The 144,179-nt window shown below is 47.7% G+C and overlaps 2 protein-coding genes and 1 pseudogene across 2 annotated transcripts; all 3 read left to right on the forward strand.

Moving 5' to 3' along the window:
* The first annotated feature begins 1,179 nt into the window (after positions 1 to 1,179).
* Positions 1,180 to 118,409, forward strand: LOC119445568 (monocarboxylate transporter 9). Its single transcript, XM_037709836.2, has 5 exons — positions 1,180 to 1,242; positions 104,615 to 104,859; positions 107,403 to 107,546; positions 108,912 to 109,799; positions 117,226 to 118,409. Exons 2-5 carry the CDS (start codon positions 104,616 to 104,618, stop codon positions 117,510 to 117,512), a joined length of 1,563 nt encoding a protein of 520 aa, XP_037565764.1. The 5' UTR covers positions 1,180 to 1,242; position 104,615; the 3' UTR covers positions 117,513 to 118,409.
* LOC119445566 (monocarboxylate transporter 9) lies at positions 25,239 to 39,259 on the forward strand. The gene is made up of 4 exons (XM_037709835.2): positions 25,239 to 25,472; positions 28,422 to 28,565; positions 30,499 to 31,386; positions 37,548 to 39,259. Exons 1-4 carry the CDS (start codon positions 25,337 to 25,339, stop codon positions 37,832 to 37,834), a joined length of 1,455 nt encoding a protein of 484 aa, XP_037565763.1. The 5' UTR covers positions 25,239 to 25,336; the 3' UTR covers positions 37,835 to 39,259.
* A 1,946-nt stretch (positions 118,410 to 120,355) lies between the features above and the next one.
* On the forward strand, positions 120,356 to 120,491 carry LOC119447007 (U1 spliceosomal RNA; annotated as a pseudogene).
* The last annotated feature ends 23,688 nt before the right edge of the window (positions 120,492 to 144,179 follow it).

Here is a 144,179-nt window from a genome sequence, read left to right on the forward strand (position 1 = left end):
TCAGTGTGCTTTCGTGAGAATGTCAATGTAGCAACTAAGCATTCCTCTGTGTATAGCGAACAAACATTTGCTGCTTCTCGATAGCCTGTGCAACATGAAAACATGGGCTCTATGAATGAAACGAAATGTTTACTCAGCCACATCCTCAAATATGGCCGCTAGGCAGCAACAAACATTGCCAACATATCATCGCCCCTAGTCGATGCCGCGCAGGTCACTCTTCGGTCCGGCAGGAACCGCATCCTGCAGGTAAGATCCTGCTCTTGGGTGGCGCGAGAGCTTATGCGCTCCGCACTGCGAAACTTGGGTATGTTTTCCGCCTAGTGCTGGGCCGCAAAGACGTGCGAATACGCTTCCCTTATACATCTATTGCAAGTAATATAACGTGCTCTGTAGCGAAGGTCGATTGTATCTTATTTGATAACATTGCTTGAAACCACAGCAGAAAGCTGTTTCGGCGTGTGCGAAGGAAAATTCCACTGGGCAGTGTTCTCTCGCAAAATAAATTGCGTTCTATCGAAACGGTACGGAAAATCATGAAGTTTGCAGTGATTGGCATTTGAAGAGCAACTTGCACGCCTAGCGGGGCCCAGTAGAACTTTGGACTTCTGTAAAAGCTGCCTAATCTAGCAGGTACTCTATATGCAATCTATAGATTGAACACCCTAATGCACAGGCAAGAACAGTGGTTTGTTGCTGCTCCTCTAAGGATAACGTATAATTGGCTGCGTATACAAATTGGCATTCTGTAGTTTTGATTATTAGTGGTTGCTGTATTGAATGCGCTATTTATATTATACTGCGACTACTACAATAACTGTCGCCCCCAGTTACCTTGCTTGCTGAAAATTATTTTCGTTGCAAACAGTTCAGTTCAATGGCGCAATTGATCATGTTATACGGGGCATTTAATTAATGGAACAAACATAACATAGTATACCGTCCTGTAACGTGAACCGACATGCCAGGAAGTCATCTCTTTTTCAAGCATTCTATTTTCTGAAACCAAATTGTTGCTTAGCAACAAGTTGGCACCGTTGCCTCATACCGCTCGCGGCTTCAGGCCACTGAATGACATCCTCAATGGCAGCTGCTTGTGCAAGGCCTACGTCAATTATGGCATGCGCGCTTATCAGATAAAGTTGTTAACTGCCTCCCGGCTTACGCGCGAGTGTCACGAGACCCTTTTCGTCGGCTCTCCGTGGAAGAAGCGCCTGCTCGGCTGCAGCGTCTGACACAAAGGTACGCACCTGCTTAATCTACGCACCCTTTACTACTTGAGCGAGTCGTTGTAGCTAAAAGACACATTTCTTAGATATTTAGCCTTGCATGCTTTATAGGTGAATTGGCACTAAACAGGTTGGACACCGAAGAAATACGACATGTATGTACTTTACAAACGGTTCTTTATCCGAGCCGTCATATTTCGTAACACATCACTTAGCGAACACACGCGCCCGTGTTACGAAAACTCGACGAGAGAGTGGAAGCTCTCGTCAGGCATTTCTAGACCACCTAGACGTAGTATTACTTGCCCAAACATATATTCCCTCAGCTATGCCGCCGGTTCCGGGGGCCTACGCAAGGTATTAGAGAGCAAGGGCGCTTGAGAAGCTGTAGAACTGGCGGGAATCTTAAGACCACGCTTCGATCTCGGCGTCTAGCATGTGCTTCTCAAGGCCTCGATTGTGGAGTTATCCTGAACATACAAAAGTGAGTGTTCTTACAGGTGCTTGCTTTTTGTTGCTGTCACCCCAGCTATGTTGGGCACCCTTAACGTAATTATTCGAGTGAACAAAACACGACACTTGTATTGAACTTTATAACGTATACAGAATTGAAAAGCAGCAAGAAATATAATAAATACTACACGGGGAAAAAAGGTGTGTAAGAGGAAGCTATTCCATACCCCTTCTTACGAATCGATTTATTAGGATTAGGTTACCCAAATCATTGCTGCAACTCTGCCAGCCAACATTTGCCTTTGACAATGCCAAAGCCATTCGTTTATCGAAGGTCTCCCAGCAAACCGCGTGCCTTGAGCGAAGTACCATATCCGCCGAAAGGAACTTCTTTTTTGCGACTAATTGTAAAAAGCATGCATTTAGCGCGTTTCTCGCTTCAAAACATCTTCACTGGCATCCTATACCACTGGAATACCAACGGCGAACACTTCTTCTGCGGTGGCCACAAAGAGGTCAAGCATTTCTTAAGTTCAAGAAGGATGAGCGATGCGAGTTTCTTCTTGTGGGAGAACGGCCGGAATCACTTTCACGAAGTCACCCAACATGTCTTACTATGAAGTTGTGGCGTTCTCTATAAGACTGATTCATGCTGTTGGGAGCCCGCGAAGTGTGCTCTTTGAGGCATCTCACAAGAGAAGCGACCTATTTATGCAGCTAAGTCTGAATTTTTGTTTTGGATCGTAGGGTGACAATGAGTATGAATGTGGCACCACACCAACTCGAACGCCATTTTTGATCATCCTGGATATGTTAGAGATGTAGAGAGGTGGTTAACCAGGACCGGTCCGGTTTGCTACTCTGCAATGGGGGAAGGAGTTAAACGGGCTGAGAGGGAGACAAAAGGCGAGAGAAATAGCAACATTTGCATCCACAAAGACGCACATCGAGTCTAGTGGTTGCAGCGTCCGGGCGTCTTCGCCAACTGCAATAAACCACTAACTGTTTTCTGCGCCAGCGAAGCATGCGTCCATGGTCCAAGGATATTTGTTTCTGATAACGGTCTTGGTCTAGTTTGTTAGTGTTGTCTAGAGATTGCGACGCTGGGCGTCCTAACGGGAAGAATGGTGCAGGAGGTCCTCAGTAGTCTATTCGATTCCGCAAGAACCGCTCTAAGGCGTGTAACCCGTAATCATAATTAGGCGTTTGTAACTGTAACCCCGAACAAATCGAGGCACAACAATGTCGCATTGAATCGGCAGCCTTCGAGAATTCCAGAGAAGGGCGATATGCATCCATCGTCGTTCAAGACAAGGCAATCGAATGTTAACAATAGCTTGGTAAACGATTAGCTGGTCGGGATTATTCTGTATACCTCGGTTATAATATTTGCCACCCACGGGATGACCGGCACTTTACTGCAGCTCCAATAGCCTTGGCTGCCATAATGCCAGTTGCAAGCTAAAAAATATTTGTCTAACATGGCTCTCAGATAATATTGAATGAACGAGACAGTCATTGGAAAGGCCGCATGTTCTTGAGGGCCGAAACCTGTTTACCCGTCGTATGTGGACGTGATGAGTGCGTGACCGCGCACAGAACGGGTGCACTCGGACACTACGGTCTGTGCACTCCCAGACTTTTGGTAACAAACTGGAGAAAACACCACAGCTGGCATCGGCTTCGACTGCTGGGCCAAACCAAGGTGTTCTAACATTATCGTGTTCACCACCATCACAATATGTATATATGACGCTCTAAACAGGCTAGCAGGCACTCACGCTCAAAATACGACCGCAGTCTGTTTGTATGGTTGGGATGTAAAGTGGGCTTTATTGAACCGAACTTTAAAAATCTGTCCGTCTTTACAAATGGGCAAGAAATTTATATTGTAGCTGTTGTCTCAAATGTGGTGGACATTTGGCGATAGTAGCACGTGCATATCGAAATAGGAAACCGCCGACATAAGAGATGCAGAAGAGGTCAAGCACAATGCGCGATTAAGCTGTCTTACAAACTGCTCCTTTCTTTTTGCCTCGTAGAATTCTTTTTTAATAAATCACCTGTGACAGATATATAGCTTTGTTACGCCTTTACATGCATTCCTTGAAGAGGGAGATATTACCTTTATGAAAAATCGAAATGTCGAGGCACTTGTTGCACTTGTCAATAGAAGGCACGTGACATAGGTTCTGTCTTCTTTGATTAAGTCAAAGGTCAAACACCATTTCTTCATAAAGGTACTACAAAATGCATTACTGTTTCTGTTATGTCGATAAAAACGTTGTTCCAGCAGTTCGGGACTATCTGAAGTGCAACTGCAACGTATACTGTTTAGCTGATTTCTGAGACGCACGTGTCGTAAATGTTGCTATTCTAATGGTCTCTGCTAATGAGACCTGATTTAAGTTATGCTCTGTTTGTATTGTGGGATTGCAACATGTTCCACACGCAGAAAAAGTGCGAAGTGATCTAGTGAATCTTTTAAGTATGCTATCGGGGCATTGCGCAGTTTCGCACAAATAATGCCGCTCTCTTTAGCTAATCCGCCTGGAAAGGCCGAATCGCGCTATATGCTGCATGGGAATAAAAAGAAAATATCCGAACAAAAAGAATAAAAAATGATGTACACGTATTTGTTTGCACCTGTATTTACGACAATTACCATGTGTGGTTACCATTTAAAATAGGAAATACGCAAGGAGTATACTCTGCGTGCCGCTTAGGCTGCCACGCATGACGAACATTTTGGATATGTCTTCATAGGAGTGAACAATAACTGTAGCACTTGAAAAACCGAAGGTCGTAGCAACTCATGAGCTTCATATCAAATGAGCGCAGGAAACGCAAGAGATAAGTAAGAAAAAAAGGAGTGGGAAGGGGAGCGGGGTGCATGCATCTATGAAAAGAACACGCTTGTTGAGCAGATAGTAAGATAAAGTGGAAGATGATAAAGCAACGCGTGCTTACTTTTACTTTTTGCCTGAGATGACATTCATAGAATTATCGTTGCTACTGTGTTATCGGGATTGTGCAAGACGTGCTCGCTGTATCAGAACTTCTTGAAACGCTCAACCCATACGATAGCTAGAGAGGCCTGACTGAGCATACTGTACGAGCTATGCGAATCACGCAGTCAATTTACTAATCTACACTAGCTCCACCGACTGCTCCGGATTGCGTGATGACGAATTTGTAAATAGCAGACAGGCTTGAGAAGTGTGGGTGTCAACCGTGCTTGCCATTGCCACTATCACTGTTTGGCTGTGAAAACAGCTGGCGGTGTAGGCTCACGTGGTGACGATCATGTTTGTGAGATATTGCCCCAATGCAGCGCACGCAAATAGCGAAAATTTTCAACAAAAGCACCCATACCTATTTTCAAAGTGTACTCTGCTATCAGAGACGACATCACAGCTTAAAGGACTTTCATATTGCCTAGTTGAGATATATTTGAGAGGATTAAGAAGCGCAAAAGAAAATAAAGACAGAGATGGCATGTAAGCGCTTGTTCCAGGTCTACCGTTTTTTTTTTTTTCGTGCAGTGTATTTTTTGCACTCTTTCTTGATCTCAAGCTACATTACGCGTCTCGCCTACTTCGTCGTAGCTGCCTGCTGCTGCGCATAACTAACCAGAAGCATCGTGAACAACGCGCATATGCTAGCGAAAGGAACCCGCCTGCGGCAGCACAGGCGCGGTGGCATTGCGATGCTGAGCTCAAGGTCGCGGATTGGTCGAGGCCACCGCATTCCGGTAGGGGTGGAATGCGAAAACATTCGTGTACCGTGTTTCCGGTGTACGTTAAGGAACCCCAGCTGGTGAAAATTATTTCGGTGTTTCCCATATGACATTGCTCATACTCAGATTTCCAATTGCGCACGTATAAATGCAGAGTGTACTTACAATTTTGAACTCGCCCTGTACAAATTGTGTCGCAAAGTAGAACCAGTAAAATCGTTAGTGCCAGCTTTTCTGCAGGCCAGCGCCTTAGGCCGGACATAATTTGTCAGACGGTCATTATTAAGCTCATTCTCGCCCGTCATGCGCTTAGAGGAGCGTCGCTTGACGTAGGCAAGCGTGCGTCGTCGTCCTCGCGTGTAGCGCACGACGCAGGGGATAGTGCTGATAACAGCTGTCTACAAAACGATATTCATGCTTTAGGTTTATGAGGCCAGCGTGGCCTCTACACGCGTGAACAACAATGGCCGCTTACTGGCGGATTATGGTGCTCGACACTGCCAGTTTATATTGCCAGTTTACGCCGCTCGACCCACCTTCCGAGTCATTGCATACTCCACACTCGCTACATGTTAACACCTCATTTTGTTTGCGTTGAAGCTTACGTCTGAGGTGGTTGTATAATGTTACTGGTTGGCCAGAGCCGCCCGCCTTGGTTTTCCCTAGCTGCCACACGGGGCCAGCATGCAAGAAAGTTTGTCCTCCCGTAATTTTTTTTCACTGTAGAACGCTCCCTCGACGCGTTGCGGCGACCACCATAGAAAAAAAAATGTTACGCAGCATACAACGCATCTGTCGGACTCAATGTTATGCGGATATATGTAACATTAAACAATAATGGAAGCACTTCAGTTAAATGCTACGCGATGACACTCCCAATGCATGCAATATTAATTTTTACGAGTATTTGGGTGCAGTCACGACACTATTCCCGTTCATCTCCCATCATAGAAACGTTTTGATGCTTGCCTTCGAGGTAACTAGCACGTAACTGCTTGTGTTCTGGACCGCGATTTCGAGCATAGGAAATAAGGAACAATTCCATACGGACCTGTACAGTACCAAGAGCAGCCAAGCTACTTTCATTTGAAGTACATAGTGATGAACAGGATACAGAGGATCCTTCTATAACTAGCGATGAAGTTAGAAGTGCCTTGCAAGACATTACCCGTGGAAAAATGGCGGAAGAAGATGGAATAACAGTCGACTTAATAAAACACGGAGCAGATGTCATGCTTGAAAAGCTTGCGACCCTTCACACGCAATACCTCACGACTTCAAGTGAACCAAGGAACTGGTAGTATGCCAACACTATGCTAATCCATCAGGAGGGAGACGTTAGGGAATTTAAACATTATGAGACCATTAGCTTGCTTTTAGTATTGTATAAAATATTTACCAAGATAATTTCCAATAGAATCAGAGCAACACGACTTCAATAAACCAAGAGAATAGGCTGGTTCAGGAAGGGATATTCTACAATGGATCACATCCATGTCATCAATCTGGTAATAGAGTTAATCTTAGGAGTACAATATGTCCATCTATATGGCTTTCATAGACTATGAACAGACATTTGGTTCAGTAGATATACCAGCAGTCGCAGAGGCATTGCGTGAATATCATTACGTGAATATCTCAGGAAATATCTACAAACATTCCACAGCTACGTTGGTTCTCCACAAAAAAAGTAGAAAGATACCTATCAAGGGCTCAGGCAAGGAGACACAATATCACCAATGCTACTCACTGCATGCTTAGAAAAAGTAGTATTCAAGCTCTTAGACTGGGAAGGCTTAGGAGTAAGGATCAACGGCGAATATATATGCAACCTTCGGTTTGCAGATGACGTTGTCCTGTTAAGCAATGATTTGAACCAATTAGAACGAATGATTGAGGTCCTTGACCGAGAAAGTTTAAGAGTGGGGTTGAAGATTAATATGCAGAAAACAAAGAATGTTCAGTAGCCTGGCAAGGGAACAAGATTTATTGATTTCTACGTCAATTATTCAGAGCGGACCCCGATGATGACAAGAAAATCTACAGAAGAATAAAATTACGTTGGAATGCATACGGTAAGCATTGCCAAATCCTGACTGGGAGCTTACCGCTGTCGTGAAAAAGAAAAGTGTACAATCATTGCATTTTACTGGTATGGAGCAGAAGCTTGGAATTTAACAAAGAAGCTAGAGAATAAGGTAGGGACCGCACAAAGAACGATGGAATAAAAAATGTTAGGCCTAACGTTGAGACACAGGAAGAGAGCAGTGCGGATCAACGAACAAACTGGGATAACCGATATTCTAATGTACATTAGGAGAAAACAATGGAGCCGGGCAGGCCATGTAATGCGTAGGATGGATAACTGGTGCACCATTAGAGCTACAGAATGGGTACCAAGAGAAGGGAAGCGTAGTCGAAAACGGCAGAAAACTAGATGGGGTAATGAAGTTAGGAAATTTGCATGCGCAAGTTGAAATCAGCTAGTGCAGCCTGCCTGGCAGGACTCTTAAGGAGTCGATAACACCACCACGATATCTCGGGGGGAAAAGATTGACAGGTCCGGACTCATTCGTATGTAATGGTACAATACATCGAGAGCACTTCTTAATGTGAAAATTAAGATCAAGATTACAAAGCCATTAAATAAAGTAGGCTAGCTGACTATTTGTCCCCGCCCCGTTACAATGTAGATGCCAGTAAACATCATCATCATTATTATCATCATCATACACAGTCCTCGGGATCGAACCTCTTTTGAACTACACTAAGTACATCATTCGTCAACTACGTCATTGGTCAAGTCACCCACCTGACATTGGCATTGGCATGTCAGGTGGGCGATAACCCCACCGAGCAGGCTCACCCACCCCTAAGTAGGATGGGAAAGAACACTTCACTTTCGTAAGAGAAGTATGAGCGCCATTGACTATACTTGCTGCAGTGAATATATTTAGGCGCGTTTTGTTGTGTCATTGCGTAATTCCCGAGAGAACAGAGCCGGTCACTGGCACTACTGTAGAGAGATAGACAATGAAAAAAAGAAAACGCAGGGAGATCGACAGGAAAACATCCGCTTTCCTTGCCTGCATGGGGGAAAGAGGATTCAAAGCGATGGGAAGGGGTAAATACAGAAAGACAGACAGACAGACAAGAAACTTTATTTTGTCGTAAGGGACTACTTTGTCGTCGTCGCGGGCCGCACCTGCACCGGGAGCGGAAGACCGTGATCTTCAGCCCTTTCGCCGGCCCTTTGGACAGCCCGAAGGTGGACTTGAAGGTCGTCGCTCTCGACGGCTTCTTGCCAGTCTTCTTGCCTGTTCAAAGGCGAGTGGTGCAGTGCAGAACATTGCCACAGTATGTGGTTAAAGGTGGACCTTTCCTCGCCGCAGTCGGGTGCAGGGCGATCCACAGCCAGAGCGTAGTGGCTCAGCCTGGATTGAGACGGAAATGAGCCCGTCTGCAGCATTCTCAGCACAAAGGCCTGGGCTTTGCCGCGCTTCCAGTAAGGAGCCGGGAACTGCCTGCGTCCCAACTGACAGTGAGCCGTGATGTCGTGGAAAGTAAGGAGTGGGTCCGTGGTCTGGTTGATCCCCTGCGAAACCGGGCCCCTCAGACCGGCGTGGTCGACGAGACCTCGCGCCTGATCGTGGGACAGCTCATTGGGGTTGATCAAGCCGGGAGACACGTTCCGGCCCATGTGAGCCGGGAACCAAGTGATGACGTGACGGACCGTGCCTGGCTTGCGGGTCCTAAGCACCGCCGCAGCCTCGGCCGAGACCGAGCCGGCAGGAAAGGCCATCGCCGCCGACCTGGAGTCCGTGAAGATCTGGGTGCGCCCGGAATCGCGCAGAGCCAGCGCCACTGCGACTTGCTCTGCGACGGACGCAGTCGAGTGTTGGATGGATGCTGCATTCAGGATTTTACCTGGGGGTCAACCACCGTGGCCGCGTACGAGATTGATCTGGGATACTGCGCCGCGCCGACAAAGGACGCGAGCTCTGGGTTCTGCAGGGCAGTCCTGATGAGGGGTATATACGAGTAAGCAAAATGAAATTGGCTTGCAGAATTTCCTTGTAGTACAACTCACCTTTATAGTCTATGCATTTCCCAGGCCTATAGAGTGCTGGAAATCTACTGGCACGCTGGCTGCCTCTAGTTCATGCGTCTGTATTGGCCACTGTTATTGTAACTTTTATAACTCTGCCACTGGCGGCCTCTCCAGTGTCTCTAACACGGAACTGGGCAGCTGCCTCTCTTTACTGTAGTGTGGCAACACACACAAGGGAAAGTGCGAATGTTCTATAACAATCGCAAGTGCAACAGGTAGGGTTGTAGGTTAGTCATATTTTTAAATATTGTGTTTTTTAAATGCGACAACAAGGTATAGATGGTACAACGTTTTTTTACGCCTTGGTAGCCCAAGCCATACGTTGATCTTCAAGTCGTCAGCTAGTGTCGCAGCCTCTCTTAAGTTAGGAAAAGTTTCCAGACATAACACGAGTGTCACGACCCAGAGGTTCACAAGCGTTGGTCGCAGCGGCACACATGCAGCTGGCATTTGTAGTCAATCAGGATCGCCTAAGGAAGTAGTGTAGCAGAGTGGCTGCATTTACGTGCCATACAATACCTGGTTTACCCATTTCTCGGCTCTCAACTGCTGCCGCAGTAAGACTCTCAGACTTGTGGATACAAAAATAAACGCTGTCGAGTCACATAGAGTGAACTGCACAAGAGCCGGCGCTGTGATTGTTGCTTTTTTTGTTCTACGCGCATGATACGAAGCAGTTTTCTTGCCTTCATACTGGGAACGTCTCCAGCCGACATGCTCTTTCTAGGTGAATATACACTGCAACTGTTGCGCTGCTTTCAGCACAGACGACGCCGGCATGCATCACGTATTACTTCTAAATTGAAAAGCGGAGGCTGGAAGCCTGCGTGCATGCATAGATAGCGTGTGAATCTAAGGGCCTTCAAAAAATTAAATTATGGGGTTTTACGTGCCAAAACCACGATCTGATTATGAGGCACGCCGTAGTGGGGGACTCCGGAAATTTGGACCACCTGGGGTTCTTTAACATGCACCTAAATCTAAGTACACGGCTGTTTTCGCATTTCGCCCCCATCGAAATGCGGCCGCCGTGCTAACGGCCTTCAGTACATTTCATATTGCCGTGTGGTTTCATCTGCTTTGGCCGGGCTGCCTTGTTATCATATTTGCATTGTCACGTGAAAACGAGCTCGAGATACGTGATGGTGCATGATTATTCGAATATAACAGGATTATAACAGCGATTATAACAGGAAGGACAAGTAGAATGGTAGGGGTTGCAAACACCAAACGACGCTTCATACGTGACTTCGCTACCATCGCGGCTCCGCTTCACCGACTCCTTCCTTGAGGAACTCCGTACGTGTGATCAGACGAGTGCCAAGCGGCTTTTGACACTTTAAAGCGGGCCCTCACGTCTGAGCCAGTGCTTTGTCATTTCGATGAGTCCGCACCCACTCTACTCCATACTGATGCCAGCGGCCATGGAATCGGCGCTGTTCTTTTGGAACGACAACGTTTTGAGGAACGCGTGGTCGCATACGCAAGTCGGACGCTAACATCGGCCGAGAAAAATTATACAATCACTGAGCAGGAGTGCCTGGCCGTTGTTTGGGCCATCCAAAAATTCCGACCGTATTTACACGGCCGCCACTTTACGGTCGTGACCGACCACCACGCCTTATGTTGGTTGTCGACGTTAAAGAATTTATCTGGCCGTTTAGGTCGCTGGATACTTCGTCTGCAAGAATATGACTTCGATGTAACGTACAAATCCGGCAAGAAACACAACGATGCAGATGCTCTCAGCCGCTGTCCGTTACCACCGCCGTCCAACGTTCCCGGCATGCCTCCATCCGTCACCGAGCCTGTAAACGCGTCCTCTGCAGTTCTTTCACTCGCCGCTCTCAATGGTCTTCCTTCTTTCCACCCTGAGACGTTCGCGTCCCACCAACGCGACGACGCTTACTGCCACTCAATTATGGAACGCCTTCACGGCTCATCTCATCCTCCTAACGCGCGAGCCCGTCGCCAGTTACAGAACTTCAAGTGTGAAAACTCAATCCTCTACCGGTATGTCTTCCACCCCGAAGGACAGCGTTGGGTTCCTGTCGCTCCTAGATCACTCAGGGAGCAGATATTGAAGACATTTCACGATGATCCCACAGCTGGACATCTCGGCTTTCACAAGACCTATGAGCGCATCCGCAGTCGTTTTTCCTGGCCTGGACTTGCCACCTGCGTAGCGAAATACGTCGCTTCTTGCTCGCTCTGCCAGCACCACAAACGGCCCACGTCACCTCCGGCTGGACTGCTGCAACCTCTTCCCTGTCCTGACGCTCTAGTCGCAGTCATCGGGATTGACCTCTACGGACCGCTGCCATTATCAGCTAGCGGCAAGAGATGGGTCGTCACTGCAGTTGACCACTTGACCAGGTACGCCGAAACAGCTGCGCTACCTTCAGGATCCGCGGAGGAGATTGCGACTTTCTTCCTCGAAGCCATCTTTCTACGACATGGAGCGCCACGCGTCCTTTTGAGTGACCGTGGCAAGGCGTTTCTGTCGAAGCTACTGGAGGACGTCCTCCGCACATGCAACACCATCCATAAGACGACTACCAGCTACCATCCTCAGAGTAATGGCCTCACGGAGCGCTTCCATCGAACTCTCTCTGACATGATCTCCATGTACATCAACGCTGACCACACCAACTGGGATACCATCCTGCCATTCGTGACTTTTGCCTACAACACCGCTGCACAGCGCACTACTGGCTACTCACCATTCTTTCTAGTTTACGGGCGTCAACCGACCTCTCTCCTCGACGTCTCTTTTTTTGATGCCCCCGTGAAATCGTCGGCGTCAATGAGTGAGCAGTTAATATCTCGCCTTGCCGCGTGTCGCCATCGCGCCCGCCTCAACACCGAGGCAAGTCAACAGGATCGGAAGACTCGCTACGATGCATTTCACCGCGTCGTTCAGTTCAGTCCCGGCGATGAAGTGTTATTGTGGACACCCACTCGAGTTCCTGGCCTGTGCGAAAAGTTTCAGTCGCGTTTTATAGGGCCCTACACTGTTGTAGAGCAAACTTCGCCAGTGAACTACCGCGTCACTCCCGCTGTCACGCCTTCCGATGGCCGCTACCGTGGCACAGAAATTGTCCACGTTTCGCGCCTAAAGCCATTCCAACGACGTACCGCACCGCTATAACCAGCGGCCAGGTTGGCCGCTTCCGCGCGAGGGGGTAATTAGTGTGAGTAAAATATTAATCCTTCATCTTCTTCACCTGTACATAATCATCATCACTGGGTGCGTCGTCTTCGTTCAGCGCGTGGCTCAGCCAAATAAAGGCGACTAGACAACAGCTGTGCTGCTGCCTTACAATACATACAGCATATCATTGCAATAGTGTTGAGGCGAAAGGCATTTTTCCTAGGCGAGAACGATGGAATTAAACACACCATTACCGATTCAAGATATGCTTACAATATACAGCGAGCTAGTTAGAACCTGATGTTGAACTGTAAAAGAAACTAAGTGAACATAAACATATTAAACTATGTGCGGAACAAAATATCTCTACAACATGATAAACAGCATGTACAATTGCACATGGCGCATTACGCAAAATCTCAGTGTAACATATTGCTACGAGAGAGACATTCAACCTGAGGCGGACGACGAAGAAGACGGCTCTCTCTAGTGCTGGTGGCTGTCCACCATCTTGCCTACTGTGTGTCTCACATACTGTAAATACAGTGTAAATACTCCCGCCTTGTGTTGTTTTACGTAACATCTTAGTGTTGGAGGTGCTGGGTAGTTCCCTGTTTCGATCACGGAGCTCCGCAACTGCCGCCTCATCACGCTTGCGACCATGTCAGTCGGTGCAGACACATTGTCTTCATCCCCTGCCCCTCCCGTGGCTCCCACCTACATCGTTCTGCCTCCTGCTCGTGATCCTGGCGTGTTTTCCGGCCAGGGTGGGGTTGACTTCGACAAATGGCTCAACCTGTACGAACGGATCAGCGCCGGCTACAGGTGGGACCCGACCCTTATGCTCGCCAACGTGTTTTTTTACCTCGATGACCCACCGCGGGTGTGGTTCGAGACGCACGAGGCGGACATTACCAGCTGCGACTTTTTCAAAGAGAAGATCCACGACCTTTTCGGCGACAGCACTGGTCGGCAGCTTGCTGCGCGGAATGAACTTGCGACTCATGCACAGACATCCTCCGAGTCATACGTCCCTTACATTCAGGACGTTGTCGCTCGTTGCCGCCAGGTTGACGAGCACATGCCTGAGTCCGAGAGGGTTTCTGATGTGCTCAAAGGTATCGCCAATGATGCTCTTAACCTGCTCTTCTATACCAACGTTGATACCGTCGACACATTCATTAAAGAGTCCGTGTGGTTTGAACACGCGAAGAGCCGCCGTAATACCCAGAGATTCACCAGGCTGCCCAATACGGCTGCAACTTCATCGTGTTATGTCGTTCGCCTACCACCCACCTGTGACCACGTTACGCGCATTGTTCGTCGCGAGATTGAAGCTGCCTCTCCTGCACCTATTCAACCCCCCCCCCCCACCACCTCCCCGTGTTTACAACCCACGTCAGTGACCCATCGCAGCCATCGGTGTCCCTCATTCAAGCTGTCGTCAGGCAGGAGTTTGCCAATCTTGGCCTTCCATCAGCGTGCTCACTGACTCGTCCTGACGCTCTGCCTTATTCCTCTGGACCCGCTCGGCCATCCTACACTTCTCCCGTTTCCTTCCGCAATCCTGCGGAATGGAGAACGCCCGACGATCAGCCCATCTGCTTCTCCTGTCATGAGGCCGGGCACATTGCTCGTTATTGTCGTCGCCGTTGGACCTATGCATCTCGCCATACTTCCATGCACCCTACTCCTTTTAGACGTCTAGCCGCTGGTTCCCCTACTTACTAGTCGTCGTACTCTCATGAGCCTCTTCCCTCTGACGCCACTGCTCCTGTTCGCCGTTTCTCCCGCTCCCCGTCGCCGCAACGCCGCCAATCCCGCTATCCGCAGCCTCGCCGCTTTTTCTCGCCGTCCTTCTCTGGACGATCGCCGCAGGAAAACTAGATAGTGCAGCTTATGGAGGTGAAGCTCCAATGCCATCGTCCCCTGCAAATCCTCTACTGACGCTCCCCACTCACCATAGCCTCCTAGAAGTCAAAGTCGACAATGTTCCTTTGACCGCCCTCATCGGCACTGGCCCACACTTCTCTATTATGAGCGCTCCTTTACGCCACCGCCTGCAGAAGATTCGGACGCCGTCTACGACACAGACAATACGTGTTGCCAATGGTGGTGCTGTTCAAGTGATCGGAATGTGCACCACCCGTGTCAGCCTTGCCGATCGTCACACTGTTGTGCTTTTTACCGTCCTTGCCCACTGCCCTCATGACCTTATCCTTGGCCTTGACTTTCTTTCTAGCCCTAACCGTGCCTATGCGCTTATGCACGGCCCCGCGACCTACGCATAGCTCTCCATTTCGAGGAGGGCGGGCAGATACCAGCAGTACCACCTGGCGGCAGACCAATTCCTTAACGTGAGGATACCCCGCCAAGGGCGAGCCTGGCCACCTCCGACCGCCGCTACAAAGGCGCTGCTGCGTTTTTTGAAGTGCACAAGCCTGTATGACCGCCTGTGATGAAAATCAGCGATGAACGCTTGACTGTACATGTGCAAGGTGTGAACTGTGAACTTCTCTCTTCCTTCTCCTCTTGCAATCCCTTCTCCCCCTTGCCCAGTGCAGGGTAGCCTACCGGGCTCAGCCTGGTTAACCTCCCTGCCTTTCCCTTATGACTTCTCTCTCTTGACTTCTTTCGGCACACTTGGCCCTTATTGATTGTTCTTCTAAAACACTCTGCCTCGATCTTCCTCTGGTATCACATGCCTGCGAAATGCCCGTCAGCCGCTTAAGCCCCACCGTTTTTGTTCGCCTACCGCCTCGATCCGTCACGCACGTGTTTGTCATTGACCGCTCCCGTTCCTGACGGCGACTATATCGTCTCTCCGATTACAGACGTACGCCTGACGCGCAATGTTACTGTGCCACATAGAACACGCAGCTGATAACTGCGTGTTCCTCCCACTACTAAACTTTGGTCTGACCCCCAAAGTGTTGCCCCTCAAGATATCGCTGGCCCACCTATCCGCTATAACAGACCATGACGTCGAGGTTGTCGCCATAACTGCACCTGAAGAAGCTGAAGTTTCCCCGTCACCAAGTTCTGACGACAGCATTTTTCGCAACGTGATTGGTTCAGACCTTTCGCCTGACCAGGCTGACGCTCTCTGCCGGGTTTTGGCATCATACAGCGACATTTTCAACATTCGTGATCGACCCTTGGGCCAGACTAAGATTGTCGCCCACCGAATCAACACTGGCGACTCTTTTCCCTTTCGCCGTCGACCTTACCGTGTGTCCTCATCATAGCGCGAAGTGATTCAAAAAGAAGTAGCTAAAATGCTTGCGAAGGACATCATAGAACCATCATCTAGTCCTTGGGCCTCTCCCGTCGTATTAGTAAAGAGGAAAGACGGCTCCTGGTGTTTCTGCATTGATTATCGGCACCTCAACAAAATCATCAAGAAGGACGTGTACCCTCTTCCACGTATTGACGACGCCCTCGACTGCCTCCATGGTGCCACCTTCTTTTCATCCCTGGACCTTCGATCTGGCTACTGGCAAATCGCTGTGGACGACCTGCATCGCGAGAAGACCGCCTTCATGACCCCTGACGGCCTTTACCAATTCAAAGTCATGCCCTTCGGCCTCTGCAACGCACCAGCCACCTTTTAAAGAATGATGGACACACTGCTTCAAGGATTTAATTAGTTGACGTGTTTATGTTACCTGGACGACGTGATAATTTTCTCCCCCACTTTCGCAACACACCTCGAGCAGCTTTCGACCATTCTAGCAATTTTCCGACGAGCTATCCTCCAGCTAAATTCCTCTAAGTGCCACTTCGCTCTTCGTCAAATTACTGTGCTGGGCCACCTCGTTGACGCTTCCGGTGTCCGACCAGACCGAGCGAAGGTACGCGCTGTCAAGAACTTCCCCGTTCGACTCGACGTTCGTAGTTTCGCGGGGCTGTCTTCCTACTTTCGCCGTTTCGTGAAAAGCTTTGCGGCGCTCGCACGTCCACTCACTGATCTTCTCAAACAAGACGGCCCGTTTTGTTGGGGTCCTCTACAAGCTCACGCCTTCTCTGAGCTGATCGCCGCCCTAACGTCTCCACCTATTCTTGCCCATTTTGACCCCGCTGCTCCCACAGAAGTGCGCAAAAACGCTAGTGGTCACGGCATCGGTGCCGTTTTCGCCCAAAACCAACGAGGCATTGATCGTGTCATTGCGTACGCCAGTCGTCTCCTATAGAAATCTGAACGCAATTACTCTATTACGGAACGGGAATGTCTTGCCCTTGTCTGGACAGTTTCGAAATTCCGTCCTTACTTGTATGGCCGCCCTGTCCGTGTTGTCACTGATCATCACGCTCTCTGTTGGCTTTCTTCACTGAAGGACCCTACAGGACGACTTGGTCGTTGGGCGCTGCGCCTTCAGGAGTACTCTTACTCCGTTACCTACAAGTCTGGCCGCCTCCATCTGGACGCGGACTGCTTGTCCCGCTAGCCTGTTGACCAACCGGACGGATCAGACATCGAACCTCACCCATGCGTTATGTCTATGTCTCAGTTTCTCCAGATTGGTGACGAACAACGTCGTGATGCTTCTTTGCGATCGCTCATTGACCGGCTGGAATCCGCACCTAACGATGCCTCACTGCGCATGTTCGCTCTCGTGAATGGCACACTTTGCCGTCGTAACGTTCAATCAGATGGCCCTGAGCAGCTTCTCGTTGTGCCTAAATATCTGCGTTCAACGGTCCTGCATGAGCTTCACGACGAACCAACTGCTGGTCACCTTGGTGTATCCCGCACGTACGACCGTGTCCGGCGCCGCTACTTTTGGCGCGGTCTCGCCCAGTCTGTTTGACGTTACGTGACCTCCTGCGACAAATACCAACGTCGGAAACGTCCTACCGCACCCTCGGCTGGACTGCTTCAGCCGCTCTCCATCACGACCGAACCATTCGTCCGTGTTGGTTTAGACCTTCTCGGTCCTTTTCCTGAGTCACGATCCGGCAACAAGTGGGTCGCCGTTGCTATCGATTATGCGACCAGGTATGCAATCACTCGAGCGCTCCCCACCAGCACTGCTACTGACGTTGCCGATTTTTTGCTCCACGATGTTATTCTACACCATGGCGCCCCTAGCCTATTGCTCACAGATCGAGGCCGCGCATTTTTATCCCGAGTAATCGACGGTCTCTTGCGCTACTCCTCAACGCAGCACAAGTTGACCACTGCCTACCATCCCCAAACAAATGGCCTCACCGAGCGACTAAATCGCACCCTCACGGACATGCTCTCAATGTATGCTTCATCTGACCACCGTGACTGGGACCTGGCGCTACCTTACGTGACCTTCGCCTACAATTCATGGCGTCACGATACCGCCGGTTATTCACCCTTTTATGTGCTCTTTCGCCGTGAACCAACGTTACCAATGGACACTCTTGTTCCGGCTGCTGCCGCGCCGCCTAGCGAATATGCACGTGATGCCATCGCTCGTGCCGATCACGCGCGTCAGATCGCCCGCTCTAAGCTGTTGGCCTCGCAAGCGTCCCAGAAGCGCCTTTATGACAGCCGGCATCACGACGTTCGCTTCTCACCCGGTGCTTTAGTTCTCCTGTGGTGTCCATTTCGTCGTGTTGGCTTGTCTGAGAAGTTGTTATCTCGATACACGGGTCCTTACCGAATCGTCCGCAAGGTCACGGACGTCACCTACGAGATTGTTCCCGGCTCTCCGATTTTACCGCCTGCAATCGCTCCCAGTGACATAGTTCACGTCAGCAGACAGAAAGCCTACCGCCCTCCTTCTAACGACAATGTGTGAAGTGCGCCGAGACGGCGCTTCCACCGCCGGGGGTAATGCTATGAAAGAGACATTCAGCCTGAGGCTGAAGACGAAGAAGACAGCTCTCTCTGGTGCTGGTGGCTGTCCACCATCTTGGCTACAGTGTCTCTCATATACTGTAAATACAGTGTAAATAGTCCCGCCTTGTGTCGTTTTACGTGACAATATAAAGACATGGCCATACTTTTTACATACTAGGACACCGTGTAGGAAATGAACTACACAATTAGGTAGGTAATGAAGTACGTAATATTACAATTATTACGTTGTTTAATAGCGCTATTACAAAACGTGTTCATTACAGAGACATCATGTCAAAGAAAAAAAAGGCGGGCATACGGGCATCAGTGACAAAGCAAAGCAAGCAAATCACAGCTGTAACGTGAGTTTTCCCACATAACTAGCAAATGCATCCAATGAGCATCTGCTACTTATGTAGTCGTCCAGGTTATTTCACTGTCGTATGACTACAGGAAATGATGAATTCTGAAAACATTCGGCACGAAAGGGATATTCATTGAGTGTTAGTGAATGCTTATGGCTCGTTGCCGATGTTTCATTTGCGGGGAAATATCTAGAGGTATCAATGCTAAACTGGTTGTGTAAAAGCTGGTAGACAAGCTTAGAATGGGCTAGTACAACTCGGGTTTTATTTGTGAGGATTCCGGCGCCCATAAGCAGTGAAATGGGCGAGTCTGTTGGTGTATGTTCATTGTATACATATATCAATCAACCTCTCTATGGCTTTCATAGATTATGAAAAGCCATTTGGTTCAGTGGAGATACCAGCAGTCATAGGGGCACTGCGTAATCAAGGAGTACAGGAGGCATACGTGAATATCTTAGAAAATATCTACAATGATTCCACAGCTACCTTGGTTCTCCATAAGAAAAGTAGAAAGTTATCTATCAAGAAAGGGGTCAGGCAACGAGACACAATCTCTCCAATGCATGCTTAGAAGAAATATTCAAGCTCTTAGACTGGGAAGGCTTAGGAGTGAGGATCAACGGCGAATATCTCAGCAACCTTCAGTTTGCAGATGACATTGTCCTATTCAGCAACAATGGAGACGAATTACAACAAATGATTGAGGACCTTAATCGAGAAAGTGTAAGAATTGGGTTGAAGATGAATATGCGGAAGACAAAGATAATGTTCAATAGCCTGGCAAGGGATCAAGAATTCAGGATCGCCAGTCAGCCTCTAGAGTAGAGCACTGCACGGGCCTGATCTTTCGGCCCGAGCCCGCTTTACGAGGCCCGAGGCAGCCCGGGCCCGGGCGTACATGACAGAGACAAGCCCGGTCCCGGTCCGGGCCCGTGGTTCCAAGCCCGGGCCCGGCCCGGGCCCGGGCGTTCATTACTAAGCTCAGCTAGGGCCCGCGTGTGCATGACCAGGCCCGGCCTGTAAGAAAAAGTTCTTTTTTTACTTACAGATTGTACCGTATCTGTCAGCCTCACCTTCTCGAGGTTTAATCAGCTGCATTATATAAGCAATAAAACGCCGAAATCTTTGTTTCTCCCACGGGAACATCAGTAATCCGGCCCATTGACTGTGCTACTATTTTTCTGGTGGCGCGCATGCACTTACCTTGATTTGTACGATATGGTTCTATGATGTCGTTTAGCATGTAAATATACAGGGCGTTTCATTTTAGCTGAACCAAATTTTTAAAGATTGCCTGTGCCAGATAGCACAGTAATAATCCTTGATCTAAACTACTCGATGAGGCGGCCATTGCTTCCACGAGAAATCAAAACGCCTAATTGAATAATCAACTTAATTACGCTAATTAACGTTTTAATTATTATTTTATGGCTCATCTTTCAATCTACGAATTATAGCCGCCGAGCTCGCAAGGCGTATTCACTTGGAACGAATTATCAGGACTAAACCAGTTCCGAGATAATAATTTTCAAAGTGTCCGACGAAATCAATCAAATCAAATCAATTTATTGTCCAGTTCACATGCTGGACGGCCATTTTGGACTTAAAGCTACATATGTAGCTTGACGTGACCCAAAAGACCAGGCAAGGCAATAGTACAGCAAACAGTTTGCACTCATGCACAATAATTCACATATATTTCCAGCTCTCGCTGGAATTCCTCATAGACGAAATAGCTATGAACGGAACGACAAAGAATATTTGCGTCACGGCGAGTTAACAGAATTGGGAAAAGTTTTAACAGAATGCATTTTAAACAACACTACAGTAACAATACTAGCTATACAAAACAACGCAACACCAGCTATACAACATAGCAGGAAACTGAATTTTACAAGATCAACATTTGCTAAGAAAACGAAACAGGATTTACATTATGTACTCAGAACCATACACAAAGGCTGAATAATAATCACATCAGATACATTACAAGCGACCAAAGTGTCAGCGGAGTTTTTTCTTACTGAAATTACCGCCATTTTTGTATCTGTTCAAAGTGAATGGTAGCTAATGTATTAACGACTGATGCTTATAGAGTGTTCTGAAGTATGGAATTGACCATATCTCAGGATTTCTTGTGTTCGCATTAATGCGACGACGCTCTAAGGAGACTAATTGTTTATGTAGCTCCAAGCTAATTCTGACATGGATGGCCTAATGGATGGTCAAAACGCCTACCTGAATATTTAACATAATTACGCGAATTAACTTTTTAATTACTTATTTTACGGCACATCTTTCAATGTACGAATTATAGCCGCTGTGTTCGCAAGGCGTATCCACTTAGAACGAATTATCAGGACTGAACCAGTTTCGAGATATTAATTTTCAAAGTGTCCGACGAAATGCATGGGCGTTCCAGTTAACTTTTCGAGGAAAACGCTGTTTTATGCATTGAAGCACAAAAGTAACTGGCCTTAGTGCTAAAATAATGCCATAGTATCGACACTGGTAATAGTGCGATCGCAAAAGCGGTAACATGGAAATGGTTTGAGGAGTGGTTCTTTGTATAATTTATTTTTCCTTACGCGGAAACAATGTTCGTTTTTGCGCAAAAGAAACAAAATTAGCGTAGCTTCCACTGGCGGCGCAATGCTAAAGAGACAGTGGAGATGATGGGCACCTAGCTAGTCCTGGCTTTTGGGCTAGACTAAGCACTACCAAGTCATCCCCAGCATTTCCCGGAAGTTATTTATTATTGATCCATTATCGATTATCTATTGATTGGCTGTAGATTAGTTATCGTAAGGTACTGGCGTCGTATTTGGGCTAGGCTAAGCACTACCAAGTCATCACCAGCATTTACGGGAATTTATTGATTATTGAGCGATTATCGACTAGCTATTGATTGGCCATCAATTGCCTATCGATAGGTAATTAGTCCCCACCATTCTTAGCTAGACTTATCCAGGCTCAGCTTCGCTAGTTCACAGGTGTATGTGCCATTGCGCTTGGACGCTTTCTGCACTGCTGCCATGGGATAGGCCCACAATTTTGGATTCAGCGGACACATTAGGCCCGACTGAAACAGCTCCGCAGTAAAAAAGAGAACTTCATCTGTTTTACTATTTTCTTTCATAAGATGTAGTCATCTGATGAGATATACAGTCAAGAGAGAGAGAGAAATAACTTTATTTTGTCCAAAATGTGGTTAGAGGAGGGGGTAATGATTAGAAGCCTCCCACGTCCCCCCTTTAGACGGCGGCCGGCAGCCCCTGAGCCGCGGCGGCGTCCTCAGCCATTTGGACTACTCTTGCTTGAACATCCGGGTCCGAGCTGAGCAACACGGTCTGCCATTGCCCCTCATTTCTTATTATTAAACTGGGTTGTTGTGGTTTTGAACAGTTATTGTTGTATTGTTTTTTGGGCATGCCCAGATTATGTGTTGAAGATCTGCTCGGTTGTTACAATGCTTACATTTGTCTGTGTATACATCTGGGTGATAATGACTGAATGCAATGGGGTTGGGGAAAGTGTTGGTTTGCTATTAGCCGCCAAGCCACTGATTGCCACTTGTTTAATTAACAATGTGCTGCCGGATATCTAGCCCTGGCTAGTCTGTAATAATCAATGATTTCCCTAAAGGAAACCAGCCTATCTCTGCCTGACCGGCGGATTGCGAATGTGTCCGTGTTGGTGTTGGTGACGTCGTCTTGGTCTGCGAAACCTCGAGCCGCGTCATGCGCATTCACGTTGCCTGGCAGGCCAGAGTGGGCTGGTGCCCAGGTGATTTGCATTCCCCTAGCTTAGTCTCCGTGGAAACCAGCCTGGAGGATTTTTTGCGCCTTTGGCGAGATGCGTCCTTTAGCGTAATTTAATATGGCAAGAGCGGTGTGGATCTGAGAACAAACGGGGATAACCGATATTCTAGTTGACATTAAGCGGAAAAAATGGAGCTAGGCAGGCCATGTAATGCGTAGGATGGATAACCGATGGACCATTAGAGCTACAGAATTGATACCAAGAGAAGGGAAGCGCAGTCCAGGACGGCAGAAAACTAAGTGGGGTGATGAAGTTAGAAAATTGGCAGGTGCAAATTGGAATCAGCTAGCGCAAGACAGGGTTAATTGGAGATCGCAGGGAGAGGTCTTCGTCCTGCAGTGGACATAAATATAGGCTGATGATGATGATGACAGTGATCTTGCAAGTGTCACTTCAGCTTGGCAGAGAATGCATTGAACCATGCAATGCATAACGGTCGCGTGTGCTCGAAGGCCTACTTAGGCCGTTCAATGAGCGGGCCCGAGTCTGGCCAGGGCCCGTGGCTTCAAGCCCGAGTCCGGCCCGGGCCCACGGCCTCAAGCCCGAGCCCGGCCCGGGCCCGCGGCTATAAGCCCGGGCCCGGCCCGAGCCCGCCGACAAACGCTTCGGACGGCCCGGGCTTTCGGGCCGGCCCGGGCCCGTGCAGTGCTCTACTCTAGAGTCTGTAAAGGAGCACGTTTATCTAGGTCAATTACTCACAGGGGACCCTGATCATGAGAAAGAAATTTACAGAATAATAAAATTGGGTGGGAGTGCATACGGAAGGCACTGCCAAATTCTAACTGGGAGCTTACCACTGTCGTTGAAAATAAAAGTGTACAATCATTGCATTCTACCGGTGCAAACATATGGGGCAAAAACTTGGAGGTTAACAAAGAAGCTCGAGAACAAGGACCGCACAAAGAGAGATGGAACGAAAATTCTTAGGAGTAAGGTTAAGAGACAAGAAGAGAGCGGTGTGGATCAGAGAACAAACGGGGTAGCTGACATTCTAGTTGACATTAAACTGAAGAAATGCAGCTGGGCAGGCCATGTAAGGCGTAGGATGGATACGCGGTGGACCATTAGGGTTACAGAATGGATACCAATAGAAGGGAAGCGCAGTGGAGGACGGCAGAAAACAAGGTGGGATGATGAAGGTATGCATATATATATATAACGTGAAGAAAGGGAAGCGAAGGGCCTGATTTTTATTAATCATATCATAAGAAGCCAACAAACATTAACACCAAGGACAACATAGGGGAAATTACTTGTACTTTACTAATTGAATTAAATAAATGATAAATTAATGGAAATCAAAATGGATGAAAAAACAACTGTCCACAGGTGGGGAACGAACCCACGTCTTCGCATTACGCGTGCGATGCTCTCACCATTGAGCAACCGCGGAACCGTTTTCCCATCCACTTTATTGAGTATTTTTGTTATTACAAGTAGAACTAACCCTGGGAGTGTTAGCCAGCGCCACCACCCCAAATCATGGGGCGGTGGCGCATTTAATGTCCGGTAAAGAACCTTAGAGAGTTAAAATTCTTCCACACTGCAACCCTACCCACCACTTTTAATACTATGGCTGTAAAATATATGCCTTCAAGAGTAAATTTACTTTATGAAAGGTAAGGAAACTTACCTTATGAAAGATGGGTTTGGGCACGATGCTTGGTTGGTTTCTCGCTGATTGATTTGGGCCGATCCCGAAGATGGCGTAACAAAAAAAGAGAAAAATAGCTCTGACAATATCTATGGGAAGGAACTGCAACGGATGGGGTGAGATAGTTTTTAGCAAGTTGGAGGAAAGGCAGGTGGCCGACGGAAAATTCCGTGCAACTAAAAGGAATACATGGGGTAATAAAAGAAGCTAACGCTGTCTTTTACATTCATTATACAGAATTTCTGTACTGCAGTACTTATTATCTTCCTCTTCTTATGCTTGTCAGTCTGCCTGTTTCCTCATTTTTGCAAGTGGGTCGCGAATTCATTTGACACCCTGGTTTCAACAGCCGATGTAGCTTGTTTGAAAGCGTGCAAGAGAGCACGTTCTCAGCAATATGGGGGGACCAGGAAAAGGTACTACCGTGAACATTTCTGCCATCAAGTTCGAAAGTTTTAGAGTCTGATCTCTTACTGCAAGCTTTGTGTGCATAGGCGAGCTTTGCAGCAGTCACGTCGTGCAGTATATAAGCTGCACTGAAGTACTAAAGCGCCAAACAGACGACACAAGAGACACGGACGGGTGCTCGTCCGTGTCTCTTCTTGTGTCGTCTGTTTGGCGCTTTAGTACTTCAGTAACATGCACTAACTAGCCCAACAAAAAATTCTGCTGGAATATAAGCTGCATTTTGCAAGTAATAAACTCAGTCGGTAGTAACACGTGTGCTCTTGCTTCTCTGTGTCGTAAGTGGTGCTCTTGAAAATGGATCGTTGACAATTTCCCCATCGGCAACACAAATATGTTCACTAGGTTCTTTTGATATCCTCAAACCTCTCACGTAAAGTAAAATGTTATGTTACATACAATTTTTGTTTGTTCAGGATGGCTTCTCAGAACTGAACGCACAAGCAATGCATCGAAGACGCCACCTAAGGCGACTGCAGCACCACGGGGCCTGGACCAGTGCTGGTATGTGGCTATCTTCTGCGCCATGACCACATTCCTCACTTCCGCCACCATCAGATCATCAGGTTTCCTTTACATCGGCATAATGAGGGAGTTCCATGCAGACCGCGGTCAAGCAGCCTGGCCAATCTGCCTCATGGGAGCCATGTCCAATATGGCTGGTGAGTTGGCCGCAATGGGTCACAGTCATGCTAATCGTTATACAGACTAACTTCAGCTTCAGATGTCTCTGCCAGCTACAATTTCGTGTCCTATTGAGGCATCGTCTATATTACCGGGAATGGTTAGCTGAACAAATATGTAGTTTCTAGAAAGATTCCGCATGCAAGCTTCCCTTTTGCAAAAGTTTTTCTGTAATGTAATTGATGTTGTCTTCAACACTTCCTTCAAGAATTTCAAGAAGGGGCGGACATAAGTGAGAACTCCATATCATTTTACACCGTATGCACGTCTGCTATTCCTTTGGCAGACACACCTCTATGTAGACAATGCGCCGTTTACCTATCCGCTATCTAACGGTTCCGTACCGTTCAACTCAAGTCTTGCTGACCGAAAGTAGGAAATGAACGAGCAGTCTTAAGGATCGTGAACTGGGTTAAGCGCTTCAAACGCTCACAGTGAAAGAGCATGTCCTTTTTTGCTACCCGGAAACCTTATGACGCATTTTGTAACCGTTATTTTTCACCGACTTCACGGAGGCACCCATGCCGACGATAATCAAGACAATGAGCCAACGACCACTGAAAATAACAATCGTTATAAAATTGAAGCCCAATTTCTAAGAATTCCCTTCCTGGGAATATATTCCCCTATCATTATTTATGCTGCCAAATGGCCAGGGCCAAAAATATAAAGAAATATGTTCTGGGGCTTTGCGTGCCAAAACCACGATGTAATTGCGAGGCACACAGGAGGGATAGAGTGCGTATCTATTTTGACCCCCTAAGTTTCTTTACCGGGCATCAAATGAAATGTCCACAAGCTTTTTTGCATTCCTTCACTATCGAAATGCGGTCGCTGTGTCCGAGATCAAAATCACGACTTCGGGCTCAGCGGCGGCAGTTCCATAGCCACCGAGCTGCCGTAGCAGGTGGAACAAAAACAGAAAGTGACAAATGTTTTTACATAATACAGCTTAGAAAATATTCCTTCGGAGAAAGCTTTAATTTTTTAAGACATTAACGGCTTCTAAATAACTGACCTATCCGTAGTCGCACCAGTGCTTGCCGTTTTCAAAGATATACATTCATTCTCTCGTGTCTCTCCTCCCATGCTCGGAATCTTTATCCGGTAAGAGAAGTGTCTCTTTGGAGACTACGGCGCGGGATCCTTTACACATTAGATCACCGGGACCTAGAGTCCAACACCTAAAGCCGTAAACTGTCTAAAGTATGCTGGCCGAATAGAATTTGACCAAATTGTATAAACCAACTAAAGCTCTTCTTTCCGAGCGGCTCACCACTACAGCAGGTAACTCTCAAATTTGTCGTCAGTAGGTTGAAGAACCATTCACTAATGCCGACCCCTTCCTCATGGGAATAGCCAGAAGTGCAGAATGTGATGTTTGTGGGGGCAACGAGATGATTGCGCACCTTTTGTGGAATCGTCCTCGTTTCAGTGTAGAAAGGAAAGCATCCTGCATCAGGCTCGATAATTATGACAACCGTTCCGTTATGGAAAAGTAAATTCTTGGACCGTTGCCTAAGCCGACGAACGCCAGTGGTGCTCTGAAAGCGCTAGTTTGTTTTTCAACAGCTTTTGGACTATCTCAAAATCTAGTCGATGTGAGATACTTTCATTGTGTTTGTGTGGATACGGTGGATTTGCTTCCATGTCTTCTTTTCTTTTCTCCTCATCTTTCTTGCCTTTACTCCACCTCCTAGTGCAGAGTAGCCAATTGGACACGTAATCTTGTTGCTGACTTCTCTGCCTGTCATCTTTTACTTTTTCTAACTTTCTGCTCCAGTATTCCCAGCGGATATTCACTCAACAGGTGTCAAGCTACGACTGTATTAGGCATATATAGGCGTTCGCTCATGGATGATAAGTTCACTTGGCCACTAGTACTACTTATGCTTCGGGCCGTTACGCTTTTATTTTAACACAGATCTATAATACAACTTGGAAAGCTGCCGCCCAAGAACATTCGGCAGGTGGTACTTTTTGTACTTACTTATTCGGCGACAAAATCATCTCTACACCTGCCGTAGAACGGGGCCGCCAGTGAGCAAATCGACGGTGCATACATTGCTGAGTGGGACTTGCTGAACACTACACACCTGAACACTCCATGTATGGTCTTTTAGGATGAGTCAACGCTAGTGGTATTGAGGTTAAGATTCAACTGTGTGTGCGTGACCATTGGTTTCCAGTGCAGTACAACGGCCACGTTTTTTTTATTAGAAAATGCCTATGCTTCAGTAAATGGTTTTGTTTACCGGAAGGTGGCATTACAGATTATACTTCACAACGCTCTGGCAAATCGATGACAGGAATAAAAAAAGGCAACTAGTGCTGCTGGGACAATGGTTTGACTAAAATTTCGGTCATTGTTCTGTATATTCCCTTTTGAATCGCTAGTTCCCGAACAGATTCTTTAAAATCTTCTCCTCCACTTTTATCCCTTACTTCATCCCCCAGTGCAGATTAGCTATACCGACAAATAATCTTTTTATCTTCTCTGCATTTCACTTTTTGTTATTTCCTCCTCTCTTCGCAATTATGCACAGTAGAGCTTCTGCATTCCTATTTTATTCCTGCAGGCCTAGTCACTGGTCCTTTGAGCCAGAAGTACACGCTGCCGCCCATCATGTTGGCCGGAGGCATAATAATGTCAGCCGGCATCATCGCTTCGAGTAACTAGTGCTGCTGGTGTAATGGGTTGATTCAAATTTCTGTCATTGCGCTGTGCTTTAACTTTTAAAAAACTAGTTTCCTCACAATCTTCTCCACTTTTCTGCCCTTAATTCATCCCCCGGTGCAGATTATCTATCCGGGCAATTAGTCTGTTTATCTTTTCTGCATTTCACTGTTTGTTATCTCCTCCTCTCTTGGCAATTATGCACAGTGGAGCACGCAATAGCTTCCGCATTCCCATTTTATTCCTGCAGGCCTCGTCGCCGGTCCTTTGAGCCAGAAGTACACGCCGCCACCCGTCATGTTCGCCGGAAGCATAATAATGTCAGCCGGGATCATCGCTTCGAGCTTTGCACCGACCATAACATGGATTTCTGTTACTCAAGGGATAGTGTTTGGTAAGACTACGATGGCATTATAACGACAATTCAGTATTTCTTGACACAAGATATTATCAACTCTTGCCTTATTCATTCTACTAAAAGCAGTCAAAACTGTGTCCAAACGTTCAAAATAATCTGCCCAAACATCGCTTGATGTTATTGTCACCGGAAGAGTGCACGGGCCGAATCACTATTATGAACGAGAACTTCAATCAGAGGTAAGCAGGTTCCATCGAGTAGCCTGCGTCTTCCGAATTTTCATTGAAGTGGTTAATTTGTGTATAGCAGTAAACCACTGATTAGTATTTTTTTTTGGGGGGGGGGACCCACCTACAGGTGCTTTCATAGGGCATAGGCTTACATCACGAGCGTACACATACATTCACTGTCTGCCAAAATATTCGTATTAGCTCCGAGAGTGATAATATTTACCACAGGGCAACCAGTAGCGCACCCAGAAGTTCTGCCAGGGAGGGGGGGGGGTAGAATTTTTGTGGGGGTGGAGGGAAGCAAGCACTTTGCACAACATGCAATTTGCGTGCTTTAGCCAGAGCAATCCAACAGCAAATAAAATGCCTAATAATGATAATAGTAATCACACCAAGGATGATGACGATGTTTATTTCTTCAGCGTTTGTCAAAGTTTTTTAGGAGCGAATGAATAAATATCATGAATAATGAATATAAGACAGTGACAGAGTGCTTTTGTTATTCAGGAAATTTCGACTTCAAGACACATCCTTAATTGTAATGACAATGTGAACAGAGCACTGAAGGTACACGTTGGACTGGTGGGGCTGGACGCGTGGGGGGGGAGGGGGGGGTTGCAACACCCGAACCCCCCCCCCCCCCCAACTGGGAAAAAGCTGCTGTAGCACGCAAGAGATTGACGCAAGAGGGAGAGTAACAGTGATTATGCATGGATCTTGTATTATAACGTGACGAAACATCCGATGACAGCGCTGTAATTTCGCAACATTTAAAAAGAGCCTTTGCAATCGCGATCGAACGGAATCTGGTAACGCCAGCGTTCCACCTCGTTATGTGGCTCTGTTCCGGTTCTATAGTGCACGTTGATGTAGCGCCCACTCCTCGGACAGATGACAGACGGCGGCACCACTATAAAACTTTAGATTTAATGCGTCATGCAACCATCGTAAAACGCGGTGCTGCCACAATGATGCAAAGCCGGCGGGACAGACAGCGAAAAAGTGAGTGAGAGAAGAGAACGCGGAATTCTGGGAGCACAAGGTTGCTCGGCTAGAAGAGCGAAACCAAAACTTGTAACACAAACCGAAATTGCGGTGATTTTAACAGATGGTTCCGACACAGGCTCACAACACACAAATCGTAAATCATCTCGCACGCAATCCGAAAGCTTTTCCTGGCCGACCTAACTGAAACTTGGTGCAGACAAATACAAGGAATACAATGTTCATGGTAGCGGACAGCTCTTACATGAAATACCTCATCAAAATTGAAACACTTATACAGCTTATTGGTGGCATCGAGCACCGCAGCCAATTTCTTTCTGCAAGGCTGTGGAAATATTCATGAATAGATCAAATTGAGAGCTCATGATTCGCTTTCTCGAAGAGTAAAGCGATCTGAACAAATATAATTAACTTCCATTATTGTATTTCGTTCACTGCTGATGCTACAGCTTAGCCTAACCATAGTGTAATAGATGACTGTGGCAGGATGACATTGCTTAGCGCATCTTGTCTAGGGATGCTGCTTTTCGTTGTGTGCTTGCCGCGTCTATCGCTCGTGCATCGAAATTCTGGTTTTCGACTTGGGCGGCATCGGTAAAAAATGGAGTGAGCGCTCGGTTTTTCTTTCACTAACCTAATTGTAGGTTGTGTGCGCAGATAGCAAACGTGGATTATTTTACGCTGGTGAGTAGTACAATATGCCTATTTTTGTGTTTTCTTCGCTCGTTAACAAGGTTTAGGATCAGGCCTGGTGTTCATGACGCTCCCCATATTCATCAACCAGTACTTCGACAAGTACAGGGGCTTCGCACTTGGCATCACGTACACGGGGTCCACGAGCTCGGCGTTCGTCTTTCCGCAGTTGCTGCTCTACCTCGAGAAGACGTACAACTTTCGCAGCAGCATCATGATCTTCGGCGCCATCATAGGTCACGTCATCGCCATTAGCCTCATCCTGAAAGAGCCACCATGGATTCGCCGCAAGCGAGCCGAAGACAGACTGGCTTCGAAGCAAGCCAAGCAGATCTTCACCATTCAGAAAGATGGCATCAAGGAGCGATCGAATACCATTCCCAAAGACGCTCCTCCTGGTGAAACAAGGGAACGTAACGCAAAAGATAAACCAAAGAAGCCGGTGAATCCTTGGAGCCTCCGTCATGGGCTTACTGTGCTCGAGAGTCCCATGTTTTATGTGGTGATGCTGACATATATTGTGTTTGGTTACAACTTTGACGTCTTCATATCCACCATTGTCGACTTTGCTATCGACAAAGGCATGGATTTGGAAGCGGCCGTGGGTCTTATACCGCTCTTCTCCATGACCGATACATTCGGACGCTTGTGTATCCCGTTGCTAGCTGATAGAGGGTATGTGACGCGCAGTAGCCTAGCCATGCTCACCTACCTGTGGATGTCTATTGTACTGCAAGTCTTTCCCCTTGTCCGCGGCTACTACCAGCTGTTGGCTGCCTGTCTGTGCCTCGCGATGGCCATTGGCTGCGGCGTCACTATGTATCCGACTCTCATGGCCGACTACATGGGCATCCAGAGGCTCCCTATCAGCTACGGCATCGTCGGTACGGTCGCTGGCCCATTGTTTATACTCAAGCCATTTTTTATTGGTAAGTATACCTGTCTTCTACTCTCTTCTTCCTAGACCACGCTGCTTCATTACGAAGCGCATTTCGGATGCACAAATTGATGCACCGGAAAGAAAATGTTATAACTAGAAAGCGACATGACCGTAAGCGACCCTTCACAGCATCTCTATAATTAAGTGCATAATTAGTCGAATATGTCCAAAGGTTCCGAAATTTGAACCCGAGCAATCCGTGACAGAGGCCTTTTTAACAAGTGCATTTAATCGAAAACCTTCACACAGACACATTTTGCTTGATTGCATCGCTTGCTGTTGACCTCCAGAATTCTAATGTAGCTTTTAGTTTATGTTGGTTTGTTCGCTTATAAGTATAGCGTAAAGTAATATACTGCCAGGTGTCGGCTTCCTTCCGCGCAACCTTTCCCGGGGGGAGGACGTTTTTCTTCAGAGGCTTTGGGCTGCCGTCCTGACACCTGCCGTCAGCTGCGCTTCGAGATCTGCAAGTGACAACTCTGTAACGTGTCCAAAGTTCGCGGCGCATATGTCTGCGATGGACATTCGCCATATTTTTTTAGGTGTGCCATGGGTCTAAGAATATGTGCACAATATGCTCATGGAGGCCTAACTAAAGCCGAAAGTCCAAGCTGACTTTACCGGTTCGATAACGCACAACAATCACTGCTGCTGTACCTGCACCAAACAGGTCTGGATGCATTTATTTCACGCCATTTGTTAATTTTGATGGATACGCCTTGTGGCTAATCTCCGAATGAAAAAAAAGGAATTGTTGGTCAGAAATATAATGTTAAATCGTATAGAAACAACTGTTTGCGCAGTGTTTTTCCATTAGCGAAAACATAATTTTCTATTTTTGAGCTCAGTTGTTGGCTTTTCGAACATACCGACATACCGATAATGCTTACAGAAACTGTTCTGTGCGCGGTGTTTTTCATCAGCGCAAACATTCTCTTTATTTTTTAACTCGGCTGGGCTGGAAAAGTAAATAAAAAATACACGTGTACATAAAAGCCGCACTGTGAAGGAGGCAGTACCTACCATAACAACAACGTATCATTAATACACAAAAATGAGCACATAAGTTAGCTTAGGGTACGTTAAAGTTTATGTCTTTACATTGAAACTGCGCCAGAGAATAACATACCAAGCGCGCTCATTCATCAACACGGGGCGGGGGGGGGGGGGGGGGGAGAGAAACCAGTCATGAACGTCGTAGAGGGAGAGTACAGGAAACAGCTCCCAAGTTTACAGGCTCGCAGAGCCGAGCTATGCGAGCACGTTTTTGTTAGCTCTGGCGCTAGAACAGTTCCCGCATTGTGAATAGTCTGTCCGACACTACTCATCGAATGCACATATAGGCCCTCGCAGTCTAGTTATTCATTGAAACGAATAAATGACTTCAACTATCGTGTATAGCTTTCTTGTTAATATAGATATCGCTGTTGTTTTTTCGCCAAGCGCTTTTCTACAATAATGTCGATGATATTTTGCGTCGTTAGTAGCTTTGTGTATTCAATTGCAGGAGCCATCTAGCACTCTACTCGAAGTTGCGATCAACTATGCGGGCTCATTTCAAATCCCCGCAGCGGCTTTAATTACAAGTTGAGAAACGCATACACACTCCTTGCACTTTATTTCACACTTCAATTGCCACGCAATATGCTAAACAACTATGTTACTTATCTTAGACGCCCATGGATTTCAACTCGTGCTCTTCGAGTACTTCGCGCATTCTGTATAGTCTCTCCGATACTACTAGTCGAATGCACATACAGGCCCTCGCAGCCTAGTTATTCGTTGAAAACACTAAAGTTTAGTAACAGTTGCAATAAAAGAAAATGTTGGTTAATGAGTCATTTAACCATTTTATTTGTATCAGGAAGAAAATTCACATTATGAGGCATGCTGTTAATGACTCAGGATGATTTTTGATCACCTCGCAAGCTCTCTTGCGGCCGCAATGCGGACGCCACGGACAGGATCGAACCCCTGTCCTCGAGCATCACAGTGAGACGCCATAGCCTCTGAGTTACCGCGGCGGGTCAGGTCGATCAAGGTGTATGCTACGATTCCGAAGCCGCAGGTTCATTTATTTCACCGAAACCTTCCACAGACTGGATGTATATGAACCCGCCCTGGTTGCTCAGTGGCTATGGCGTTGAGCTGCTGAGCACGAGGTCGCGGGATTGAATCCCGGCCACGGCCGCGGCATTTCAATGGGGGCGAAATGCGAAAACAGCCGTGTACTTAGATTTAGGCGCACGTTAAACAACCTCAGGTGGTCCAAATTTCCGGAGTCCTCCACTACGGCGCGCCTCATAATGAGATCGTGGTTTTGGCACATAAAACCCCACAATTTCTTAATGTATATGTGCGTCTTTTAAATTGGTACATTTACTGCCTTCTTATTCTAATATAATGAAGAAAATACCCGTTCTTTTACTACACCTTGCAATTCCCATGTGCTGTAGTAGCCTGGTTGAACTTTTGCGAAACGCTACATATGAGATATTCGTGGACCTAAGTAATGTGTAAATATATAAGTTGTTATTGTATGTCAGTAGAATAAGGCCGGAAATGTATTCCAGTACGGCGTAATTACAACGCAAGGCATATTAGGCAACGCATATTAGCCAACGCAAGGCAACGCATATTAGCCTCACTGCCGCGAGCGTCTTATATGCAATTAAACTTAACAATAGGTACTCCACATTCAGCGTAACAACAATGAACAAAGAAGATGAAAACAAACACTATTGTCTTTTCCCGTGTCTGACACCGTACCAACATTGAATTAAACAGAGCCGTGGTCATGTGCGGAACAATTCTTTATTTTTTCTTATAGTGAAAGTGCCACGCGCACTGGGTCTCTTGTTATTGTTAAAGTGGAATATTAAGAGCATTCTTTAGCTTTATTTTTATATTATTAAGTATGTTGTCAGCTATTTAGCTACACAATGTGAGTGCTAAGAGGCACCCTAACGTTTTCCGTGAAAGCTTTCGTAATTTTTGTACTCTTTACAATCGCACAGCGAGAAATGTGACCTGCATAACACGCAATTACTTCAATTATGCACGCGCAGCTCGTTTAGCACAAAATAAGGATATTTCAACCACGATAGATTATGGATTGAAGGGGCGCGCATAATTAAAATGCTCATCGTTCACGTAGGAGTAACTGCAGTTTGGGCATAGCTGTGCACATACTGCGTGAATCAGTCAGAGATCACAATCTCATATTTTTGTGTTCTCATGTGTGATATTTCTTTCTGAGGAACATTCATTGCCGATCTTCATGAAACCATGAAACCGCAAAATATGTTTCAAGCAGCATTTTTTGTTAAGCATCTGTCCTGGAATACGTGGAAATGTGCCAGGAGGTCCACAGGGCAGCTGTGGTATAGGGCTCAATAACACTAACGAAAGTATCGCAGCAGGTATTATTCGACAGAGGAAGTCAAATTTGTTTACAAAATCTCGGAGAGTCGGATACTTTATCGTCAGCACTGTGCGACTCTATGCGGAGCTTCATACGCAATTGGCTTTGCATGTTGAAAATTTCCCAAATCGCTCTATGGGCCAGCTATGCGTCAGACAGCAAATGCGAGTCAGTGTATTTAGAAGATTAAAAATCTATTCAATATTATCTGCTGCTAAAACTGCGTTTGGTTTTAGATTTTACGCCCAAGCTTCATTGCCGATGTCATCGCAATGTACAGAGTTCATCATGCCACAATGATCTCCCAGGATTCGGATCAGCAAGACGCACAAGTTTTATAAAGTTTTGTTATTGTCTTCTCCCTGTTACGCATAATCACTTCCGGAATAATGTGAGTCACATAAGAACAAACGGAACATTAAATGTCATTTCCGCGCTGTAATACTCCTCACTTTCCGCACAGTTGTGTATTAAGTCTCCAATCACTCTGTGTAGAACTATCAGCGCTTGTAAGATTGTAGTCGCTTTCTTTTTCCTAAGTTCAAGCGCTTCAATGTTTTCGAAAAATCTGAAGCAAAATCTTTCCATGTTTATGCACTTGCATTGTGGTCGTCTACGTAGGTCCCATGTGCCGCTTTGTTCCTTTAGCATGGAATTTTGCAATGTGTGCGGTGTTGCAAATTATTCATTACAAATGGAAAACCAAAGCAAACGGCATGGGCGAGAGGAAGACGTAAGGAACTCGCAAGTACTCTCCAATCCTTTCTGTTTTCTTTTCGCGTCCATGTCATTTGCGCAGCTTTACCATCCGTAACGTAGGACCAGCAAGCCAGTGCTTACACCTTGGTCAACATTACTGATTACCATCAGTGCTGGTGGCATGGCCAACAAACGCTAAGCTGAAAATCAAGCAAGGGAAAAACTAAAAAAAAACTGTCTTGCGGAACTAAGAGATCTTGAGACTTTAAGGCGGAAACTAACGCTGTCATACTGACGAAACATTCTGCCGGTGTGTTGTCCCGCACGATACCAAACCGACACGTCTTGTGGTAATCATAAGTGTGTTTTCAAAGCACGACGTACTCATAAACACGCCGTACATTTTCTCCGACATCACGCGAATAGTTTTTGCAGTAGCTGGGAACAGCTTGGTACTGTGCACCATTATTTCGGGATATTAAGGTGTAGACACTACCAATTTTCTTCTCCTTCTGTCACCCCCACGAACTTGAAGCGGGTCAGGCCTGACTTTCCGTACAACTTTTTCAACGTAGAATTTCTTCAGGGTAAGTATACCATCCTTGGTGCACTTAAGCTGCAACTGACCTTTCTATAACCTCAATGGTTCTGCCTGCTTTGTGCGTTTTGTGTTATTCTGGCGTTAGCGACCCTACTCGATGCATTATTTTTGTACTCTTCCAGTTTGCGTATAAATTTAGGTTCGTTTAACAGAAAATCATACACGTTTTTATTAATTTTTTTTGCAGATTGTAAGCCTTAAGACGGCAGAAAAGTTTGTTTTTCTGCGCCGAACTATCTAGACATTTGAAAACGCGGGCTTTGAAAGCAGCTGCATTTAGCAAACCGCTACCACCATACTATAATAATTTGCGATTATTTTTACGCCTACACACTAAATAGCAGATATTACGCAGTCCGATAACTATTTATTATGCAGCCCATGTATACATGAAAACGGAGAAATCATTGTTCTCACCATCTACAGCTCCGATTTGAATGAAGCCTGTTGCTGGTAAAAGAAAAATTTCAAAATATAATCACTCCAAGAACTACAATTTTTATTCAGGCTGTCAATTGTTTTCATAAATATTGCTTTAAATTTCACAATTAAAAAGGAAAAGCTCATGCACCACGGTTCATTCTAATGACGAAAGAATATATGTGTATGACCCCTGTTAGGTCGTATATATATGACCCCTGTTAAGACATCTGAAGCGGAAAAGACTGATTAATTACACATCAATCAAAAACATGCCACTAATTTCGCATATAGACTTTTGCGAAACCTTTCTCAGCTTTGTAACAACTTCACCTAGGCAGCCAACATTTACGTGAGAATTTTCCGTTTTATATATTTTACTAGATGCATTTCACAGGAATGTGGAACCTATTCTCGGTGCCGTAGCCGATTTCAAAACTTAATTGTTATTCTTCAAAAAAAAAAAGACGTACCTAAATTGGCAAACGTAAATAATATGGGGTCATACATTAAAGTTGGGATTCCTGCATTCGGTATACGTACATTAACTGTCTCTCATGAATAAAACACATTAAATTAAAATCGACCGAGCGGTTTCATCGTGAGAGCATTTCTGCGACCAACATGCGTTTGAATGTAAAAATTAGAGTTGCTGCTCCCTCATACCCACCGCGGTATCTTAGAGGCTATGGCCACGCGTTGCTGAACTCGTGGGCACGACTTCGCTCCCGGCCGCGCTGGTCGTCTTTCGATGGGAGCGAAATGAAAAATGCTCGTGCACCTGCATTTAGGTGTACGTCAAAACCCCTCAGGTGTTTAAGGTTACTTCAGAGTTCCTAACTACCGGGTGCTTCATATAAGATAGTTATTTTAGCATGTAATAATCAAGCAAAAAAATAAAGAAAGCAGCAAGGTCCAAGCTAAAGATTCCTCTGAAGGGAATACCAGCTCGTATAATACTTCGATTGCTGGAAATAGTAAATGCATCCGCTGCTCGCTCCTGCAGGCTACTTCCGGGACCACGTCGGTTCCTACGACAACATGTACCGGTTCCTCTCGGGCGGTGTCTTTGCGGTTGGCCTGGTTTGGCTAGCCGTGCGCCTGAGCGAGGGCCGCAAGCGCAAGGCATGGCAGCCACCTGCAGTGGGGGCCACTGACGCCATCGTCGTCGCTGGCCATGCCATCTACTGCAACCCCGGTTTCGCGGCCATGGAGTCTGGCGGCAAGGAGGATGACCACACTGGGCCGAACGCGAAGAAATGTGATCCTGAATGCACAACAGCCTCAACATGAGGCTCCGCAGACGAATTATTTTGTTCAACACGATATGTGCAAGTCCACTCGAAAGATTGCTCCCGCTACGGAAAAATACAGCGGGCGCCAAGACCGGAGTGCCCAAGATCGTGGCTTGCAACACGGTTGTCGGGCTGCTTTTAACCCGCTTTGCCTACTTTGAAACTAGGGTGACACGAGGAGCGCGACATGAATGCGTTACCGAATGCGCGCGTGGTTTCGCGACTTCACATGATGGGGTAAGACATGTTCGCCGCGCAGCGGACGACAAAACGTCTCTGCACCCTTTCGGTACCGCGGGAAATGACAAAAATGTACCAAATTTCTGAGATATTTCAGAAATCCCCGAAACATCTCAGAAATTTGTTTGAATATCTCTGAAATTTGTTAGAATAGTATATGTTAGAGTGCTCAGAAACTCTCAGATATTCTCATTTGGAGATAGTAAAGTACATAACTGGGCTAGTTAGTACATTGTAAAACGGGTAAAAAACCAGCGGTAACACACGAGAGACCAGATCAAAAGACGACGGGACTAGCTGGACGGGACTCGCGACGGACGACTTCTTCATCTGGTCTCCCGTGTGCTTCCGCTGGTTTCTTAGCCGTTTTACAATGTACCAATTAGCCCAGTTCACCACCCTGCAACTCCAGCTGGTCTCGTCATCTGCCCCATCTAGTCTCTCCTGTGTTTCCGTTGGTGTTTTTTATCCTTTTTTGTTATTTTGAATGATTTCAAATATATATTTGATATGGCGCAAGCAGCAATGTTTCCCACGGAGGCTTTGATGAAGACCATAATGAACAGAAAAAAAAACACCTATTCTGGAGCCCCGAGTCAATGAATGCGCTAAACAGCTCCATTGCCATATGCCCGTTCACATGACCTACACTCGCAATCATATAACTGAATAAATGTTTACACGAGCAGTGATCTTGAGTTCCGCTTTTTTCTTCCTGACGCCTTAATTTCTCTGCGGTAAAAAGGGGCTGAGAAAGTCACCCAGCGTGTTCCCGAAGTCAATGCACAGTGTGCCATCAATCCATCTGCGTGGTGCCGAAAAGCAGCATGAACTTTATATTGAACCCAAACACTTTGCTTGCTTGTTTGCTAGCTTGCTTGCTTGCCTCAGAGAGTGGCTCATACCCACTGTGGCGGATTGGTGAAGAGTCGGGTCATTTAAGAAAAAAGATTACACGAGCCTAAAAAGAAGCACTATTGAGAAATTTTGAATCACACTTTGGTCTTGTGTTACTGTTGGCACTCTACGCGCTTCATCTTCTTCTCTGTACTCAAACTACGCCATAGGTGTTTGTTTTATCACACCAGTATCTGTATGCTAGATACCAAAGTTTATTTTTTTCTAAAACTCCTGTACTCGTGATAACATTTCTGTTCCGAATTTGTTTAAATAAATCGGTCGTGAGAGGCGCCAGGCAGCCTTAATTTTATTTTACAAGAGGAAATTTGGCTTGCCAGGGCGCATGTATGATGTATGATGTTGCAGATGCGCTATATGTAGACTATCAGAGTATGGCGTCACTGACAGCAGCTTAAAGATTGAATGGCTGGTCAATAGCGCTATGAGTGGAAGTGGAGGCACAGCAGAGGCATTGTCTACTACCTTTAATATTGGCGAATGGGCTTTGCTTTTTCAATATCCCTTTCAATTGATCACTCGAACGCATCGTTTCGCCAGGTCTTGTCTTTTAGTTATTTATCAGCGGAATCATTTATTTCGCGCAATTGTCACTACATATTAGCCACTGAGCATGAAATACACAATTGACACATCAGGAACAACAACAAAAAAAAAGATCCGTCTGGAAAAGATCAAGCACGTTAGTGCTGGAGTGCACAAGGATCGCTCGTGTCGCATATGCAGGAACAGGCAACAGCGAACCATTGCTGAGCTGATGGAGATTCTTATCGACGCATCTGAAATGCTACTTTTAGCCCCGGTAATTCGAACATTGTAGACAGGAGATAAAAAAAAGGGAGTCAGTGATAGGTGCTTACAAGAATGAATTTTTCTCCACTGCGTTACCAAGGGGTCATGAAATTATATGTAAGCATGCAGACCCGTTTTTGGCTTGTGCTATTTTATTTGCGTCTACGTTTGCATGCGCTGTCATTGAAAAATGTTTATAGCAGCGGCTTTTACGGGAAGTTCTATCCGGAAGTTAGTAGGTGCCGGTGCAAAACTACATATTTTGCACATCGTGCCTAGTCACCAATCCTAACTGCATGTACGTAGTCTAAATATTCCATGAGCTTTTATTACGTTCACAAATAGGTAAGATCAGCAATAATCATTAGTGACAGCGTACTTTCTTTTAACGAAATGTGGTTTTGGCGCATTGACAGATTTAGTGCTTGATAGTACAGGCGATTGCGTAGTGACCAAACCAATACCAAACCGGTGGCAATTGGAGAGTGAACGGTGACAGGAAGTAATAGAATGTTAACGTAATTGAAGTACCTGCTTAGCTTGCAGTAAATGCGATTGCAGTACATTCAGCGAAAAGACACTAACTATGCCGGCACATAGGTGGTTTGAAATGAAGCTGAAGAATACAGAACCATGTAGAGCTTGTAGAACAGTGACTTCACTGCTACCGATCAGAGCGGAATGTGGTGCCCGTTTGTCTGCAGGCTACACGTGAAGTTGCTATAGCACCGATCGAGACAGATATGAGCAGGATGTTAAGGTATACGAGGTGACGTTACATAGTGAAATACCAACTATTGGAACGGGTGCAGGCACACGCAATAAAAGTGCACATCTCGTAACATCATGAAGCTATGTAATAGTTGACGAGAATCGTGTAAAGATTATAAGCTACAATAGCAACTAACAGTCAAAGCAAATGCTCATGAGGAAATGGCGGTAAGTTCATATCGAAACATTACTGGGCCATCAATGTTGACGTTGTCCTCAGGAAGACGATTCCATAGTCCAAGTGCTAGTGGTGAGGCTGATGAATTGAAAGCATTGGTGCGTACGAAAATGCGTTGGAAGCTATTTTTGCTGTGCAAATGGCGAGACGTTCGCAGCGGTCGGAAGAGAGGGAGGGTTATTTGGTGCTTACTAGGTGTTACTTTATGAAATATGCAGATCAAATTGATCTTTCTGCGTAAATCTAAGGAAGGTAACGATAGGGGTCATGTAGTGAGGTAGTACTAGAATTTGCATTGTCTCCTATGCGGTGCAAAGATGAAATGAAGTGAAGGAAGAAGTTGAAGCGAATGCTTCTTGGGAAAGACACATTCATGGCTCGCGAGTCACAGTATTAATGCGTAAGCATTCTTTGGCGAGTACCCCAGTAAAATCTGTCCGTCCTGTGACGCCTCATATCTGCAAGATAAATGCATAATTGTTCAAGTTACCGCATGTAATCCTTATAATAGTGTAATAATAGGTGATTGGTAGTTTTACAAAAAATTTACAGACGGTTTGGCTGTTCCGACTACGGGATTTCTTGCGAAAGAACATTTTCTTGCACCTAGTTAGGCATTGCTAGACCTTTGTTTTACCGGTTGCTAAATAATTTCTTTGCAGTCGCCATGTTGTCGTTACACATTATACGCATAGCCAAGCACACTGGGTTGCATATTGCATACAGGGTTGCTCGGTGGACAAAGGAGGAGGAGGATTGCAGACTTACACAAAGCCAGTTTGGTGGCTTCACGCGCTCCGTACTGCCCAGTGTTGTAGCGTAGCCTTCGCACTTGCATGAAGTGTATGCGAGGGGAAATCATGCGCTCCGCTGTATACAATTGAGCGGAGGGAGGTGGGCAGGCTTGGGCGGAGACTTACACCCATTGCTCACACAGTACATAGACACTTTAGATTGGGCGAGCGAATACGTACACGTTCCACACACCTCAAACGAAGAGAATTCTTCAACGTTGGGAAGGGCCAAATCCGAGGTCGCGTATGGAACGTTTTATCGGCGAGGAGGAACGTAGCCTCGAACCAGTGCGCCGCGCCGCTCTTATCGCACTAGTATGTGCGGATTGCTGTTTCTCCCACCTGTAGCGCGCTAACGGTATGCGGTTGCACTAAGAATTAGTGCAATTTTAACGTGTACCATCTCTGATTGCTGCGATGCCAGATGACGCAGGGATAACGGGCTACTAATGTGCTGTATTCGGCTGCAAACATAACTCTCGGAAGCGAACGTGGAGTGCATCTTCAGCCGTGGCGACTTGTTGGGCTCCGCCGCTGAGGTTGCAGACAAGCGTCCGCTTAGGCTTGCCAGCATAAACAGGAAGGACTAAGCGTGTATGTTTTGAAGATTTTGTTTCCAGTGAGCGCACGGCGAAGAACTCGACACCCATGATCAGACTCGGATATGAACGGAAGGTGCGTATTCGAGTCGGTCTTGTCGAATGGACGAGGTCAACCATTTCTTCGTGCACGCACGTTAACGTTTATCTGTTCAATCAGCCTTTTTCACCGCCCGATGGCGCACTGCGCCCAGTCCTTGGCGGATTAGTCGCAAAACGCTTTGGAAGAGTCGCGCGCGCGGTCCCGCGGCTTCTTTTCCGGGGAAAGCTCCCCGAAAAAAAAAAAAAAAGCGGCCGGACGCGCGCTATTGCAAGCACTCGTGCCTTGTACCGCGCTTGAAACTCCCCTGGTAGCTTGCTTGACGTCCGTGGGTGCCGAAAACGTGCGCAGCGTAAGACTGTAAGTTCACTTTAAAACAGAAAGCGGCGAGGGCTTCGTTCAGACTGCATGCACAGGGAACAACCTACATATAGTTGCCGCCTTGCATTGATGGCTATAATAGCAAATTTATCGATAAAACCCTGCGTTACATTTGGACGACACTCAAAACATCACGTTGCTGATGAAGTCTTCTTGCAGCGTCGGTCCTCGCTTGCTGGTAGTGGCAGCGCGTGCCGGACTTCACGTACTCCTTTAAGGTGCGTTAACACTGGGTTGATACGAGGCCGACAAGACGCGCACGCCAACGATTGGCCGACTATTCCGCACAGTGTGTCACTGCGACCATTTTATCACAGGGCCTAGAAGATGCAACCGACGACCGCGAGTTGTCGTACTGCGATGGACTTTCTTGTCGACCATAGATCGACGGAACCCCACTCGATCGTCCGTCGGACCGATAACGCGATATCCGCAAGGCCTTCGTTCTTATATATAACTAATCGTGCTCAGAGTGAGACATAACATACCTACGAAGTTGAAATGCAGAAGCTTCAACCCTCTGAAGCCGTGCACATGAAGTTTGAGTCAATGCTGATCCTGTTCAGCCAAGGTTAGGCCTGGCGCCGTCGAGTTCGCGCACCTTCTACCGGCGGACCTGAACATTTTGAAAAGTAAGCAACGTAGGACGAAGGAAACTGCTTTTATAGTTCAGGTCTGGCCTTAGCGAATAGAAATGAACTACTCTTCGCTTCGCAAGGCGCGTACACAATTAGCGGCAAGCGGCGACACAGCGCTGTGCCAACATCTGTACGTATCGTTCACGTAGGCCGCCGGTCGCATTCGCAACGTAGATGCATGGGTGGGTGTACCTACGTGTTGTCATGCTGACACATTTCTTAATTCCTGAGATGTACTCTTTACCTCTGCGTCAAAAGCGAAACAAGACACGGTACATTCGGTACAACAGCATAATGAACCGCCTCGGTGTCAGCGATGGCATCCGCGTTTTCGCGGAAGAATAATACGGCCTTTAAAAGCGCGAGCACAGTTTTCCATAATAATGCGTTTTGACGTGCGCAAACTGTATGATTAAGTTAAATAAAAGTGAGAATCAGTAATAATTTAACAGCCCGATATATGTAACTGGATCACAGTGGCCGTTGTTTAAGTGGCTCCGCTGGTCATGTACTGACTCGTCTCACGGTAGAAAAACACGGCTCATATGTGCAGATATATGTGTTTTGTTCTACGTTTTGAAATTATTTCATATCAGCGATGCACCTTTTCCCCAATATTTGATGTTAACAACGATGTGTGGCTGTAGATTTCGATGTAAAGAAGTGCACTGCTTCGCTAAATCCGACGTGGAAGGCTGCACGCTCGAACACTAATTTATGCGAAATGTCTAAAGAATGTGTAAAAAGAATTTTAAAGAAACGAGGGAAAGTGCAGAAGTTAGCGACAACAACTCTAGAGCAACCGCGTCGGCAGAGGGAACTCGGCGTGTCTTTATCGGCCGCACTGCTAACACAGCAGCGCACTCAGGCCAGCTCACCCTCTATAATATATATACAGGGTGTTTCAGCGAACACTTTCAAAAAGTCTTAAAGTTTGCCTGTGGCAGATAGCACAATTCTAGTTCATAAACGGGTCTACTCGAAGAGGCGGACATTACTTGCACAAAAAATTGAAACGCATAATAGAATAATTAACAAAAATTCACTAATTAAGTTTTTAACTAATTATCTGATGGCCCATATTGCAATTACAAAAGTGGATTTGTAAATTGCAATGTGGGCCACCAGGTAATTAGGTAAAAAGTTAATTAGTGAATTTTTGTTGATGAGTCGATTATGGATTTCAATTTTTGTGCAAGTAATGTCCGCCTCTTCGAGTAGACCAGCTCATTAACTAGAATTAGGCTATCTGCCACAGGCAACCTTACATCAATTTTGAAAGTGTTCGCTGAAACACCCTGTATATATATATATATATATATATATATATATATATATATATATATATATATATATGCGGCAACATTGATGTATTGAGGTAGCATATGTGGGTTTATTGACCAGATACCGTCACGCAAAAAGATCACGTACTTGTGACGCCTGCGGCAGAAAGAATATTGGACATCCGCCACCTAGGTTTGTTAGTGGTGGCGCTGGCTAACACATCCGCGTTTGTTCTAGTTCTAAAATATAAATACCCCAGAAAGTGGATGGGAAAACGGCGCCGCGGTAGCTCAATGGTAAGAGCGTCGCACGCGTAATGCGAAGATGTGGGATCGTTCCCCACCTGCGGCCAGTTGTTTTTTCATCCATTTTCATTTCCATTATTTTTTATCATTTTTTTAATTCAATTATTCAGTACAAGTAATTTCCCCTATGTTGTCCATGGTTTCTTTGTTGGTTGGCTTCTTATGATTATATATATATATATGTGTGTGTGTGTGTGTGTGTGTGTGACGCGAGCAGGAGGTTGCGGACGTAGAACAACATGGTCGTCCGAACACTGCCTTTTATCTTCGTCTTTCTCTCCTTTCATGCACGGACCATTTGTGCACCGTTACACGTTCCCCCTCCCCCCAAGAGAGCGTGAGCATCAAACATATGCGGAAGCAAGAGGACGCTGATAAATGAAAACAAAAAATGCGCAGTTAGTCCATTGTCCCAATACAGTTCTTCAAGCACACCAACTTCATAGAAAAGTGTAGCTGTCCGGTAACTTTTCGCATCGTTCTGGTGGACGAGGCTGACTGTTGTGTTCCGGACGACATCTGCATGCGCCGTAGCTCGTGAACACTACTCGTAGTCCACGTTCGCCTCCTGATGCAAGTGCGTACAGTTCAAGCGCCTTGAAGTACCAGGAACGGTGGTTGCTTTTCAAACTAGTGCGGATGAAAGAATGCACGTTGCGAGCTTTCTTGAGGATATTGCGCGCACGTGAGAGGTACCGTTTGCTCGTGAATTTCCTTGTTTATGATGGTTGCAGATACGTGCTTTCTGAAATGACTGCTCGTTGTTCGAGGTGGCTGAGGCGAGAAAATGGCACCCGTCCTTTTCGCCGTCGCATGCGGTGTCGTCGCGATTGTCAGCGCAATTGGCGCAGTCTTGACTGGTCATGTTGTAAAGGTCCTTGGTGATGTTCGTTTCTTGGGACACGACCTAGTTGGTTTCGCCTTGGGTTTAGCTGGCTTGCGCGTTCACGTCTTTCTTGTTGTATCTGGGTTTTCGGTGATGCTCTTCGTCGTAGATTATGTCGAAGCCGTCTTCGGGGTCGCTGAAGTTGTTGAAGGAGTTGATGTTGATCTTTTTGATGTTTATGCGGGAGCTGCTGGGGTAGTCTTTCCTGCACATTTGTCCTTTGATTAGGTTTGCAAACCAACGTGGTATTCTGTGGGTAGTTGGTGCATTTCTCGCTTGTGGGGGACTTGTCTGGTGGCAGAAGCATTGTGTCAGGCTCCACAGAAGGCTCTTCTGAGGCTGCAGCGACGACATGATGAATGGGTGCTGTTGTATTACTGGCAGTGTGTGACGCTTAGGGGTTGCGACGCTTCTGCAGTGGCAGTGGTTCCTTGGGGTGTTGTACGCAGAAGAAAGTTTATTTGTTGCGAAGTGATTTGTTCTCCAAATGTACATGGCTCATCCGTTGCTGCTGATAGAGTATTGTCTTCTTCGTGAAAAGAGGACACGCTCGCGGTGGTTTCCTTCTGTACTGTTGGCGGGAAGGCAGTCTGTTTCACGTCCCCGCTGGAAGTAATAGCAGCGCTCTTCGCTTGACTGGTGTGAACGGTACCGTAGTCTGAATTGATGCAGCTTGGAATCCTGGATGCTCTATCATTGGATGATGTCGCTGTAGACGTGACTTCACCATGCGCTTCCAGTGAAAGGTCTGACTCTGGAAAATTCGAAGGGCCACGCACGAACGAAGCAATTCTGTGAAGCACGGGCTGCGGAATGAGCGTCATAGGGGACTGGCGTGACTGGAAACCAGTTGGCGGGTAGCTGGTATAAGTCGCAGTGAACGCATCTGATGGATTCACGATGGCAGGAGTACGATAGCATGATGAAGACGCACATATTCGCGACTCCTGCACGGCACTGAAACCTGGTGGAAGGTTTGGTCTTGAAGCGAAGCGACTTGGATATCGCCCAGCGATCGGAGGCTTTACGATGTCCATTGTGAGTGGTGAAATCATGGTAGGATTGCGATTTTCTTTCGTCTTTTCGGGAAGGACCACTACTTGAGAAAATTGTCGATGATCGAGTTATGCGTGGCTTTGGTTGGCATTGATGATGATAGCTACGTGGAGACTGCGGGTGACTACGGCCACCCAGTTGCGATTTCTCCAGCTGTTGGATAATGAGGGAGTCTGCAGCGTATACCTTAAATCGACTGATCATCTCTTCTTTGATTTCTTTCCATGATTCTTTATATTCAAATATGCGGGTCAGGTAGAAGCGAAATGCCTCACCGGTCAGGTATTCATCGAAGCTGGCGACCATCTCCCGTTCCGACCATGTTGCAGCGGCTGCGTGGAACTCGAAGAAGCGGAACCAGTCTTCTACGGGTCCATCGTCCGCTGATCCAGTGTACTTGGGGACGTCCAAGGCTTCCGATGGTGCGGTCATGATGGTGGTCTGTGCAGGTGGTGGATCTCTGCGGATGGGGTTCACGGCGTGGTGTTAAATTCTTGCATGATGATGTGAGCTCGATGCGGTGGCTGCCAGGTCTTTATCCTGTCGGCTTGTGTGACGCGAGCAGGAGGTTGCGGACGTAGAACAACATGGTTTGGTTTGGTTTCGTTTGGTTTGGTGCCTATAGGAATAGCAAAACCCACTACGGGGGATTGGCCATGAATCGGGCGGCAATGGGAAGAAAAATGAAGGATACCTAAATGGGATTTTCTTAATAATGACATAATAAATTAATTATAATCGTTAATAATAATCTTCATGCTATAGCATCTTAAAATTTGAAGCAAATATTTTTGTTGTCTTGTGAAAAAAAATTAGCATGGCAGTCTCCTTGTTTCCATTACAAAATTAAATATGGCATCACATACGTTCCTATTACAGTGTCCTAGTGCCGACGCCCCCTGAGATAGAATGATAGGTAGCGTAATGGGCAATCGAAGTTGGCGGAGGGGACCTTCTAGAAGTCGTTTTCTATGCATGGTGAACCTACGACACTCTATAAAGAAATGATCCATAGTTTCGGATTCATTGCAATAAAAGCATTGAGGGGAAGGCGCCAAACCAGACCTATGGGTATAGAAATTAAGCCTTGGTATTCGGCAACGCATTCTAGTAAACGACACTTCAAGTTTTCTTGTTGAACACCATCGGCTGTGCTAAGGAAACCTTAGGTGCTGAAAATCGTTGTTATTGAGTACACATTATTTGGCCTGTTCTTCTTGGAAAGAAAATTTTTTAAATCTCGCAGAAGTGACGTGTGCCGAAGGTCTTAGGATCCTCAGTACCGGGCCGTTAAGAGATGGCGCTGCTAGTGCTTCTGCAGATTCGAGAACAACATGGTCGCCCGAACACTGCTCGCCCGAACACTGGCTTTTATCTTCGTCTTTCTCTCCTTTCATGCACGGACCATCTGTGCACCGTTATATATATATATATATATATATATATATAGAGAGAGAGAGAGAGAGAGAGTGTCCCAGCTATCACGCAGCAGTACTTAAAAAAAGTGGAACGGCGTTACGCGAAGCAAACCTAGTGCGTATTGTTTTCAGTGCAGTGGAGTAGCCGCCAGTAACTTTTTCTTTACTGAGATTTAATTATTCATTGTAAATAATTATCTAACTCGACAAGTACTGTCCTAATTATCAAAGTGCCAATAAGAAAGCTGTAGAGCAACATGAAAAACTCCCGATACAGCTTTCTGTTGCTGAATACGTGCTACATAAATGTGTTTTTCCGAGCATGAAAGAAGCCCGCGAATACACGCGAAGTGCCTCGAGCGGCCAGTCGTTCGCCAATTCTGCGTGTATTCGCGGGCTTCTTTCACATTAAGAAAAACACATTTATGTAGCACGTATTGAGCAACAGGAAGCTGTATCGGGAGTTTTTCATGTTGTTCTACAACTTTCTCATTGACAAATTGATAATTAGGACAGTACTTCATAAGTTAGATAATTAATTGCAATTAATTAAATAAATCTCAGTAATGAAAAAATTACTGGCTGCTACTCCACTGTACTGGAAACAATACACACTAGGTTGGCTTGGCGTTACGCCGAACCTCTTTTTTTAAATCGTACTGCGTGATACCTGGAACACCCTATATTTATAGTTGGTGAGTGCTACATGGTTTCCAGGAACGACATGCTGCCCCAGAGAAGCCATTTATAATTATTCGCGATCCACGAAACGCACAACCGATGCGCACTCAACGTGAGCGCAGGTTCACAAGTCAACCGGCGAAAGCCCCGGCACCCTTCCAAACGTTTACAGCGGCGTGCGGCAGAGGGCAGGACAGGCAAATGAAGAAGGCGGATTGTGTAATAAGAGTATGATGTTTGGCAACCAATGTTCTGGTGGAAGTTGGCCGAGGACATATTATAAAAGCAGTAATTGCTGACGAAGAAAATTAAGGTGTCTTCTTTTTCGTTTTGTAACCAAAGCCTGTGCCTACTATGTGCCGGCCGACCCTAGTTCACATGGGCTTTCCCGTGCTTCCGAATCTCGCCGGCAAGCTGTTTGGTCGACGTCACTCATCGTGCGCTGTAGTACTTCAGAGAATAAAATTGCTGTTGCAGAGAGTACTTTGTTTTTCAGCTCTCCCGAGTCGGCGAGGCGCCCATTCCCAGGCACCGCTCCGACTTACACGGGCGCGTATAATCTTTAAACGAGTCATGTGGGTCTGGTTGATATATAGGGGCAAATTCGCGGCCACTGCCGCCAGGTCGTTTTATCGAGTAATAGATGTTAACGACCCTCCCGGTCAAGGTATTTTACAGTTCTTTATTTCGTTTGCCCGGGTGCCAGGTAAACAACATTTAACGCATTGTACCGCGAACGTTTTAGGAGCAGGAAAGCTACCAAAACTTGTTTACTCGATGCTTTGTTAGTTAACTGCATTGGGATGCACGCTGGTGGGTCACACAGCATAGCACAGGGAGCAACCTCTGATGGTGGTCTCCTAAGTGATACTTTAATAGAAGGTCAAATCTAGACATACAATGAGGACACTTTGCTCGTAGGTTAAGTGTTGACAATGTTCAGACTTGACTCGCCTCCTATTTCGATTGCGGTAAGAGCTGTGGCAGCGTCTTAGGGCCGGGCGTCGTTTGATATTGTGACTATATCGAAGTTCAACGCTTAGTAGCGACACGCTAGGAACTTTCCCAATCACAAAAACTTGTTGAGACCTCTCAGGCAAACGCGAAAACTTGCAACTCGTCGTCAACGCACGTCCACTGTACACTTTCCAGAGTGATCCCACATACCAGCATGGCGGCGTAATACGCCAGCGATAGACGGCGCTGTGATCGCAAAAATGGCGGCGTCCTCGATGAAACGGCTATATGGGGGCCGTGACGGACTCCAAGCCCTTGTTGTGCAATAGTCTGTTTCATACAGAACGCGCAAGCCAAACTCGTTGTCGATGAAGTCCTGCTTGAAGATGGCCGTCGCAGCCGTTGCCAAAGACAGACGTTCGTCGGACTCGGGATGCTTATATGCAACGTCCGCAGCTAGTCGGGCTTGTTGCTTGTCATCCGTTGCGCTAGCGCTTTGATACGCTTGTGCAATTGTGCAATCTGTTGTTCTCCAATCGTTTGCGTCGTTCTTCGCAAGTTTTGTTGGCACGTGTCAACGCCTTGAATTGTCTACTTTGTTGCTGCCGTCACAATCGCATGGCCACATCTTCGTCGGTGGACTCCCGCTGCCTCTGTCGCCGACCTTGTTGTTGTTCGCTGCACTTGGTGTGACGACTCTCTTCTATAGAGATCAGACAGTTTTAGTTTAACGTTAGCGTAATAGCGGGGTTAAGGGAAATAGCGTTAACGTTGCGCAAACAAACTTTGCAGAAATACTGTTTTAGTATAGAATAATATCGCAGTTTACTTGCGGGTCGCAATGCCATTACGCTTTCAATTTCGCATACATAGTGCACCTAAGTGATTCTATCTGTTTGTGCATCCGGAAAGTGCGAGAGGCAGCGCAATATAAGCCAGGAACGTGTTGTACTTGTACTTCTCTTATCCGCCAATCTGCGGCGAAACAGACATCCAGTACAAGCTGTCTTCCATAGAAGTCCGATATCTACCCAATTCAGAGGCCACGTGTCATCATCGCACCTATCTCCCGACTTCACCGATAGGTGGCGCTGGCCTCTCAGAGATTTTTCTCGTTAGGCTTAGACGCGTTCGATAACTACTTAAGGTAATCCGTAATACTCTGGCGTCAAAGCGGCCTGAGGCTAAGTGAAAACCGTTTACAGAGTCATTAGCTACGAACGAAGTGAATTCTACAAGAACAACGCCAAATTCACTTCGAAGCGGGTGGCCGGGACCGCCACCATATTTTACTAAACTACATAAATAACGCAAGGACGGTAACGTTAAATCTGAGAAAAAGCGTGCGTACGGTATATGCTATAGGATGTTTGGCGTTCTACGCATGCGCATTTCGATTCCGATATTTCGCTAAGCCCGCTAGACGGCAAACACGCTAAACTAAAACTGCCTTGTTCTGACGATTGAGTATGATAAATATGATAAATATTGTTAAAAGCGATCCCCTACATTGAAGAAGGCGCCAGCAAGGGGATGGAGACGACGATCGAAGAAGCGCTCGTGTGTGTAGTTGCACCCAAGGAGGTTGAGGAGGAGGAGGAGGAACAAACTTTTATTTAAACCAGCAGTTTAGCTGGCTGGGCCAAGGAGGTTGAAAAAAAAATGTTTTTCAATCTCCTTGGTTGCACCATCTCGACTTTGAGGAAGAAGGCGCCGACCATTGCGGACGTGGAAACATCAGCTCCCGCTATTGTAAATATTTTCGGTCGGATTTTCGTTGTTCCTGTGGCCAAGCTGTGCACCATTAGACGCAGTTCGGACCTTTTTCGGTGAGTGGTCCTTTTGCCGATTTATTGGAACCTTTCGTGTGGACCAGGCCGTGGCTCAGCTAACCCTAACGGGCTCAGCCTAACGTCGACGGCGAGGCGCCGGTAGGCTTACCTAACTAAAGAGGGGCAACATGCCCGAAGTAGAGATGGTGTTGAACGGCAGCGCTGGGCAGGAACAAGAAAGCTCGTGTAGAAACGCCAATTTCGGCGGGCAAGGCATCGCACGTGGGCTCGAAGAAAGGCCGTCGCACGCCAGCCCCGCAAGGCGCCTCGCAGCCACATCGAGGCTTCCCGGCGACCGAGGGACCAAGTGTGAATTATCGTCAGATCGAGAGACGGGCTTGACGTCAGCAAAGTGAGCCAAATTAATCTCGCAGAAGCTCTTGCCATGGCGGCTGCTCTAGCACCGGCAGAGACCAAGGGTGACATCGTTTGCCCTAACGTTCCCAGAACATTCTCGTCGTTTCCACACCGGCGAAGAAGAATGCAAACGCCTACGCAGGGATCAACAGGTCCGGCTAAGCGAAGAATCGTACAAGGTGGTGGTAGAAGGTAGTTTTCCGGGGCCTGTGCGGCAAGATATTCCGGTTGGTTCGCTCTGGGGCGACAGCATATGCTACTTCGTTCCCTGCCACGTGTTCGTGGCCTGGGGCACATGCGACCCGGCTTTCGGGGACTAATTGTTTTGTTATTTCTTTTAGAATCTTCACTGCTGCGGTAGAGATTCGTCCTTTTTCTAGGTTTCTGCACGCGGTTGGTGAGTCGCTCAACATGATGGCTGTGTCCTTGCATGTTTGAAAATAAGGGGAATGCCAAGTGTTATGTGTGACGATGATTTTGTGTTTCTGGCCTTGGAAGTAATTATTTAGCCCTCGCTTTTTTGTTTTCGTATGCGTGATAAGAGAAATGTACTTGGTTTGTCCAGTTTGCTCCATAACGTGTACAAACTACCTCGTTCACATTTGAGAAGATGAAGCGAAATGTTATGGGTAATCTTTACGAAAAATTCAAAGTATGTGAGTTATTGGCGGCCGTTGCAATAAATGCGTATTCAAGTGCTCCAGAGCTTTATGAGTAAGTTTTACGAGCAGCGCAAGATTTTCCCTGCTAGCCAGGCGTAACTACAAATACTAGCAAGGCGTATTTCGACCAACTTAGAGACAACGCCATCGCAAATAAGTGTGCCAAGTTAAACTTATGTCCATGAGCAACTGCTGCCATTGTAAAAAAAAAAAAAACCCTTTAGCACGTGCTTGAAAGTGTTGCGGATGTTACCAGCTACGTTTCCCAATGTCTCACGTCAACTGTGAGTTAGAAAATAAATACATTTTGTTTAAATCCGAGGCATGTTAACCTTAATGTGTACCATAACTTTTATGTTCATGGAGCAATTAGAAGCAACAAATATAATTATTGCCGCCTCAATTGTTGTTCGGCGTTTCCAAGCGTGGTATGGCGTTCGCCTGTTGTCCTCGGTGAAATAAAGGAGGCAGCATCTTTTTATTTGGTGACAGAATGGCCCGGGTAGTGAGTGATGGGTAGGTAAATCTGACAATGAGTGCCTAAAATGGGACATTGGCAATCAAATATGTATGCAAGCGGTCTTGAGCGTTATTAATTAGTCCAACGAGAGGCGTGAAATTTAGCCGACCCAGGTGGAAATACTGAAAGTGCTACCAAGATCACATTTATACCAAAATTGGTGAAAATCTGTGGAAAATCTCTGTGGGATGGTAAATGAATGTGGATAAACCACATCTTTGGTAGAAAATCGTAATTAACATTTGAAATTGTCATAAGCTGTTATTTCGAACGCTTACAAATGTCCCGAGGTAAATGTATCCTACAATGCTTCTATTTCGCAGATAGGGGAGCCAAGGTGAGAGCAACTTGAGACCAACATTTCCCGTTTCTGGCCTAATTATAAGCTCTGCAAATAAATAAGGCGTCCTAGATTTTTATTTTCTATTTTCGTGCAATTATACGACGTTCGTAGTTGGTTTGTCCTATGCCCTTCGTGAACTAAACAAGGTTTACTTTGTTTACATTTACCGAAAATATGGAGCGACGTTATTCGTAGTGCGTAGGCAAAGTTCAAAGTCTGGTGACTAATTGCTGCCTTTGCGGTAAATTACGTATGCAAACGTTAATAAACTTTATAAGTTTATAAGTTTTACGAACCAGGGGTGCTATGCAGGATGCCCCGAATTTGGCGAAATTCGGGATCTTCACGAGCTCTGGCGACGCCCCAAGATCAAAGAACAAATGATAACAAGACGAAGTTTGTCCATCGGCACGCCTCCAGTTTCATTGGTTAATCTAGATTCACTCTGGGTGGCTATTATCCCTTGGGCGTTGCCATATGGGCGGTCGACAAACTGGGGCTCACGTGATCATACGGTCGGTGCATGGTCGCGCCTTCTTTCACTTGTTTGTCGTTCCACCGAGTGCATTACAGGCACAAGCAAGTTATAAAATAAATTCATTTAGTACAATAATATTAGTCACATTAACGTGGGTTGTAAGCATTTTAATGTTTCCATGATGTACACGGAATGTGTATTAGACTAATTTGTATTTAAATACGTTTCGCGTTATGCCACGAGGGGACGCTCGCCCCCCTGTTTTTTTTCTGGATTCGATTGGCACGGCTCGATACGTGCTTGCTCTAGCATTTCCGAGCACCGATTGGTGTGCGCTTGCTTTTCTCACTGGGTTTCCAACAGATCGCTCGTTGCTCCTTTGCTCTAGATTGGATTGGTGCGGCTCGCTACGTGCTTGCGCTCCCATTTCCGAGCAGAGATTGGTGTGCGCCTGGTTTTCACACTGGGCTTTTAACAGATCGCTCGCTGCTCGCGCTAAAGAAAAGCTGCGAGTAGCACGCGCATCCAGCTACAAGACGAAGTGAGCGTCGGCTAGCGCATAAGTGGTTTGCCGCGCGCGTACCGTGTAAGCACACAGGAATGCCGGAAAGCAGACATACAAGGGTCAGAAAACTACGCTTTATTTTCTTTTACTTTGCGATACACCTCCATACTGGCAAGCGTCGAGCGATGGCTTCTAACAACCGCAGGAAAGAGTCTTTGTAGTGGCTAGCCCGAGCGATCCGTGGCTTCTAACAAACGCACGAAAGGGTCTTTGCAGCGCACGTGGATGTTGACTGCCACCACATGCATCCCAGGTGGGACTCCAGCATCGGTGCAGTTACCCTGTACCCATCGCTGACGAGGGAGCGCTTCACTTTTTGACAATAACTTTCTTTTTTTTTGCGTGTGAACGCCCGTGATGGGGTCCGCAATGTTCACGCTTTGGTTGACTGTCTACCAATGCGGATTGAGGTATAGCCCCGTTAGCATCCACTAAATTTGGGATACATTTGTATGCGGCCAATTCGTCACTATGAATAATGGTCCCCGGTTGAACATTGGCTGCAATAATGACGCCTAGCATCGCCGCCTTTCGTCGGTCGACTTTGAAAGTCGCAGCACCCCTTTGGTCGCGCAGAACATGCCGAAGACCCATGGGCCCCCAACTTTAACACCGCCGTAATTTTGGCGGCTGGCGGAAAGTTGTCGCCCGTCATTACGCGGCCTCGATTGTAGACTTTTGCTCGCCGCGAAGAAGGCACTCATCAATTTGCGCTATCTACCCGGGGTACCAAGTGGAGGTCGCGCCAGCAGCTCGTCCCTCGCGACCTTACGGGGGTAGTTCGTCCTGTCGGCGATGGTGTGCTCCTATAGAGGAAACAAGTCGCCGGTCATCTCCTTCAACAGCCATATGTCTACGCTTTTGCTCACGCAGTACGTGAGCCAAATCATTTGCCGCCTGGAGAGGTGGTCGTTCGGACGGCGGAGGCGGTCCGTTTTGGCGAAGTAACGTCCTTCGCCTCTCTGACCGTGCAGTGCAGCTTTACCGTGTAACTGCGAAAACTGATTTCGGCACCTGTTGCATCGGAAGGCAGCCCGGCTTCCATTCTGAGTCTTCCAATATAATGTTACCACTTCACCTACACAGGTTGGTTGGCCCGGGTTGAACCCCAGGTGCTCGCAGGTGCCCCAGTACTCCGATGACGACGCCGGATCTGGCCTGGGGCTAGGGCGCGGTGGACGAGCAGCGCTTGAAACAGGAGAGAGCCGAAGCGATCGCATGAACTTTTCCTCCGCAGCCTAGTCACATCAGTCTGTCCTCGGAAAGCATAATATGCCCGCCACGCAGTCTCCGCAGACAAGGGCGTTCGCCTAACTCGTCACACAGCCAGCGCACTGACGTTTTGGAAAGGCAAAAACGACGCTGAAACTCTACGTCGGTCATGTAGCTGAACGGGTCCAGATGGTAATATTGACGCTTGCCGCCGCTGGATGCGATGACACAGGCTGCTGCTGCCGCCGCCATGCTCCCGAGTTTAACTGGAGGGGGGTTTCGCGATGTACGAGTTTGGCCCGAGTTCGCGTGTCAATCAAAACCATAGGTCACGCCCCGAGCGAGGCATGTAACTCTTGTGAGCGCCCACCACGGTTGGGCCACGCCCAACTTATTTTTCGACAACAGCGACGTGGTGCGGAACTGAGAGGCATTAACAATCTTGACCGGCGAAATAAAACACGCACAACGCACTGTCATCGGTGATGAACTCAGCAGCACTATATAAAAAAAAAAAGCTGCCTTATGCATATGTCTTCTTGGGCTGTGATGACCCCACAACACGGTTCATTGCCTGCGTTGTGGCTACGTAGCGCACATCAAACAATTATCCGCACGTCACTGTAGCTGCTTGCAAGGCGTCGATGCGCCGTGGTGGACGACGATCTTGAGCAGTGCGTAGTGTTTTCCAACGACAACGTATCGCAGCTGTCATTTGAGATGGCTGCTCTGTCAATGATATAGTGCAGCAAACACGGTCGGCGGTCAGCGCAAACACACCCAGTGCAATGGCATTTTGTCATCACAAGCACGGCACACTAAAAAATTGCAAAACCTTCCTGCGTTCGAAGTCTAATTTCCTAACTGCACACAAGAGCCCTCACCAACCAAAATGCGATTGCTGCGCTGTCGTTACGATAACCATCTGCGATCGCTGTTAGCTCAGCAGCAGAGGCAATCGGCAAGCACATTGGAGTGAACAACACACTCAAATTCTGCGCACATGCGCACGGAGGCACCTTTAATGGGCAAGCGGTGACAAGCGACGAACTGTGTCGCTGGGCAGCACGCTCGTGTTCGCAATGCATCGCGGAGACTTCGCGCACGCAGATAAACTGGTGCATTTTCATTGTGCTGCGTCACTACGGACCCAGAATACCGCACAGCCATTTTGCAGCGACAGCCGTTGCTAGCGTCTCTATGGCTAAAGTGTCGTTTCAGTTGGTAAAGCGGCGGCCTTCATAGCCGCCGCAGTGAAGCACCTGCGGTGAACAGCCATGCCGCAGCGCTGCGTTGCCATTCCCCTATTAGAGAGGGAATGGGCAGATCGTTGTCATGACTGACTTTATCGAACATAGCACTGCAGCGCCCCTGGCGACTGCTCACCGCATGAACTCCCTCGTGCGTGTGACCCTCTAGAATGTATCCGCTTGTAAGCTTTCGCCTCACTGTCGCCACTCGCGGCAAAAAAGTACAAAATTTCATAATTCATTATATGTCCGTTTGTCATCACAAATTTACAGCATTCAGAACAAAAAAACCGATACTTTAAGAAGTAAAATGTTGGTTATTTTATTTGTTGTATTTCAAAGTATTCGATTGAGGGAAAGTATAGGTGCAAGAATGCACCGCATGTGCCCTGTTCGCATTCGACGGAGGATAGAAAGATAATGCCCGAAAAAGGAGGCACGCCCTTGACGCGCCCGAGAAAGGCGTGGCAAGCGGCTCACGGCAAGTGTGCAGATAGACAGCGCGACAGTGACGGTATTGCTAAATTGCGATAATACGTTGATAACAATACGCGGCGCTGGCGCGTTTTGTTGCGCAGTCCTCTGTGCTTGGAGCCCGGCAGCACTGTGCCGCGCAGGGTGCGCTCATGTTGTCATACGCGGCTTTATCTCGACATTTCTTTTTGCCTGCTGTTATTGAACGTTCCTTGCTATCTTCGTTCACTGACTGCGATCGAGCAAACTCGGGTAAAACTCGGGTTAACGAGAAACTCGGCGCATCCTGCATAGCACCCCAGGTCGATTTAATGCCGTAATCCTGGGAGAACATTAAACACAACCGTGATCAAAGTTTGCGAAAATCAGAGGGGCCGATGGGGCGGGGAGGAGCAGTAAATGGTGGCACTATACGACCAAGGTTATGGCGAAGTAAATTTTGTGTGAAGGAATTACTGCATTTGTAAAATTCATTAACAATTGTTGGAAAGCATTTTATCATGGCAAGGTCTGAAAAGAGCCGTCATAAACGGACAACGTTTTCAAGTACGGGGGGTTAAATAGAGGCAACGAAAATTCTTGCAACTGCTCAAAATAAACAGCTTCGTTGGAATTTGGGCTGTGATACTGCAAGGCCGCACAAGGCTGCTTAAGCTTTCTTGTTCCATTGCTCATTGTGCGGTTTTTCGTTCCTTCTCTAGCTTTAAAGCTTTCGTTACTTCTCTAGCCTAAACCACCTCAGACATTTTTTGAACATTTCAAGTAAACACGCGCATCGAGTTCAGAATGCCGTCAAGATCAACGATGCCAAATGCTGCAGCGCTACGCGCCGCCGGCGCGCCGCCGGCGCGCCACAATATAAAAAAAAATGCCGTCCTCCTCTCCTGGCTTTTCCGGTATTACCAGCGGTCGTCACGATGTCAGCAGGGAGAATCTGATGTCAGCGTCGGTGATGATGCCCATTGGTCGAACAACAACCTACGACTTCGGGTTTGTCTGCTAGGAGGTACGCGCGTTCCCTGCTCTTCCTCGCCCTGTTGCTCGCTTGTGCGCGCTTGCGAATGGGAAATTACAGCCCGCAACGCAAGTGCGAAATCGCTCGCGTTCCAACACAGTCGTGCTTAGCGGTCTGATTAGCTGCGCGAACAGAGTGCGACAGTGTTGGCCCTTCTAGATGATCGCGCAACACAGGGTCTATAGCAGCACCCTTCGCATGAACACAGGCCGCCACCGCAGCAACAGCGGGTAGCCGAGCAGCACCGAGTCTACGTCCCAGTTACCGGCACGGTAACTCGCCGCATGCCGTTTGCCATTCGCGGGCCGCCGTTCGATGGCGGTTTTTATTGCGAACGGCGAGATTTCCTTGCCGTAGAGAGGATGAGACCAGGACCCATTTGTGCGGTAGCCTCACCGCCACCGCCGGCAATCGCTCGACGGCGCCGATATCGTCGCTAGGCCTTTTCCGGCTCACTTGAAAGATAAAACGGACGTCGCTTCGGAATGAATTACCGATGCTCACAAGCCGCAATATTTTCTTACCGTTGTTATCGCTCTTCGCAATAATTGTACACGAAGAAGATAGCACGCTTATATTAGCGACGCCGCCGGCTGCGATGCGAGCACAGCCGAGCCGGTCGTCTCCCGTCGGTAGCCGTGCACGGCAGCTGAGCTCGACAAGTATCGGAGCTCTCGATCATGTTTAACGTTTGACAGTGGATATCGCTCCTAATAAAATGTACAATTTACGCATCACTTTATCTAGGGAAAATTATTTTGCTTGGAACAGAAGCTGCAGCCAATGTTTTCGTCACCGGTGGCGGAGGCGCGCAGCTTCGCAGTCGTTGACTGGCCCGTTGATCATGCTGCGGGTGGTGCGCCGGCCGAACTGCCGTCTACTTTGGACACCTCTCGCGCGGCAGACGTTCTAGAGCACTGGAGGCCGGTTCGCCGTCGGTATATTATCCGCTAGCGTGGACGTGCCATAACCGGAAGTGGGCAGTGTTGTGAGAAGAGCGTTGGGGATGACCTATGTCACGTGCATTTGGAGAAGCACTCGGCAAGACTAGCGAAGGAAAGAGCGAAACGAGCGAGGGCCGTTTTTCGATCATCTAACGCGTGTAATAACTAGAGAGCTGGCTATGCGGCGTTGCTGCTCCGGGACGTGCAGCGCCATCTGTGTCGCCGGCAAGCATGGATAAGTTGGCTGTTTGCGTGTGTCTCCAGTGTGCCCTGGGGAAATGGCAGCGGTTAGCGACAACACCGTCTGTTGTTTTTCGGTTTCCACAGGATAAATAATTTTTGACAGCTACTTCAAAAAAAGTTGCTTGTCGCTTGGGAGGAAGCTGTACGCGAGTGGGCATGTGTATGGTGTCAAAGAGGAATTACTGAGCGCGACGGGGCCGTCCGATATCGTCGGGAACAAATGAAATCCGCCGACTACTAGGTGCGACTGCAGGTGAGCTTTTTATTTATTCATTCTCGTATGTGTCAGTAAATAGGCTACCATTGTTCTTTTTTTGTTTTCAGCAGGAGAGAGAATCATAACACTAGCAAGGTGCACATGAAAAAAATAAAAATAAAAGCTGGCTGCGCGGGCTGGTGCAAACACGCCATGGCTGTGGGAATGTTTGTAAATGATTACAAACACACGTATTGTACTGATTTGCCGTGCGCGTGGAACAAGCCTTCCACCCTGCCAGACCTTTATGCCAAGAAGCCTTCAAGAAGAAAAAAAGGAAACAAGCTACTGTGAAACTCTGTCCCATCTCATAATGGCCGCGCTTCATGCGTCCTGACTTCCTTATTTCAGCCACTTTGTTATCGACTCCTAATAATCGGGAAAAAAAGTTAGTTTGCTCCAAGCTGTGCTGACGCTCGCCTTTGGTACCTCTCGAGATTCGTCTTGGGCAACACGTCATCATCTTTTTTGTAGCTCAAGGGAAATAATTTCGGCACGTAAGCTGGCTGCTGAGCCATCGAGCTCTTTTCGTTCTCAACAAAGTGGACGCTGAAAATGCGCGTCTGATTCCACACTGACTGCAACTCTTAGCCGTTCGGGTGGGCAAAGAGAAATTAATTGTTCATGCATGAGTACAAAAGGCGAAAATAAGCACATGAAAGTTAGATCGTTCATGGAAGAGGTCCGAGGCGTTGTTTACCTTGCGTGCCGCACCGCCGTGATTCTATGATTTCCATGGGAACTGGTAGAATTTTACAGGCGGTTGTTTTCTAACGGTGTTCCTATAGCTATAATGGCAGCCATACACGCAGCAGTACGGAGAAGTACCGGACTTTCGCGACTTTTTCAAGTCCTTTTGGCGAGCTGCCATGCTGCTCTAACGTGACTGCGCGCCTGGAAGCAACAGCCAACCTAACTTTACCGCCGCCTACGGCAGGTGGCGCTACCAGCTCGGCTGGAAACACCAGCGCACTAGCCCTATTACGGCACCATTTCGAAAAATTCTCGTGGCTACGTGTTCGTTGTAGACTCGTGCACAACTGAAACACCGCAACTAAATTTAGACCTCTGGGTGGTTTAGGGGCCCTTTAAGTTTCTGGACTAAAACATACCATGGTTTTTCGTGCTAGAATCACGATATTAATACGAATCACCCAGCAGCGGGGGATTCTAGAATAATGCTGACGAGCTGGGCTTCGTTCACGTGTGCCTAATGCACCGCACACATGGTTTCGCATTTCGCACCGTACACATGGTTTCGCATTTAGCACCGTACACATGGTTTCGCATTTCGCACCGTACACATGGTTTCGGAATCAAACCCGCCAACTCGTGCTTAGTAGGGTGACACAAGCTTCAACCTCATAGGCTGTATACTACTGGTAGAATGCGCCCACCACACTGCAACTTTTCGTTCTTCCAGAAAGAGAAATTGACGTGTAGTACACCAACTCGGTGACATGAATGACCTCACTAGGGTTGCGATCAGAAGTCTGCAGCCGTTCCGGCGGTGGATATAACCTGCAACACGTGTGAAATTCACGGCAGTAAACTAATTCCGGGCCGGCATCAAGGGCGTGCAGTACAGCTAAAAATTGCGCAATATAGGGTTGCAGGTGACGTCATACATTGGTGATCTACGTCCGTTAAAAAAGGTGTCAATAAGGCCTACTGCATCAACCATGATTGCGAGCGATGACGGTTACAAAGTGAGGTATAAAAATCAGAGCCCCTTTCTTAAAAATGAAGGTTGAACGCGAAGCTTTCGCCCATGCAACCTGAATCAAAGTCCAATGCCAACGACCACGCAACGAACCCAAGAAATTCTGAGCGACCCGATGCGATGCATATGTGATTTTATTGCTTGTTTAGGCTTGTATTTTTTGAACGCTGAAGTTGAATGAAGACACATTTCGTTGTGTTGCATAGCTTTTATTTTAGATACCTTTTTTATTTTAGACTAACACTTTCACGGTGTGCATGCCGTTGCCGATACGCGGGATCGGCCTTACGGGCACGATTGCGCTCGCGTTTACGTTCGCGTACGGCAGCCTCTTCTTCTGCCGTGAGCTGCAGCCGCGGCCTACCCATGGTGACGGCGTGGAATGCAATCCTTGACGCGCGCAATACAATGCAGATAAATACAGTTTGTCTGGGTAGCGTGACACTGCAGTTCCCATTGTTCTTATCATACAACTGCGAATGTAAACTGTAGTATTCTACGATTGTGTGCAAAGCTGCGCACATAGTTTCAATTTCTAAGTTGGCTTTACCGCAGTGCGTTTACGGCGCTCACGGGTGAATCAGTGAGACATAGAAGGCGTCGCTTTAAAACGAGCCATGCCGACCAGTCCTGACGAAAGCCCAGATATTACGGGGAGTGGCGGGCCAGCAGGAGCAGCCAATGGCAGATTGCTGGATTAGCGATGAACGGCTGTCGCAGGGAAACAACTTGAACATTTGTCACGCAGAAAGCCGCACATGTGCGTTCAGCGTTTCCGGCAGAGGCAGTGCTATAAGTGCAATGCCTCGTATGTGTTCCTTTAGTAGCCATGTACGGTTGGAATCACACTTGTCTGAGAGACTTGTCTGAGGCTGCGGACTGCGTGAGCATCCGCAGCTGCAATATCGCGGTACCTTCTAGGTTCCACTTCATGATCTATGAAAACCATCATCATCATCAGCCTATATTTATGTCCACTGCAGGACGAAGGCCTCTCCCTGCGATCTCCAATTACCACTCTCTTGCGTTAGCGGATTCAAACTTGCGCGTCCAAATTTCCTAACTACATCACCCCACCTAGTTTTCTGCCGTCCTCGACTGCGCTTCCCCTCTCTTGGCACCCATACTGTAAATCTAATGGTCCGCCAGTTATCTACCCTACATATTAAATGGCTGCCCAGCTCCATTTATTCTTTCAATGTCAACAAGAATATTGGCTATCCCCGCTTGTTCTCTGATACACACCGCTCTCTTCCTGTCTCTTCACGTTAGGCCTAACATGTTTCTTTCCATCGCTCTTTGTGCGGTTCTTAACTTGTTCTCGAGCTTCTTTGTTAGCGCCGGTAGAATGCAATGATTGTACACTTTTCTTTTCAGCGATAGTGGTAAGCTCCCAGTCAGGATTTGGCAATGCGTGCCGTATGCACGCCAACCCAAGTTTATTCTTCTGTAAAGTTTTTTCTGTAAAGTAATTGACCTAGATAAACGTACTCCTTTAAATACTGTAGAGGCTGACTGGCCATCTTGAATTCTTGTATTCTTGTTCCCTTGCTTGACTACTGAACATTATCTTTGTCTTCTGCAGTAATAATATTCAACCCTACTCCTATATTTTCTGGGTTAAGGTCATCACACATTTGTTGTAATTCGTTCCCATTTTTTGCTGAATAAGACAATGAAATCTGCAAAGCAAAGGTTGCCGAGATATTCGCCGTTGATCCGCACACCTAAGCCTTCCCACTCCAAGAGCTTGGATACTTCTTCTAAGCATGCTGGAGAGAGTGTGTCTCCTTGCCTGACCTTTTCTTGATAGGCAACTTTCTACTTCTCTAGTGGAGAACCAAGGTAGCTGTGGAATTTTGTAGATATTTGCCAAGATATTCACGATTATGCAATGCCTTTACGAATGCTGGTGTCTCTACTGAATCAAATGCCTTCTCATAATCTATTAAAACCACATAGAGAGGTTGATGGTACTTTACAGATTTATCCATTACCTGATTGATGACATGGATATTTTTCATCGTAGAATATCCCTTCCTGAAGCTAGCCAGTTCTCTTGGTTGCTCTTAGTCGAGTGTTGCCCTGATTGTATTGGAAGATATCTTGGTGAATATTTTATACATTACTGAAAGCAATCTAATGGGTCTATAATTATTCAATTCTTTAACGTCTCCCTTCTTATGGATTAGTACAATGTTGGCTTTCTTCCAGCTCTCTGTTGCCCTTGAAGTCGTGACGCATTGTGCATAAATGGCCGCAAACTTTTTAAGAATGATATATCCTCCGTCTTTAATTAAATCGACTGTTATTCCATCTTCTCCAGCAGCTTTTCCCCGGGTCAGGTTTTTCAAGGCCCTTCTAACTTATCCCTAGTTATAGAAGGGGCCTCTGTATCGTGTTCATCACTACTTCGAATGAAAGTAGTTTGGCTGCTCTGGGAACTCTACAGGTCAGTATAGAATTCTTCCGCTGCTTTTACTATGTCATCAAAATTGGTGATGATATTACTCTGCTTATCTTTCAGTGCAACATCTCATGCTTTGCCAAGTTTCATTCTCCCTGATTTCATGCTGCGTCCATATCTTCTGGTTCCTAAATTTTTTTCACATTATAATTTCGAATATCCCTTACTTCCTTCTCGTTGATCAGCTTTGACAGTTCAGCGAGTATCTCTCCAGTTTGCCACTTTAGTGTTTTATCGTTCCTTTATTAGGTCCTTTTTTGTTACTTGGAAGAGCTTACCTACTGGTCGCCTTGGTGCCTCACCTCGAACTTAATTGCTGCTTTTGAGATCAGCCTAGTTACCGTTTCATTCATTACCTAGATGGTATCTTCATCTTTCTGTTCTATAGCTGCATATTTGTTTGCGAGCACCAGCACGAATTTGTCTGCTTTTACCCTTACTGCGTCTAGGTTGGCCTGTTTCTTCTTGACCAATTTTACTTGTTTTGTCTTCAAATGGATAGAAATCCTAGACCTCACTAACCTATGGTCACTGCACTTTACCCTTCCTAAGGCCCGTATTCACAAACGAAACTTACGAGGAGGCACAGTAAGTGCGAGGAAAATGCAAGTATGAGGAAAGTTGCAGGAAAGCGTTTAGCAAACGGCACTTAAGTATTACTTTCCGAAGTGACACTTTTCGGTACACGTATGTCGTATGGTGTCGAGGCTATGAAAATAATTGTCGAGTAGGATGTATTTATTTTCCAAATTAATAACTGTTGCACCAAAATAATGGGAAAGAAATGTTGCAGCGTTCGAATGAACACAGTGCTGGGTAAATGAAACAAATATGTTCTCTCTTCAAATTGAGATAAATCCTAGACCTCACTAACCTAGGGTAGCTGCACTTTACCCTACCTAACACTTCTACATGCGGCACTATGCTGGGATCGGCAGAGAGTATGAAATGTATTTCATTCCTTGTTTCTCCGTTAGTGCTTTTCCAGGTGCACTTCCTGTTGCTGCGCTTCCTGAAGAAGGTATTCATTTTTCGGAGCCTATTCCTTTCCCACAATTCAACCAACATCTCTCCTCTAGTGTTCCTAGAATCGATTCCGCAATTGCTATTTGCTTGCTCAGCAGCCTGCCTTTCCCCCCACTGTTGCATTAAAGTCACCAATAACTACAGTATACTGAGTTTGCACCTTTCCTCATCGCTAATTGAACTCCTTCATAAAACTGTTCTATTTCTTCATCATCGTGACGGGAGGTTGGCGCAGAGGTTTGTACTACTCTTTTCTATACCTGATATTCAATTTTATTAGGACAACTGCTACCCTCCTAATAATGCTATAGAATTCATCAATATTGCCCGCTATGTCGTTATGGGTTAGAAATCATACTACATATTCTCTCTTATCTGGAAATACTCTGTAACAGAAGACGTGACCGTTAGTCAGTACTGTATAAGCCTCGATCACCAGTTCTTCTAACCTCACTTAGGCCAATAATATCCCAGGCAATGCCGGATAATTCCTCCAACAGCCCTGCTAAGCTAGGCACACTCGACAGAGTTCGCGAGTTGAACGTTGCCAGGTACAGTTCCCAGTATGTTTTCAGTTTCCACTTTCTACATGAAAGCCATATAGAAAGCCGTATGTTTCAGTATAGGCGAGTATTATAGGCAGTTGGTGAGCATCTAAGTAGGAAAACACTTGAAGCCGGAAGGCTCAGCAAGCAAGCCGACGAGGAGGATATTTCAGGTAAGAAAGCCAGCAGAGGGCGTGATGATCAGAGACGACAGAAAATGGCCGACTGTACAGGGGGGAATTTGGCAGCAGCCCAGACGAGAGCAGGAGCCTCTCACTAAGTAATGGAGTAGCTGCGTCCTCATGTGGACCGGAGAAAGAGAGAAATAGAAGAGAGGAAAGACAGGGAGGTTAGCCAGACGCACGTCCGGTTTGCTACCCGGCACTGGGAGAAGGGGTTATATGGATGAAAAAAAGAGAGAGGAGATAGAAAGAGCACAGTTGCGCGCACATTTGAAAGTTCGCACCAAGTCGACACACGGTCGCCAAGACCTATCGACTTCAGGTATAGCAACAATGTTTTCGTCGCTTTCTGTGCCATCGACGCGTACGGCCATGGCCCAAGGATCTTCATTTCCGAAAATGGCCCAGAATCCAGCCGGTTCAATGCTGTCCGGAGAACTTCAAGCTCGACGTCATACTGGGGACAGAGACATAGGACGTGTTCAATCGTTTCTCTGGTTCGAAAAGAGTCGCACATGCGCGTATCTCCCATTCCAATGCTGAAATAGTTGGCCTTTGTAAATGTCACCCCGACGTGGAGGCAGTACAATAGTGTTGCCTCAGAGCAGGAAACGTTTGAAGGCACTTCGATCTTTACGGATGGGTGAAGTTTGTGAAGATGACACTTTGGGAGGTTTGGAGAAGATCAATATTTGTGTGTCATAGGTTTGGCCACGATATGATGCTTTCTTGCAGAGTCGGTCCTGGATAAGGGGATTGGAACTGGTCGGCCCTCCAGATAGGCAGATCAGGCGGCTTCGTCGGCGAGGTCATTACCAGCAAAGCTGGTATGTCCAGGTAGCCACTGAAATATAATTTCATGTCCTTTAGCGATAGCTTGATGTTGGTCTTGTCTTATCTCATATGCCAGCTGCGCATGAGTCCTGAAAGGCCAAATGCAGACTCTGAAGTCAAAATTGCAAATAATGACCCATTTCAGAGGTGTCTTTTGCAGGAGTTATTTTACAGCAGCACGCAGCCGAGCAAGCTCTGCCGCCGTTGATGTTGTCATGTGTGACAGTTTATATTTGATTATTGTTTTGCATAGCCGAAATGACCACGGCACCTAAAGAGCTAGTGGGTCAGTCCGAACCATAAGTATAGATGTGTATTCGGTCCCCATAGGTCTCATTTAATAATAGCAGCGTCATCTCTTTCAGAGCTATTTTTGGGTGACTGGTCTTCTTCTTTACACCCGGAATACTTCGGCGCACCTTGCGCGGTTGGAGACACCTTAATGGGAATAAACGCCATCGCAGAGACTTGGTGCCACTTTTTCTGAAGTCATCATCACCACTACAGACTGTCTTCCATCAGGATACACCACAGGAAAATGATGTGTACAGGAGACGGCTGGCGTAGGCTATAACGTGGTCGAGGCAGCACTGTCGGTGAACCAGGACTGTTCCTATGCCATGAGCACACACGTCGATGCCCACTTCAGTAGGGGCAGCTCAGTTATAGTGGGTTGAAGAGAGGGACGATGGTCAAAACCTCACAAAGATAGTGGAGGAGTGTTTGCAAGGATGAAACAACAGCGAAGTAGTGTTTTCAGAATATATTTGCAGAAGTGGAGCAGCGCTGAGCAAGATAGAAAGGAGATCGCGCAAAAGGTATTTCGTCGTCTTCGCTACGCCAACACATGAATCTCTTCGGCTGCCCCATAGCAATATCAATTGGAAATGTAATGCATGCATGAGTAAGATATTACTTGTGGTGTATACACTGAGCATGGATTTTTCAACTACCTCAATATCATCTTGCGGATTCGGTACACTACCTGTGCGCTTTGTTGTGGGAGCGACGTCTGCAAATTGGAAAAACTACTATGTGCAGCTTGCTGCCTCTCGAATAAAATTGTCTGCCCGTGACATGTGTCTATGTCGGTCTTAAATAGTTGATTGAAAGCGCAATATTACGTCCTTTAGCAAGCACCATTTATCTCAACAACATGTACTTTTCCAGCATTACTGGAGCAAAGCTTTTTTTTACATTAGCACAAACCGTGTTTATAACACAGCCATGCGCTTCGAGTGATACTGCAAATTTGGTAGGACTGTAATCCTTGTGAGAGATAACACCTAAACTTCTGAGTGAAGCTAAATAAAAAAAGTAATAATAATAAAGAACGACGTGAAAGTCGGCATGTACGCATAACTGTTCCCTCGTCTTGGACAATGTACTAAATAATGCCTGTGCGTCTGGCACGCAACCATAGATAATTGCGATGATGGTGTGCTCCTCCGAACGAAATGGCAAGCATTCCTCTGAGCGTGCTATCAAACAAAAGAGCAGGGCTAGATGGTTACAAGTGCGTTGGAACATGAAATACCAGTACACAATTAATGCGGATAAAAATTAATCAAAGGACAAACGCAGAGAATGCGCATGGTGCCCTTGCAGTACTCTATTTGCCCCTGTCTATAGTTGGCACATTTAAACTATGTTGCAAAAAATACCTTAGGGTGCTCCTTCGAAATATACGTGCAGGACTGTTAGCCGTAGTCGCCGGTTTTCGTGAACGTTCCAATTTGTCAATTCTCGCAGAGTAGATTGAAAGCAGGGAAGAACCAATAGGGGCAGAAGAAGATCCTAAACATCGAGAAGATTGGTAATTGAATGTCAGTGTTCTTTCGTGAGAATGTCAATGTTGCAACTAAGCATTCCTATGTGTATAGCCAACAAATATTTGCTGCTTCTCGATAGCCTGTGCAACATGAAAACATGGGCTCTATGAATGAAACGAAATGTTTACTCAGCCACATCCTCAAATATGGCCGCTAGGCAGCAACAAACATTGTCAATATATCATCGCCCCTAGTCGATGCCGTGCAGGTCACTCTTCGGTCCGGCAGGAGCCGCATCCTACAGGTAAGATCCTGCTCTTGGGTGGCGCGAGTGCTTATGCGCTCCGGACTGCGGAACTTGGGTGAGTTTTCCGGCTAGTGCTGGGCCACAAAGACGTGCGAATACGCTTCCCTTATACATCTATTGCAAGTACTATAACGTGCACTGTAGCGAAGGTCGATTGTATCTGATTTGATAACATTGCTTGAAACCACAACAGAAAGGTGTTTCCGCGTGCGCGATGCAAAATGCCATTGGGCAGTGTTCTCTCGCAAAAAAATGTGTTCTATCGAGAAGGTACGAAAAATTGTTAAGTTTGCAGTGATTGACATTTCAAGAGTAACTTGCACGCCTAGCGGGGCCAAGTAGCATTTGGGACTTCTGCAAAAGCTGCCTAATCTAGCAAGTACTCTATGTGAAATCTATAGATTGAAGACCCTAATACACAGGCAAGAACAGTGGTTTGTTGCTGCTCCTCTAAGGATCACGTATAATTAATTTGCTGCGTATATAAATTGTCATTGCGTAGCTTCGATAATTAGCGGTTCCTGTACTCAATGCGCTATTTCTGTTATACTGCGGTTACTACAATAACTGTGGCCCCAGTCACCTTGCTTGCTGAAAGTTATTTTCGTTGGAAACTGTTCAGTTCAATCGCATAATAGATCATATTGTACGGGATATTTAATTAGTTGAACAAACTTAACATAGTACCCCGTCCTGTAACTTGAACCGACATGCCAGGAAGTCATCTCTTTTTCAAGCAGTCTATTTTCTGAAACCAAATTGTTGCTTAGTAGCAAGTTGGCGTCATTGCCTCACACAGCTCTCGGACTTGAAGCCTCTGAATGACATCCTCAGTGGCAGCTGCTTGTGCAAAGCCTACGTCAATTATGGCATGAGCGCTTATCAGATAAAATTGTTAACTGCCTCCCGGCATACGCGCGGGTGTCACGACACCCTTTTCGTCGGCTCTCCATGGAAGGAGCGTCTTCTGGGATGTAGCGTCTGACACAAAGGTACGCACCAGCTTAATCTACGCACCCTTTCACTACTTGAGTGAGTCGGTGTAGGTAAAACACACATTTCTTAGATATTTGGCCTTGCATGCTTTTTAGGTGAATTGGCACTAAACAGGTTGAACACACAAAAATATGAGATGTATGTACTTTACAAACGGTTCTTTATCCGAGCCGTCATCGTTCGTAACACATCACTTGGCGAACACACGGTCCGTGTTACGAAAAGTTTACGAGAGAATGGATGCTCTCTCAGGCATTTCTTTTGTTCCAGATTATCTTTTTGCATGAGATACCTGTAACGCCCAAAAACACAGCAAACAACAGCACCTAGCTGTAGTATTACTTGCCCAAACATATATTCCCTCAGCTATGCCTCCTGTTCCGGGGGCCTACTCAAGGGATTAGAGGGCAAGGGTGCTTGAGAAGCTGTAGAACTGGCGGGAATCTTAAGACCACCCGTCGATCTCGGCGTCTAGCACGTCCTTCTCAAGGCCTCGATTGTGGAGTTATTCTGAACATACAAAAGTGAGTGTTCTTAGAGGTGCTTACTTTTTGTTGCTGTCATCCCAGCTATGTTGGGCACCCTTAACGTAAATAATGGAGAGAACAAAACACGGCACTTATATAGAACTCTATAACGTATACAGAATTGAAAAGCAGCAAGAAATATAATGAATACTACACGTGGAAAAAAAAGGAGTGTAAGAGGAAGCTATTCCATACCCCTTCTTACGAATCGATTTATTAAGATTAGGTTACCCATATCATTGCTGCAACTCTGCCAGCCAACATGAGCCTTTGACAACGCCAAACCATTCGTTTATCGCAGGTCCCCCAGCAAACCATGTGCCTTGAGCGAAGTACCATAGCCGCCGAAAGAAACTTCTTTTTTTGACTAATTGTAAAAAGCATGCATTTAGCGCGTTTCTCTGGTAGCTTTTGCTTCAAAACATCTTCACTGGCATCCTATACCGCTGGAATACCAACGGCGAACACTGCTTCTGTGGTGGCCACAAAGAGGTCAATCATTTCCTAGGTTGAAGAAGGATGAACGATGCGAGTTTCTTCTTGCGGGAGAACGGCCGGAATCACTTTCACGAAGTCACCCAACATGTCTTGCTATGAAGTTGTGGCGTTCGCTATAAGACCGTTTCATGCTCTTGGGAGCCCGCGAAGTGTGCTCTTTGAAGCATCTCACAACAGAAGCGACATATTTATGCATCTAAATCTGAATTTTGGTTTTGGTTCGTAGGGTGAAATGAGTAGGAGTATGGCACTGCGCCAACTCGAACGCCATTTTTGATCAACTTGAATATGTTCGAGATATACAGAGACAATAAACGAAAGTTAGGGTGGTTAACCAGGGAAAGGTCCGGTGTGCTACTCTGCACTGGGGGAAGGAATTAAACGGGCTAACAGGGAGACAAAATGCGAGAGAAATAGCAACAGTTGCGTCCACAAAGACGCATATTGAGTCTAATTGGTTGCAGTGTCCGGTCGACTTCGCGAACTGCAATAAAGCACGAATTGTTTTCTCGCCAGCGCAGCACGCGTCCACGGTCCAAGGATCCTTGTTTCTGATAATGGTCTTGGTCTAGTTTGTTAGTGTTGTCCGGAGATTGCGACGCTGGGTGTCCTAACGGAAAGAATGGTGCAGAAGTCCCTCAATCGTCTATCCGATTCCTCAAGAATCGCACTAAGGCGTGTCACACCTTCTAATACGTATGCGCTTGTAAATGTCACCCCGAGCCAGTCGCGGCACAACAATGTCGCATTGGATCGGTAACCTTCGAGAATTCCTGAGAAAGGCGATATGCATGCATCGTGCTTCAAGACAGGGAAACCGAATGCTAACAACAGGTTGGTAAACAATTGGCTGGCCTGGGTTGCTCTGTAACCTCGGTTATGTTTGCCACCAAGGGGATGACCGGCGCTTTACTGCAGCTCCAACAGCCTTGGTTGCCGTAATGCCAGTTGCAAGCTAAATAAGATTAGTCTAACATGGTTCTTAGATAATATTGAATGAACGAGACAGTCAACGGAAGGAACGCATGTTCTTCAGGGGCGAAGCAGGCTTACCCGCAGTAGGTGCACGTGATTTGTCGCGTGACCGCGCACAGAACGGGTGAACTCGGACACTTCGGTCTGTGCACTCCCAGACATGTGGTGACAAGCTGGAGAACAAGCTACAGGTGGAATCGGCTTCGACTGCTGGGCCAAACCTAGGTGTTCTAACATTATCGTGTTCACCACCATCACAATATGTATATATGAAGCTCCAATATGTGTTGCACTTGTGAAATAGAAGGCACGTAATAATTAGGTCCTGTCTTCTTTGACTAAGTGAAAAGTCACACACCATTTCTTCAAAAAGCTACTACGAAATGCATTGCTCTTTCAGTTATGTCAATAAAAGAGTTGTTCTAGCAGTTCGGGACTATCTGAAGTGCAACTGCAACGTATACTGTTTAGCTGATTTTTGAGACGCATGTGCCGTATATGTTGCTATTCGAACGGTCTCTGCTAATCAGACCTGATTTCACTTCTGCTTTGTTTGTATTGTGGGATTGCAACATGTTCCACACGCAGAAAAAGTACGAAGTAAATTAGTGAATGTTTAAGTATGCTATCGGTCATTGCGCTGTTTCGCGCAAATAATGCCGCTCTCTTTAGCTAATCCGCCTGGACAGGCCGAATCGCGCTATATGCTGCATTGGAATAAAAAGAATGTCTGAACAAATACAATGAAAAATGATGTATACGTATGTGTTTGCACCTGTATTTACGACAATGACCATGTGTGCATGGTTGTCTATTAACATAAGAAATGTGCAAGGAGTGTAGCTCTGCTTGCCGCTTACGCTGCCACCCATGATGATCATTTTTGATATGTCTTCATACGACTGTACAATAACTGTAACACTTGAAAAACCGAAGGTCATAGCAACTCACGAGCTTCATATCAAATGCTGGAATAGCACCAATCAATGGGGTGGAATCAGTGAGCACCGCAAACGCAAGAGATAAGTATGAAAAAAAAGGCGCGGGGAGGGGAGTGGGCTACATGCATCTATGAAAAGAACGCGCTTGTTGAGCAGATAGTATGATAAAGTGGAAGATGATAAAGCAACGCTTGCATACTTTTACTTTTTGCCCGAGATGGCATTCATAGAATTATCGTTGTTACTGTGTTATCGGCCTTGTGCAAGGAGTGCTTGCTGCATCGGAACTTCTTGAAACGCTCAACCCGTACGATAGCTAGAGAGGCCTTACTAACCATTTTGTACGAGCAACGCGAATCACGCAGTACATTTACTAATCTACACTAGCTCCACCGACTGTTCCGGATTGTGTGATGACACATTAAAAAATTGTGCAGTTTTATGTGCCAAAACAACGATCTTATTATGAGGCATGCCGTAGTGGGGGACTCCGGAAATTTGGACTACCTGGGGTTCTTTAACGTGCACCTAAATATAAGTAGACGGGTGTTCTCGCATTTCGCCCCCATCGAAATGCGGGCGCTGTGGTCGCGATTCGACCCCGCGACGTCGTGCTTAGCAGCGCAACACCATAGCCGCTAAGCAACCACGGCGGGTTTGTGAAGACACATTTGTAAATACCAGACAGGCTTGAGAAGTGTGGGTGTGAACCGCGCTTACCATTGCCATCACCACTGTTTGGCTGTGAAAAGAGCTGGCTGTGTAGTTCACGTGGTGGCGATCATGTGTGTAAGATATTGCCCCTATGCCGGCCCCGCAAATAGTGGAAATTGCCACAAAAGCACGCATACACATTCTTGTCAAAGTGCTCTTCGCCGTCAAAGATGACATCACCGCTTAAATTGACTTTCATATGGCCTAGTTGAGACATACTTAACGTGATTAAGGGGCACGAAAAAAAAAACAGACAGACATGACACGAAAGAGCTTGTCCCAGGTCTACCATTTTCCTTCGTTTTGTTACTTTTCTTCCTCTCTTTATTCATCTCAAACGACAACGCGCGTCGCGAACTTCCTTGTCGCTTCTGCCAGCTGCTACACAAAATAACTATAGAAGCATCGTGAACAACACGCATATATATATATATATATATATATATATATATATATATATATATATATATATATATGCTAGCGAAAGGACCCGCCGCGGCAGCACAGGGGCGCTGGCATTGCGATGCTGAGCTCAAGTTGGCGGATTGGTCGAGGCCACCGCATTCCGGTAGGGGTGGAATGCGAAAACATTCGTGTACCGTGCTTCCGGTGTACGTTAAGGAACCCCAGCTGGTGAAAATTATTTCGGTGTTTCCCATATGACTTGCTCATAATCAGATTTTGAATTGGGAACGTGTAAATGAAGATTATATCTAGCAGAATGCGACGCTGGGCGAGTTGGTTCACGCTTGAAGTGTGGTTCTGGCGCAACTAAACTAAGAGGAAAGAATGGACAGAAAGAGTGCCAGAATCACAATACGCTCTTTCTCCCCCATTTTCTTTCCTCTTAGTTTTGTTGTGCCAGAACCACATTTCAAGATTATATCTATATTTTTGAACTCGCCCTGTACAAATTATATCGCAAAGTAGAACCAGTGAAATCGTTAGTGGCAGTTTTGCTGTAGGCCAGCGCCTTAGGCCGGAAATAATTTGCCACACGGTCATTATTAAGCTCATTCTCGCCCATCATGCGCATAGAGGAGCGTCCCCCAGGGCTCCGTATTGGGCCCATTACTTCTCTTGATATTTATAAATGACCTTCCCAACACTATTGTTTCTTCCGTAAGATTGTTTGCTGATGATCTGATAATATATAGAGAAATTACAAGCATTGCCGATACTGTTATTTTGCAAAATGATTTAATTAAAATACAAAACTGGTGCAGAGAGTCACATATGAAAATAAACACATAGAAAACTGTCCACATGCGCTTTACTAAAAAGTAGGCCAGAAGCAGTATATTATATATCCGGTTCCCATTGCAGACTGTTTCCGAGTACAACTACTTGGGTGTATTTCTCACGCCACCCATATGTTGGCACAGGCACGTTGATTTCATTACAGCAAAGGCATGCAAAGTGTTAGGATTTCTACGGCGCAATACAAAACTCTTTCCCCAGCAGGCTCGTGATCTTCTGTACCAAAGGTATATTAGACCCATTTTAGAATATGGATGCACCGTATGGGAACCTCCTACGTGTACCGACCGAGATAAACTTGAGAGAGTTCAGAATATAGCAGCAAAGTATGTAATAGGCAACTATGAGAGAAACTTTAGCGTCACTACTGCAAAACAAACATTAAAATGGGACACTAAAGAAAAAAGAAGGCAGTCATTACGCTTCAAACTTCTTCACAATATATTTTATGGCCACATTGGAATAGACCACAATAAGTATATTCTTCAGCCACATTATACATCCAGTCGAACAGATCACGAGCTCAAGGATAGGGAATACAGTTGTAGAACTAAGCTTTTCAAAAGAACTTTTTTCCCCCAAACCATTTTAAAATGGAATCGACTGCGTGCTGCCGTGGTTGGTATACTTAATAATGAACTTTTTGAAAAAGCTCTTTGAAATTGTGTTCTTTATTTTACAGTATATAGTTAATGCAGAGTGGGCTATCATTATATAGTGCTTTATTATTTAGTTGTATGATGCCGTTTCTGGCCTTTTTTTGTATTGTATAGTATAGTGCTGTTTGTTGTATGCCAAAAAGCTCTTTACATTGTTGTATGTTACCCCCTCCCCCCCCCTCCTCTGTATTGCCTAAATGGCGCAGTGGGTATGTGAGTAAATAAATAAATAGGCAAGCGTGCGTCGTCGTGCTCGCGTGTAACGCAGGACGCCGGGGACAGTGCTGATAACAGCTGTCTACAAAACAACATTCATGCTTTAGGTTTATGAGGCCTGCATGGACCGCTACACGTGTCAACAACAATGGCCGCTTACTGGCGGATTATGGTGCTCGACACTGCAGTTTATATTGCCAGTTTACGCCACTCGACTCATCTTCATAGCCATTGCCTACTCCGCACTCGGTACATGCAAACACCCCATTTTGTTTGCGTTGAAGCTTGCGTCTTAGGTGGTTGTATAATGCTACTGGTTGTCTAGGGCCGGCCGCCTCGGTTTTCACTATCTGCCGGACGGGACCAGCATGCAAGAAAGATAGTCCTCTTGTAATTTTTTTTTTTCTCTCGTATAGCGCTCCCTCGACGCGTTTTGCGGCGACCGCTATAGAAAAAAAATATTAGGGAAGATGAAACGCACCTGTCAGACTCAACATAATGCGCAGCATAAAACATTCATTGAAGCGTTTCAGTTAAATGCTGCGCGATGACACGCACGATGCACACAATATCATTTTATATTTAAGTCCACTCAAGACACTGTTCCCATTCATCCCATCACAGGAGTGGTTTGCCGCTTCGCTTCGAGGTAACTCGCATGCAACTGTTTGTGTTCTGGACCACGTTTTGCAGCATAGAAAATGCATGCCTGCCTGGCAGGACTCCAAGGAGTCGATATTACCACCACGGGACCTTGGAGGGAAAAGATTGACAGGACCGGAGTCTTTGCAAGCGTAGGTAATGGTACAATATATTGAGAGCACTTTCAAAGATGCAAATTAAGATTGAGATTTTATAGCCAAAAGGCTAGATAGCGATAGGTGTAGTAAAACCTGATTAAATCAAGCAGGTTGGCGGAGTATTTGTTCCCGCCCCGTTTCAATGTAGATGCCAATGAACATAATCATCATCATTATCATCATCATACACAGTCTTCAGCACCGATCCTCTTTTGAACTATACTTACTCTGTGATTGGTCCAGTTGACTGGGCGAGAACCCCACAGAGCAGACGCACCCACCCCTAAGGAAAAGAAAGAACGCTTCGCTTTCGTATAACACGTATGTGCGCCATTGACTATACTTGCTGCAGTAAATACATTTAGGCGATATTTGTTACGTCATTGCGTAATTCCCGAGAGAACAGAGCAGGTCACTGGCACAACTGTAGAGAGATAGACATTGAAATAAAGAAAAGGCAGGGAAAGATCGACAGGGAAACATTCGGTTTCCTTCCCTGTATGGGCGAAAGATGATTCAAAGCGATGGAAAGGGGTAAATACAGACAGACAGGCAAGAAACTTTATTTTGTCCTAAGGGACTACTTTGGCGTAGTCACGGGCCGCACCTGCACCGGGGGCGGAAGACCCTGATCTTCAGCCCTTTCGCAGGCTCTTTGGACTGCCTGAAGCTGGACTTGAAGGTCGTCACTCTTGACGGCTTCTTCCTAGTCTTCTTGCCTGCTGAAAGGCGAGTGGCGCAGTGCAGAAGATTGCCACAGTATGTGGTTAAAGGTGGACCTTTCCTTGCCGAAGTCGGGTGCCGTGGGGATCCACACACGGAGCGTAGTGGCTAAGCCTGGATCGAGACGGAAATGAGCCCGTTTGCAGCATTCTCAGCACCGAGGCCTGGGGTCTGCCGAGCTTCGGGTGAGGAGCCGGGAACTGCCTGCGTCCCAACTGGCAGTGAGCCGTGATGTCGTGGAAAGTAAGCAGCGGGTCCGTGGTCCGGTCGATCCCCTGTGAAACCGGGCCCCTCAGACCGGCGCGGTTGAGGGGCCCTGGTCGTGGGACAGCTCATGGGGGTTAATCGAGCCGGGAGAGACGTTCCGGCCCATTTGAGCCGGGAACCAAGTGATGACGTGACGGACCGTGCCTGGCTTCCGGGTCCTAAGCACCGCCGCAGCCTCGGCCGAGACCGAGCCGGCAAGAAAGGTCATTGCCGCCGACCTGGAGTCTGTGAAGATCTGGGTGCACCCGGAATCGCACAGAGCCAGCGCCACTGCGAATTGCTCTGCGACGGATGCCGTCGAGTGTTGGATGGACGCTGCATTCAGGATTTTCCCTGGGGGTCAACCACCGTGACCGCGTACGAGATTGATCTGGGATACTGCGCCGCGTCGACAAAGGACGCGAGCAGCTCTGCAGGGCAGTCTTGATGAGTTGTTAATACGAGTAAGGAAAAGAAAATAGGCTTGCAGAATTTCCCTGTAGTACAACTCACATTCACAGCCTATGCATTGCCCAGGCCTATAGTGCGCTGGAAGCGAACTAGCGCGCTTGCCGCCTTTAGTTCATGCGTCTGTATTGACTACTGTTTTTGTAACGTTTATAACTCCGAGACTGGCGACCTCTCCAGTGTCTCTAACACGGAACTGGGCAGCTGCCTCTCTTAACTGTAGTGTGGCAACATACACAAGGGAAAGTGCGAATGTTCCATGATAACCGCAAGTGCCGCAGGTAGGGTTGCAGGCTCGTCATATTATTAACCATTATGGTGGTTTTTTAAATGCGACACCAAGGTATAGGCGGTAAAACAGTTTTCTTACGGCTTAGTGACCAAAGCCATATGTTGATGTTCAAGTCAGCAGATAGTGTCGCCGCCTCCCTTAAGTTAGGAAAAGATTCGTCACAAATCTGAGTGTCACGACCCATAGGTTCAAGAGCGCTGGTCGCAGCGGCACACATTCATCTGACATTTATAGTCAATCATGATAGCCTAAGGAAGTAGTGTAGGGAAGTGGCTGCATTTACGTGCTACACATTACCGGTTTATCCATTGCTCGGCTACCAACTGCTGCCGCAGTAACACTCTGAGACTTATGAATAGCTTAATAAACTCTGTCAAGTCACATAGAGCGAAGTGCACAAAACCGGCCGCTGTAATCCTCGTTTTTTTTTTTGTTCTTCGCACATGATTCGAAGCAGTTTTCTTGCCTTCGCACCGGCAACGTCCTCAGTCGACACGCTCTTTCTCGGTGAATATACAGTGCAGCTGTTGCGCTGGTTTTAGCACAGTAGACGCCGGCATGCATCGCGTGCTTGTCTATAAATTCGAACGCGGTGGCTGGAAGCCTGCCTGCATGCATAGATAGCTTGTGAATCTTACGGCCTTCAGACTTTCTTGTGGTGTCGGAAGGAAGAAGTGATCGTAGCGAACTGCCTCAGCTTCGATCTCTGAGTGTTTTCCAGTAATTTTCTCGTGCTTTCTGCAATCAGAGACAAGAACCCTGGGGGACGTCTTTCCTTAGGATGGGGGATAAAAACCCTTCCCAGCAATTGGGTCCTGGACGACCACATCATTGTGGCTCCGATGCGAGTTACCGCTTCGGCCCTAGCGTGGTCGACATTGATACTTCCTGGTGGCTCTTCCACAGAAGATATGTCGTCGGATAGCGACTTCACCGTTGTCTCAAGCTGCCGTTTGAAGAGGAAGATCAGAAGGTCATCACCAACCGGTCGACAGCCACCGAGAAAGGCGAATGGCATGGAGGCATACACAATCTCGTACGTACCTACAACGACGACAGACATCCTGAACTCTCTCAATAGGCAGAGCTTGTCGGAGTATTTTGAACTTGTTGCCCCTGGCAAAGTTGAAGAGATACGTATAAATGCTCGAAAGAACATCCTGTCAGTGGAAGTCAATACAAAGACCATACTGGATACACTGAAAGCAGTTGTTCAGTTGGGCAATATTCTGGTCCGCGCATTCTCCGCGTATGACAAGGAAACTACAACAGGCGTCATCTATGATGTGGACGAAGAGATTACTGACTCCAGCCTTGAAAAATTGCTCTCGTCGTCGGCCCCTGCGCTTGGATTTCACCGCTTTGGACGGTCCCGATGTATGAAAGTAGTGTTTCAGTTGGAGACCTTGCCTACTCACGTTAAGGTTGGATACGTGAGGTATTCGGTGCTTCCTTACGTACCGAGGCCTCTACAATGTCATAAATGCTTGAAATTTCGGGCATGTCAGTGCTGTTTGCAAGGTGTGGTAACATTCAAACAATGTGGTGGATCTCACGAAGATGATAACTGCAGCGTTGCTACAAAATATCCGAACTACTCGGCCGCCCATGATTCTACATCAAAGGAATGTCTGAAGGTGAGGAACGAAGTAAGTATTATGAAGAAGATGGTTAGAGACCGTTCCACATACAGAGAAGCTGCAAGGCATGTCCAGCGCTGTAGGCGTCATTCACGACACGGACGCAGACGAGGCAGCAGTGCTCATCAAGTAGAAAAACCAACGTCCAAAGTAAAGCCTTCATCACCTTTTCGCCCGATCTTGCCGGCCAGAAATGAAGACACACGTACTTCAATGACTTTACAGAACACGAAACTGCAAGGTCACCAGTCATTAGCCCCGAATACATCGGAGGCAGAATGGTCGTCTTTACCATCGAGACCCATATGTACGCCCTCGTCGCACAGTGCTGCTGCATGCAATAAAGAGAACCGAAAGACGGATGATGTTGACGTCAAGGCTATGCTAAAAATTTGATGGGTTCAATGAACCTAAACAGCCCGGCTGCTAAGGCAGCTGTACTTGGCAGCTACTTGAGGTGTTGGAGCCACTTCTAGTGCTTCTTCAACAAGCGAATACGGCATTGATGTTTGAGGAACGCATACGTCAGTCGCTTGTTATGCAATGGAACGCCAGAGGTCTACGCGCTTATCTGTCAGATTTCAGACAACGGGTGTTTAGGTAGCAACTTCCAGTTATTGTTATATGCGAGCCAAACATGGATTCCACGTTCCGTATGTCTGGGTATATGCAAGAATGGTCTCGCAGCGACCAACGTGCAGGCAAAGCTCTAGTTTGTATACGCCGCGATCTGACGTACTTTAGACAGGACATCACGCCGCATACTACGAATGATTACGTATGTCTGACTATGAAACACAAAAGGCGAACGTTCTCTGTAATTGGAGGATACATCCATCCAAGAGCAAAGATTGACTTCTCCTACTTGATGTCTGTGCTGCAAACCGCACGAGGTCCGCATGTTGTTATTGGTGACTTTCCCGCACATCATTCTTTGGGGTAGCACTGTAGTGAACTGTCGTGGCAGAGATTTGGCCGACTTCATGTATAATCAGGGACTAAGTGTACTCAATGACGGGTCACCTACATTCATTCGTGGAACTTCTTACAGCAGCTGCCTTGACCTTACTTTTGTGTCCAGAAGCCTTCTGTCAACTGCATTTTGGTCCACGGATGTAGAAACTCATGGAAATGACCACCTCCCAACATGCGTTCAATTTAGCTGGTTCCGCCGCTCAGCCTCACGATGCACACACCAAACCGACTGGACTTTAGTCAAGACATCTATCAAAACCAGATGTCAGTGCACGACTACACCATCCGAGGTTGAGGACATCATTGCTGCTACTTCTCTGCGTGACACAACGAGACAAGTTAACCTATCAATGCGGAAATCAGCGATCGATACACAATACGAGGCCCTTCGTGCAATCCGCCGCCGCGCAGAAAGATGATACAGAAGAACGAAGACCTTTCAGCCACTAGCCGAGCGCAACGACACGTTTTTAGGCATCTCGACAAGCTTGACAGGCAGCGGTAGCGGACGTTCTGTGGCTCTCTGGACCTAAGACAACCCTTTAACTAAGACCTCGCGGGTAGTACGAAGTCTGCAGACGAGTCCACAACAAAGCCACCCATTCCGTGCCGTGGCTCTGCATCAAAGCCGGAGCGAATTGGAGGTGGCCAATGACTACTGTAAACTTGTGGTGGCCACCTGTAATACCGAAATTGAAGCTCTTCCCATCATTGCGCACCCGTCACCTGATGAGCGTCTCGAGGTGCCTTTTACGACACAAGAACTTAATGCTGCAATTTCTGTCTCCTGACACTCATCGGCTCCAGGTCCAGACGGAATCACGTACGCTGCGCTCTGTCATCTTGGCACAGAAGCACGACATATCCTGTTGTCCTATTATTACATCTCGTGGGAGTCAGGAAATGTTTCAGTCAATTAGAAATGCAGGCACATTGTTGCATTGTTCAAACCAGGGAAGTATCCTAATCAAATTTCCTCCTACAGGCCAATCACTGTAGCCAGCTGCGTCGGCAATGTAATGAATAGAACTGATACTGTCAAGATTAGAGTGGTTCTTAGAAAGCAATAACTGATTTCCCCTATTTATGCGTGGGTTTAGAAGAGGCCGATCTGTCATTGACAGTGTGGTCAACTTTATCTCCAATGTTGAACAAGAAGTCGACGCAGATTAGGGGGGTGGGGCAGTTTTCCTTGACATTAAGGGCGCCTATGAGAATGCTCTGCATTACGCGATCCTTGATGCGTTTGAAGATTTAGGCATTGGTGGCCGACTATATGATTGGATTGTTAGTTATCTGAATGGCCGTACCATGTATATGTCGACAAGCGATAGAGACACCGGTCAATATAATATTCACTGCGGTGTTCCTCAAGGCGGCGATCTCAGTCCGACTCTGTTCAATGTGACATTCATTGACTTGCGTCTGAGCATCCCAACACAGTAAAGATTAGTGCATATGCCGACGACATATGCATATGGGTATCTGGTGCTACGCCCCGCAAATGCGTGTGCGTCTGCAACGTGCAGTGACAATTACCACTAAGTACTCACGACGTCAAGGCCTGACACTTTGAATTGAAAAATGTGCAGTGGCTGCCTTCACGCGCAAAGAAATGACTAAATACCCGATAGTCGTTAAAGGAACAGCGATACCTTACGTAACACACCACAAGTTCCTTGGCGTAACCATAGACCGTGAACTATCCTGGTCTAGGCACGTCACTTCACCGAAGTCAAAACTGAAGAGTTTTGTCCTTGTGCTTCGGGTGGTGGCAGGAGCAGCATGGGGCCCGTCGGAACCGTCTCCTCTTCAATTGTACCAAGCACTATTCGTAGGCTACATAGGATGCAGAATGCCGGTGCTCACGAACATGAGACCCAGCTGTGTGCGGATGTTAGAGCGCATACAAGCTCAAGGATTGCGCACGTGCTTGGGCCTACCACGCTGCACCTCAACCAATGGAACCATCGCAGGAAGCTCGGGCTTGTCCCGCAATGTAATATATGCTCTGCGAACCTCTTCAAGTGCACCTACGATTGTTGACCCGACATAGGCAATATACACTATCAGCACTACCTGCAACACACCCGAACTGCAGTTTTTCAAGAACTATATTGCATCATCAGAACATCCTGACATTGAGATTGTCTTCCCCACACATCTCTAGAGCACCTCCGTGGGTCCTGCCTAAACCGCTTGTTAAAGTTCAAATCCCTGGGATTACGAGGAAGTCCTGTGTTTCATCCATCGGCCTTAAGCAACTTACCCTATCGCACATTTTTACAGCATACAGTGGTACTTCTCACGTGTATACGGATGACTCTGTTACCCCATGTGCCTCCGCCGCAGCCTTTGTCATCCAGCTAATGTCCATCGCTCGACGGTTTAAATTAGAACAGAAGTCCACTTCAACTGCCGCAGAACTTGTTGCTATCCGCGAGGCAACGATTCATTGCAGGTGAGCCTCCTCGCATATGGACTTTATTTTGCGTCGCCAAACCCGCTCTTCAAGCCATTGAGTGCGCTATGAGACAATGCCCTTATTATATTTTAGCTCCAGAAATCGCAGAGCTTCTTGACATTGTGACAAAAAGCGGCCAACATGTCACCTTTCAGTGGATACCTGCACTCTGTGGCGTGATAGAAAAAGAACAAGCAGACGTGGAAGCTAAAATAGCCGTACATAATGCGGCAGAAGTAAGCATTGCGTTCTCACGAACCGACACGAATGCGCTACTCTACACTTAAGTACATCTTATATTGCCGCGTGGGTTTCATCTGCTTTGGCTGGGCTGCCTTGTTATCATGTTTGCGCTGTCACGCGAAAATGAGCTCGCGATATGTGATGGCGCATGATAATTCATTTATTTATACATACTGTCAACCCCTCAAGCGATTATAACAGGAAGGAGAAGTAGAATGGTAGGAGTTGCAAGCACCAAACGAATACACATACAGTACATAATTCCAAGAGTGCACATGTGGAGGCGAAATGCATTTTTCCTAGGCGAGAACGACAAAATTCAATACACCATTACTGATTCAAGATATGCTTATAACATACGGTGAGCTAGTTAGAAGGTGATGTTGAACAATAAAAGAAACTAAGTGAACATAAACATAGTAAACTATGTAATAAACAAAATATCTCACCAACAGGATAAACAGCATGTACAATTGCACATGGCGCATTACGCAAAACCTCAGTGTAACATATAAAGACAGGGTCATACCTTTAATATACTAGAACATCGAGTAGGAAATGAACTACAAAATTAGGTAGGTAGTGAAGTACGTAATATTATAAATATTACGGTGTTTCAAAGTGCTAATACAAAACAGGTTCATTACAGAGAAATCAAGTCAAAGGAAAAAAAAAGTGCGGTCACACGAACATCAGTGACACAACAAAGCAAGCGAATCACAGCTGTAAGATGAGTTTTCCCACACAACTAGCCAATGTATCTAATTAGGAGCTGCTAGTAATGTACTCGCCCAGGTTATTTCATTGTCGTACAACTACAGGTAATAATGAATTATTAAAGTATTCGGCACGAAAGGGATATTCATTGAGTGTTTGTGAGTGTTTATGGCGCATTAGCCGTGTTTAATTACTGGAGATGTATCTACAGGTATCAATGATAAACTGGTTGTGGAAAAGCTGGTAGACAAGCTTAGAACGGGCTAGTACTGCTCGGTTTTGTAGTGTTAGGATTCCGGCGCTTACAAGCAGTCCTTAGTGTATGGTTATGGTATGCATATATATATATATATATATATGCATACCATAACACTATTTCTGTGTTCCATCGTGAACTGTGCTTCCGTCTGCGAACAGTGCAGACGCCGTATGTTGGTCCGCTTCTATGTGGTGCCAATGACGTTCCCATTTATCCTACCGGACAGTGCGCAGCTCGCGTTCGAATAGACGGTATTCGTCATCCCGTACAACTGGCGGTGCTTTCGACGTGCGCTCATCAGATGATATTAGGATGGGACTTCCTGTCCGCTCCTTCTGCACTAATTTCGTGCGGCAACCCAAGGATTCACATTAGCGACACCGAGACTTGTCGCGTTTTTGATTCCCCGTGTCCCAACCTGATTGCAGCAGCGGATTTTATTATCCCACCAGACGAAGAACGTATTCTTTCCGTCGAGTCAACAGTCATTGTCGACGGAGACGCATTAGTTGTACCTTCTCAGTGCTGCATTTCTCCAGGACTCGCTATCGCTTCTTGCTTGGTCTGGTTCTCGAGTGCCTATGCCAGCCTCACAGCCTTTAATACGACTCCTGAGCCACTACCACTGCCGGAAGGTTCTACAGTCGCCAAGCTCGCCGACACAGCGCCGGTACTTGTCGTCACTGTTTCGCCTGCCTCGTTCTTCACGCATTGTACGCCCGGAGAAGGCCACACTAGCGCTATGAAGGCCACCTTGAGTGCAGATCTTAATCCGGCCCAGACCAATGCACACCTCACCATTTTAATGAAGCACGAAGCGTGTTTTGACGTTTCTTCGCGAGGCCTGAGTCAGACCACTGTAACTACTCATCGAATTGAAACCGACGGCTCTCGCATCATTCGCTGTCGCCTGTACCCTGTGTCACTTTCGGAGCGAAAAGCTATTGCACAAGTGAACGACATGCTGACACGCATCATTATGAGGCCTTCAGCAAATCCTTGGTCTTCTCCTGTTGCGCTTGTTCAAAAAAAAATGTCACAGTTTCGCCCTAAGGGCGAAGCAATGAATGCGATAGCAACACAGCCATGTCATACGATGTAAGGTGAGCGGCTTTGGTAGCAATATAAATTGTAGTAAACATGAGTAGATTAAGTAAGCAGGTGTGCTGCGGCGTAAGTAGACCGACATGAAGAGAGACTCGATGACCACGAGAAGGCGCGTGTGAAACGGTGGTGTTGATGAGAAGCGCTTCCCGTGGGCAGCGCGTGCGAAGGGACACACCTGTAGCGCTGCACTGCCGATCCGGGCAGCATTACATGTTTATTATTTATTTATTTATGAGTACCTTACAGCGCCCTCGTGGGACATTGTGTAAGGGGGGCAATACAGCATGTACAGAATAGAGAAATACACATAGGTGAAATATTGATTATTACAGATGTAAGTGAACACACGAACAGAGAAACGCAAAATATACTAAAACAGCAAAGTGTAGTGTCCGAAGGCGTTACACAAAAGATAATATAAAGCAACTATTTAAACACCAACAGTTTAACAAGATATGATAACTGCCAAAAAAGTATTACGCAAATAACTGTACACAGACGATAAAATAAAAACAGGTGAAAAAAGCATCGCCAAAACTATAAAAGCAAATAAAAAGAAAAAGAAAGCATATCGGTAACAGCATTGTAGGCACGGGTGAACGCGAAAACGCCATACATCAAATTTCGGTGCATAAATATTTTTTTAGGTTGTTTAAGAACTTTGCATGATCCCGCTCTGATGCGAGATCATCTGGTAGGTCATTCCACAAACGAATCGCTCGTGGAAGGGCCGAAAGGTTGAAAGCGTCGGTTTCACCGTACATGCGTGATAAGCTAAAGTTGTTATTTAGTCGGCGTGAAGTTCGACTAGCTAGATTAAGGTGAACAGATGGCATCATGCTGGTGTGGATGAGTTTGTGGAAAAGTGATAAAAGGGAAATGTCACGACGAATTTTTAGTGGCTCGAGTGCAAGGCCTTGTTTAATCTGCGTTATGCTAGATGGGTAGCTGGAATTACGCGTAATGAATCGACTGGCTCTGTTCTGGATAGATTCTAACTTGTTAATTAGGTATTTTTGGTGCGGTGACCAAATGGAGGGGGCGAACTCGAGTTGCGGACGGATTAAAGCAAGATACGCGAGTTTACGTACATCGGAAGGAGAATTGTATAAATTACGGCGTAGAAAACCTAATGATTTTGATGCGTTAGCACAGATAGAAGTGATATGTGTGGACCAGGAAAGATTAGGAGTTAGGTATATGCCTAGGTACTTATAATGCTGAGCGCGTTCCACAATGATGTTACCAATTTTGTATAGGCCACTAAAGTTATGATGTTTTCGACTAAAAGTGATTAGTTTGCACTTGGAAACGTTTAATGTCATCTGCCAGGTATTGCACCACTCACCAATACGCTCTAGGTCTTGTTGAAGGGCAAGATGATCAGTACTGCTGCGGATGGGACGGTAAATAATGCTGTCATCAGCGAATATGCGCATACAAGATGATAAATTGTCCGGCAGGTCATTAATGTAGATGAGGAAAAGTAAGGGGCCGAGAACACTTCCTTGCGGAACACCAGAGGAAACGTAACAAAGTGATGAAGAGTAATTGTTTGCGATAGTAAATTCCTGCCGGTTCGTTAGGAAGTTACGGAGCCATGTTAGCGTAAGCGAATCTAGTTTTAGCGATGATAGTTTTAAAATCAAGCGGCAGTGAGCATCACGATCGAAGGCCTTTGCAAAGTCAAGGAATATGCAGTCTGTCTGTAGATTACTATTCATGTTAGAATGCAAGTCGGTAGTAAATTCGAAAAGTTGAGTCTCACAAGAAAGACCCTTTCGAAACCCATGCTGGTTAGAAAAGAAGAATTTGTTAGATTCTAAATGAGTGTAAATGTTAGAAGCTAAGATATGCTCAAGCATCTTACAAGAGATGCATGTTAAGGAAATGGGGCGATAATTCCCAGGTGAACTTTTATTCCCACTTTTATGGACTGGCACTACTTTCGCTATCTTCCAGTCAGTAGGCAACAATCCTGTATTTAGTGACTGCCGAAAAATGTGGAATAGGATTTTACTAGAGGCAGATATAGTGTTCTTTAAAATTTAATAATTTATATCGTCAATACCAGAAGACGAAGACATTTTCAGATTTTGTATGATTTTAGAAATGCCTTCAATTGTGATATCGATGGGTGCCATGTATGAGTAATCTCGTTCGAGAATTTCGGGAAGATGGTCGTTTTCACTAGTAAAGATAGATGAAAAGAATGAGTTAAAAACATATGGACAATCAGTGTCGGCAAAAGGAGTGTTATTTTCATCATGCAAGGAAATGAAGTTATCGTCGTAATCAGGGCTTATTACTTTCGAGAACTTCTTCGGATTAGATTTAAAGAGTGATGGTAAGTCCTGGGAATAGTATTTATTTTTGGCAGTTGCAATTTCGTGGCAATATGTTTTTAGGCATTCCTCATACGTATCCCAAGAAGACTGTGAACATGAATTTTTCGCTGACCTATAGAGCCGCTTCTTTCTGTTTCTGAGTCTGCGCAGAGACTTGTTGAACCATGGATTCGTTTTATCGTTAGTAATCGTTATCAAAGGCACGTGCTTTCCTATTAGTGCCGAAATCTTATTTTTGAAAAGAACCCAGTTTTCTTCTACTGAGCAACTGTAAAAAGAAGGTAGTAATACGTTGTCAGAAAAGGAAGTAAGTTCCGTGTTAATGGCATGGTAGTTGGCTTTATTATAATCCCTAATTTTCTTAGATTCAGTTCCTGCAAATGGCGGATGGATAGCAAGAGCTACTTGTAGCAATTTGTGGTCACTAAATCCATTCAAATAGTCTATGTGGTTAATTGTTTCAGGTGCAGTTGTCAGAATGAGGTCTAGCGTATTCGAACCGCGTGTTGGGTGAGTAATAACCTGAGCAAAATTAAAGTTTAAAGTTAAGTTAATGAAGTCAGCTGAGTGTTTACAAGAAGACGACAGCTCCTCCCAGTCAATAAAGGGTAGATTAAAATCGCCGAAGAGATACACAGTGCGAGCCTGGCACACTTCAATGGCAGCACTAATGCCGCTGCGCAACTCATCTAAGAAGGAATGATGACAATCAGGAGCCCGATAACAGCTGCCGAGCAACACTTTTCTGGAATGAATTGTGCAACCTACCCAGACAATTTCAATCTTAGAATTTGAAGTGATGGCGTATGACGTGATGGATCTTTTAATGGCCAGAAGAACACCACCACCCCTTCTGTCTATTTCGCTGTCATTGATGTCAGCGTTCAGCCACGTCTCGGTGAAGACAAGAATATCAGAAAGGCTATCATCGATGTAAGATGAGACCATGTCACGTTTGGAAAGGATACTTCTAATATTAGTGAATGATACTGTTAGTGATAGAGGAGTGCAAGGCTGATGTAGCTTTTGCTGGCTAGGTGTTCGTGTGTTTACTTCTAGCTATCTGCGTGAACGTACAACGGACTTAGTGATGACATCGTAGACGTAGCTTACGTTTTCGATGCGCAGCTTGTCTACTAGAAGCTTAAATGGCTTATTATGTGTAGCGTGCGTTGGAAAATGTGGCCCGACTATTACTAACTGAATGAACAAGCGTGGTGTGAGCGCGCACAAACAAACATGAAGAGATCACACTGAATGACTGCAGACAACGACTGTCAAAACGCTGGCAAGCCCATACGCTGCAGCGAGCGAAGGTACGTGCGGTCTATCGCTTCAACAGAAACTGAGCGGCGAATGCACAGTGCATAAAGGTCAGAGCCGTGCGGAGATAAGAGATGGTGCGGTTGAGCGACGAGCGCGGTTGTTGGCAGAGTAGAAGTGCCCCCCCCCCCCCCCGCTCCCTCCGGCGCTGGCTTCCCGCTTCCTTGCTTGCGCGTGGGAGAGATAAGAGACTGTGCGGACGAGCGACGAGCGCGGTTGTTGGCAGAGAAGTGCCCCCCCCCCCCCCTGCTACCTCCGGCGATGGCTTTCCACGTCCTTGCTTGCGAGTGGGAAATTCAGTGCGTTCGCTCTCCGTGATAGCGCGCGTCCCCGCACGCTTCCGCTGGGGCATACGGCGTGCGGCGAATATTTTATCTATACGGAACCTCACGGCGACGGCGACGGCGACGACGACGGCGACGCCGACGGCAGAAATTCGGTTGAAGTGTCCATATAATTGCTATCGCAACAAAAAGTCACAGGCCTGCGCGGCACACGCAGCACAGTCACAGCGTAAGCTGGTGGAGCGGCTCAAGAGTAGCTCCAATTTGGGCACCACGCACAACAGGGTCTTCGCGCAGTCTGTTCGGCTCGTTTTGACGAGAGCGATCTCAACTGTCCGCCCGGCGTTTGCAGGCATCTTACCTAGATGGCGCCACCATATTGGCGGAGGCTCGAGTCGTCTCCCCTGCGTGCTTGCATTGAGGGTATTTTCCACGACCCGATATCAAGCGCTTGCGTGGCTCAGTGGTAGAGTATCCGGCTCCCACGCCGCAGGCGCGGGTTCAATCGCGGCGGGAATCCGATACTTTTTTCGCTATACCGCGATAGCGGTTACGTGGCAGAAGCCGGCGGCGGCGCCATCATCGCGACCCGAAACGGCTATTGGAATGAGCCCATAACAGCTTACGCTGTAAAAGGATGATTCTGTGCGCTTTTGCATCGATTATAGGGCGCTAAACGAAATTACCCGTAAGGGTGTTTATCCAATGCCTCGTATCGACGATCCTTTCGATACCTTACAAGGTGCCGAGTATTTTCGAGCCTCGACTTGCGCTCGGGATATTGGCAGATTCCAATGCATGAGCCGGATAAAGAAAAGACTGCATTTTCTACACCTGATGGCTTTTCGAGTTTAACGTGATCCCTTTCGGACTGTGCAATGCACCAGCTACGTTTGAACGTGTAGCGCCCACCGACGCCACAACGCGGGTCGCTTTGGTTGGCGCTCTCAGCCGGCGCCTTGGTGCCAGCTGTAAAGAAAGAGGAAAATAAAGATGCGCAGCGCGTGCTCGAAGCGCAAGCTCGGCACGCGCAGTGTCCTTCTGAAAGCTAGCCACGCTGGTCGTCGTAACCGCCGCTCGGCTTGCCGCCTTCGCATTCTGTATAGGAACGACGGCACGGCCACCTACGGCCGCCGTCACGTTCCTCCTACAGTGGTGACCCGGTGGAGCGCGCCTTTTCCCGAACGACACGCTGCCATGGCTCACTGGCCGGAGTCCCAGTTAAACCCACCACTTCCGCCGTTCTCGTCCTGCTACGTCGGCGCATGGTTCGCCCAGTTCGAGGCGGCTCTGCAGCTGAACCACATATGGATCCAGGAGTTCAAGTACGCGGTACTCCTCGACGTCCTGCCGCTTGCTCTCCAGCTGCACCTCGGCGTTCCTTCGCCTGGCCCGCACCCGTACGACGAACTGCGGCAGTTCTGCGGCAGAACTGCGGCAGTTCCTCAACTTCTACGGCGCTGCCTACCGCCCTCTTACAGAGGTTGACCACACTGTCCGCGACTCATCTCCGCCGAGACCCTTACGACAAGCACCAAGCGCGTCTGCTCCTGCGCCCGTACGCCATCGTCCTCAGGCCACCTCATCGCCTTTATCGCCACCGACGGTGACGTGTGCCAGTGGAGACATCGCCGACCCTACGCCGGCTGCCGTGCCGCACGCCATCGGGTCTGTCTCCAACGAAATCACTCCTCCGACAACAACACCCGACCCGTCCACGCCGTCCGCTGAGCAGGGTTCCGAGGCGGCGCGCGAGTTCGGCACCGTGCCGGTCCCATTGCCTCCGACCCTGCCCTCTATAGCTGCCGCGGTCACGGGTCCCGACTTTCTGCGACACCCTACATTGAACAGGCCATATCTCCAGCGGTCAGCGCAGTTTTAATTGCAGTTGGCGCAGGTCATTCCACCTACCCAGTCCCAGACCTGTGCTGCCTCCGCGGACTTTCGCGCCTCGTCTCTGAACGCCTCATGGCCCCGTCCCGCTCCCGGCTTTTGTGATGTCGCAGTGCCGGCTGTGCTACATCCCGCTTCAGGCATCCTCACCAAACCACCGGACACTCTTGTGGCCCCTGACCCCACTTTGCCCGGCCGGCCCGTGGATTCCTCACGACGCGTCCCATCGCCAGCTGCACCCGATCATCGTCGCCTCCCGACATGGTGCGCGGCGTCCTCAAGCAAGGCACGCGTTGTGGCCCGTCAAGGGCTTCGACTCCATCGCTCGTGCGCACACCCACGACGCCATGCAACGATTCGGTCCATGATACGCCTCCGGCAACGCTCACGCTGGTACTGTCGACTAACCATTTGCCTCAATGGCCTCTCAGTTCCTCCTTCCCCAAAACGCATGAACCAAGCATTATATCACCGGCTAGACGCTCCACTCCCAACAGCGTCCGTTCACCGAGTCCCTCGATCTTTGCGGAGCTCCCACTGCCGCCCGCCTGAGTGGTGGTGGCGGCCCGATGCCTTCACGTTGACAACTTGGACTGGCCATGGACACTTTTCAACCGCGATTCAACTGGCTCGCCATTTCGACATTCCGTCTGGGCGGGGGGCCCTGTAGCGCCCACCGACGCCGAAACGCGGGGCGCTTTGGTTGGCGCTCTCAGCCGGCGCGTTGGTGCCGGCTGTAAATAAAAATAAAAAAAAGTTGTCGCAGTTTCACCTGAAAGGCGAAGCATCAATTGCGATAGCAAATTTGAAGAGAGCCATACGGAGTAATGATAGCAGCTTTATCAGCTGTATAAACTTGGACATGCAGCAGCACCGGCAACACGCGGAACTGTTGTCGACGCCGCCGGCGTTTTGCCCGCGTTCGCTCAAAATGCGTGCGGCGTTGGTGACTGTTGCCGGAGCCTCTGATATAAATAGGCACTTGGTGCCGCAGCTAAACGTCGCCTCCCTTCCCTGCCCCTCCCCCCCCCTCGCCCACAACCTTTCGCGCGTCGGAAGAAGATTTGGCGCTGAGCCGTGCTCCCTCAAGGGCTGCAGAAGATAACGCCAACCTTTCCCTTTCCCTCAAGAACCACTTATCATCATCATCATCAGAAGGTACGTTTACTCTACATATATGGTGATTGTAGAGGAGGAAAGAGACGCCTACTTCTGCAGCCCTTAAGGGAGCGCAGCGCAGAACGCGCGTTTCTTCTCCGCCGTGCGTTCACTCCCCGTGAAAGCGCGCGTCCCTAGCGCTCTTTCACTCGCACATACAGCGTTCGGCGGCGCGCGGCGACGATTTCATCTCCATTGACGTCATACGGAACCTCACGGCGACGGCGACGGCGACGCCGACGGCAGAAATCTGCTTTTGAGTGTCCATATAATTGCTATCGCAATAAAATAAGGAAGAGCAGCGCGTGCTCGAAGCGCAAGCTCGGCATGCGCAGTGTCGTTCTGAAAGCTAGGCACGCTGGTCGTCGCAGCCGCCCCTCGGCTCGCCGCCTTCGCCTTGTGAGTGGGAACGACGGCACGGCTCCTACGGCCGCCGTCACGTTCCTCCAACAACCGTATGATAGATACAGTTCTCCGTCGCTTAAAATGCAAGACCTGCCTTTGTTACTTGGACGATATTGTCATCTTTTCGGCGAATTTCTCCAGCACCTACAACGTCTAGACCAAGTTCTCATGTGTCTAGCTGAATACTACAATGTATCGCTTAGCAAGCCGAAGCATTAAAGTGCTGGGCCACGTCGTCAGTAAGCATGGCATCCAGCCTGATCCCAATTTCCGCCACCATTCACACTTAAAGAACTCCGCAGCTTTCTAGGACTAGCATCCTATTTCCGCCGCTTTGTCCGTGATTTCGCCACTATAGCAGCTCCTCTACACGAACTTCTGACTTTGAGCGCGTCCTTTGCGTGGTCGGACGACTGTGAAGCCGCCTTCCAGACCCTCAAACGATTTCTCACGTCAGGGCCCGTGCTCCGCCATTTCGATGCAACCACCCCTACTATTCTACACACTGATGCCTGTGGGCATGGAATTGGCGCTGTGCTGCTACAGCGGAATCAGAAGTCTGAAGAGCAAGTCGTGGCTTTTGCAATTCGTGCTCTCTCTCCTGCTGAGCGCAACTATACAATCACAGAAGAGGTGTGCCTCGCCATCGTGAGGTCAATACAAAAATTTCGACCCTATCTCTACGGCCCCAATTTCACAGTTGTGACCAACAACCATGCTCTCTGTTGGCTGTCGTCCCTGAAAAACTTGTCTGGATGCCACAGCCGTTGGGCACTGCGCTTGCAGGAATATGACTTCACTGTCACGTATAGATCAGGCAAACGAACATCAAGATGCCGACACTCTGTCACGCTGCCCGCTGTCTCCATACGCCCATGCTTCACCTTCGCTCGGCACGTCACCATCTAGCCACACGACAGTCGTTTGCCTCAGTTGTCTTTCATCCGTCTACTGACCTGGTCTCACTCCAACGTACTGACCCATACTGCCATACGGCTGATCAACCGACTTACTGGCTTGGCACGACCCTCCGCCCAGCCCCCACCCCCACAAAGTCGCTTAAGACGACAACTTTCACGTTTGGAGCTTCAAGGTGGAGCGTTATTTCGATTAATCTACCGTCCTTCCGGTAGATACTTCGACTCCAAGTATTAGAAGCATTTCACGACGAAGCGACGGCGGGCCACTTGGGCTTTCAGAAGACCTACGACCGCATGAAAACGCGTTGTTTCTGGCCGGGCATTTCCACCTATGTCGCTAAGCACGTTGGCTCCGGCGCGTCATGCCAACACAGAAAACGCTCGATATCCCTTCCAGCCGGTCCTCTGCAGCCTCTACCATGCCCATCCATCCCCTTCGAAATTGCAGGCACAGACTTGTACGGACCCCTCCCGCTCACGCCCGCTGGTCACCGCTGGATCGTTACCGCAGTAGATCATCTAAAGGCCGTTTCACATGGCGTGATTGGGGCGAAAAAAATCGTTCTGTCGCGCACGTCGCAGAGCGATTTTAGCTGGCAGCTTTCACATGCGGCTTTGACCGCGCGAATTTTCGTCGCAGCGACGCCCAAGGTTGCTCCCTGCTCACAAAGTATCCATACCTGCATCGTTAAATAAAAACATGGAAACTAGTCAAATATTACAATTTCATATTATTTTTTTGAAAATAGAAGATTACACAATTTTTCAGCCTTTAAACGCGTTGAGACTGCCATCGCTTAGTCCGCAGTTGCGGCTAGTGAAAATGCGGCACAAACCGCATAAGCGTGCGGCGTGGTGGGGTGGTTTTGTTTTGTACACTCTAGTTATGTTGTTGCGGTACGATGGAAGCCACAACTCTTCTCCTGCAAGAGTATTTGCCTCTCCAAAAGAAGTAGCTCCTATTAGGTGTGCAAGTGCCTGGCACGATTTGTAGCAAAGAAGTCGTTTACGACGGCGACGATCGTGAGGGTACGTGCAGTATGTGAAGGCGGCGTCAGCTCCCGACCTGGATAGCATGCAGCTTCTCCTTTTAAATGAATTGTGCGAGCTGGAAACGGGCGCGCGACATTGCTCCGCTGAGCTTCCAACACGCGGTGAAACAGGAAAGTGCCTATTTCGACGGCGCTTGCTGTTACGTCACGTTGCTGCGCCCACATCGCGCCGATCGCTGCGACTCAGCGACGGAAATTTTAACATGTTGGAATCCCGTCGTGGAGAGCCTGCGATATCGCGGCGGTCGCTGAGCGACGGAATACGCTGTGTCGCTGTGTGAAAATCGCGCCAAGTGAAACGGCCTTAACGCGGTACGCTGACACAGCTGCTCTTCGCTCTGGTACTACCTCCGAAGTCGCCTAAATTTTCGTGCACGGTATCGTTTTGCGCCGCGGCGCACCTCCTCTCCTCCTGAGTTACCCTCACAAGATGTCCCTATCGCATGTCCTTCGTGAAGTCCTCCAGGCCTCTGACACCACCCATAAGACCACATCAGCGTACCATCCCCAAACAAATGGTCTTACAGAGCGTTTTCATCGAACTTTGGCCTACATGATGTCTATGTAGGTTCGACCCGATCACACCAACTGGGACACCATTCTACCTTTCATGACGTTTGCGTATAATACTGCCGTCCAACGCACAGCCAATTACAGAGCCTTCTTCCTTGTGTACGGTCGGACGCCGTCTTCCGTCTTGGACACTACACTCCTTTCAGCACCTGCTGCTCCACGCGCGTCTCTTCCTGAAGAATTTGCTGCTCGCATCGCCTGCTGCCGTGAAATTGCCCGCGCCAACACCGCTACCTTCAGGACAAACGGAAAATTTGCTATGATGCGACGCCTTGCGTTGCGTCGTTCCGCCCAGGCGACGAAGTTCTTTTGTGGACACCTGTTCACGCACCGGGGCTCTGGGAAATATTTTTTCACGGATATCTCGGCCCCTACACCTATGTTCAAAGAACTTCGGCCGTTAACTACGGTCGTTAACTACGGTCGTTACCTCCTTTCAGCTCAGTTACTCACCGCCGCCGCACTACGGAAATCGTTCACGTATCTCGATTGAAACCGTACATCCGCCGGGGGGGGGGGGGGGGGGGGGAGTTAGTGTGAGCGCCCTTTGGGCATATCGCCGTCGCATCTGTACACACGACTCATCATTGTGTGTAGGCGCTATTTGTGTATATGGTCGTCGTCATTTGTACATACGACTCATCATCTTTTGGCTCGTGCAGTGCTTCGTCTCTGTCTCGGGCGGCTGCTCGGAAATAAAGGCATCGCATTGGTCGACGTCTCCCAAGATATATATATATATATATATATATATACTGTCGCAAAGAATACGGACGCCATGGCGGATCACGTTCTCCGGCCCTTTCATGTAGGTTGATCCCTCCTGCGCTTTTCATCGAGATACGCCGCTCGTGCTGAGAGCTCGGACCTTCAAACAATGGACGCCAGCATTCTGACGCCGACGCCCTCTCGCGCTCTCCTTTGCCTGACAATGCCTGCTACTCACTATCGGAGATTATTTTCTTCGCTCGACCTTAACACCATCGCTTCTGAGCAATGCAAGGACTATTGAATTGCCTCCCGTTATAGACTTGCTTTCTAGTTCGTCGGCACAACCAAGCACTCGCAAGTTGCGTCGCCAATCACTTCATTTTGCCATTCGCGACAACCTGCTTCACCGACGCAATTATGACCCCGACGAGCGACACTGGTTGTTAGTGGTACCCCGCAGTCTGCGTTCGGAAGTATGCGCAGCTTTCAATGCTGATCCACAGTGTGCGCACTCCGGAGTTTTCAAGACTTACCAGCGCCTTCAACAGCGGTATTACTGGCGCGGGATGTACAGCTACCGTAAAAACCGGACTATAGGTCGAACCGGCATATAGGTCGACACCCCAACTAACCGATTCTAAGAATGAAAAAAATCTTTCTCAATGGCAAAGGTATCGAAAGACACCCTTACCTTTCAACAAATGCGACTCAGCCGGTTGCACAATGGTGACAGTATTTATTTAAATGCTGCTCACTCCGTACCGTGATGATAAGGTGCTGACAAACACGCGGGTCGATGGTCACACGATACGAAGCCCATGGCAACCTCGCGGGTTGCCGTGGGCTTCCGCGTACTCAATCGCCTTTTTCTTCAAGGCGACAGGTGAATTGCCGTCGGCTTCCGCTCATTTTGAAACAAAATGTGAAAAGGCAGCCTGAATGCGATGGCGAAGGCTGCTGTTTACTTCATCTGCCCATTCTTGCAAGACTTCCGCAGTTTTTCCTGCCAATGTCCGGTATATAAGACGAGGCTCGACTTTTCGCAATGTTTTTTTGAAAAAAAGTTCGACCTATATTCCGGTTTATACGGTACGTTCACAAGTTTGTTCGCTCTTGTCGCAATTGCCAGCGCCGGAAATCTTCACCCCGCCTTTCACCAGCTGGTCTGCAACCTTTACCTCGCCCTACCCGGCCGTTTGGACGCGTCGGCATCGATTTGTATGGGCCCCTTCCCCTGACGTCGGCTTTAAATCGCTGGGCCATTGTGGCCGTCGACCACCTGACGCGATACGCCGGAACAGCCACTCTACCGGCAGCTGGAGCGCGCAATGTTGCCTCCTTCCTGCTTCAACGATTCATCCTGTGACATGGGACACCCCATGAACTACTTAGTGATCGTGGGCGTGTCTTCCTGTCCGAAGTACTTGAAGCCATTCTCAAGGAGCGCCACGTTGTTCATCACACAGCTGCGGCGTACCACCCCCAAACCAATGGTCTTACAGAACGCTGCAACCATACGCTAGGGGACATGCTTGCTATGTACAGGCGCTCCAAGAATAATTCGAAACGCCAAACACGCGGCCGCTCGCCGGCGGAGCGCGCCCGTAGAAAAAGTAGTGCCATGGTCTGCGCGTGCGCGCTCTCCCAAGCGTGCAAGCGTGGCTCCCTAGTGCATCTAGTTTGCGTTGCGTTGCTCCAAAACGGTAGCCCTGGGGGCCCCTTCACTGGGCCGGGCCGGTGGTGTCTGTGACAAGCTGTGTCTGCGTATGCACGCGCGCGTGTGTGCATGCTCGTGTGCTTGGGCGCATTTTTAAAATTTTTCATGTGGGCCGTATTTATCATTTGCTGAAAATATTTATGGTAGGTGGCCGTGACTAGGGCTGACAAAGGGCAGCGTTTTCGTCTGATGCAACTGTGATGATATCGGTGGCTCGATTGATAAAGAGATACGAACATATTTAAATCATGGCAGTTAGACGAATTCCGCCCTATTTCCATCGACACAGCGACGGATGAGTACCGATGGATGTGTGGAGAAATATGGCTGAACTCTGGGCACAAGGTGTACCTCAACGCGAGCTATGCCGCCTCACCAAAAAGTTTACAAGTGCGGTCAACCGAACAATCCAAGCATACAGGCAGAAGACGACCGACTCAAAGATGCATCACGATCCGGACGACACCAATGCACGTCGGAAGAATCCGATTTTCTCATTGTTGCTGCAGCCATTGCCGATCCTTTTCAGAGCTCCCGCCCGATAAAGACAGCCCTCAACCTGCAAATCAGCGAGGAAACAAATAGAAGGCGTATGCGAAAGGCTGGTCTTCGTGGATTTGTCGCGGCACCAAAGCCACACATTACGGAGCGCAAAAAACGCCGGCGCCTTGAGTTTGCCAGGGCATATGAGCGCTGGACGACTGAAGAATGAAAGGAAGTCATATTCTATGATGAATCGACCTATTTATCTAGACGGGATCAAGAGCGCCGCGTATGGAGGATACAACTGCAGGTATTTTCCTTTTTTTCAGACCTTCTAAGCACAAATTATTCGGACGCGGAAAGATACAAGCCTGGGTATGTTTCCAAGATCTACAGCAGCGGCCGCTGTGCTGTCAACGTTTGGGGAGCAATTAGCAAAGAGGGCCTCGGTCCGCTAATCCGTCTATCTCGATCGTTCACAGCTGAAGCTTACTGCAAAGTTCTGCACTGCCACCTGTTGCCGTATACGCTCTGGACGGGTCATTTAATGATGGCTGCTATTTGTTCCAACAAGACCTGAGCTCCGTGCGCACCACTAAAGCTGTGAAAAAACTTCAAGAACGCGGTGTTGGCGTTCTTGACTGGCCTCCAAAAGGTGCAGACTTCAACGTTATGAAGAACATGTGGGGCACGATGAAGGAAAGTTTGTCCAAGCTGAGTCTGGGAGGTGCCAGTGTCATAACACGCGAGTGGAAGCACTTTGGCGCGAGGAGGGACTTCGTAGATGCGCTCTACGAATAAGTTGCAAGCCGGCTACTAGCTGTGCTTCGCGTGGATGGCGGATTCGCGAGATATTGATAGCGGGACATGCCAACCGCTTTAGACGAAACACGGTTACGTTGGGATTCTTATTTGTTTTCTGTGGAAAAAATAAACCCACTGTTCTTCCTGGTATTTAGATTTAGCATTTATCCATACTATTTTTTTTTTTTTGCATTCAGCTCACACAACGTACCCTTGATTACCATTGTATATTCGCTCTGAGGAAAAGAAAATGAGTATCTACGCCACCAAACGCCGACACGTGATCAAAATGTTAAGATACTCCCTACCAATGGTCCGGATGCCGTGATTGATTCTAGGAGAATATATGCGAACCATGTAACGTGGTGCGCAAATAAATGACTGGAGTCGTGAAGAGTTTATTAGAGTACCCTTTGTATGAAGTCACTTCCTGTGCATGAAATTGGCCTTGATAAACGTGCCGCCTTATTTCGTTTGCAAACTGTTTTATTACCAATATCCCAGACACACCTGTTAAGGGAGCGGTCATGTAACAGCCGAAATTGTACTCGTATTACGAAGCTAGTAGTAACACGGATCGGGAGATAATTTAAGAACTAATACTTCGCAGGTTAGGCTAACACGGTTGAAAATAAGGCAGCGATGCAGTTCTAGCCAAGCCGCCTCACTTGCACGTAATTACGCAAAGCATTGCTATCTCCCAAACGAGATGCAGATCATAGCGAGAATACACTGCAAAGAATCCACACGCCTTTATTTATAGATAACGGTGCATACTGTGCTACAGACATTCATCCGCCCAGCCCCCATTGCACAATGCTAAAGCTCACCTAGCGCTACCCTTTTGGAGCAAGACAACGCCAATCTAGATGTACTAGGGAGTGAAACTTGCTTGCTAGGGAGACCGCGCATGCGCAGATCTTGCCTGTATTTATCCGCCAGCGCGCTCCGCCGGCGAGTAGCTGCCTGTACGTCTCCTCCGACCACACTAATTTGGACGCCATTCTGCCCCTTGTAACTTACGCGTATAACACTGCAACTCAGAGTACCACTGGCGTTTCACCTTTTTTCTTGCTGTATGGTCGGCACCCATCGCACACCATCGACACAATTCTACCGTACCGGCCGGATCCATCTGAACGTGCGTCCATTTCTGACACGGAAAGACACCCTGAAGAGTGCCGCAATCTCGCCCGGGTCTTCACATCCAATGACCAAGAGCGGCAGAAGAGCACACGCGGCAGAAGAGCACACCCACCTTCCTTCCTGTAGCGCTTGTGTGGCTCTCGATTCCTTCCGCTACACCTGGTCTATCATCGAAAGTAGTGCCCAAGTATGAAGGCCCTTACCGTATTGTCGAACGCACATCTCCCGTCAACTACGTGATCGAACCAGTTGAACCTTCTGCAGACATGTGCCGTCGTGGACGCGACACTGTCAACGTCGAGCGCCTGAAGACCTACTAGGACCCTGTCATAGTGAGCAGCTGTTAGGTTGCCCGACGGCTCCCTCTTCTCTCCCGGGGGTGATTGTAGCGAAGAATACGAATGCCATAGCGGGTCACGCACGCTCTCCTACCTTTTCTAGTGGGTTGAGCCCTCCTCCGCTTTTCCTCGAAAAACGCCGCTCGTGCTGATACCTCGGACCTTCAAACAACGGACGGCCCAGACGGCTGGTGTCTAATAAGCGCCTTTACTATATATATATATATATATATATATATATATATATATATATATATATATATACAGGGTGTTTCGTCGAACACTTCAAAATTTATTTAAGGTTGCCTGTGGTAGATAGCCCAATTCTAGCTAATGAACTGGTGTGCTCGAAGAGGCGGACATTACTTGCACATACAGACAGACAGACAGAGAAAGAACTTTATTAAATAGGTCCTAAGAAGCCCTGCCCTAGGGCAGAGCTGCGGGCCGCTCCCACGTGGGGACGGGTAGGCCGAGCCTAACCGCCTCATCGTTGGCTCTCTGGACAGCCCAAGTTTGTCGTGACAGTTCTGAGCTCTGGATGGCAGAGCTCCATTCTTCTTCCGTGATGCGATTGGGCCCCTGTAACGATGGGCATCGCCAGAGCATATGTTCTAGACTGCTAACAGCCGCACAGTCGGGGCAAGTAGAGCTAAAAGCCTCTGGAGTGATCGAATGAAGAAAGGCCAGGTTGGGATAGGACTTAGTCTGAAGCATGCGTAATGTGGACGACAGAGGTCTAGCCAGTTTTCTATGAGGTGGAGAATAAGTCCTCCTACCCAGGTGACAGTGCTTAGTGATTTCGTTGAAAGTAATGAGAGTGTCCCGAAACTCGAGAACCCCGGCCTCTGAGCTCCCGCCTGCTCCCGCGCGGTGGGTTAGTGCGCGCGCTTGGGAGTGAGCGATGTCATTGAGATTGGGCAAGGAGTCAAGCTGGGGGCCGAGGTGCGCCGGAAACCACGTGATGGTGTGCGTAGAGATGATCTTTTTCTTGAGAATCTTGTGAGCCTCCTCAGCAATGGACCCTGAAGCGAAAGCCCTGACTGCCGATCTCGAATCAGTGAAGATTTGTGTTTTGCTGCTGTCTAGGAGTGTCATAGCCATTGCGACCTGCAGCGCTCAGGATGGAATTGAGCACTTCAGGGAAGCTGCATTCACTATCTGTCCGTTGTGATCAACGATGGCAGTGGCGAAGTTAGACGACTGTCCATATTGGGCTGCGTCGACAAAACATGCCGAGTGGGGATCGTCTTTGATACTCTTGAGGAGAGCGAGGGCTCTTGCCCTGCGTCTGCCTACGTTGTGTTGAGGATGAACACTACGGGGAAACGGTGCGACTCGTATATTATTCATTTGATCTTCGGAGATTTGATATTTCCGTTCTTCCATGAGTATAGGGTTGATCCCAAGAACCGCCAGGATCTTCTTTCCAGCCGGGGTGCAGGATAGACGGGCCAGTTGGGCCGACTCCTGGGCCTCAATTATCTCGTCTAAAGTGTTATGCACTCCTAGTTGCATAAGCAGGTCCGTGCTCGCCCGTAACGGAATGCCTAGTACTCTTTTGATACTCTTTCTGATGAGCGTGTTAAGTTTTTTCTTTTCGGAGTTATACTAATTGTGCATGGCTGCCACATAAACTATGTGACTCATGAGGAAGGCGTGGAATAATCTGAGGAGGTTTTCTTCTTGAAGGCCTCCACGCCTATTCGAGACTCTGTTGATGAGCCTGATCATGTTCTCAGTTTTGGCTGTGTGCTTGTTGAGCTTCGTATTGTTACTGCCATTGGATTCGATGAACATGCCCAGGACCCGAATGGTGTCTAATCTGGGGATGGTATAGCGGCTTTTAGTGTAGAGTTTCATGTCTATTTGCACAAAAAATTCAAACGCATAATCGACTAGTTAACAAAAATTCACTAAGTTTTTAACTAATTACTTGATGGTCCATATTGCAATTTACAAATTATAGCCGTGGAGTTCGCAAGGCGGATCCACTTGGAATTAATTCTCATGATGACACCAGTTTCGAGATAATCATTCCCGAACTGTGCTTAGAAATGCATTGGTGTTCCAGTTAACCTTGTGCTTCAATGCATAAAGCGACGTTTTGTCAAGCAACTAACTGGAACGCCAATGCATTTCTCCGCAGAATTCGCGAATCAATATCTCAAAACTGGTGTCATCCCGAGAATTCGTTCCAAGTGGATTCGTCTTGCAATCTCCACGGCTACAATTTGTAAATTGCAATATGGGCCATCAGGTAATTAGTTAGAAACTTAATTAGTTAATTTTTAATTATTCGATTATGCATTTCAATTTCTTGTGCAAGTAATGTCCGCCTCTTCGAGTAGACCAGCTCATGAACTAGAATTTTGCTATCTGTCACAGGCAACCTTTAAGAATTTTTGAAAGTGTTCGCTGAAACACCCTATATATATGAGCGAGAGATTTTCTTTGCACACCTTTTAGTTTGGCAATTAGTTGCTTAGTGTATAAAAGCCAAACATTTCCGTACTCGAGGACGAGCCTGCGGTAAATTTTGCATGCTAGAAATTTTGTATCGGGTGGTGCTAGTCGGAGGTGCCTTCCAAGAAAGAAAGGGCGCTACATTTCTGTGGATGTTGTATTGTTAATAGGGGCCTCAGTCTGAAGTTATGTTTTAAGGTTACTTCGAGGTACTTGTGTATTCGAACTTGCACCGGTGGTACGTCATTAACGGTAAACAAGGTGTTTGAGATATTGTATCTCCCAGTGATTGATGGAAGTGCAGATTTCTTAATATATTCCTAATTTCCCATATTCTTCCCTCGTGACAGCTATAGAGCTTAGGAAGCTGTGTTGAACTGCCCTGACTTCAGGATCGGCCCATATTTTTCTTCAGAGAAGGTGATACGTCCAATTTAATTTAGAGAGAGATGGTGAGGAAGGCAGGGAGGTTAACCAGATGTTACAATCCGGTTCGCTACCCTGCACTGAGATAGAGTAATTGGGGTTAGGAAAAGGAAAGAGGGAGAGTGACAGAAAATTGCGATGGTTTCGAAATGCAAAAAGGCTTGTGGACCGTACATTTGATGTCTGGTAAAGAACCTTAGGGGGTGAAAATTGATCCGCACTCCATCCCTACAGACCACCTATAATACCAAAGCTGCAAAATATATGCCTTCAAGAGTATATGCACTTTATGAAAGGTACGGACACCCACCTTTTGAAAGCTGGGTTCGGGCACGTCTGCTTGGTTGGTTTCTCGCCGATTGAAGTGGGCCGATCCCGGAGATGGCGTTAAAAAAAAGAACTGTGATAATCTCTATAGGAAGGAACTGCAACGGATGGGGTGAGATAGTTTTAAGCAAGTTGGAGGAAAGGGAGGTGGCCGACTGAAAGTTCCGTGCAACTCAAAGGAATACACGGGGTTATAAAAGAAGGTAACGCGGTCTTTTACATTCATTAGTACTGCAGTACTTATTATCTTCCTCTTGTTATGCTTGTCAGTCTGCTTGTTGCCTCCTTTTTGCAAGTGGGTCGCGAATTCGTTTGACGTGCCGGTTTCCATAGCCGATGTAGTACTGTTTAGGCCACGATGTAGCCCACAGCCGATGTAGGCCGTGCAAGAGGAGCACGTTCTCAGGAATATGGGGGGACCACGAAAAGATACTACCCTGAACATTTCTGCCATCAATTTGAAAGTTTTAGTCTCATCTCTTACTGCAGGCTTGTGTGCATAGGCGAGCTTTGCAGCAGTCACGTCGTGTAGTATATAAGCTGCATTTTGCAAGTAATAAACTCAGTTGGCAGTAACACGTGTGCTCTTGCTTCTGTGTGTCGTAAGTGGTGCTCTTGAAGATGGAGCGTTGAAAATTTCCCCATCGGCAACACAAATATCTTCACTAGGTTCGGTTGATATCGCCAAACCTTTCACGTAAAGTAAAATGTTACGTTACATACGAATTTTTTTTTTCAGGATGGCTTCTCAGAATGAACGCACAATCAATGCCTCGAAGACGCCACCTAAGCCAACTGCAGCAACACGGGGCCTGGACCAGTGCTGGTATGTGGTCATCTTCTGCGCCATGACCACATTCCTCACTTCCGCCACCATCAGGTCATCGGGTTTTCTTTACATCGGCATAATGAGGGAGTTCCATGCGGACCGCGGTCAAGCAGCCTGGCCAATCTGCCTCATGGGAGCCATGGCCAATATGGCTGGTGAGTTGGCCGCACTGGGTCACAGTCATGCTAATCGTTCTACAAACTAATTTCAGCTTCAGATGTCCCGGTCAGCTACAATTTCGTGTCCTATTGAGGCATCGTCTTATTACCGGGAATGTTTAGCTCAAAAACTATCTAGTTTCTAGAAAGTTTCAACAAGCTTCCCTTTTTGCAAACGCTTTTTCTATGTGGATGTTGCCTTCAACACTTCTTTCAAGAAGGGGTGGACATAAATGAGGACTCCATAGCAATTTACACCATACGCACGTCTGCGATTCCTTTGCCAGACACACCTCTAAGTAGACAATGCGCTGTTTAACATTCTATATCTAGCAGGTTCTGTGCTGTTCAACTCAAGTCCTGCTGACCAAAAGTACGAAATGAACGAGCAGTCTTAAGGATTGTGAACTGGGTTAAGCACTTAAAACGCTCATAGTGAAAGAGCATGCCCTTTCTGGCTGTCTGGATGCATTTTGTAGAAGTTATTTTTTATTGACTTCACGGAGTCGCCCATGCCGACGATAATCCAGACGACTAGCCAGCGACCACTGAAAATAACAATTGTTACAAAATCGGTGCCCCTGGGCCTCATTTTCTAAGAATTATCTTCCTGCGTTTTTGTTCCCCTCTCAATATTACTGTAATTGTGAAGCACACCGTACGGATGGAATGCGGATCAATTTTGACCCCCTAAGGTTCTTTACCGAGCATCAAATGAACTCTCCGCAAGCCTTTTTGCCCTCCATCACCATCGAAATGCGGTCGCTGTGTCCGGGATCAAACCGACGATTTCGTGCTCAGCAACGCAGTGCCATAGCCACAGAGCTGCTGTGGCAGGGAGAAAAAAAAACGGAAAGTGAAAACAGTTTTTAGATAATACAGCTTACAAGATTTGGGTTATTGCTTCGCAGAAAGCTTTAATTTTTTAAAGAGGTTAATGGCTTCTAAATTATTGACCTATCAGTTGTCACAGCAGTGCTTGCCGTGTTCATAGATATACATTATTTATCTCGTGTCTCTCCTCCCCTGCTCGTAATCTTTATCCGGTAAGAGAAGCGTCTCTTTGATGACTACGGTGTGGGATCCTTTACACATTCCGTCACCGGGACCTAGATTCCAACACCTAAAGCCGCAAACTGTCTAAAGCATGCTGGCCGAATAGTATTCGACCAAATTCACAAATCAGTGCTTTAGTTACTCGGATATACCAACTAAAGCTCTTCTTTCCGAGCGGCTCACCAAGAGGGCAGGGTAATTCTCAAATTTGTCGTCTATGGCTTGAAGTACCATTCACTAATGCCTACTCCTTCCTCATGTTAATAGCCAGAAGTCCAGAATGTGATGTTTGTGGGTGCAACGAGATGATTTCGCACCTTTTGTGGAATCGTCCTCGTTTCAGTGTAGAAAGGAAAGCATTCTGCACCAGGCTCGATAAATATGACAACCGTTCCGTTACGGAAAAGTAAATTCTTGGACCGTTGTCTAAGCCGACGAACGCCAGCGGTGCTCTGAAAGAGCTAGTTTGTTTTTCAATAGCTTTTGGACTATCTCAAAATCTAGTCAATGTGTGATGCTTTCATTGTGTTTGTGCGGATACGGTGGATTTGCTTCCATGTCTTCTTTTCTTTTCTCCTCGACTTTTCTGCTTTAGTCCACCGTCTAGTGCAGGGCAGCCAATTAGAAACGTAATCTGGTTGCTGATATCCCTGCCTGTCATCTTTTACTTTTTCTAACTTTATGCTCCAGCATTCTCAGCGGATATTCACTCAAGAGGTGTCAAGCTACGACCGTATTAGGCATGTATAGGCGTTGGCTCATGGATGATAAGTTCGCTTGGCCATTGCTACAATTTCTCCTGTGGGTCCTTACGCTTTTATTTTATTACACATCTATCAATACAACATGAAAACTGCCCCCAAAGAACATTCGGCAGGTGGTACTTTTTGTACTTACTTATTCGGCGACAGAATCATCTCTACATATGCCGTAGAACGGGGCTGCCAGTGAGCAAATCGACGGTGCATATATTGCTGAGTGGGACTTGCTGAACACTACACACCTGAACACTCCATGTATGGTCTTTTTGGATGAGTCAACGCTAGTGGCATTGAGGTTAAGATTCAACTGTGTGTGCGTGACCATTGGTTTCCAGTGCAGTACAGGGGCCACGTTTTTTTTTATTAGAAAATGCTTATGCTTCAGTAAACGGTTTTGTTTACCGGAAGGTGGCATTACAGATTATACTTCACAAGGCTCTGGCAAATCGATGACAGGAATAAAAAAAGGCAACTAGTGCTGCTGGGACAATGGTTTGACTAAAATTTCGGTCATTGTTCTGTATTTTCACTTTTGAATCACTAGTTCCCGAACAGATTTTTTAAAATCTTCTCCACTTTTCTCCCTTACTTCATCCCCCAGTGCAGATTAGCTATACCGACAATTAATCTTTTCATCTTCTCTGCATTTCACTTTTTGTTATCTCCTCCTCTCTTCGCAATTATGCACAGTAGAGCTTCTGCATTCCTATTTTATTCCTGCAGGCCTAGTCGCTGGTCCTTTGAGCCAGAAGTACACGCCGCCGCCCGTCATGTTGGCCGGAGGCATAATAATGTCAGCCGGCATCATCGCTTCGAGTTTTGCACCGACCATAACATGGATTGCGGTTACTCAAGGGATAATGTTTGGTAAGACTGCGATGGCCTTATAACGATAATTCAGTATTTCATGACACTAAAAAATTTAGAACTCTTGCCTTATTCAGTCTACCAAGAAAGCAATAAACAATGTGCCCAAACGTTCAAAATAATGTGCCCAAATATCGCTTGATGTGCTTTTCCGCAGAAGAATGCATAGGCCCAATCGCTATTATGAACGAGAACGTCGAACAAAGCTAAGCAGGTTCCATCGAATGTTCTTAGTGGGCTGCTTCTTCGAAATTTTCATTAAAGTGTCTGATTTGTGCATGGTAGTAAACCACTGATCAGTATTTCTTTTGGCGGGGGAATAACAATACTCAGTGTCCCTGCCCGTTGATACTTCCCACCTACGGTGCTTTCCTATGGCCCTGTCCAGTCAGTATTTGCAAAAATATTTGTATTAGGTCCACAAGTGATAATATTTACTACAGTGCAACGGGGAAAACATTTCTGTAGCACGCGTGGGATTTCGCGATGGAAGAGTCTTCTCTCTATTAAAGACTACAGAAGGAAAGTAACAATGATTCTGCATGGACCTTACATTACAATATGACGGAACATCCGATCACGCACGCTGTAAATTTAAAACTTTTCAAATGAGCCTTCGCAATCATGATCGAACTGAATCTGGTAACGCCAGCGTTCCATCTCATTACGTATCGCGTCTACTTGAGGCTATGTGGCCCACAACACACAAATCGTAAATCATCACGCACGCAATCGAAGCACGCATTTCGTAAGCTTTTCATGGCTGGCCTAACTAAAAGTTGGTACAGACAAATACAAGGAATACAATATGCATGGTAGCAGACAGCTCTTACAGGAAATACCTCATCAAAACTCAAACACTTATAGGAGCTTATTCGTGGTCTCGAGCCCCGCAGGTTAACGTACATGAATATGTATCTTTGTAATGCTTCATATGAGCCAGTTTGTTTCTGCAAGGCTGGGGAAATATTCATTAACAGAACAAATTGATAGCTAATGATGTGCTGTCTCGATGAATAAAGATATCTCCATAAATTTAATTCGCTTCCATTGTATTTCGTTCACTACACAGGCTACAGCTTAGACTAACCATAGTATACTAGATGGCCGTGGCAGGATGTCATTGCTTATTGCATCTTGTCAAGAGATGCTGCTTTTCGTCGTGTGGTTGCTGCGTCTAGCGCTGGTGCGCCATAATTCCGGTTTTCGTCTTGGGCGGCGTCGGTAAAGAAATGGAGTAAGCGCTTGTTTTTTCTTTCACTAACCTAAATGTAGGTTGTGTGCGCAGATAGCAAACGTGGATTAATTTACGGTGGTGAGTACTATAATATACCTATTTGTGTGTTTTCTTCGCTCGTGAACAAGGTTTAGGATCAGGCCTGGTGTTCATGACGATGCCCATATTCATCAACCAGTACTTCGACAAGTACAGGGGCTTCGCACTTGGCATCACGTACACGGGGTCCACGAGCTCGGCGTTCGTCTTTCCGCAGTTGCTGCTCTATCTCGAGAAGACGTACAACTTTCGCAGCAGCATCATGATCCTCGGCGCCATCATAGGTCATGTCATCGCCATTAGCCTCATCCTGAAAGAGCCACCATGGGTTCGCCGCAAGCGAGCCGAAGACAGACTGGCTTCGAAGCAAGCCAAGCAGACCTTCATCATTGAGAAAGAAGACATGAAAGAGCAATCGAATACCATTCATAAAGACGCTCCTCCTGGTGAAACAAGGGAAGGTAAAGCAAAAGATAAACCAAAGAAGCCGGTGAATCCTTGGAGCCTCCGTCATGGGTTTACTGTGCTTGAGAGTCCCATGTTTTATGTGGTGACGCTGACATGGATTGTGTTCGGTTATAACTTCGACGTCTTCATGGCCACCATTGTCGACTTTGCTATCGACAAAGGCACGGATTTGGAGGCAGCCGTGGGTCTTATACCGCTCTTCTCTATGACCGATACGTTTGGACGCTTGTGTATCCCTCTGCTTGCCGATAGAGGATACGTGACGCGCAGTAGCCTAGCCATGCTCACCTACCTGTGGATGTCTATTGTACTGCAAGTATTTCCCCTTGTCCGCGGCTACTACCAGCTGTTGGCTGCCTGTCTGTGCCTCGCGATGGCCATTGGCTGCGGCATCACTATTAATCCGACCCTCATGGCCGACTACATGGGCATCGAGAGGCTCCCCATCAGCTACGGCATCGTCGGTACAATCGCTGGCCCATTGTTTCTACTCAAGCCATTTTTTATTGGTAAGTATACCTGTTATTATTATTATTGATATGATATGAGGATATGTTGACGCACAAGTAAGGCGCCGGCTACTCCTTAACTCTTGAATACGTCTAACCTACAACATACAGGGTTTAAAATAGCCTTCTCATATAAGCAACGTTTGCATAGCAACACGGTGAGGACAAAAAAATGTGGTACATACAATGTTTTGTTCATAATCAAAACAAGTATACCGGTCTTCTACTCTCTTCTTCCTAGACCGCGTTGCTCCATTACGAAGCGCATTTTGGATGCACAAATCGATGCACCGGAAAGAAAATGTTATAACTTTAAAGCGGCATGACCATAGGCGACCGTTCACAGCGTCTCCAATATTAATTATGCGCATAATTAGTCAAACTGTCTCCAATGTTTCCGAAATTTGAACCCGAGCAATCCCTGAAACAGGCCTTTTTGAACAAGGGCATTGAATCGAAAACCTTCACACAGACACATTTTGCTTGATTGCATCGCTTGTTGTTGACCTCCATAATTCTAATGTAGCTTTTACAGTTTATGTGTGTTTGTTCGCTTATAAGTATAGCGTAAAGTAATATACCGCCGGGTGTCGGCCTCCTTCCGCGCAACCTTTCCCGGAGGGAGGACGTTTTTATTCGGAGGCTTTGGGCTGGCGTCCTGACAGCTGCCGGCAGCTGCGCTTCCAGATCTGAATATGACAACTGTGTAACGTGTCCAAAGTTCGCGGCGCATATGTCTGCGATGGACATTCGCCATATTTTTTTTTAGCTGTGCCATGAGTCTTAGATTATTGTGCACAATATGCTCATGGAGGCCTAACTAAAGCCGAAAGTCGAAGCTTACTTTACCGGTTTCATAACGCACAACAATCACTGCTGCTGTACCTGCACGAAACCGGTCTGGATGCATTTATTTGACGCCATTTGTTAATTTTTATGGATATGCCTTGTGGGAATTCTCCGAATAAAAAAAGAAATAGTTTGTCAGAAATATAATGTTAAAGCGTATAGAAACAACTGTTTCCGCAGTGCTTTTCCATTAGTGAAATCATAATCTTCTATTTTTGAGCTGAGGTGTTGGTTTTTCAAACAAACCCACATACATAATGCTTACAGAAACTGTTGTGTGTGCGGTATTTTTCATCAGTGCAAACATTCGCTTCATATTTTAACTCGGCTGGGCTGGAAAAGTAAATAAAATATACACGTGGACATAAAAGACGCACTGTGAAAGAGGCAGTACCTGCCATAACAAAAACGTATCATTAATACACAAAAATGAGCACATAAGTTAGCTCAGGTGGCGTTAACTTTCCGTCTTTCTACTGAAACTGCGCCAGAAAATAAAATACAAAGCGCGCTCATTCATCAACACGGGGGGGGGGGGGGGGGGGGAGCAGTCATGAACGTCGTAGAGGGAGAGTACATGATACGGCTCCCAAGTTTACAGGCTCGCAGAGCCGAGCTATGCGAGCGCGTTTTTTGTTAGCTCTGGCGCTAGAACAGGACACTGTACATAGCAGTAAATGACTTCGACTATGGTGTTTCGTTTTCTTGGTAATATTGTTGTTGTTGTTCTTTTTCCGCCAAGCACTGTTCTACATTAATGTCGATGTTATTTTGCGTCGTCGATTGATTTGTGCATTCTATTGCAGAAGCCATCTAGCACTCTACTCGAAGTAACTGTGCGGGCTCATTTCAAATCCCCGCAGCGCCTTTAATTACAAGTTGACGAACGCATACACAATCCTTGCACTTTTATTCACACTTTAATTGCCACGCACTATGCTGAACAACCATGTTACTTATCTTAGACGCCCACGGATTTCAACTCGTGCTCTTCGAGTAGTTCGCGGATTCTGAATAAAAAAAATTATGGGGTTTTACGCGCCAAAACTACATTCTGATTAAGAGGCACGCCGTAGTGGTGAACTACGGAAATTTTGACCTCCTGGGGTTCTTTAACGTGCACCTAAATCTAGATACATGGGTGTTTTCGCATTGCACCCCCAGCCGAAATGGCAAAAATAAAGGTAATGTAGGATGACGAGACGTTACAATGTTAATGATATCATGCATCTCAGTTACGAAATTAGATAAATAAGTGGGGCTCCGGTAGCAAACACCAATGATTATCTTCTGACGATTTATTTCAATGATGGCCCAAACCATTTCGAGGTCAGTATTGACTTGAATACACTGAGATGGGAAATCTTTGAAAATGGCTAAGAGCACGCCGCCTCCCTGACGCATTGTTCGGTCACAACGATACAGTGAAAAGTGGGGCGCAGTTTGAAGAATTTCGTTATCTTGAATCTGTGAATGTAGCCACGTTTCGGTAAGCACAAAAATGTCAGCATTGCAAGTATCTAAGGCAGATGCAAAGGAAGCGCGGTTATTCATGATGATTCGAATATTTGTAAAGAATAGAGATACGATGCATGATTCGCGTCCACTTCCCCTCACGTTTTCCTAACTGGGCATGTGCTGCGAATTTACACGCCGGCCGTTATATCGTGGTTCCTACGGCACATGCTCGTTGATAGTGTGTGTTGCCGGGACATAGAAGAACTGTTTTTATTCATTATTAGTTTTATGTACCTTAACTGGAAAGAACATGGTGGGATGGCTTTTAGCATACTCAATTAGTTTTTTACGGATATTGCGAGTGGTGGGTGAAAAATCTTCGGAAACAGAAATATCGTTTTCTTTCAGCTTTGCGCGCGCGGAAAGGTCTTTCATTTTTATGCTGGTGAATTTAACTACAATTTGGTGACACTTCCTGGGCGTTTAGTGACCAATGTGATGAGCACGTTCAATTGATATGTCAGGCAGGCTGTCGATTACGTGGGTTTGTGCCTCCCTTATGCATGATTCGGACTCTTCTCGCGATTCGCGAGAGTCATGGATGCCATAACAAACGAGGTTATTGGGTCGCGCTGTGTCCTTAAGTTCGTCAACGCGCAGTAGTAAAGAGTCAAGCCGAGTGGTTTGGGCGTGTGCCGCCGCCTGAATGCCGGTAAATTTATCATCGAGATGGTTTAAAACCTGTGTGTTTTCTTCAAGGTAGTCTAATCTTTTTTGGATACATTCGATTTGGATCTCGATGTTCTTTTGACCGACCTTAACAGCCTTAACGTCGTTTACCAACTCCGCCTGACCTTTAGCAGATTGTACATAACGAGCCTGAAGGTCTTTTAACAGCCGGAAAATAACTTCCATCTGCTCAGAAGGATTGGAGGGCAAAGTCTGCAGCTCAAGTAATGCATCAGTACGTGTAGTAGGACCCGGATTAGTTTCCACGTCACCTGAGCGCATTAACAGCAACGCCACAGAGAAACAATCTCGGACAATTTCAAAGAGCACTTGTTGGCACGGAAGCAATAGCAAGAATGGGTCGTCACTTTTCTTAGCATAAATCGGAAAGTTTTTACACACCTGCGAAGTGGAAAGGTTTGCTGTATGAGCCATGGTGTTCCAAATGCTGCTTCCGTGCCAACTAAACGGTCTGACTCTCGGACAGCCGCTTAAGTTGCCACTGCGATGTGACGACGCAGTTGACGATGATGGTGCGCAGAAGGCTGGGCGCAGTAGTTGTAGTGGGTCGATGTGGATATAGTTGCCGGTACGCTGGTAGATTCTGGCCTTGCTTGACAGTAGCAGTGGTTGCGAAGGGTCATGCGCCGAGTACGCTGTGCACGGACACAGCAGCAGCAAGAACGCGAAGATCGCCGGCGAAGAGGAAAGGTGCGCTGTATGAGCCATAGTGTTCCAAATGCTGCTTCCGTGCCAACTTTCATGTACCAACTTCCGTGCCAACTTCCGTGTACTCCCAACATTTACGGGCTGTAATACTCCTCAGTTTCCCCACAGTTGTGTATAGTCTCCATGTGACGCTTCATGCGCAATTGGCTTTGCATGTTGGAAATTTCCATATCTCTCGGTGCGCCAGCTATGGGTCAGGCAGCAAATGCGTGTCACTGTATTTAGAAGATTAAAAATCTATTCAATTTTATCTGCTACTGAAACTGCGCTTCCTTTTAGATTTTACGCCCAGGCTTCACTGCCTATGTCATCGCAATGTACAGAGTTCATCATGCCACAATGATCTCCGGGGATTAGGATCAGCAAGGCGCACAAGTTTTATAAAGTTTTGTTAATTGCTTCTCCCTGTTGCGCATAAACACTTCCGGAATAATGTGCGTCACATAAGAACATACGGAACATTCAATGTCATTTACGGGCTGTAATACTCCTCAGTTTCCCCACAGTTGTGTATAAAGTCTCCAATCACTCTGTATAGAACTATCAGCGCTTGTAAGATTGTAGTCGCTTTCTTTTTCCTAAGTTCAAGCGCTTCAATGTTTTCGAATAATCCGAAGCAAATTCCGAAACAAAGCGGCCCCACGTGCCGCTTTGTTCCTTTAGCATGGAATTTCGCAGTGTGTGCGGTGTTGCAAATTATTCATTACGAGTAGAAAACCAAACCAAACGACATGGGCGAGAGGAAGACATAAGAATCTCGCAAGTACTCTCCAATCCTTTCTCTGTTTTCTTTTCGCGTCCATGTCATTTGCGCAGCTTTACCATCCGTAACATAGGACCAGTAAGCCAGTGCTTACACCTTGGTCAACATTACTGATTACCATCAGTGCTGGTGGCATGGCCAACAAACGCTAAGCTGAAAATCAAGCAAGGGAAAAACTAAAAACAAAACTGTCTTGCGGAACTAAGAGATCTTGAGACTTTAAGGCGGAAACTAACGCTGTCATACTGACGAAACATTCTGCCGGTGTGTTGTCCCGCACGATACCAAACCGACACGTCTTGTGGTAATCATAAGTGTGCTTTCATCGCACAACGTACTCATAAACACGCTGTACATTTTCTCCGACATAAGGTGAATAGTTTTTGCAGTAGCTCGGAACAGCTTGATACTGTGCATCATTATTTCAGGATATTAAGGTATAGACACTACAAATTTTCTTCTCCTTCTGTTACCGCCATGACTTTGAAGCGGGTGAGGCCTAACTTCCCGTAAAACTTTTTCAAAGTAGGATTTCTTCAGGGTAAGCATACCATCCTTGGTATACTTAACCTGCAACTGTCCTTTCGCTCTCAATGGTTCTACGTGCTTTGTGCATTTAGTGTTATTCTGGCGTTAACGTCCCTCTTTGATGCGTTGGTTTTGTACTGTTCCAGTTTGCGTATAAATTTAGGTTCCTTTAACAGAAAATCATACATGTTTTTATTAAACTTTTTCTTGCTAATTGTAAGTCTTAAGACGGAAGAAAAGCTTGTTTTTGCTGCGTCGAACGCAGGCTATGAAAGCAGCTCATTCAGCAAACCGCTACCCCCGTACTATAATAATTTGCGATTATTTTTTATGCCTACACACTAAATAGCAGATATTATGCAGCCGGATAACCCTTATCTCTGTATACATGGAAACGGAGCAATCGTTTTTCTCACCATCTACAGCTCCGATATGAATGAAGCCTGTTGCTCTTAAAAAAATTAAAATATATAATCACTCTTAGAACTACAATTTTTATTCAGGATGTAAATTTTTTTCATAAATATTGCTTTAAATTTCACAATTATAATGAAAAGCTCATGCACCACGGTTAATTCTAATGACTAAAGAATCATATATATGACCCCTGTTAAGACATCTGAAGTGTAATAGACTGATTAATTGCACGTAAATCAAAAACATGCCACTAATTTCGCATATAGACTTTACGAAACCTTTCTTAGCTTTGTAACAACTTCACCTAGGCAACCAACAAATACGTGAAAATTTTCCGTTCTATATATTTTACCTGATGCAATTCACAAGAATGTGGCACCTATTCTTGGTGCAGCGTAACAATATCGATACTTCTTTCTTCAAAAAAGAAGACGTACCGATTTTTGGCAAACATAATTAATACGCGGTCATAACTTAAAGTTGGGCTTCCTCCATTTGGTATGCATTAGCTATCTCTCACGAATAAAACACATTAAATTAAAATCGACCGAGCGGTTTTATCGTGTGAGCATTTGTGCGTGCAACATGCGTTTGGATACAAAATAAGAGTTGCTGCTCCCTCATACCCATCGCGGTATCTTAGGGGCTATGGCAACACGTTGCTGAAGTCGTGAACAAGGCTTCGCTCGCGGCCGCGCTGGTCGTCTTTCGATGGCAGCGAAATGAAAAATGCTCGTGCACCTACATTTACGTGTACGTCAAAGAGCCTCAGGTGGTTAATGTTATTTTCGAGTCCCCAACTACCGGGTGCTTCATATTATATAGTGATTTTAGCGTGTAATAATCGAGCGAAAAGAAAGAAAGCAGCAAGGTGCAAGCTAAAGCTTCCTCTGAAGGGAATACCAGGGGCGCTATAACGCAAAATATTTCGAACTCTTTTCATTCCAATTTCTGCAATCAGCCTCTACGATTTGCAAAAACATTTTTGGGCCACTCCCAGCTTGCCCTGTCTGTCACGCGACGTCACAAAAACCGCGATAGTTCCCATCTCATATAATGTGTACAGACTGATTATCCATGATTAAACCGCACAAAAGAAAATTATCATTCCTGATTCGACGCCTTTTTGCCATTAGCCCTCTACTATTGCTCCAATGTTTTCTGGGTCCACCCACTTCGCCTGTCTGTCATGCGACATCACAAAACCGCAAAAACCCACCACGTCAAAGTTACGTGTACGCGAAAAAATGCATTAATATGCCGAACAAAACTGAATTTTTTCTGAGTAGCCACAGACTGCCCCGTTCCGAAAGGAATCGAAGATGGCTGCCCGCCGATCGCTCAGGCCCTCGCTACTCGCACCTGCCGGTGAGCATGTATTTATTGGCGCATGATAAACCTTTTTGCGTGGCAGTAAAACGTTATCGAGCCCTTTCGGCATGCATAAGATATCACTATGCCTACTCTTCCTTGCTGAGGATCCGTTTTAGTAGCATTCTTATCCTTCCGTTGCACGCCGCCGCCATTTTTGACCAGCCACTGCAAGCTAGGCAAGGCGAAGTGGACGAATCAGAGAAGCCGGCACCACCCTCTTCATGCGCTTATCTGTTTTCACTGTGCTGGCTTGGCCTCATCGAAACCCTATCCACTAGAGCGTGCTCCTCGCCTCTTGTCAGCCAATTAGATAAGAAAAACCGCTGAGTGTAGACAATGTTATTGGTTTTGAATACGAACAAAGGTGACCTCCTATAAACGAGGAGAGTGTTTGACTGAGTTGTTCAGACAACGCTGCAGCTAGGTCACCGCCCGATGCTTGCGTGGGTGGTTCCGTAAATTTGATGTCAGGAGTCTGGAATCAAAACAGTTTGGAATCATTTAACGTTATAGCGCCCCAGCTCGTATAATACTTGGATTGCTGGAAATAGTAAATGCATCCGCTGCTCGCTCCTGCAGGCTACTTCCGCGACCACGTCGGTTCCTACGACAACATGTACCGGTTCCTCTCGGGCGGTGTCTTTGCGGTTGGCCTGGTTTGGCTAGCCGTGCGCCTGAGCGAGGGCCGCAAGCGCAAGGCATGGCAGCCACATGCAGCGGGGGCCACTGACGCCATCGTCGTCGCTGGCCATGCCATCTACTGCAACCCCGGTTTCGCGGCCATGGAGTCTGGCGGCAAGGAGGATGACCACACTGGGCCGAACGCGAAGAACTGTGATCCTGAATGCACAACAGCCTCAACATGAGGCTCCGCAGACGAATTATTTTGTTCAACACGACATGTGCAAGTCCACTCGAAAGATTGCCCCGCTTCGGAGAAATACAGCGGGCGCCAAGACCGGAGTACCCAAGAACATGGCTTGTAACACGGTTGTCGGGCTGCTTTTAACCCGCTTTGTCTACTCTGAAACTAGGGTTACACGGGGAGCGCGACATAAATGCGTTACCGAATGCGCGCATGGTTACACGACTTCACATGATGGGGTAAGACATGTTCGCCACGCAGCGGACGACAAAACGTCTCTGCACCCTTTCCGTACGGCGGAAAATGACAAAAATGTACCAAATATCTGAGATATTTCTGAAATTCCCGGAAACATCTCAGAAATTTGTTTTAATATCTCTGAAATTTGTTAGAATAGTATATGTTAGAGTGCTCAGAAACTCTCAGATATTCTCATTTGGAGATAGTAAAGTACATAACTGGGCTAGTTAGTACATTGTAAAACGGGTAAAAAATCAGCGGTAACACACGAGAGACCAGATCAAAAGACGACGGGACAAGCTGGAAGGGACTGGCGACGGACGACTTTTCATCTGGACTCCCGTGTGTTTCCGCTGGTTTGGACTGGACTGGAAAAACTTTATTGAGGTCCTGCAGGACGCGCTTGTTCTTAGCCGTTTTACAATGTACCAATTAGCCCAGTTCGCAGCTCTGCAACTCCAGCTGGTCTCGTCATCCGCCCCATCTAGTCTCTCGTGTGTTTCCCTTGGTGTTTTTATCCGTTTTTTTATTTTGAGTGTTTTCGAATAGATTTTTGATATGGCGCAAGCCACATTGTTTACCACGGAGGCTTTGAAGACCGTAATAAACAGAAAAAGAAACACCGACTCAGGAGCTCCGAGTCAATCACTGCGCTAAACAGCTACATTGCCATATGCCCGTTAACACTACACACAAATCGTAAATCATCACGCACGCATTCGAAGCACGCATTTCGTAAGCTTTTCCTGGCTGGTTTAACTGAAAGTTGGTACAGACAAATACAAGGAATACAATGTGCATGGTAGCAGACAGCTCTTACAGGAAATACCTCATCAAAACTTAAACACTTCTGGAGCTTATTCGTGGCCTCCAGCCCCGCAGGTTAACGTACATGAATATATATCTTTGTAATGCTTCATATGAGCCAGTTTGTTTCTGCAAGGCTGGGGAATTATTCATTAAGAGAACAAATTGAGAGCTAATGATGTGCTTTCTCGATGAGTAAAGCGGTCTGCATAAATTTAAGTCGCTTCCATTATTGTATTTCGTTCACTGCAGGGGCTACATCTTAGGCTAAGCACAGTATAATAGATGGCAGTGGCAGAATGTCATTGCTTATCGCATCTTGTCAAGAGATGCTGCTTTTCGTCGTGTGCTTGCCGCGTCTAGCGCTGGTGCGCCAGAATTCTGTTTTTCGTCTTGGGCGGCGTCGGTAAAGAAATGGAGTAAGCGCTTATGCCAGATGGCGCTGCGAGCGGCGCTGCCAGCTGTGGAGGTTGCTAGGAAATGGCTCAGCTCGCGGTGCGGCCACCGAACACAACGAAACGGCGAGAATACAGCCAATGTAGCTCTCGCTACAGAAAGCCTCGAACCAGCGCGCCGCGCCGCTCTCCTAATCGCACTGGTATGTGCGGATCGCTGTTTGTCCCAGCTGTAGCGTTCAACGGCAGTAGTGGCACTAAGAATTAGTAGCGATTATAACGTGTTCCGTCTGTGACTGCTGCGATGCTAGATGTCTCAGGGTTAACTGGTTACTACTGTCCTGTATTCTGCTGCAAACATAATTTCTGAAGCGAACATGGAGTGCATCTTCAGCCGTGGCGACTTCTTGGGCTCCGTCGCTGCGGTTGCTGACAAACGTCCGCTTAGGATTGATTGCCAGCACAAACAGAAAGGACTTGGCGTGTAGTTTCTGAAGATTTTGTTTCCAGTGAGCGCACGGCGAAGAACTCGACACTCATGATCAAACTCGGATATGAACGGAAGGTGCGTACTGGAGTTGGCCAACTAGTCGAATGGACGAAGTCAACCAAGTTCTTCGTGCACGCACGTTAAAGTTTATCTGTTCAATCCGCTTTTTCACGGCCTGACGGCGCATGCGCCCAGCCCTGCCGGATTAGTCGAGAAATGTTTTGGAAAGTTCGCGCGCGTGCCGCTCCTGCTCGGGGAAAGTCCCCCCGAAAAAAAAAAAAAACGAGCGCGCACGCGCTTTTTTTTTTTTTCAACGGGGTTCACGGCACAGTCGTGCCGTGTACCCCGTTGAAACTCGCCAGGTAGCTTGACGTCGGTGCGGTACCGAAAACGTGCGTAGCGTAAGACTAACTTCACTGTAAAACAGAGAGCTGCGTGGGCTTCGTCCGGACTGCATGCACAGGGAACCACGTACATATAGTTGCCGCCTTGCATTAATGGCTATAATAGCAAATTTATCGATAAATCCCTGAGTTACATTTGGATGACGCTCGAAAACATCACGTTGCTGAAGAAGTCTTCTTGCAGCGTCGGTCCTCGCTTGCTGGTAGTGGCAGTGCATGCCTGACTTCGCGTACTCGTTTAAGGTGCGGTAACACTGGGTTGATACAAGACCGGCAAGACACTCATGAAAACGATTGGCCGACTGACTATTCAGCACAGTTTGTCGCTGAGACCATTTTATCACAGCCTACCAGACGCAACCGACGAGCGCGAGTTGTACTGCGACGTACTTGTCGACGGCACCGATAAAATCAGCCTGTCGACTATCGATCGACTGAACCCCACGCGATCGGCCGTCGGACCGATAACGCGATATCCGCAACGCCTTTGTTTGTATATATAATTAATATAATTACCTGGTGCCGGGATTACCGTGATCAGCTAGGCGGTGACCCCAGGGAGAGGCGGGGGCATTGCACTGCGCTCGTGCTGACCCCTGCTAATACCCCAAACTGGGGCAAATGGGGCATGCATTTTTTTCCTCTCTCGGTTGCTCTCTCTCTCTCTAATCGCGCTCAAAGTAAGTCAACATACGTACCAAGTTGACATGAAAAAGCTTCAACCCTCAGAAGCCGTGCCAATGATGTTCCTGTTCAACGAAGGTTAGGCCTGGAGCCGCGGAGATAATGCACCCGTTACCGGCGGACCTGTACATTTTGAAAAATAAGCAAGTTATGACGAAGGAAACTGCTTTTATAGTTCAGGTCTGGCATTAGCGATTTGAAATCAACTACTCTTCGCTTCGCACGACGCGTATGCAATTAGCGGCAAGCAGCGACACAGCGCTAGATCTGTACGTCACCGTTCCCATAGGCTGCTGGTCACATTAATAATAATACTTTATTAATGACTTGAGTGCAATACAATGGAAGAATCGGGCCTGCCAAAGCCGCAGTGGGCTTGAACAGCAGTGCCTGGCAGACAGCGACAGAGATGCAACTAAGATGCATCGGTGGGTCGGTACGTGTTGTCATGCTGACTCATTTCTTAATTCCTGAGATGTATTCTTTACCTATGCGTCAAATGCGAAACAAGACACGGTACATTCGGTACACCAGCATAAAGAACCGCCTCGCTCAGTTAAATGCGCGCTTATGCGAGCACAGTTTTCTCTAAAAATACAATTAATAATAAAAACTGTATGAAGTTAAACAAAAGCGAGAATCAGTTATAAATTAATAGCGTGATCACAGTTGCCGTTGTTTAAGTGGCTCGGACGCTCATACTGCGCGGCTCATATGCGCAGATATGTGTGTTTAATTCTACGTTTTGACATTATTTCAAATCAGCGTTGCACCTTTTCCCCAATATTTGACGTTAACAACGATGTGTGGCTGTAAATGTCGATGTAAAGCAGTGCACGGCTCTGCTAAATCTGACGCGGAAGGCTGCACGCTCGAGCACTGATTTATGCGAAATGCCTAAAGAATGTGTAAAATAAAGAAAAAAAAGCGAGGCGCAAGTGCAGAAGTCAGCGACAACACACTCCAGAGCAGCCGCGCCGGCAAAGGGAACTCGGTGTGCCTTTATCAGCCGCACTGCTAACACAGCAGCGCACTCAGGCCTGCTCACCCTCTCTCTCTCTCTCTCTCTCTATATATATATATATATATATATATATATATATATATATATATAGTTGGTGAGTGCTACATGGTTTTTAGGAACACTATGCTGCCCCGAAGACGCCATTTATCCTTATTCGCGATCCACGAAACGCACAACCGATGTGCCCTCAACAAGGCCCAGGTTCACAAATCAACCGGCGAAAGGCCCGGCACCATTCCAAAACGTTTCCCGCGGCATGCGGCAGAAGGCAGCACAGGTAAATGAAGAAGGCGGATTGTGTAATAAGGTTATCATGCTTGGCAACCAATGTTCTGGTGGAAGTTGGGCGAGGACGCATTATAAAAACGGTACTTGCCGACGAAGAAAATGAAGGTGTATTTCTTTTCGTTTTGTAACCAAAGCCACGCCTACCGTGGGCCGGCCGACCCTACAGTGCACATGGGCTTTCCCGTGCTTCCGAATTTCGCCGACAAGCTGTTTAGTCGACGTCACGCATCGCGCGCTGTATCACTTCAGAGAATAAAATTGATGTTTCAGAGAGTAGTTTGTTTGTTTTTCACCTCTCCCAGGCACCGCTCTGACTTACACGAATGCGTATATCCTTCAACCAGTCCTGTGGGTCTCGTTGATCGGGGAAAATTCGCGGTCGATATCGAAGCTCAACGCTTAGTAACGACACGCGAAGAACTTTCCCGGTCACAAAAACTTGTTGAGACCTCTCAGGCAAACGCGAAAACTTGCAACTCGTCGTCAACGCATGTCCGCTGTACACATTGCAGTGTGATCCCACATACCAGCATGGCGGCGTAATAAGCTAGCGATACACGACGCTGTGACCGCAAAAATGCCGGCGCCCTCGATAAAACGGGCTATATCGGGGCCGTGACGGAGTCCAAGCCTTTCTTGTGCGGCAGTCTCTCTCATACAGAACGCACAAGCCAAACGAGTTGTTGATGAAGTCCGGCTTGAAGATGGCCGTCGCAGCCGTTGCCAAAGAGAGACGTTCGTCGGCCTCGAGATGCTTATATGCAACGTCCGCAGATAGTCGGGCTTGTTGCTGTTCATCCGTTGCGGCAGCGCTTTGGCACGCTTATGTAATTGTGCAATCAGTCGTTCTCCAATCGCTTGTGTAGTTCTTCGCAAGTTTTGTTGGCACGTTTCAACGCCATGAATTGTAGACTTTGTTTCTGCCGTCGCAATGGCATGCCACATCTTCATCGATCTACTCCCGCTGCCTCTGTCGCCGACCTTGTTGTTGTTCGCTGCAGTTGGCGCGACGAATCTCTTCTTTCGAGATCAGCCAGATTTAGTTTAACGTTAGCGTCATAGCGGGGCTAAGGGAAATGATGTTAACGTTCTGCGAACGAACGTTGCAGCAGGGCAGTTTTAGTATAGAATAATAGCGCAGTTTACTTGCGGGACGCAATTCCATTACGCTTTGAATTTCCCATACATAGTGCACCTACGTGATTCTATCGGTGTGTGCGTCCTGAAAATTCGAGAAGCAGCGCATTGGAAGCCAGGAACGCGTTTTATTTGTACTTCTGTCTTATCCGCCGATCTGGGGCGAAACAGACATGCAGTACAAGCTGTCTACCATAGCCTCCGATGTCAACCCATCTCAGAGGCCACATGCCATCGGCGCCCCCTATCTCCCGACTTCACCGACAGGTGGCGCTGGGATCTCACAGATTTCTCTCGTTAGGCTTAGACGCGTTCGATAACTACTCAAGGTTATCCGTAATACGCTGGCGTCAAAGTGGCCTGAGACTAAGCGAAAACAGTTTACAGAGTCATTAGCTATGAACGAAGTGAATTCTAGAAGAACGCCAAATTCAGTTCGAACACGGTGGGAGGCACAGGTGCGCTCGGGTGAACGTAGGGCCTCGCCCCCACCAGGGGAGTGGAACAATATGGAGACCGAGTCCAACAGCAAGGCTCTGGAAAGCATGCAGCTATAGATTAAACTTGCTGATAGCATGAATACCCTACTTAACATGTTGCAGTTTCTTCAAATTCCACAGCTAGCGCTAGCTACAGCAGGCTCGCCTCCGAAAGGCCCGAACAGGGCACAGTCGCCTGCAGGCGCGGTAGTGGGAGTGGCTAATTCAGAACAATAATCATGGTGGACAACGTTAATGAGCTGGTCGTGTGGCAGTGGAACTGTGCTAGTTTCAAAAGGCGCAGGGCTCCGCTGCAGCAGCTTGAGGCTTCTCAGGCGGTCAAACCAAACGTAACTATGTGACAGAAAACTCTCGGTGATGCGCTAACCTTCCCGGGCTATCAGCCGTCTCGGTGCGCAAGGAGGGCAAGCGGGGTTTGGCAGCCTTGGTCGCAAGAAAATGCTGCTTTCAGGAACACACACTACAGCTGGGAAAATCCAGGGCGGAGGTGATTATGGTCGAAATCATCCCCAACCGCTGGTTCATGAACAGTGTATTCATCCGGAATGTCTACAGCTCGCCGTCGGACAACCTGCACGCGTTCGCTTCGATCATGGAAAAAGTTATGGCCCTGGCCAAGGGAGCCCACATCGCAGTTGCGGGAGACTTTAACCACGGCCGCTGGATAAAAAAAAGTGTGGCCTGCCGCGTGCATCGAAAACGGTGTGATCCGCCGCGGCGCCACACGTCGGGGGCTGTTGTCTGGCATCGGCATAGCAAATCATCAGGAACGCGCTTGGAACGCCGTCGCGCGTGCCAGCAGACGGCGCGTTCCATCGCCGATGACTAGCGCCGTTCGGCCCAGCCAAGCGGCAGACAATGCAACTATGGTTGTCACATTCACTCCCATTGCAACGCGCCCGACGCGGCAGGCCGCACTTTTTTTTTGTCCATAGGCCGTGCTTTAACGCTGTGCGCGACGCTTGGAGCCGCCCTAGGCAGTCCCCCAAGGGTAACAACCTACTAAAGGTGGAATCGGACTGTTCACTGGGACTGATTACGGATCCACAATACCCGACGAGAACTGGCACATCAGTGGTCCGAGACACAACTCTGGACTTGGCGTCCGTCAAGAACGTCCCCGGAGCAGGGTGACAAATTTGCAAGAGAATCTAGGCAGCGACCACTTCATAGAGGCTTTTACCCTACCAGCCAATGCAGCTTCCCTCAGGAAATTTAATGTAACGAACTGGGAGGCCTTTCGGAAATTGCGAAATGAGGACCAGGATGAATACGATAGCTTAGACAACCCCTTTGCAAGGCTCACGGAGGATGCTAATGCTGCGACCAAGCTTGTCAAAACGGATCTGAGGGTTAATCGGAAGGATGCACGCCTCGTGCATCTCTTAGGGGCCAAGAATTCCACCCTAGCCCGATGGTGGACGCGAACACTTAATCGCAGTCTTCGAAAGAAAATTGCGCATCTCAATCGCGAAATTGAAGCCTACTCTAATGAACTGTACAAACTGCAGTGCAACGAAGTACGTTCTCGGTGGACCCACCGATGAGAGTGGGGGGCAAAGGGAACCTCCTCAAAAATTACTTGATGAGTCGTAGTCCAAGGGTAATCAGAGATTGGCGATTGACAAAATCGGTCATAGCCAAAGGCGAAGGGGGTGCCACAATCGGGTATCGCGGTACATGGAATGCAAATTGCAATTTTCACACAATATGGTAGGATTTATACTTGCAATATCCACATAGGACGTCATGCTTCTTATCAAAAGACAAATTATTGAAACTACACCAGGGATTCTCGAGGCTTACTAGCTGTAGACTTGGCTGAAGCTTTTGACAATATCTCGCACAAGTTTTACTTGAGGCGGTTTCAAATGGGGATCTTGGACAACGCTTCCACGCATACGTTAGCTCCTTTTTCAGGGATCGCAGGGCTACCATCAAGATGGGTCGAGTCAAATCCCAGGAATTTACCTTGGGAACGAGAAGCACCCCACAGGGGGCAGTCATCTCTAGTCTGCTCTGCAATATTGCCAAGAAGGACCTCTCGGAGCGACTCGCCATGGTGCACGGGAATAACCATGCTCTCTATGTGGGCGATATCACCGTGTTGAGCATGGAGGGGGGGGGGGGGTCCGTCGCGAGAGTAGAGCAGGCGCTTCAATAGGCACTAGAGATCACGGAGAACTTTCTAGTCGGTTCGGGCATGAGCCTGTCACCGGCTCAATCCGAGTTACTTACAGACCCGCCCGACAAGGGGTGAGAAGCAGATTACCATAGCTCTATACACATGGGATGGGCAGGAAATGTCCAGGGTAGACTCCATCAGGATCCTCGGACTCCTGCTGGAGTGTAAGGGGTGGCAACTCACAGCCCGAATCACCTCCAAGACAGAGAACATGCTTAGGCTCATACTCGGGGTCTCGAACCGCAGGGGAGGGCTCAGCGAGAGCATTCTCCTGCGGCTCCACTATGCGTTTCTCATGAGCCACATTAATTACATCGCTTCGGCGCTGCACTAGTCCAAAAGGGAAGAGGCAAAGATCGATGCACTAATTCGCAATAGCATAAAGCGATTTCCAGGCTTGCCTATCAACTCCAGCACCGAGAAGCTCATGGAATTGGGCATGCATGACTTCCTCTCGGAGGTGATCGATGCACAGCGGATGGCTCAGACCATGTGTCTATCGTCCTGGCGGGCTGGTAGGCGCATCCTGGAATCCATAGACTGCGGTCTTACGGAGGCTAACGAGCGTAAAGTGACTCTACTGTCCTCGATCAGAGGTACGCTTACGGTAGATCCACTTCCAAAAAATGTCCACCCACAATACAATGTAGGGCGCCGCATAGCGCGGGCCCGTTATTTATTGAAATTGGTGGCAGATAGTCCCGATCTCACGACCTTTGTCGATGCAGCCTAGCACGGGTGTTCTGATTGCTTCGCATTGGTCTCGGTCGACCATAGTGGCAAACTCCTATGTTCTGCCTCCGTTAGAAATATTTCGGCAACAGTGGTAGAGCAAATCGCCAGCTATAGCAATCAAGGACCTATTGCGTCCAAATATTTTCACAGGCTTTCGCCTCGGGCTCGATCTTGCGGGAGGCAGCGGCCATCCTCGGCAGCGAGGGGGCGGCCGGGTTTCACACCATAAAATGGTTCCAGGCCCTCATGGGGAGCTACGTACACCCCATGATCCCAACGCCAATGAGTATGCGAATGACCGCGCGCGTCGTTTCACTCACCACGGCGTTTCCAGCTGATTATCAGGCGGGGACGCCGGAAGGTAAAGGGACTTGCTTCTCACTTTCCACGAGATAATGAACTGTCTTGGAGGGCTTTCCCACATCCTCATCCTAACGTCACTCGACCGCAATCGACGGCCTACAGGATGCTCCAAAAGGGGTCTTTTCCTTCGAGGGGCAGGTTTAGTCACTTCTCGCCGGACATCAAACCGAAATGTCCGGACTGCGGAGAGGCGTATTGCTTATTAGCTTACATGGCCTGTGTTACGCGGCACAGAGTTCAGCAAAGAAGAGGACTGGGAGGAAGCGCTTAAAAGTGGCGACCTCTCGGTTCAACGGAAATAGCTTGAAGCGCAAATACACAGACACAAAAAGAGCACACGAGACACAGACGAGCGCTCGTCTGTGTCTCGTGTGCTCTTTTGTGTCTGTGTATTTGCGCTTCAAACTATTTCCGATGTACAACCAACAGGCCCAAATCGCTACAATTCTCGGTTCAACCTCAGGCTGTCCAGAAGGCCTGCGAGAGGGCGTAGGGCCACGGTCTTCCAGTCCCTGCGTGGGAGCAGCCTGCGACTGCTACGGACTCACCCTAAAAGGGGGCATCCCAATGCAGTTCCTCAGGAGCCGAATAAAAGTTATTTGTCTGTCTCTCTCGGCTTCGATTTGTATGTACTCTGTCAATACATTTCCCTTGTTTTTTGCCTACTCTTATCCCCGTCACATTTTTAGTGGCGGTGAGGAGCGCCAACTCGATACAATGGAGCTCCACAGTGGTCGACACCTTGCTCTTTCCACAATGACCGAAGAGATGATTCCCACTGCAACTGTGGCAGCGTTAACAGCTGTCGTTGCCCAGCCCAGAGATTCAGGCACGTTTTGTGCGACTGATGATGTCGACGTTGAAGAGTGGTTGGCGATGTACGAGCGTGCAAGAGAGAACAATCGATGGGATGATATGGTCATGTTGGCCAACATCCTATTTTATCTTCAAGGTACAGCTAGGGTGTGGTTCCAGAATCACGAAGAGGAAATCGGAAGCTATGATACCTGCAAAGGAAAGATGCGTGCTCTGTTCGGCAAGTCTCTTGCTCGAAAGATCGCGGCAAAGAAGCACCTAGCATCACGTGCCCAAACATCGACGGAATCCTACCTGTCTTACATACAGGATCTGCTGGCCCTTTTGCCGCAAAACGGATGACGATGATGAAAACTGAAGACGACGAAGAGGAGAGAACGCGTGAGACGAAGGCTCGCGGTAGCGCCATCTTGCCCAGTTGGTTCAATAAACCGCAACCGACGGACGTCAGTTTCTGTCTCCAACATAGTTTATGGTGCCGAAACCCGGGAGAAGACTGGCGTCCTGCACCGACGATGGATCGACTTCGACGCAGCAGAGGGTTACTTCGAGCCACTGCTACAAGGCTCATCTCGCCCGCTACCGAAGCGCTGCAAACAGAGCATCCTTTGCCATCCGACCGGCAAGATATTTTGGATGACCTGCAGGACAAGGACTCGGCGCTGGCAGCGCTCAACGAGACGATTGCCGACCTCATGGACGGCGGTGATGAGGCCGAAGCGACCGTCGCTCTGGAGTACCACGACAAAATCCGCAACACCATGAGCCGGGTCCGCTTCATTCTGAATTCAGCTGCAAGAGCCGGAGACAGCGCCACACCGAGCGCTCTAACCGCCACCCAAGGTGTCTCCACTCAAGCAAGTTCCCGAGCACCGTTACAATGAGTTGCCCTACCGAAACTACAGGTACCCGTTTTCTCCGGTGAACTTCGCGAGTGGCAGGGGTTCTGGGAACATTTCGAGGCCATGATCCATAACAACCGCGAGCTTTCTGACATAGAGAAATTTTCGTATTTAAGATCCTACTTAACCGGCACAGCGAAGCGTGCAATCGAAGGTGTGTGTCTGGCGGAAGCGAACTACGCTGTAGCAGTGAAAATTCTCCGAGAGAGGTTCGGCCATCATACCGCCCTCGTTGACGACCACATCGACTGTTTGCTTGCCATCGTGCACATTGATCGCTCTTCTCAGGTATCGCAGCTGCGGGAACTCTACGGAGAGGTGCACTTTCGTACAAGCTGCCTCGACAGCCTCGGGGTTCCAGCGTCAGAATACGCGGTCATCCTTCATCGCATCCTTATGCGATCGCTTCCCGAAGATATCGCTATTCTCTACTGTCAACGCATGAAGGAGACTGAACCCGATGACGGGGCTACTCCGAGGTCACGGCGAGAGGACGTGCGAAAGGTCATGCAGTTCCTGCAGGTGCAAGTCGAGAGCAAAGAACAGAGCCAGGCCTCCCGTTCAAGGTGCCTACCGAAAACTACCTCCGCGGGACACGGGCGATGCCGACCTTGTCTATCAGCGCCGGTACCATCAGCCGGTACCGTCAGATCCTGGGGCTTTGGCCCCAGGATCTACATCGAACGAGCATCCCTGCTGTGTACTATGCGATAACCGCAACCACACCATAAAGGACTGCCACGCCACATTGTCCGCCCACGATATCGGACACCGGCTTGCTGGAAAGAACCGTTGTTTTAAATGTGGCAGAGATGGCCATGTAGCACGAATGTGCCGCAACGCCGCGTGGCTCAAGTGCACGTTAGGTTCTAAACGTCACCTTTCCTTACTTTGCACGATATGCAAACAAGATAGCTACTACCCGTTTCCGGAGAGCAGCGATCCACTTGTCAACCATGATGCAACGAAAAGTGTCAAGCCGCCAAAGACAAGTGCTCCAGCTAGTAGTGATACGTCTGCACCTGTCTTGATGCAAACGGTCACAGTTTGGGCATCCGGAAACCACAATTCCCCGTTAGTTCAACTACTGCTTGACACCGGCAGCCAGAGAACATTTATTCGACGCGACCTGTCCAAAAGGCTCGACCTGCCTTCCCTCGGGACAGAAGACCTCTCTCTGTGGACGTTTGGCACTTCTAAGTGTCTTCCCCCCCCCCCCCCCTTACAGCTGTCGAAGCGTCAAGCTCGAACTTCATAGTCGCTTTGACTCCCGCAGCGTCACCGCAGACGCTTTGGAGGTATCGGAAGTCTGCACCGTGAAGACACCAGCCATCGGACAAGACCTCCTCGCACAGTTGCGTGAACGCAAGATGCTTGTCGCAGATGAGAATCGACTGGGCGATCGGCCAATACCGACAATCAGTGTTCTTATAGGATCAGATTACTATTGGCGCATACTGACCGGAAGAATGGAACGTCTCAGCAGCGATCTATGCGCAGTTGAGACGGTCTTCGGTTGGCTGGTGCAAGGCGTCTACCCAGTAAGGCCCACCAATGCCTTGCCTAATTGGAACTCCAGCGCATCAGCCCTATTCCTTGCGTGTGAGCGGAATGGGAAAGCAAGACATGACATTGCTGACCCGACGGAGATGTGGCGACTCGATGCAATAGGGATCACCGAACCTCAGGATACCGCCGGTGTTTTTGACAAAGCGCCAGTGACTCACTTCACACAGTACGTGGACGAGGAAGCTGGACGTTACGTGGTTCCTCTCATGATAAAGAACCAGGAAAGACTGACTAGCATCAATCGAAGTATGGCCAAAAACCGCCTCAGACGCCAGCTTCAGTGCTTCGAAAGGCAGCAGGAGCTACTCCAGCAGTATAACCGCACCATCAGTGAGTACTTCAAAGAAGGTCACGCCCAACGCGTCGACACCTCTCTAGAACCCGAAGCGGCGGTGTACTACCTTGCGCACCATGCAGTCATCCGCCGGGAAGCTATCAGTACGAAGATACGCGTAGTATTTGACGCCTCTTCCCATGAACGTGGCGAGTCATCACTATTTGTCTTGGACAAATAGGTGAAACTTGGTGCCGAGCTCTTGCAACTGCTTCTACAGATCAGGATGAATCCAATTCTTTGAAGGACATCCGGAAGGCTTTCCTTCAAATTTCAATTCGACCTGAAGACCGCGATGCTCTCCGCTTTCTATGGGTCGACCGACTGCCCGGCGACGAGGGGAAAATACCTTCCATCGTCGAATGACGAATGACTCGTGTGCCCTTTGGAGCGCCGTCTAGCCCTTTCCTTCTATCTGCTACTTTGCAGCAACACTTCGAAATGTGGAAAAAGACTCAGCCAATAATAGCTACACGCCTAAAGACATTATTCTACGTGGACGACCTCATCATAGGAGCTTCCACTGAAAAAGAGGCCCTCGAAATCTACCGTGCTGCATTGGCCATCTTAGCAGATGCAAGTCTGGAGTTGAGAAAGTGGTGCTCCAACTCCAGCGTTCTTTGCCGTCAATTCGTCAAGGACAACACTTCTCTCGACAACATTGGAGAAGCCAAAGCAACAACAAAGTTGCTTGACTTAATATGGGACCGCGACGCTGACGATATCGTGCTTACCACCAACGCCGTTACCGAGTATGTCGCAGCACACTTAGCCACGAAACGCACCATTCTGCAGACATTCGCAAGAATCTATGATCCGTTAGGCCTCATGGCTCCGTTAATTATTTGAGCTAAACTATTGTTTCAGCAGCTGTGGCGTAGGAACTTACGGTGGGACGAACCATTACCGGAAGACGTCGAGAAACAGTGGGAAGGCTGGACATCCGAAATACTGATGCTCTCCTCGTTGCGAATTCCACGCTGCGTCATCTGTCACACTCCGCGACAGTTTCCACCGTTTCAACTTCACCTGTTCTGCGATGCAAGCCCACTGGCATACGATGTAACCATCTACATGCGCTACGGGATGAGAGGAGGAACATTTAGGGTTCAGCTGCTCATGAGCAAGTGCAGGGTCGCACCGCTGAATACGACCTCGCTGCCATGCCTAGAGCTGCTTGCGTGCCTGTTGGTTGCCAGGCTTTGGAACTAACTCCGAGGAATTCCAGAAACATCCAGCTGTCAGGGCGTGTTTTGGAGCGACTCATCAATACAGTACACTGGATTGCTGCTGACGCGAAACGATGGGAGACTTTCGTGAGAAACCGTGTTCTCGAAATGCAGCGCATGACTTCGGGGTATTCTTGGAGGCACTGCGCAGGCACCGACAACCCAGCAGAGTTGCTCACGCGTGGAGTAGCCGCCCAGTTATTGACGCGCAAGTTTTGTTGGTGGACGGGTCCTACGTGGTTGTCACAGCCGCATTTGCAATGGCCTGTGAATATTCGTTCTGCTCCTCCACCGGATCCCCTTTCTAGCGAGATCAGTGAAGAGATACACGCTTGCCCCACCGCAGTAGTGGCAACCCCTGCGCCCCCGCAGGAGCCACTGCTTGAGCTTGCAAGCTTTGGACGCCTCTCCCGATTACTGCGAGTAACGGCTTGGATCATTCCGTTTCGTCGGAGCGCTTCGCAGAACACGCCATCTTGTACCGGACCACTTACGGCGTCAGAGTTGGACCAGGCGGAGATGTATTGGTTGAGGCTTGTCCAATATTCCACATTCGCAATCGAAGTCGCGGCCTTGGAGGAAGGACAACGAGGTTCCAACACCTCCATTCTGCTGACGCTACAGCCGTTTCTCGACCGTGACAGAATACTTCGTGTAGGAGGCCGACTGCAGCAGCTGACGACCGAGAGGAATTGAAGCATTCCATCTTGCTTCCTGCAGATCACCGGTTCACCGACCTTTCGGATGATGCAACACAAGTAAGACTCCTACATGAAGGTGTTCAACTTACCCTCCTTGGCCTTCGGGAACGCTTTTGGATCCTTAAGAGGCGTCGCACAGTGAAGCGCGTTCTGAAAGCGTGCTTAGCATGCCACCGATTGCGCCTACTTCCCGAAGCTGCCCCTGTAGCACCCTTGTACAGGGAAAGAATTAGTGAAGCAACACCTGGAGCTGATCACAGATTTGACAGCGCAAGCCTTTTTGCTAGCCTTCAGACGCTCTGCAGCAAGACGCGGCATTCCTGCTATCGTGCACTCTGAAAACTGGAAAACATTCCGCTGCAGCGCCAAACATTTGTGCTCCCTTTTCGAAGACAACGTTCAAGATTATGCCAGCTCTCACCGAATCCAATGGCGCTTTATTGTTGAATGTGCGCCGTGTTGGGGAGGCTTCTGGGAGCGTGTGATCCGCACAATTAAGGGTGCACTAAAGCGCTGCCTGGGACGGAGCAGTTTGAGCTACAACGAGCTACTCACCGTGCTTGCTGAAGTTGAGGTGGCAGTTAACTGCCGTCCGCTCACCTACTTTGAGGATGACGTCACATCCACAGAAGTTTTGAGGCCCTCACAATTAGTCGGCAAGCGTCTCGTCACTTTGCCAACAGAACAAGAAAACCCTGCTCTTAGTGCTGATGTGCCTGACCTTCGACGACTAGCTCGGCATCGGGAACACCTGCTTCGCAGGCTTTCAAATCAGTGGAAGAAGGAATACCTTCTTTTCATGCGAGCTGCTCTCCACAGCAAGCCTGTGCTGTCATCTAACTGAAAGCCCGACGATCTTGTCGTCGTCGAGGAGATAAACACTCCGCCTATGGCATGGAAGATGGGCCGCGTCGTTAAGGTGTTTCAAGGAAGAGACGGTATTGCGCGGTCCTTCCTGATATTACTATTGAACGGCCAGATACTGCGACGTCCTATACCGCGGCTTCATCTCCTGGGGGCGCACACGTGCAACGCGGCCGCGGGAGTGTGATGAAAACTGAAGACGACGAATAGGAGAGAATAATGCGTGAGACGAAGGCTCGCGCTAGCGCCATCTTGCCCAATTGGTTCAATGAACCGCAACCGACGGACGTCAGTCCCTGTCTCTAACAGCGGTATGGCCGAGTCGGAAAAAGTGGGACACGACCTAAAAGGGATAGCATATGATGCATTCAATCTGCTAATCTGCAAGGACTGTGACACAGTAGATGCCATCATTCAGGAGTGGAAGCGTTTTGAAAATGCTAAGAGTAGATGCATTGCCCATCAGTTCGCTCGTCTTCGCCACACGGTAGCAACATCGTCGTGCGAAGACGCACCTGAGCCGCAGCTGCCACTAACCGCGGGACACGTGACGAGTATTATACGGTGCGAACTTGAGGCTCTATCACCGGCTTCCCAGTGCTCCCGTGTCTGTGAGTTTAGCTCTGCCATGGTAGCTCTTGTCTTAGCCATCATTTGTCAGGAGCTATCCAATGCTGGCCTGGACTCTATTTGCGCCGTCGCGTCTTCCCGCCCGTCTGACCCGTTTCTCAGTTTTGTATGCCTAAGGCCAGAGGCTGCGTACCGGCAATCCAGCCGAGTGGAGAACCGATCCATTTGCTTTAATTGGCTTCGGATTGGTCATGTCGCACGCTATTGCAGTAGCCGGTGGTCTTGGCCTCATGCACCATATTCTCATAACTAGCGCCCTCAGACCGATTCTGGCCGCTTCCAGCCTTACCGCGAGTCCCCTCAGGACAACGGCGATGACGCTCCGACCATGTCGTACCGTCGTTCACCATCTCCGCGTGGTCGCCAGTCCCGTTCGCCGTTGTCTCATTGGCCCATCGTCTCGCTCCTCACGATTCCGCCGCCCTCCATCGCCGGCTGGACGCCTCCCTCCGGAAAACAAGACGATGCAGTTCCCAGAGGTGAAGCTGCATTGGCGACTCGCCCACAAAATCCTCTGAAACCTCTGCCAACTAGACGCAACTTACTTGACGTTCACGTGGACGGTGTAATTGTCGCTGCTCTCGTTGACACGAGCGCACAGATATCTGTGACGTGTTCAGAACATTGTCGTCGCTTGAAGAAAGTCCTCACACCGCCCGTGTTATCCACCATCCGTGTCGCCGATGGGGGAACACTTCCAGTGCTAGGATGTGCTCAGTGCTCATAAGTGTCGCCGACCGCTCCACGACTGTGCTACTTTCTGTTCTAGAGCAGTGCTCCTATGAAATCATCCTCGGCATGGACTTCTTATCAGTCCATTCCGCTATGTTTGATTGTGGCAGTGGTGCGCTCCAGCTAGACTTGCCTCTTCACTCTGACGCTCCGCCCACACGCAAACCACGTCTGTGGTCCCTCGATCACGTTCAATTACCACTTCAAGCCGTTATGTACGTAAACTTGACGTCCCTGCCCCCCCCCTCCCCATTTCTCATGGTGATTACTTGCTGACTCCAATAACCGAAGTTCTATTGGCCCGAAATATTGCCGTTTCTCACATCTCGTTACCATCACTAAGAACACAGTGTCACTGCCCATCTTGAGCTTTGGCTGGTGTACGCGAATTATCCCGCTAGGCATGGCTCTGGCTAACGTCCGTGCTGTCGACGAGCATGCCAGTTCTCCATTCGCTGCTGACGATTTTTCGCCCTCTTCTGCGGCCACCACCTCGTGCAGTTCACCTGATATTGGTTTTAACAAAATGATAGCGCCTGACCTCGTCCCAGCAAATGCTGCCAATCTCCGGCACATGTTGATTTCCTATCGTGACATCTTTGACTTGGATGATCGCCTTTTGGGTCAGACATCCGTTGTAACTCATCCGATTCATACAGGATATGCCCGCCCTATCGCAGACGTCCTTACCGCGTTTACCATGCTGAGCGGCAAGTGATTCAGCGTGAGGTCGACAAGATGCTGACCAAAAACATCATTGAACCTTCCTATAGTCCCTGGGCATCAGCTGTCGTCCTAGTAAAGAAGAAGGATGGCAGCTGGCGCTTCTGAGTTTACTACCGTCACTTGAACAACGTCACACGTAAGGACGTCTAGCCACTGCCGCAGATCAATGACGCCTTCGATTGTCTTCATGGATCTACCTACTTCTCATCCATCGACCTCCGCTCATGATATAGGCAGATTTCTGTCGACGACCTGTACCACGAAAATACCGCATTTATTACACCAGACGGTATTTTCGAATTTAGAGTTATGCCTTTTGGCTTATGTAATGCTCCCGCAACGTTTGGCAGAATGATGGACTATCTGCTTCGTCGCCACAAATGGTGGACATACATGTGTTATCTAGATGATGCAATCGTTTTTTCACCAACATTTGTGAGCCACCTGACTCGGCTATCACCTTTGCTCGGCGTTTTCTGGTGAGCTGGCCTTCAGTTGAACTCTTGGAAGTGAAGCTTCAGCCGTCGTGAAATTCGGTCTTAGGTCACCGTGTGAGTTCTCGTGGCGTCCAACCTGATCCCTACAAAATCAGTGTGTGTGTAAAAACTTTTTATTTACAAAAGTCCTGAGGCTCGACTATTTCAAGTCGAGGCGGGCCGCTCCCACGATGTCACCGTTAGGCCCAGCCCTTCAGCGACATCGTGGGCCCTCTGGACAGCCCATAGCTGATCTTGAAAAGATGAACTCTCCTAGCATCTTCTTCCAATGGAGCCATTCTTCTTCAGGGTTGGTGAGAGTCGCAGGGCATCCCGCGAGCATGTGTCTGATCCCAATGATGCCATTGCACGCATGACAATCTTTCTTGACCTCTCTTTCTGGATACATTTTATCGAGGTGGTACGGCGTGGGATAAGTTCCTGTTTGTACTAGTCTCATTGAAACTGCCTGAGCCCTGTTCAGCTTTGAATGTGGCAATGGAAATTGTCAGCGTCCTAGATAGTAGTGTTTAGTAATCTCGTTATATGTTAATAAATGATCTCTAAATTCCCCGGCCTTCTGGTGGACGGCTCGGTTGTGACTGTCACGGGTAGCAAGTCCTCGTGCCAAGTCATGAGTAACCTCATTGAGGTTAGCCCGGGTCTCGTCCACTTCTCCCATATGCGCAGGAAACCATTGGATTTCAGTTCTCATACTCATAGTGTTTGCAATAAGTTTAGCTGCAACCGCGGCCACGTAACCTTTATCGAAACCCTTTATAGCAGCTGTGGAATCGCTGTAAATAAAACTCCATTTATTGTTCCTGGCTAGAGCAATTGCCACTTGCTCCGCCACCATGGAATCTTTGGTAAATACAGTGATGGCATCTTGCACCTTCCCTTGAATGTTTGCTACTACGGCAGTATATGCTTCTTTCCCTGTCACCCAGGCAGCATCTACGAAAGCCGCCGGTTGATTCTGCTGTTGAATCTCCCGCAAGAGTGCTTTAGCTCTTGCCTTTCTCCTTTGGATATTGTGCTCTGGATGCATGTTTCTAGGGAGGGGGGTGGTTCTAATCAGATCCCTAATCTCAGCTCGCAACTCCACTTCATCCTCTAGTGGGCGCCTTGACCTATTTAGCTCTGCACCTATTGCAGGTAGTATATTCCTGCCGGCTCGTGTTTTTGTCAATCTTTCCTGTTGCGCAAGCTGCTGAGACTCCGCAATTTCCTCTATTATGTTGTGCACCCCTAGACTCATCAATCTCTCGGTTGCAGTGTTAATCGGTATCCCTAGGGTAGCTTTAATGAGCTTCCTAATCATCGTGTTAAGTTTGTTAAGTTCTACCTGCGTCCATTTGAATAATCCAGCAACATAGGTGAAATGACAGAGAGCAAAAGCATGAACTAGCCTCAAAGCACTGTCTTCCCCCAGGCCTCTGCGTCTATTGGTAATTCTCCTTAGTAGCCTAATTACTTCATCGGTTTTATTTGAGATGTGCTGTATTGTTCTATAGTTCGCATTATTCGCTTCTATGTAGAATCCAAGAACTTTGATTCCTTCGACTAGCCTGATTGTAGTTCCTTCGTGAGTGTGTAAGTTCACTCTGGGCTCGTCTGTCAGGGTGTAACCTCTTGGTTTTCGACCTCTTCTACGATGTTTCAAAACCAAAAGTTGATTATTGAGCTCCATATCTTTAAGTGTATTCTCTACAATATATACACTTTCCTGTAATCTGGCCTCCGTCTGTCCTACATTACCTTTGGCACTCCATATGGTTATGTCGTCAACATATATCACGTAATGTATATCCTCAATTTTCTCCAAATTTCTGGCAACCCTAGAAATTGCTAAATTAAATAGCATGGGCGAGAGTACTGCTCCTTGCGGGGTGCCCCTATTTCCCAAGTTCTTTGCCTCAGACTTAAGCTCTCCCAACATGAGGTGTGCAGACCTATTTCTGAGAAAGTCCTTAACCATGTTAAAAAATCTCTTGCCTAGCCCCATATCAGAGAGAACGTCAAGTATGGCCTTATGATATATGCGGTCAAAGGCTTTTTCAACGTCCTAACCCAAGAGCGCTCTCGTGTGCACTAAGCTGGCCTGTACGAGCTGGTGCTTGATCAGGAGCATAGCGTCCTGAGTCGACAGCCCAGGGCGAAAGCCGATTAAGTTGTACGGTAAAATGTCGTTTTGTTCAACGTATTTCGTGAGTTGATTAAGAATAACGTGTTCCATAGCCTTACCGAGACATGATGTTAGCGAAAAAGGACGGAGGTTGTCTAGAGTGAGCTGTTTACCTGGTTTTGGTATGAGGATAGTGTTGGCCACCCTCCATTCCTCCGGATATACCCCTTTCTTCCAGAGTTCATTGAAGTGGTCAGTTAGATAAGTGATTGATTCATCATCCAGATTCCTAAGGATCTTGTTAGTTATTCCGTCGGATCCCGCCGCCGACCTACCGTGAAGACTGTGGAGAGCCGTCCTAATTTCGCTCTCCGAAAAGTCGCGGTCCATTTCCTTACATATCCCACCGGAATAATCATAGCACTCATCACCATCGTTCGGTCCCTTAAGCGGGAGATATTTGGCAGCCAATCGATCCATGATTTCCTCCTGAGTTCTATCCCGACTTTCTTGATGAACCAACTTAGCTATTGCTGTTCTTTTGTTCGCCCTTGTTTCATTTTCGCTAAGCAAGTGCTTGAGGAGATTCCAGTTACCCCCGTGTTTAATTCTACCATCAGCTGAGTTGTAGATCTCGTCCCATTGCTGCTTTGCGAGTGTCTTCGAGTGTTCCTCAATCTGCTTATTTAGTTGCGTTATCTTCTTCCTAAGCCTTCTGTTGAGTCTTTGCGTTCTCCATCTTTGTACTATACATTGTTTGGCCTCAATCAAGTGCGCCAGCCTGCTATCCATAATCTCAACGCTTTCCTCTGTCTTGATTTCTTTAGTGGCCTCTTTGACGTCCTCTCTGAGCTGGTTGACCCATATCTGAAAGTCCTCTTTCTCAGCCCCTAATGTTCCCATTTCCCTTCTTTTTGCTCTGACTTTCCTAAAAAGGTCCTAGTCTGTGCACTTGAAGAATCTAGCTTCCTGCTTCGGCATGCCTATGGTTATATGTAAGATATAATGATCGCTGCCGAGAGCCATATTCGAATTTTCCCAACTAGCTCCTCTTGAGTTGTTAAAGAAAGTGAGGTCGGGTGTGGAGTCCCTGCATGTGGACGTGCCACAACGGGTGGGATATGCTGGATCAGTGATCAGGCATAGCCCCAGATCTACGGCAAGGCTCCACAGCCCTTCTCGTTTTTTGTATTCCAGCTGTATCCCCATGTGTGATAGGGGGCATAAAAGTCCCCTCCAATAATGACCGGGGCAGTTTTGGCAACCGAAAGTGCCTTGTTGAAGAGTGCTCTAAAGCTCTGTCTCATGTCGTTGGGACTGCTGTAAATGTTCAGACAGAAAATGCTTTGCGCCTTGCCTCTATTCGTTTCGAGTATTATTTCTACTAAAATACATTCAATTTTGGAATGTCTAAGGTGAATTCTGTGCTCTATGTATGGTAGCTTTTTATCAATGAGGGTTGCCAATCCCCTCCCTGTTTTTTGCCCCTACATGTCGTTTTGTACCCAGTAAGCTTGACTTCATCCGCTAAGGTTTCCTGCAACATAATTACCTTTGGCCTAGCCCCAGATGATTTGATTAACTGTCGCAGTGGTGCCTTTTTGTGTTGGAATCCGCGACAGTTCCATTGCCACACAGTGAATGCACGATTACGGTCCATGATTATTGGACGAGTCCGCCTTCCTATTACCTGGTAATGTCCTCTTTGTGATGGCTCCTGATGTTCCTGGGAGCGACTTTACACTCTCCACCTCTGATGGCAAATACTCATCGTCATCGCCATCCCCTCGCGCCTCAATTTTCCTAAGTCGTTTTTCCGCCGTTAGCCTCCATTTACATAATTAGTCTACTTTAAAGTTAGTCTTTTCCGTTGTCTCTCTTATCGCTTTAATTGCCTCTTTAATTTCATTGAGTCATCCTCGGAGCTCACCGCCCGCTTTTTAGGCGCAGGGGAGCTACCTTCTTCCCCTGGATCGTTGCTTTGGCTTACAGGTCTAGCTATTGCTACACTAGCATGGTTCTGCTGCGCTTTCTTTCAAAGTTCTACTACCTGTTTGGTCAATTCTTCATTTGCTTTTCTTAAAGACGTTACTTCCTTAATCAATTGCTCTATTCTGGCATCATTGCTTCCAGCCACCGCCGCCGTGACGTCCCCAGCGACCCTCACCGTACATTTAACTTTGTTGGCCCAGGCGGTCTCAGGTGTCTTCTTGCCACCAGGTGCTGAGCCCCTTTCCTCGAAGCGCACCTGAGCCTCCCTTGACTTGGAACGGCTTCTTTCCCTGGATTGCGAACGGCTTCCTTCCCTGGATTACGAACGACGCCTGGATCTAGTGCGGCTCCTGGAGCGTGAGCGCCCCCTGGTGCTCGGGTGATGGTGGGGCGCCGGCTGCAGCTCCTCCAAAGGCGCCCTCGTTATCGACCGGGATCTGTTGCGTTCTCTCCGACGAAGTCGTACAACGTACGGGATGTGGAATCTTTGCTTACATGACTTGTCACCAGTTGGATGATCCCCTTCACAGAATTTACACTGAGGCACGCACACGTGGTCCTCTCCTGGGTTAACAATCCCACATCCTCTACATTGAACAAAGTCTGGTGTCGGGCACACATCTGAGCGGTGCCCTACCCTTCCGCAGGTATAGCAAACGTCAAATTGCTTCCTGAATAGGTAGCATCTCACTAGAGTGGACCCATATCTAACAAAATTGGGCACTTTGAGTCCGTCAAAAGTACTATGACCGAACCGGAAGTCTTGATGCGCTTGGCAGCCAGCGCAAGTGGGTCCAAGTCATGCACGATGTTCCTTGTTATTATAGCTTGCGTATCCCCGATGTCCACTCTTCGGATGACCCCTTTGCACGCTGCATGTGGTGCCGTCTCGTATGCATTCACCTCGTATTCCGCTTCCACGATCTTGAAGGACTTGATTCTGACGTATTTCGCCGCATGTTCGGGCTTGGGTGTGCTGACTACAACGATAGTCTGAGTGAAGTTAGGGCAAACAACGTCTTCGCGGGCTTGCTCCACCGTTAGGCCTGACGCCTCAATAACTGCAGCACCAATGGCCGTGGTGCTCACCTTGTTCAAGTTAAGTCCTCCTCGTGGCCGTATGATGATTTTGCTGTGCTCCTCCGGCAGCTGGGGCATCCTCGAGGCCTTGCCAATCCGATTCTTGATCGCTCCGATGACGGATCCTCTGCCGCCGCCGGCGGCACTGCCATGCTCTTGCTGACTACGTGGCACTGCGCTTTTATCGTCAACGGCTTTCTTGGTAGTACGGGATCTTCGGCTAGTTACAACTTGCCAGCCTAAATCCTCCTCATCATTCCCTTTGGATCCAGCAAAATCGTCGTCTTCCATGCGTATATCCGTCATGCTCATGGGGCAGGTAGGCCTACTAGGCCCAACGGGCCCTAGAGAAAAAGTCCCGTATAATTGCGAAAATGCAAGTCCCACCTCGAATCTTGGTATCAGGCGATTCGCGGCGACTTCAAGGATCCGATGAAGTACTGCTTTCCGTTGTAATCACTAAATAGCCAGCGCAGCATAGAGAAAAGACGGAGCTGAGGTAAACACGTCCGCTCCTTGACTCATCTACAAAATCAGTGTCCTGAAACATTTCCTTGTGCAGTATTTGGCCAAAGGCGTCCGGAGCTTTGTTGGCTTGTGTTCTTATTTCCGGCCTTTTGTCAAGAACTTTGCCGGCATTGCCCGTCCACTAACACAGCTCCTAAAGAGGGAAATCAAATTTTCATAGGGTCCTGAACAAACCGATGCATTCACCAGCTTGCTTACCACTCCTCCCATCTTGGCACATTTTGACCCCACAGCACCTACAGAAGTTCGAACCGACGCCAGTAGACACAGCATCGGCGCTGTTCTCGCGCAGCGGCAACAAGACCAAGACCTCGTCATCGCCTACGCAAGTCGCCTCCTCTCCGCTTCGGAGCGCAAGTTTTCGATCACTGAACCTTAATGCCTTGCTCTAGTTTGGGCAGTCAAAAAATTTCTACCGTACTTGTTTGGCCGTACCTTTTCGGTCATCACGCAGCACCATGCGCTGTGCTGGATCTCGACCCTCAAAGACCTGACTGGACGACTTGGTCGCTGGTCGCTTAAGCTTCAAGAATACAGCTTTGATGTCCTTTACAAATCCGGCGCCATGCACCAGGACGCCGATTGCCTATCCCGTCATCCCGTGGACCCTCCCGACTCCACCACCCACGATTCCGCCGCCTGCGTCCTCGCCATCTCCGACTTGAGTGATATACGCAATCAACAGCTCAGCGATGGAAACTTGCGGTCCATCATCAATCGTCTACTAGCTACTCATTCCGACCCATCCCTCCGCCTGTTCGTGCTACGCGATAATATTCTCTTCTGTCGCAATACCCAACCCGACAGTCCTGAGCTTCTGCTCGTCGTACCTAGGACCATCCGTATCTACTCTCCTCCACCAGCTCCACGATGTCCCAACAGCCGGACACCTTGGAGTCTCCGGTACATACGACAGCGTGCGGCGTCGATTCTTTTGGCCAGGCCTTTACTGTTCTGTACACCGGTATGTTACTGCTTGTTAGTCCTGCCAGCGGCTCAAGCACTCGTCCTTGTTGCCCGTGGCTCCATTCAGACTATCGACATTCCAACTGTCCCGTTCAATCGCGTGGGCCTCGATCTGATTGGACCATTCCTGACTTCTTTTACGTGGAACAAGTAGATTGCCGTCACCACTGACAATAACCACACGAGCGCTTCCTCTTTGATCGTCCCCTTGCTGGCGCCTTCTCCATTGTGCGGGAATGGCTTGTAACATATGACCCCCGCCGGTGGAATCATTCCTGTTTCACTTGTCATAAGCTAATCACAGCCTACCATCCGCAAACAAATGGACTTACCAAGCATCTTAATCACACGCTGACCACGATGCTCTCGATGTACGTTTCCGCAGATCATCGTGATTGGTACAGCACTCTGCCCTATGTGACATTTGCGTACAACTCTCCTGCCACGACACCGCCGGCTGTTCTCCGTTCTACCTGTTATTTGGCCGCCACCCAACGCTGCCCTTTGAGACTCCTGCCTTCAGCTGCTGACGCTCCTACAGAGTACGCCCGCGATGCTGCTGCTAGGGCTCAAACGGCTCGCCAGGTTGCATGGGATCTTCTCTCTGCCTCGCAGGCATCCCAAAAAGCCCGCTATGACAGCCACCACATAACCGTTCACTTCTCTCCAGCCTCTTTTCTCCTTCTTTGGATGCCGTCCCGCCACGTGGACCTGTCTTCGAAGCATCTGTCTCGCTACTCTGGCCCATACAAGGTTCTCCGTCCACCTCAGTCAAGTCACATACGCAGGCGCGGATCCAGGGGGGATGTCCGGATGTCCTGACCCCCCCCCCCCCCCCCCTCAGATTTCCGCATCGGCCCCTCGCTGCCAGCGGGACGGCCCTGTCGCAAAAAAATATGGCCACTAGAATTCTTCAAAAGTATTTTTCGCGAGTACCAGTGATATCAGCCATGTGGAAGTGAAGCTAGCTCGCTCACAAGCTTAGTGGAATTCCGTCGGGGTGTGGTGTTGCGAAGTTGCCATAGTTATTTTTTCTCATGAACACCTCGACCTCCTGGCGCCGGCGGTGCCTTACTCGTCCCGTCGGTGGCGTCGAATGAACGAGGAGAACGAAGCCGCCATCCTTTTCGCCAAGCACGCCGATGTCCGCGCGAGTGCCTTCGCGCCTGATAAACTTAGTTGCCCCTTGGGGTGTCATCGGTTGCCTCATTGGCTGTCATCGGTTCCGCGACCAACCTGCTAGATCAAAGAGATCACTTGCTGAAGTGTTCATGTACAGGGTTTTTCCGAAAAGTAATGTTAGTGATTATATTGTGAAGCGACTATACGTCGCAGCGCGCTAAGACCACTTGGGATTGGTGTAGGGGGAAGTTAGCTTACGCACGCGTGGTCGCTCAGTCGTCTGCGACCATCTGGAGAGTAAGCTCATAGCCCATAACGAGCCCATAACAGCGTAAGCTGTTATGGGCTCATTCCAATAGCCGTTTCGGGTCGCGATGATGCCGCCGGCGATGGAACGCGTCGGCTTGCACGCGCGACGTAGTCCCAAGCAGGCCGCGTCGGGCGCGTTGCAGTGGGAGCGAATGCCATACCGTAGTTGCCATAGCCATAGCCGTAGTTGCATTGTCCGCCGCTTGGCTGGGCCGAACGGCGCTAGCCATCGGCGATGGAACGCGTCGGTTTGCACGCGCGACGGCGTCCTAAGCGCGTTCCTGACGCATTCACTCAAACTATAGGTAGTAC

Source organism: Dermacentor silvarum, chromosome 3, assembly GCF_013339745.2.
Source record: "Dermacentor silvarum isolate Dsil-2018 chromosome 3, BIME_Dsil_1.4, whole genome shotgun sequence".
In the NCBI taxonomy this organism is placed as follows: domain Eukaryota; kingdom Metazoa; phylum Arthropoda; class Arachnida; order Ixodida; family Ixodidae; genus Dermacentor; species Dermacentor silvarum.

Bases quoted from the DNA above. Each gene is read 5' to 3' on its own strand.
- LOC119445566 (XM_037709835.2), top strand. From the start codon at position 25,337: ATGACCACATTCCTCACTTCCGCCACCATCAGATCATCAGGTTTCCTT. The intron at 25,473-28,421 runs GTGAGTTGGCCG...TTATTCCTGCAG, and splicing joins AGCCATGTCCAATATGGCTG to GCCTCGTCGCCGGTCCTTTG. The intron at 28,566-30,498 runs GTAAGACTACGA...CTCGTTAACAAG, and splicing joins TACTCAAGGGATAGTGTTTG to GTTTAGGATCAGGCCTGGTG.
- LOC119445568 (XM_037709836.2), top strand. From the start codon at position 104,616: ATGGCTTCTCAGAATGAACGCACAATCAATGCCTCGAAGACGCCACCT. The intron at 107,547-108,911 runs GTAAGACTGCGA...CTCGTGAACAAG, and splicing joins TACTCAAGGGATAATGTTTG to GTTTAGGATCAGGCCTGGTG. The intron at 109,800-117,225 runs GTAAGTATACCT...TCGCTCCTGCAG, and splicing joins ACTCAAGCCATTTTTTATTG to GCTACTTCCGCGACCACGTC.